The 125,928-nt window shown below is 31.9% G+C and overlaps 4 protein-coding genes across 6 annotated transcripts in view; 1 reads left to right on the top strand and 3 right to left on the bottom strand.

Moving 5' to 3' along the window:
* The window catches only part of LOC123258757, a 30,351-nt gene extending 18,892 nt beyond the window's left edge, over positions 1-11,459 (top strand). Inside the window, exon 7 of one of the 2 annotated variants that reach the window (XR_006508136.1) lies at positions 11,324-11,459. The gene's annotated coding sequence lies outside the window, so the exon portion shown is untranslated. The remainder of the gene's footprint in view (positions 1-11,323) is intronic. The other variant, XR_006508138.1, reaches the window with a different exon arrangement.
* Positions 367-2,681, bottom strand: LOC123258959 (glycine-rich protein 1-like). The gene is made up of 5 exons (XM_044719217.1): positions 2,307-2,681; positions 2,086-2,219; positions 1,187-1,750; positions 813-1,011; positions 367-404 (listed from the first exon to the last, which is right to left on the bottom strand). The coding sequence occupies exons 1-5, from the start codon at positions 2,497-2,499 to the stop codon at positions 367-369; spliced, it is 1,128 nt and encodes a 375-aa protein (XP_044575152.1). The 5' UTR covers positions 2,500-2,681.
* Positions 11,460-46,962: 35,503 nt separating the features above from the next.
* Positions 46,963-61,322, bottom strand: LOC123258434. Of its 2 annotated transcripts, XM_044718435.1 has the most exons (6): positions 61,015-61,322; positions 60,816-60,896; positions 60,281-60,503; positions 51,020-51,275; positions 50,834-50,936; positions 46,963-47,989 (listed from the first exon to the last, which is right to left on the bottom strand). In XM_044718435.1, the coding sequence occupies exons 3-6, from the start codon at positions 60,291-60,293 to the stop codon at positions 47,624-47,626; spliced, it is 738 nt and encodes a 245-aa protein (XP_044574370.1). In that variant the 5' UTR covers positions 60,294-60,503; positions 60,816-60,896; positions 61,015-61,322; the 3' UTR covers positions 46,963-47,623. The 2 variants fall into 2 exon arrangements, with proteins under 2 accessions (XP_044574370.1, XP_044574371.1); XM_044718436.1 differs by lacking the exon at positions 60,816-60,896.
* Positions 61,323-61,899: 577 nt separating this feature from the next.
* On the bottom strand, positions 61,900-116,180 carry LOC123258433 (uncharacterized protein DDB_G0287625-like). Its single transcript, XM_044718434.1, has 10 exons — positions 115,877-116,180; positions 67,344-67,442; positions 67,070-67,204; positions 66,737-66,805; positions 66,243-66,338; positions 65,259-65,363; positions 64,395-64,499; positions 63,965-64,060; positions 62,878-63,044; positions 61,900-62,445 (listed from the first exon to the last, which is right to left on the bottom strand). The coding sequence occupies exons 5-10, from the start codon at positions 66,313-66,315 to the stop codon at positions 61,996-61,998; spliced, it is 996 nt and encodes a 331-aa protein (XP_044574369.1). The 5' UTR covers positions 66,316-66,338; positions 66,737-66,805; positions 67,070-67,204; positions 67,344-67,442; positions 115,877-116,180; the 3' UTR covers positions 61,900-61,995.
* Positions 116,181-125,928: the final 9,748 nt, after the last annotated feature.

Below are 125,928 nucleotides of genomic sequence, written 5' to 3' on the forward strand. Positions count from 1 at the left end.
CTATTTCTTTGTCGTCATCTAAAACATTTTAACAATTTATTGTCTCGTTGAGACAAAAATCCTGGCCTATAACTATCACAATATTTTAAATGATGGCGTCACAATAGTTAATTAAATAATAAACATCATTAACATTTAACATTGTTAAGCATCATAATTAAAGCTTATAATGCTAAAGAATTAAATTTTGTGCTAATTGAGATCAATTTTTCTGACATCGTCCGCTAGAATTCGTTTAAGAATTTTGCCCTGGGTCAGACTTCGGGATTCGGATGAACTCTTCTCGCTTCATCTTTGTTGATCGTAACCAATCTGATACCCATCTTTTAATATTATATTGTGGGAACTCATTTCGCGAAAAAAAACTTATATGTGTTGAATTTCGTCTAATTTCTTTAGGATATCTGAAGAAACGAGAAGCATGCCATGAGTGCGTTTAGAATACCGTTTCCAAACGCCCATTTCATCACCGTTTTTTACAATAATTCTGCCAGTAATGGCAACAACAATAATAATAATAGTTATTATAAATACAATAATAATTATTATTTGATATATCAAATTATAATTTGATATAAATTTAATAATTATAGATTTATTGTTGACCTTAAAAATTAAACTAACAAACAATAAATTTTTTTCTATAAATAGTAACGACTGATTTATAAGAAAAAAAATTATTACTAATAACAACCACGATGAAAATAATAACCATTACTTATAATTTTATTATAATTATAATTTATCATTACTATTATTATTAGTACTTACTTATATTTTTACCTATATTTTTATTTATATTAAATATTTACCAAGTAATTTCATATACTCTGCTTTCGTCACAACTCGCATATGCGGTCGGTGTTCATCAAATTTCACCAGTAACTGATTACGCTCTTCTTTTGGCCATAATTGTCTCATAACTTTTTTTGCTCTAATTGAATTTTTCTGAGCAGTTATTGCCAAGTAAAATAAGTCATAATCCATATTGAAATCGTTTAAAATTTTCACCTAAAACGAAATTAATAAAATTAATAAAACGAAATTAATAAAATTTATCATGATTACATAGATTAATAATAGTGATAATTTATTGAACATTGAACTCGTAGTAAATTGTTGCAACAAAGAACATTAAATAGACGAAATAAATAATAAATTTTAGATTGAAAAAAAGTATTTATACTTTATGGTCTGCTGTGAATTCAGGTTCTTCAGCTCCAAACTTGTTTTCTTTATTTGCATTGTTCATTCTGTCGGCATATCTGTTAAAAGCTTCATCTAGAGTTTGTTTAGTAATAGCTCCTTTCCTCAACTGCTCAATTTTTCTGCTATTTTCTGCAGTAACTTTGTTCAGATTCTGAAGCGACCGTAAAACTTTACTTGATTGCAAAGCATTACCACCTCGCGATAAAGGAGAATGATGACGCCTGCCTGGAGAAGTTGCTGGTAAACCGTTATTACCGCCAGTATCCGATAAATTATTTTGAACATCATCTTCATCAGATCCACCACCACCATCAGATCCACCACCACCATCAGATCCACCACCACCATCAGATCCACCACCACCATCAGATCCACCACCACCATCAGATCCACCACCACCATCAGATCCACCACCACCATCAGCTCCATCAGTGACATCACCATCCCCATCAATTAGATCATCATTTTCCATTTGTTGAAAGAACTGATCTCCTTGATTTTCAGCATCTAATAATGCTTTGTTTCGCTCCTTTGCAATTATCTGAAATTTATTTAATGATTATTTTGTTAGAAAACATTCAGCAATTTTTATAAATTTTTTTAATCATAAATCACAAGATTAAAAATGTAATTGAGAATTTTATTAATTGTAAATTTTCAAAGCGAAAATTAAATTGTACCATAATTTAAAGAAAAAAAAATTTTTTTTTATAATTTGTTGTAATAAGAAAAAAAAAACAAATTATCAATCATTTACATATTTTCAAATAATGATCATCAACTTTATTTGAAACAGTTGGATAGATTTATTACTTTAAAGTATTCTGTAACTGAACGAACTATTAGTCCCTGAATACTTTTATTACTAAATCATACCTTGTTGCTAGTTTTATTTTTTGCAATTTTTTTTGGGCCAGCATTTGGTGGTGTTTTTAAACTTTGCCTTTTCAGAATTGGAATCCGTTTCCCAGTTAAATGATCATTTCTGGCACGTAATTGTTCGTAATCATCTGAAAAATAATAATAATAATAATAATAATAATAATATACCAATGTTGTCATTAATCTTAACTTTTCACATAAAAAGAGTCCATTACCATCTTCATCTCGGGCAATAACCTCAATAAATTCATCATCTTTTTTTAAAAATATGTCACCTTCTAAATCACTAATGCAATCTAAGTTCTTCCAACTACGTTTATCTTTCTTATATATCATACTGCGATGGGCTATTTTGTACATATTTTTGTCAATGTACTTTACTAGTACATATTTCTTTAAGACACTCATCGTATAAATAAAATTACGAAGCAATGTATTTGAATTTCTAACATACAAAAAATCTTAAGAAAATATTAATTGAATTTTATTTTTTGTATTTTTCACTAGACAAATTTTATTTTTTTTATGAAATTTACACATACGTAATATGTCGATGATGTTCACGCAAATTTACAAGATGGACTCAGCTGGACCACTGCCACAGCTAGCGCATGCGCAGTACTGTCTAGTGGTTGTAGTAGCTTAGCTGAGTCTAACTTAGAGAAATATAGTATTGTTGCAGTTCCGAGAAGTCTTGACATAGTTGGCATTATTAATTATTTGTTTCGAGAAAACATAATTTCTTTATAAATGGGTAACAACGGTTTTTGAGGCTTTAATAATAAATTGAAATATTTATTTTTTTTCTTGTTAATTTTAATAAGTTAAATTACTGCGAATTACCGCGTAAAGCATCGACAACGACACCTGTATTGTAACAGGATGTAATACACATTTACAGTGATATATTTTTTTCATCTGCTATTATACACTATATGCTATGTATGCAAGTATTCAGTATTTTTGTAAGATTAATTATCGCTATCTGGCATAAAAGTTACTTAAATTTTCAAACTACTTGTAGAATATAGTGAGTTTGAAATTTATATAAAAATCCGTTAAGTTGAAAAAAACTTTGAAATTTTCGCAACAAAGAATAAAGTAAGAATTTTTTAAACTAAAAAATACATATCTAAAATTGTTTAGTAATTCAAAAAAATTGTAGGTTACTGTTGCCGTTAGTAACATAAATATTAAGCTAAGTACAGTGATCAACAACATCAAAACATTTTATTTAATTTTTTTATAATTCTCATTTCCAGTAAGTACACAAAAAAAATTTTTTTAACATTATGGTCAAAAAGTTAATAGTTTTAAATTTTGTGTCAAAAATTTCACTCGTTTTTTTTTTTTGTTGCTCAAAAGAGTATTATTACTTTATCATAAGTAAAAAAAATAACAACAACAATAAAAAAAAAGTTATAATAGTATTCACAATCACTTTTATAATACTAAAGTTATCTAACGTTTCTATTTTTTTTTCTACTTATTAAATTGAAATAAAAAATAATTTTTTTTTTTTTTAATTGCACTTAAAGCTTTTACAACGTTGAAATTTTTTTTATCAATTTTTTTAACAAAAAAAATTATAAAAATTTATAGATGCCTTATTAACTTAATTTTTATATAAATTTGATGTAAAACTTAATATTGTTGGATAAATTTGTTGTTTTTTTTTAGTATCGATAAATAATACATAAGAAATTTGATTAAATGTCATAAAAAATTAATTTTTCGAGTTCGTTTAGTTGTATTCAATGTTATTTTATATCATTTTTCTATTTTCCAGTTATCTTATAATGTCTACCAAAAGAGAACCAAGCATGTCTCGTGCTGCTATCATGAAAAGAAATAAAAAAAAATTAAAAACTTTGGTTTCATCTTCCGGGAAGATTCGTCCTATTCCGCCAAACTTTTTGGAAGAAATGGTAAGTGTCTATGCATTTAATATATTTTTTACAATGATGTGCAATTTTATTAAAGACTATTGACGTTCATCTTTTATTGATATTAAAATATTGATTTTCAGCCTTCAACGTCTGGAACTCAAGATTATGATCATAACCAAACTTTATGTGGTCAAGAAGATGGTGTTTTTGATTTTCCAACGGATTTTGATTGTGACAATGACAACTATTACAGAACAATTGATGTTGATTCTGTCGTCGACGCATCGAACGAATTGAGTGAAAAAGTTTGTAATGATGGAGCTATTGAAGAAATGGTTATAGTCGAAGATGAATGTGGTGGTGTTATTGATAATGATCATAATTGTCATAATGATGATAACAATGATATTGAAGTTGATGACGATGACGACGACGACGATAATTATAGTGAAGAAGAACAAGAAGATGATGATGATTATAGTGATGAAGAAGAAGAAGAAGAAGAAGAAGAAGAAGAAGAAGAAGAAGATGAAGAAGAAGAAGAAGAAGAAGAAGAAGAAGAAGAAGTTCATGATAATAATGATGATGATGATGATGATAATGATGATGATGAAGATGAAGATGATGATGATGATGATAATGATAATCCTTTTTTTTCTGTCAGTAAAGTTCAATGTTTCAAGATACCGTTGTTATCAAACAAAAATATATCTATGAATGATCATTTTTTATCTATTGTTGCAACAGCACTTAAACATCACATGTCATATGAAGCAATGTTAGATATATTCAGGTGGATAAAAGCGTCCCATACAGCAAGTCATTTGCCAACTACTAAAGCTGCATTATGGGAGATATTATGCAGAAATAAGTCTATGATCACGCAACATTATTATTGTAAGCTATGTGACGGTTATTTAGGTCCTAAAAATAAAAAAAATAAACTAACATTGATGTGTCCCTGTAAGGCATGCGGCCCGAAGGAGTCCGAAAAAAATCTTGGATATTTTATCAATCTCAGTTTAATCAGTCAAATAAGGCAGTTGTTGAAAATACCTAACATTGCACAGGCTTTGAAGTACCGTTTTCGACGGGAAAAAAGAAATAATGAGGCTTTCGAAGATATTTATGACGGCCTGGAATACCAGCGATTGTGTTTACCGGGTAAATTTCTAGAAAAATGGTCGAATTTTTCAATGACATTCAATACGGATGGTTGCCAAATTTCGAAGTCAACAAAAACGAGTGCTTGGCCTGTGTATGTTCAAATAAATGAACTGCCGCCTCATATGCGGAAAAAATATGTTCTGCTAGCAGCTATTTATGTCGGTGATAAGCACCCGAAAATGAATAATTTACTTCGACCATTTACGTTGCAGATGAAACAACTTTTCACAAAAGGAATAACTTGGAATCCAACGCCGACGACTGAAGTTACCTCAAGATTTGTCGTTGTAGCTAGTACTTCAGATGCTCCAGCCCGCGCAGCAGTTCTTCGCATGAAGCAATATAACGGCTATTTCAGTTGCGTACACTGTTACGCAAAAGGGAAACGTAATGGCAGACGATTAGTTTATCCCTATAAACAATCTTACCTAAAGTTACGAACGGACAAGGAACTGAAGGCAGACATGGAGTATGTCACTAAGACTCGTGAAATAAGGAATGGAGTGAAAGGATATTCATCTTTAACTGCTTTACCGCTATTTAGCATAACGAAAGGAGTCATAGTGGAAACGATGCATTCTGTTTTCTTAGGCGCAATACAACTTCATACCACGATTTTAATAAAATCAACAGGTGCACCTTATTACATTGGAAAACAAGAAACCCTAAATGTTATTAATGAAACTTTACTGTCTATAAGGCCTCCATCTCGTCGTTCAAGAAAACCCAGAAAAATCCAATCGTATGCTCAATGGAAAGCATCAGAATGGCGCAACTGGCTAGATTACGCTCCTATTTGTCTTTCATCAGTTTTAGACATTAAATATGTAAACCATCTAAGTCTACTGTCTGAGGCTATTCATTATCTAAATAGTGATTCTTTAACTTTAGCTGAACTTAATCGAGCAGACAGTTTGTTGAAAGAATATGCTAAGCTATTTGAAGAATACTTTGGCGAAGTCAAAATGACATCAAACATACATTCATTATCACATGTAGTTGAGTGTATCCGAAATTGGGGTCCTATGTGGGTGCATAACGCTTTTAATTTTGAATCATGGAATATGAAAATTGCATATTTTGTTACTAGCCCTGTTGGCCAAGAAGATCAAATTTCAACACGCTTTTTGATGCAAAGATTTATTAACTACACTGCATTTGATTCATCGATTTCGAACGAAACAAGAAATTTTATAATGAAAAAGTTAAAAGTTATTGATGAAACCAGTACAGTGGAGTTACGCAACAAGTTCGTGGTGCAGAAAGAAAATAAAGCTCGTTCTTTGTCAGCAGAGGAAAACCAAGCTTTAATCGACGCTGGATACACTCCAGAACGGGTTTTATCATACGAAAGTATGCAGTTGAATGGAGTTAAATTCTCATTATTGGATGAAAATAAAATAACAAAATTTTCTGATTCGTTCATCTATAACGATACTGACGGTATATTCAGCGTAATCAAAGCTATTGTCCAATTTCATAGTGATAACAAACTTATTACTGGTATCATAGTTAACAACTTCAAACGTATTAATTATGGATTCAATACAGGCCATATTCATATAATTAAGCCACAGAAAACCTTGAACTTCATTGAAGAAACGCGAATGATAAGACCGGCGATAAAGATTGAAACTGAGAAAGTTACTTATGGTATAAAACTAGCCAACTCATGGGAGACAGATTAAAAAAATAATGTAAACAACTATTTTTACTGGAGAGTATAATTTTCTTTATAAAATTTAATTTACTTGTCATTTCGATTGTAAAAAAACTTGTAATTTTTTACCAATAATAAATATGTTTGCCTACTGTTTTGATATTTACGAAATTTTTTATTTTAAAATTACGATAAAATCATTAATCCTATAAAAAAAAATTCTTGAAAATAATTTACTAATAATTTAATTTTTGATAATAAAATATCTCATAATAATTTTCCTTAATTACAAATGGTTTGCCGTAATTTCGGTTAACCTTAAAATTTCAATTACTATCAAAAAAATCAATTTAAATCATGGATCTCCGTTAATGGTATGTCATTTGATTAATTTCTTTATCCTTTATTGAGAAAAAAAGATTTAAAACGATTGAATCTAGCAAAATGTATATCTATGTATTTATCAAATTGAATTGTTTTCAATCGCATTGAGCCATTTCGAATCCTTACAAATTTATTTTTTATCAGGGATGATTTTACCTAGGAATAAACGAAATTACAATTTCAGATTTTTTTTAATTATTCATACCGAATATTTACTGGAAATTTCTCATTTGTCTATCTTTTTATACACTTTGAGAATTTTTAATTAAATAAAAAAAATTAAATGTAGTCAATACTTAATGAAATTAAAGTTAGCAGTCACTTTAAAATTCTTTTAAAAATTCTTAAAATTATTAAATATACTAAATTAATTTTCATCAATACTTACTCATTTTCAACTAGTACAAAATTCCTGACTTATCTACATTATACGCTCATTTCACGGTCGTTTCACTAACAAACCACTGTACATTTACAACCGAGTTACGGTTTTTCGACAAGACATATATTTTCAATTGACTGTCAAACGACTGTCAAACGACAGACAATTGATCGATTACCTACGATTGTTAAATGGATAAAAAATCAGGAAAACTGAGTAAAAATTTTGTTTTTCGACGGATGAAATATGACAATTATACAGAATAAAAATCATAAAGTAACAGTGAAAATTGTTCAAAACCATACTCATCGTTCACTGTCAAACGACGGTCGTTCGACAGTCAAGTGACGGTCATTCGACAATGATTTGTCGACACTGTGAATTGACGGTGCTTTTACCGTCGTTTCACGATCATTTGATCGTGATTACGAATCCGCCAGGGGACTGTTATTAAGATTTCTCGAGAACTACTCAACCCATCTTGATGAAATCTGAGACAGGTTTTCAAAATATAATTTACAAGGTCTGGGACGAAGGATTTTTAACTTCCCGCTAAGAAAATTGAAAATTTTAAAAATTCGGCAAGTTATTGATTTTACCCCGTTTTTCGAAAATCGAGTTCTCATCAGATCTCGACATTTTGAGATGCTAAGAAGTTTCCCTGAATGTTTTCGCGATGATATCAGTATGTGTGTGTGTGTGTGTGTGTGTGTGTGTGTGTGTGTGTGTGTGTGTGTGTGTGTGTGTGTGTGTGTGTGTGTGTGTGTGTGTGTGTGTGTGACCCGCTTATAACTTTTGAACGGCTTGACCGATATCTTTGCGGATGGTGCCATTCGAAAGAGCTTGACCAAACTTAGATTTTGAAAAACTTTGGACCGATTCGAACCGGTAGATTTTGAAAAATCTCAAAAAAACTACAAAAAAAATTTTTTTGAAATGTGGTTTTTTTCAAATAACTTTTAAACGGCTCTACCGATCGATTTAAAAAACTAATCAGTTTTTAACATTAAAAAAACACGTCGATCACCGCCAGCTTGGTCAAAATCGGTTGATTCGTTCGTGAGTTATCGTTGTCGAAAGAAAAACGAAGAAAGTTTTTTCTTGGAATCACTTCGAAATTCCTCATTTGATCAATTCATTCTAAAAAATTTTCAATAAGGCCTGTAAAACTACTTCGAATGAAGCCAACTGCGTGGAAATCGGTTCATTTATTTAAAAGTTATTGCGATTTGAAACTTTCAAAAATAGTGTTTTATTAAACTCCTATCAGATTTTCGAGCTCGGAAAGCTTAAAATGACACAAAATTAATATTTTTGAGCTCAAAAAGCTCAAAAACGTAATTAGTGTAATTTTGAACGCTCAAATATGGGAGTAGCGGGAAATTGCAGGGATGACCTTTGGGGTCAACCGTTTTCCTAATTTTTTTTTTAATTACAACTATATAAAAAATATAGTCGCCAAATTGTAACCATATTATTTTTTTTTTTTCTAAAATCCTCTCTGCCGAAAATCCAATTTTTATTTTTTTTTCTTTCGTCCAAGTTCTAGTTTGAAGTGTTAACGAAAGCCAATATTTTATTTTTACTTCAAATTATCCTGCTAGGAGTTCTGCTGTCAACGCGGACGCATGTTATATCCGAGGGTTCGCCAGAAATGACGTAACAACGACAGAGTCCGACCAAACACAAAAAAAAATTTGTTTTTTTTTTTAATATTAGTAATCCTTTATTAAACATGTATCTTTAAGACAGTAAAAAGTCTGAATGAAATATCATATTTTTAATATTAAAAAAATTGTTGAAAATAGGCCATTTTTTCCTGGAAGAAACCCATGTAACCCCTTAAAAAAATAAAAAAAAAGCCAAAAGACTATATATATCTACATAAATTGAGTACACTTATCCCACAACAAGCGCGTGCGCATTATGATTATATTTTAGCTGTTTGATATTTTTTTCACATTCACTTTTTGCACGACTCATGATGCAAAGCATTAGAGAGTGCTTTACGATCGAAAAATTTGTTATTTTCTTATTATTTCATAATAAAATGAGCATTATGAGTTGTGCACTCTCGAATTTTCCAAATTTTTTTTATTCTTACTCCGTTTATGAAATATAGTTGGAGGTGCTTAAGAAGAAATGATCACCAGAAATTGACTCTTAATTTCAATTCAAACTACTTGCTGAATTGATTTGATACTTTCGTATTTATCCACTCGTAAGCTTTTAATTTTTCTTTAATTATCGATAGCCTTACAATATTTTCCGTTATTTGATTGACCATAAACAAAAATTATCAAGGAACCCTTACTCGTTCGAAAAAGTTTCGGCTGATTTATGACTTATGTATCGTTTCGACAGTGAAAAATTCACAATTTACTCTTAAGAGTACTTAAGAATTTTTAGTTCTTCATGAAATTATAATGGAAATGAAATCTCTTAAAACATGACTAATTTAAAGGTAATCTCTTTAAAAATAATCATGTACGATCAGGCGTTAATCTAATGCATAAACATTCCCCAAAATGACCATGCATGATCAATCTGCCTCATGTTTGTCTAAGCACGATCATGCTTTTTCTTTTCAGACGAATGTTCAGGTTTGACTTACGTTACACACAAGTAACTTAATAAATTGTTTCCGCCAAAACGAGGCATAGTTCATAAACCAGCTATGAATATTTTTAAAGAGTAATGATTCCCTGACAATTTTTGTTTATGATGAATCAACAAACTTAAAATGTCATGAAGCTATGAAAATAAAAAAATAAAAGCTCACGGGTTGAATAAATAAGAAAATTACAAATCCCTGAAGCGAATACTTAAAATTTTTATAAGGAAGCTATTTTTGGGGATATTTTTTTTTATACCTACAAAAATACTTTATTAATCGATTAAAAAAAATTCATCTCAAACGAAGCAATCTATTATTATATAAATTTAAGAATTAGGTATTTCCTACCAGAATTAAACTCCTTGACTCTTTTTAAATAGCAAACTCAATCAATTATTGAAAATAACCCGTAACTGGCAGATAAACATTGTTGATATGAATATTGATTGGGCTAATTTTTTGACGTAGTAAGGTCTTATAAATCGATAAATACCGGCTGCACACACGAAAAAGTGTCACGTTCCGCCTGAGCCTGAGCGTGCAAGCGAGAGCGCGGAACAAGCGATAGAGAGGCACGATCGTCCTAAGCGTTAGCTTGGGACACACTCATCTCTCGTCTTGCGTGACGACTGATTTTGCAGTTCGAATATTATTCTATAACTAATTGTTCGTGATTATATTGAAATACATTATTTGAATTAATGTTTCAAAAACTGTAATTAATATTTGAAAATTAAAAATTAAAATGTTTAACCATTTCTAAAAATATTTATGTCAAAGCATATCAATAATATCAAATTATTATTATCAATAATATTGATACTTATTAATAAATAATATAAATTATAAATTAATAATAATTACAAACGATAAATTAATAAAATAATTAATAATAAAATAATAATATAAAATGATAAACTAATGAAATAATTAATATTAATTATAAATTATAATAATTATATCAATTATCAAATAATTGTATCAATTTTGATAAACAATGTATCAATAAGTCCTTATTTTTGTTAATTTAATTTTTAAATATTCAAAATTTATTGATTTTTCAATACAAAATAATGGCGTAAAACTATCGTCTCTAAACCGATTTCACAGACAACCAATATTTTTTTTGTTAGGGGTGATCAAATCGGTGGCTATGGAGTCACGGGCTCATTTCAATAAAATTATTGCTGGTAAGTATGAAGGTAGAGAACAGAAGCAAGAAACGGTTACTAGAAATGCAGCAGTCGAAGATTTTTGGCAAAAAATTGAAGGTATATCTGAAGATATAAATGGCGATGAACGATTTCAAGAATTATTGAAAATTATCGATCAGATGCCAGAAATTGAAAGTTTAAAACAAAAAGAAGACGAGAAGATTGTACAGTTGATAAAAAATATAAAAGAACAAGATGAAGGAATTGTTCTGTATGATAATCTTGGATATATACAGATAAGAAAAAATAGTAATGATAATGACATGTTGGAAGATTTAAAATTTTATCGGCGTAGATGTTTTGCTACAGATGAAAAAATAGTCTTCAGAGTCGAACATATAGAATAAAACTGTAAATAATAGTGAACAAGTCCGTGTTAAATTTTTAATAAATTTTATATTTAATAAGAACAATATAGAAATTCTAAATATACCGATTTTGTGATAATTATTTTATTTCCAGATTTTCCAAGTCTCCTAGGCCCTAGAACTATAAAAATATTTAAACAACCCGTAAACTTTAAATGTTCTGTATCGATTAGATGTTAGAACCACGGAAATCGGAATAAAAAAAATTTATTCATTTTTCCGCTTCCCGAAGATTTATAACCACAAAAATTGCTATAAATAGTATGTATAACATAACTAGGCCGGTGGATTACAAAAAGCCTCAGATCACATATAATTTTCAGCTGAGACAAAGCCGAGGAAAATAAACAAATTGCCACTTTCCGGTCGGAGGGTAGAAAAAATGTTTATTCAATATTTTCTGTCCTTGTTTAATATTCCGTGTCCTTAGATCCCTAGGTCTTACAGAACAGGGCATTGGTACGAGAAAAAAATTTTTTTTTTTCAATTTTCCGTGTGTGTTTTAGTCTTAAAGTCACGGACATAACTATAAGAATTTTTCTGTCAATTTTCCATGTTTCTAAGGTCTTACGGCCCCGGTTATCGATTGAAAATACTTTTTATTTAAATTCTTTGTCTCGTGGCTCCTGAAATCATAAATATCAGTATAATATGAATTTTCCGTGGATTCAAGAAATTATAGCAACGGACGTTAGCAAAGGAGTTGCAATTAAAATGCATTTTAATGATCTATCGTATCTGTAAGGTCGGAAATCAGCATAGGATTCAATTTTTCTTTAAGATTTTTCGTGCCTCAGGACTTTGACGACCGCATAAATCATAAATATCTCATTGATTAGTTGAAATTTCCGTGTATCGTATGTATTCAAGTAAAAAAACTGAAATTTCTATAATTTGATCAATTTTTCCATGTCTGGAAGATCTTGGAATCACGGAAAATTACAAAAATTCTATCTCATCTTAAATTTTCGTGGCTTAAAGGGTTCACAGCCACGGATATCAATGTAAAATGCATTTTGTTTGACTATCGTATCTGTAACGTCGAACACCAGCATAGGCTTCAATTTTTTTTCAAGTTTTGTCGTGTCACAAAGCTTTGACAACCGCATGAATCATAGATATCTTATTGTTTAGTATAAATTTCTGTGTTTTTGATGTATTCAAGTTAAAAAAGTCAAATTAATGTAATTTGATCTATTTTTCCGTATCTTGAAGAACTTAGAATCACGGAAAATTATAAAAATTTTTTTCATTTTAATTTTCCGTGGCTCTTAGGTTTTAGAGAAACGGAAATAAAAATGGAGTTTCTTCTTATCGATTTTTCCGTGTCTGGAAGATCTTAGAATCACGAAAAATTACAAAAATTCTATCTTATTTTAAATTTTCGTGGCTTAAAGGGTTCACAGCCACGGATATCAATGTAAAATGCTTTTAACTGGTCTTTTGTATCCGTAAGGTCGAACATCAATATATGATTCAATTCTTTTTAATTATTTTCTTGTCTCAAAGCTTTAACATCAGTCGGATCAAACGTAGATTTCGTGTTGTTCAGTTGAAATTTCCGTGTTTTTTATGTATTCAAGTAAAAAAAATCAAATTAATATGATTTGATCTATTTTTCCGTGTCTGGAAGATCTTAGGATCACGGAAAATAATAAAAATTTTTTTCATTTCAATTTTCCGTGGCTTTAAGATTTTAGAGAAACGGAAATAGAAATGGAGTTCCTTCTTATCGATTTTTCCGTGTCTGGGAGATCTTAGAATCACGGAAAATAATAAAAATTTTTTTCATTCTAATTTTCCGTGGCTCTTAGGTTTTAGAGAAGCGGAAATAAAAATGAAGTTCCTTTTTATCGATTTTTCCGTATCTGGAAGATCTTAGAATCACGGAAAATTACAAAAATTCTATCTCATTTTAAATTTTCGTGGCTTAAAGGACTCACAGCCATAGACATCGGTATAAAATGCATTTTATTTGACTTTCGTATCTGTAACGTCGGACATCAGCATAGGCTTCAATTTTTTTTCAAGTTTTGTCGTGTCACAAAGCTTTGACAACCGCATGAATCATAGATATCTTATTGTTTAGTGTAAATTTCTGTGTTTTTGATATATTCAAGTAAAAAAAGTCAAATTAATATAATTTGATCTGTTTTTCCGTGTCTGGAAGATCTTAAAATCACGGAAAATAACGAAAAATTTTTTCATTTTAATTTTCCGTGGCGCTTAGGCTTTAGAGAAACGGAAATAGAAATGGAGTTTCTTCTTATCAATTTTTCCGTGTCTGCAAGATCTTAGCATCACGGAAAAGTACAAAAATTCTTCTTCAATTTAATTTTCGTGGCTTAAAGGGTTCACAGACACGGATATCAATGTAAAATGCATTTAACTGGTCTTTTGTATCCGTAAGGTCGAACATCAATATATGATTCAATTTTTTTTAATTATTTTCGTGACTCAAAGCTTCAACATCAGTCGGATCAAACGTAGATTTCGTGTTGTTCAGTTAAAATTTCCGTATTTTTTATGTATTCAAGTAAAAAAAATTAAATTAATATAATTTGATCTATTTTTCCGTATCTTGAAGAACTTAGAATCACGGAAAATTATAAAAATTTTTTTAATTTTAATTTTCCGTGACTCTTAGGTTTTAGAGAAACGGAAATAGAAATGGAGTTTCTTCTTATCAATTTTTCCGTGTCTGCAAGATCTTAGAATCACGGAAAAGTACAAAAATTCTTCTTCATTTTAAATTTTTGTGGTTTGAAGGGCTCACAGCTGCGGATATCAATGTAAAATGCATTTAACTGGTCTTTTGTATCTGTAAGGTCGCGGGCATCAACATATGATTCAATTTTTAACTTGCCGCTGAGAAAATCAATGATTTTTGAAAAATCGGGAAGTTATTGTTTTTACTCTGTTTTGCAAAAATCATGGTTTCAACAGATCTCGACGTTTTGAAGCCTTAAGAAGCTTTCCTGACTATTTTTGCAATTATGTCTGTACGTCTGTATGTAAGTGTGTGTGTGTGTGTGTGTGTGTGTGTGTGTGTGTGTGTGTGTGTGTGTGTGTGTGTGTGTGTAAACCTCTTATTACTTCTTAATGGTTTGACCTATTTGATCGCGGTTGGTGTCATTCGAAAGGGCTTCCTCAAACTTAGATTTCTTGTAAGTTGGAACTAATTCGGACCGGTAGATTTCGAGAAATTGAAAAAAAAGTGATGAAAAAGGTTTTTTTTTTTTTTTTTTTTTTTTTTTTTTCATTTTTTTATAGTATCTCCGAATTGGCTTAACCAATCGACTTAAAAAACTAATCAGCTAATAACCTTGAAAACTTGCATCGATCGCCACCTAGAGCGTCAAAATCGGTTGATGCGTTCGTGAGATATCGTTGTCGAAAAGTATAGAAAAAAATGTTTTTTTTGTGATAACTCCGAAATGTTTAATCGGATCAATTTTTTTGTTCTGAATTTTTTATAGAGCTCAAAAAACTACATCAATTGCCGCCAACCGCGTGGGAATCGATTGATTCATCCGAAAGTTGTAGCAATTAGAAAATTAAAAAAATCGTGTCTTATCGAACTTTGATAAGATTTTTGAGCTTGAAGAGCTCAAAAGCATAGGAAAGCTATCTTTTTGAGCTCGAAGAGCTCAAAAACGTCATAAATGCAATTTTAAATACTTAGGTATGGAATTAGCGGGAAGTTGCAGAAATGGCCTTCAGGGTCAACCGTTTTCCTAATTGTTTTTTCACCATTTTTTGTATCTCAGAGATCTTGTAGCCGTGAATGTCAACAAAAAATAATTCTTTTTATATTGATTTTACGTGTCAATTACGCGTCACAATACTAGATATTCCGTATCACATTTCTTTTAACAATAAAATTAAAAAATTCAAATTTGAGAGTTTCCCGCCAAAATTTAAAATTTAGAAAGATGAAAAAATTATCGCAGGCAAAGCTATAAACAGTGAAAGGGTGATTTTACGAACCTTGCAGGAGTATAAATATTATAAATTTATTAATAATAAAAAAAAAAAAAAAAAAATAGTCGTTTTTTCGCGGAGCATTCCACAGCAATATATATAAAGTTGCTGAAACTTGGGTATGGACACACATGGGTATTGATTGATAAATTGAATAATCACCTAAAAACTCCAATCGTTATAAAAATTTAATAAAAATTTTATTATTTTTTTTAATAACGAATATTGAAATTTAAAATTTCAGACTTTCCCGCCAAAAGTTGAAATTAAATAAATAATTTAATAATTGCAGGCAATGTTATAAACAAGTAATAAGTCGTTCTGAGGTCATTGCTACAATATATAATTATTATCAAATTACTAATAATAATTAAAAATTAATCATTATTCTCGAAGCACTTGTATCAATATAAAAAGTCGCGGCAAAGTATAACTATGAGTATTGTTCGATAAATTGGACTATCAATTGCAAACTTTAGTAGCTATAAATATCTAAAATAAAATTATAACATATTTTTTAACAATAAAATTAAAAAATTCAAATTTGAGAGTTTCCCGCCAAAAGTTAAAATCCAGAAAGATGAAAAAATTATTGCAGGCAAAGCTATAAACAATAGAAGGGTGATTTTACGATCCTTGCAGGAGTATAAATATTATAAAGTTATTAATAATAAAAAAAAAAAAAAAAAAAAAAATAGTCGTTTTTTCGCGGAGCATTCCACAGAAATATATATAAAGTTGCTGTAACTTGGGTATAGACACACATGGGTATTGATTGATAAATTGAATAATTAACTAAAAACTCCAACCGTTATAAAAATATAACAAATATTATAAAATTTTTTGTAATAATAAAAATTAAAAATTTTAATTTTAAACTCTCCCGCCAAATATATTCATTAAATATATTAGAAAATTACTACAGGCATGGTTTTAACAACGGGAAGTTTTTTTTTTTAGGTTAATTGTGAAATATAATTATTATGAAGTTACTAATAAAAAAATAAATATATTTTTACTTTTCTAATATCTCGTCGCAATTAAAAAAAAACAATTGCTAAAACATAACCTTGTACAGTCTTTACTGTCGGTTGATTGATTGATTAAATAATTAATTTAGGACTCCAATAATTATGAAAATACCCAAACAATTGGAGCGATTTTTAATAATTATTATTTTTCAAATGGAATTGTTTAAGTTTTCACTGATGTAGTTTATAATTTTTCTGGGTAGATATGTAATTTGACATGTCCATGTCTTTATACTACATTTTAGTGTATAACTAAAAAAAAGTACATGAACGTAACTAAAGCATGCGAGGTGAAATTTTTTATAACAAAACTGTTGCGGAAAATAAAGGATATTCTTAAAATTTGCAAAGACGAAAAATTTTAAATAAGAGTTAGTAGCCTTAACGTCAAAAACCATTGCAAACCTTAAAATGATAGAACCTTAAAATGATCACCCATTTTGCATGCAAAAAATATGGATAATTTATTCATTATTATTTAGAATTTAAATCAGAGCTTTTACACTATTTTCTTTTTAATTTTACATGGTAAAATATTTTGCACAATTTTACTATTATTAAATTTAGGAAGGTTGAGTTATCAAAAGCATTAACGAATTAGTTAGAAGAATCAAATTATTTTATTTATGATTCAATCAAAATACACGAAATCAATCAAAGTCAAACATAATCGAAAAATAATATTAACACTATTTAAAAAAGTTTCATGATAAGCAAAAGAAAAAGAGCAAATTTTTATATTTTTACACGACATAACAAAATAGATTCATAATATTTAATACATTAATTTATCAGAAAAATAAATTTTGACAATGTCAAGAAAATTGATAAAAAAAACATTTTTAAAATGGAGAGAAAAAAAAATTGCTGACACCACTTTGAATGCTCCAAAAATTCACTGTCGCGACGATCATGCCATGAAAAAAAAAAAAAAAATAATAATAAAAATATAAATCTTATTAGTGAGTGTACATAACCGATATAATTACAAACAGATCTTTTAATTAGTACTCACTTTCTAATATTCTTAAAATAATGAATTTCTAATTGGTTTACAATAAATTTTCCAGAAATATTCATAATTATGAAACTAGTTAACACACTGAGCACTATATTGAATATTTTTTGCATGAGCAAATCAAAAAAATAAGAAAGAAGATGTGCAAATATCTTTTTAAAATTCAATGTTATAAAAACCACTATTCACATTTTTATTAACATTATATTGCTTGCACCAATTATTATTAAGTGATTAATTTAATAAGTAATCATTTATTTTTAAAGGATTGCATTTAATTTAATTTTTAACCTTCGATAATTATGAAATAATCATATAATACAGTATTACACTTGGAAAAATTGTCATTAATAACGCATTTTTATCAGCTCATGTAATGGAGTACACGCCACGTACCGTACGAATGCTTGCTTATTTTTTTTTTTTTTATATACGACTATCATCTGGACCCGGAGACTAGCCAGAAAATTAATATTTTTTTCAATAATGCACATATAACCGCCATCTATTGTATTCAGGTTGCACTATTTGAACAAATCTGCTTTATCTGAATATATTGGTTGAATTCACAATGAATTCAAACTATTAAAATGTTCTTAGTCGTAAATAGGGAGCAGCACTTTAATTTATTAACATGTGTGTGAGCCCCTTTACATTTTTCCTTTAGTTTCTTGTGGTACCAACTTAAACTTCACGTTGGCTATATATTTTTTGGCAAAGTGTCCCCGTCCCAGCTTTCACTTGAGTACTCAAATCAATTTTTCATATATTTATGTATATTTTATATATGTTTATATAAAAAATATATCAATAATGCATGGGGATACTCAAATGAAAAGTCTCGCCAAGTATAACACCAGAATGAGCTTATATCATTAACAATATTATTAGTGGACAAAATACAACGTCATTTTTTAATTATTGACAATTTTTAAAATATTAACTCATCCTGATGTTACTCTCATTGAGACCTGTCGTTTGAGTACGCACACGACTTTTTCATACATTTTATATATGTGATATTTTTCATATTTGTTAAATATATATAATGTATAAAAAATTTGTGTGGTTATTCAAATGGAAGATCTCGATTAGTGTAACACCAGGACGAGCTTACATCGTTAAAAATATCATGAGTGGACAAAAGACAAGGTCATTTCTTAATTATTGACATTTCTTAAGATATATATTAAAGCTCATCCTGATGTTACGCTCATCGTGACCTTTCATTTGAGTACGGTTCTGACAAAATGTTTATCATCGAAAATTTCATCAATCAATATTTATACAAATTTTAATCAATAATTTCTTACTGTTCCCATCATGATGGTAATCATTGCCAAAGTGGTTACAATAGCAACAAAAAGCGACAACAATGAACACGTTACATCAATTTATAAATAAAGGATTGCCTGCCACATAAAAATTATGATACTACCACATGAATAGTATATTACATACCTAGGCCAGTAAAATAAGAAAAGTCTCAGACCACATGTAATTGTTGGCCGAGGCGAAGCCGAGGTTGACAAACATGTGGTCTGAGGCTTTACTTTTTACTGGCCAAGGTCTGTATACTATTTTTCTGCTCGACGTAGCCGGAATGTGGCAACTTTGTTTAGCGCAGCGGCCAGAAAGTTGCCACTTTCCGGCCGGAGGGCAGAAAAATCATTTTGCTGTCACATGAAAATCATTTTGCTGTCACATGAAAATCATTTTGACATGTAATTTATACTTTAGTTATACACGGAAAAAATGAAACCTGACTGGTTCGTTTCGGCACCAAACTCAGTCGTATGCGCACCCGAATGAGTCTAGTGTAGCAGAGGACTCAGTCAAAAAAATCAGAAAACTGTCAAAAGTGTCTAATGTATATTATTAAAAGAATAAGCAAAATTTTGTGGCCAGTGTATTTATATGATAAAATTGGTTTTTTTGCCCTCCGGCCGGAAAGTGGCAACTTCCTGGCCACTGCGCTAAACGAAGTTGCCACATTCCGGCTACGTCGAGCAGAAAAATAGTATAAACACCTTGGCCAGTAAAAAGTAAAGCCTCAGACCACATGTTTGTCAACCTCGGCTTCGCCTCGGCCAACAATTACATGTGGTCTGAGACTTTTCTTATTTTACTGGCCCAGGTATGTAATCTACTATTTATGGTTAAATTTGGTATCGTTAGAAAGGTCTTGACCTGGAAATGTTCCTTTTTAAGGTTTCATATCAATCTCACCAATAGTCAATTTATGATGATAAGTATTTAGGCAGCATTGTAAAATGCTCTATCTCAAAATACATAATTAAAAAATTACCCTGTATCTCGTGAACTATTGACATTTTTAAAGATATAAGTTCATCTCAATGTTATACTCGTCGAGACCTTTCATTTAAGTATCGATACTTCTTCACCCGCTTTTTTTTTAATCACCCGCTTTTAATTCACCACGGGAATACAGTGGATCCACATCAACTATTCATATATATATATATATATATATATATATATATATATATATATATTATATGTATGAGAGTGGTCCAAAAAAAAAAGTTTTTTGCCTATCATCTTAAAAGCTTCTCTAGGGCATAAAAAAAATTCCCTTTAAAGCGCAGCTTGATATTTCAATTCTTCATGAAGCTCAATGAATTTTTATTTTCCCATTTAAATAACACGTAAAAAAATTTTATTTACGTTTTCATCCGGTAAAACTATAAAAAAAATTTTTTTTTGTATTTTTCGTCAATTATTCTTGTAGGAAATTTAATTCTCTACAAAAAAGTACTGAGGTAGTTTCTTCGTAATCTTAACGAGTAAAAACTTATTGAGCTTTAAATACTCGCACAAAAGAAAATTTAAACGAAGATAGTTTCAAAGCAACTTTTCGAAAAATTTTTTGGTAACTGTATGTAATGATTTCAAAATTATTCAAATTAGACTGTTTCTAATATAATTAACACGGTCTTTTGGTGAAGTATTAACTGTGTATTATGAATAATTTATCTCATTACAATTTGGATATTTTTTCCTATGAGCAATGATTTTTCGAAATTGAACTTGAATTTCATTACGGAATCTGAATCAAGAGAAAGCTAGTACTTCCGGATGTATACTGAAGTAAATTTTTTTATTTAAGAACATGTAGGACAGGTAGGACAGGTGAATATTGAAATTTTGAACATGATGCTGGGACACTTTTTGGCCGAATGAAAAATCATGAAACTTTTCACACTAAGTAAATAGAAGTCTTCGTGAATTGATTCTTTTATTTTTGAATTTAATCATTAAAAAAAAAATGATAAAAAGTTTGGAAAATCCAAAAGTGCACGCCTCATAACGCTCATTCATTTTTTAAGAAAAAAATTAATTGTGTAATTGATTAAAAAAAAAAAAAAAATTATAATTAAGTAATTTCTTACAGAGTATTTTTTATTTTTTTTTTTAAATATCGGCGCCCTTTTTTCTTGTCATACGCGCACGCAGTCTAAAAAAATCTAGCTTGATCAGATGGCGCCATAGTTTTTACGTGACAAATAAGAAAAGTTCGTTTGGCTTTGTACGGTTGTATCGTAGTGAATTTTAATAAAAATTCAATTAAAAAAAAAAAAATACGTAAACAAGGCCACTGATATGAAATACGGACCAAGTTAATCGAATTCTTAAACTAATAAAAAAGGTCCGGTCTTGAAATATCAATTTGTTCGGGAGTAATCGTTGGTACATCCAAAATGGGGTGACATCCGGACGTCCACGTAAAATTTTTTTCAAAACGTTTTTTTTTTTTTCAAAATAGCAACATGAAATGATTTTAGAAAGTAAAAGATGGTTTAATTTAAGTGTTTTCTCGGTGTACATCTACTTATATATCATTGTATAAGTGTAATATGGTTGTGATAGAGGCATTTAAAGATCACAAAATTGCTTGACTTTGACGAGTCGAGTATAAAGCACAACCTCACGCGCTTCGCGCTATGAGGCGTGCAATAAACTGGTAGAGTTCGTGCGTAAAACTGCCTTATCTCAGGAGTCATCACATATTTAAGTAAATAAGCTTGACTATAAAGAAATTCCGAATAAACTTACAACCAATATAATCTTTGAGATTGATTTAATTTTTTGGTTTTTTCTTATTTTAGTTTATATAACTAATTTGACTTATATGACTTATAAGACATAATTATTAAAATGCAGCTAGGTTAGGGTAAAAAACTAATTGTCAACAAAAAATTTAATTTACTATATATCTTCATGTAGGCCGCAAGAGAGTGCTAAAAGTAATTTATCTAGTTAAATTTTTTTAAGCAGTGGTTAGAGTATTTACCGAATCATCGATATTAGACTGTATACCATGTTTTTAAGAAAAAAATATAAATTACATAATCAAATACTTTGAAACAGAAAATGTGATACAACATGGATTCTAAAATCATTATCTGATTGAATTTTCTTTTATTGCGAGTATTTAAAGGTTAATAACTTTTTACTCGTTAAGATTACGAAAAAACTACTTCAGTACTTTTTTGTAGAGAATTTAATTTCCTACAAGGATAATTGACGAAAAATACAAAAAAAAATTTTTTTCGTAGTTTTACCGGATGAAAACGTAAATAAAATATTTTTACGTGTTATTGAAATGGAAAAATAAAAATTCATTGAGCTTCATGAGGAATTGAGATATCAAGCTGCGCTTTGGAGAGAATTTTTTTTATACCTTAGAAAAGTTTTTGAGACAGCAGCACTTGAAAAAAAAAATAAAAATGTTTTTTTTGGACTACTCTAATATGTATGTATATATGAAAAATATATCAAGATGCATGTGGGTACTCAAATGAAAGCTCTTGATGAGTGTAACATCGGGAAGAGCTTATATCTTTAACAATATCATCAGTTGATAAGATAGCAATGTGCAATCACATGGAAAAATCATGTGGCTACCACAGGAAAATCATGTAGCAGCCACATAGAATCATTTAGTAGCCACATGAAAAAATCATGTGGCTGTCACATGAAAAAATCATGTGGCTGCCACAGGGAAACCATGGGGCAGTCACATGAAAATCATTTAGTAGCCACATGAAAAAATCATGAGGTTGTCCCAATTTTTTTTTGCGTGTGTATATGAAATTATTTGACTTACATGATTGCCGATGTACATCATGACTATTAAAAACTGGCGTGTTTTTATACGAGCGGGAAGGATATTAAATGTCGCATCGACGCAAAATTCAACTTTGCCTTTCTCCGACAACAGCAATAGTTTTTTTATAAACTCGGAATCATAAAAAACAATCGAAAGATCACGTCCAGATCCAACTTGTTCGGTATCAATTTTCCCATACTTATATTGAAAATAATTATTCCACTGATCACTATTCAAAATTTCCGCATAGTGAGACAAGTTTTTGGGGTGTGGTGGCTGAACTTTCGATCTGCTTCGACGCATCGTGCATCTTTTATTGCAGAACGCGACTGGTGGAATGTCGTCATGACTGTCAAATTAAAATAAAAAAAATTAAATTAAAATTTTCGGTATTTTTTTAAGATATCTTCGAGAATTCTTAACCAATCAATATCAACTTACACGTTTTATTTTAGTGCTTTAAAAACTGCGTCGAATGAATTTTCAAAAAGGAAAATCCAACGAAGCATTCAAAACCTATAGTTGTTTGAAAATTCACAAAATTTTGTTTTTCGGTATTTTTTTAAGATATCTTCCAGAATTCTTAACCAATCAATACAAACTTACACGTTTTCTTTTAGTGCTTTAAAAACTGCGTCGAATGCTTTTTTAAAAAAGAAAATCGTACTACGCATTGAAAAATTATACACAGAAAAAAAAATGTTCTTGAATCAAATATATAATTTTAAAGAACTTGATACTCCTGATTTGAGTAGAAAAATTCTTGATTTAAGGAAATTTTTACTGATTTAAGGAAATTTTACTTGATTCAAGATTTTTCATCTTGATTCAAGACAATTACACTCTTCAAAATTATAATATTGATTCAAGAATTTTTATCTAAATAATATCTTCGCGACAAGATTCAGAGAAGCTTTCTTCCATCTCAAAAAAGAAAGATACTAACAAATGAGTTTAATGATAAAAACTATAATACATGTAAAAATTTGAACAATATAGAATAGATTTGACCTTTAAAAAAATTAATTTACGATAATACTGTAAAAATAATCAAACCTTCTACGAACTGTTGCAAAAACTTTATTGAGATCATCACCAGAAGCGGACGAGGCTTTTCTTAATTTATTGTGGAAAGCTCGTTCTGCTTTCAGAGTCTCAGTTACACGATGGTTATGTTCATTTTTAATTGGACCAAATTTTCCATCTAAGCCGAAAGTACTCTTTGCATTGCACTTAATTTGGCCATCACCAGGCCTGCGACGATGTTTGCATTCAAGCAAGCTGTAGTAAAAGAAAATTATTCTAGCTGCATATTAGGAAAGAGCATAGATTAAAAATCAATAAAACTTGAACCAAAACTACAACTGTTTTTACACGGAAAAAAGTAAACTGTAGTAAATAATAGTCTATTTATAATAAGTAATCATCAACTGTTAAAAATTACCATTTCAAACAGTTAAATCGTGATTTTACTATTCACTATGAAACATTAAAACGTTAAAAATTATTCATGATAATTGATAATATTATAAAAAAAAATTTTTAACTATTGAAAAATAGTAGTAAAGCAGCATATTTTTGGTATTTTTGGTATTGTTCAAAATTATTTTCTTGTTTCAAGAATTTTTCTCTCGAATCAAGTTAATTTTTTTTTCAGTGTAGTATTCGCTATATGAATGTAAAAAATGGTAAAGTATAATAATTAAGAATTTAGACTTTGATATTTATCATTTTGTACCTAAAAAATGACCGCATGATATGTAAAAAATATAAACTACAGATACTAAATTTTCTGTAGAAGCAACGACAATATTTAGAAAGTACAAATAGTAAATTTTAAATTAAACCCAACGTTAAAAATTAAACTAAAATTATTAACTAGCTTGGAATGTAAAATGAATATTTTAAAAGTAGAATTTTTACTGTTTAAAATTTTCAATTCTCCCAGAGTGAGACTTCCTTCTCCTCATCTGGATTCCCCTTTCTTCTTATAGTATCGACTATATTAAAATGGCAATTTTTACTGTTTGAAACTGTTATTTTTTTAGATGAAAGAATCGTTATTTACTACACTGCAAACTCAAGTGTTTTATTTCATGTTTTAAAGTAAAACACTGAGGTGTTTTTTAAATCTAAATGTTTTATATTAAAACGTTTTAAGTGATTAATAAAATTATCTTAAACACTTTGGTATTTAGTTTTAAAACATTTCATCTGTTTTACCAATAAATACACTTCAAACTGTTTTAGAATAAAACATTTTTAATTTGTGAAACGTTTAGTATACAGTCAAACGTTTTGAAACTAATCAGATATTAGCAAATAAAACGTTTTTAGAAAAAAAAACGGTTATCTGTAAAACATTTTTATTGTAAAACACTTATTAAACAGAGTACTTCACATAAATGTAAAATATATCATTGAAAATTCAAATGGTGCTTATACATAGGTATACTTTACACATAAGTTCAATATAAATACATAAGTTTGTAGATGTGTAATTGTTTTGGAAGATTATTAAAAAAAAGATTATGTTCTATAATACATGGATATTTTTACCCTATTTTAACCGATAAATTCACACCGTTCATGATTAATTAAAGGAATGTATTGTTGATTATTGAGTTTGAAAGATGTGACAGGATGTGGAAAAATTAAATCTTCAATATTAACTATTTTTTGTTGTCGATTTTGAGTTTTTTGGTATGAATAACCATTAACTCGACAGTCATAAAAAATTGTTTCAAGGAGAGTTACTACAAGCAAAATTTTGCCATTTAATATGCAAATGTCATCAATTTCTGCAAATACAGGCATTGATTCTTCATCACACTCAAATAAAATTATGCTTTTAAAGCAATAACTTGTGCCGTGAATAATTATTTTTGTAGATCTCATGATATTACATGTGTCTCTTTCTGTATTATTTATTAATTCATCAAATAAATGAGCATATGGTAAGTTTACTACAGGTACAGTTGGACCAGGAGTAATATAATCACCGTCATATAAAAATGTTTTTGATGATTGTCCGGGTCCGGAGAAAAGTCGAGTACAAATACGAGCTTGATAACGATAGCTCATAGTAGCCGGCATATTTTTAAAATTACGTATAATTGCCACAAGTCCTTTAAAATAAGCATGTGCTGCTTCAAATCGAAAGCACCACTGCTGTCGAGCAGGTCCAAATAATCTTATATAATACGCAATATGCTCTAAAAAGTGAAGTTTAGGAATACATCTATCAGGATATAATAAGTTGAAACATATTTTAAAAGTTTCAATCATCCGAGATAAAGAATCAACAGAACTATCTGTTATTTCATAAGCAAGACACAAGTTTATGATTTGCAGCAATAAAGTAAAACAGTCGAGTCGATCGATGACATCTTGATCTTCCGTATCATAAATCCATTCACCAATTAAAAATGGTAATGTGTGAGCTAACACAAATATCTGAGCTGCACTTTGGCGCAAGCTTTTGTCTTCATTAAGATCGTTATTTTGTATTATTGCCGGCTTATCTTTATTAAAATGGCCAAAGTCAAATGAACTTTTTTTTTCATTAAACTGTTTTACAGTAAATAATCCTTTTACTACAATACAATGTTACAAAAATAACCGACACGTTAATTCAACCACTCCTTCATTTAAAACGTGCATACAGTCTTGTGGTAGGCACATCGTGATGTCAAAGTTTGGAATATCTGCCAGAGGACTTCTTGAATTGATTCCATAAAATAGTTGCCAGAAATTTTTAGCTGCTTTAGTAGTATTATTAGTAATCGCATTTAAATGTTCTTCGTGTGAATTAATATTTCTTAAAATAAAATCACTCTCCTTAAAATTTAATTTTAATTCATCTTTTGTTATCATGCAAGTTCGACATGGACGATGGGCTGATACTGATTCTTTGAAGCCACCAATCAATGCAGATGCAGGTGTGTCTCCAGAAAAGTATAAAAGAGATCCTTTATAATTAGTTGTAACGCCGTTTATAGAAATGTCAATTCCTTGTGTTTGTAAAATTTTAATATCATTAATAAAAGGCTCTAAAACTTTTTGTAAAGCACCAGCTTCTTTCAAATAACTCGTTTTTACAATGGCTAGTAATTGAATAGCATTGTTTGAAGAGCGTAACTCAGGTTTAATATTTGCTAGAGTCCAATAAAACATAGACAACTTTTGCGTTCTTGAACTAGATGCTAATGGGTTAGCGACTCCTAAATCATCATAATATAAAACTACTGCTAGAGCTTTTAGATTATTACAAAAAAAATCATTTTCTCGATAAAACTTTCCATCCAGTACGGTGCGATATACACCATTTTCATGTACTATTGGATTATTGATATTTTCTCTGACGTCGTCGTTCATCAAAAGGTTCTTCAAATTATCGATGAAAGGAACAATATAAGCATCGTGGTCAACTTCACGTAACTCAACTTGTCGATTTAATGATCTTTTTTTCTTTTTCCATACTAAACTTTTTGAGATACATTTCTTTTCAGCTGGCACCATTTTTAATTCTTCAATTAAAAACTTATTCACTGAAGTTTTTGTTTTAACTGAAGAAAAAAGAATTGTTGATGGATATTGATCTCTCAATAAATCTTTGATACCTTCAAAATTTAGTGTTTGTGTTTCTTGATCTTTCATTCTTTCTAATTCATCCTGCAATTATAAAAAAAAATAATTTTTTGGTAAAAATATGTTATTGTGAATTACTACCAACTGATTAATTAAATTATTACTTACAATTATAATGGATGAATATAATTCTAATAAAGAAGTAACACCATCAATGACATTAGCTACAGCAATTTGTGAAATTTTGCAATTTTCCCGAATGTCAATAATAAATTTCCCTGCGTGCCACTGAAGTAATTCTATTGGTGACTTTATTGGCTCCCTAATAACTTCTGAAAATTAATAATTATGATATTGATGTTAACAAACGCAAAAGTTATTTTTTTATTGTTTATAAAGACAAATATTTGATAAAAATTTCTGAGCAAAAATTACATTTGAAAAATAATAAGAATAATTGTTTTAAATTAAACATATCAATGTGTAAATTGCAAAAAATTATTTTTTTTTAATTATTTGTATTGATATAAATTTAATGGCAGTAATAAAATTGCACAAAAATAAATTTTAAAAATGTTAATAAGCAGTTTTTTTCAGAATCTTTTGTGTAAAAAATTAACTGTTTATTAATTTTTTTGAAATTTATTGAATGCCTGGAACTTTCACATTTATTTTATTTAATAACAGTAAACTTATCAGCCATGTAAGAATTTTGTAGTTTTTAAAAACGAAATTTATATTTATTTAAATTGAAATTTCAAAAAAGAAAACAAAGTATTATGTGGCTATTTTAAAAATATTCTTATGCATTATTTGTTTATTGTAAGCAAATCTAAAAAGGTTTTACATATTTGATATTACTGTTATTGCTATTTTAATTAATTTTTTATGATTAAAGATTATTAATAATTTACTCATTAAAAATAGCAAACAATTGAGTTAGAAAATCTCAATTTTAAAAATCGATACATGCTATTTTTACACATAATTACCTTCATCTCTGTGATCATTAAGAGGAATTTCAAATTCTTCCTCCATTTGATTAATATTTAATGCTACTATTGTTGGATGTTTTCTGAATACGTGCTGACGATATGAATTCCATTTCTGATAAGAAGCACCACATCCGTGTTCTGTACAGGTGACTTTAAATGCTGGATCATACCGATGATATCGTACAACATGATTAATTAATGTTTTATTTGAATTACATTGAAAAAAGCACATCGCGGAAGGAAATACACGTTCATCGTGTTCAGGAATCATTATTTATTTATTATTACGACACTGAAGTTAGCAGACGTCTAAAAATTATTGATTGTTTTTTTAAATTAAATTACAACTAAAAAAATATTTTTAAAAAATTGCACTTGTAGTTTTTCAAGTTTTTTACATGTGACAATTTTTTTTTTAATTGTTTAATTGAAATTTCTTTAACAAAAAATTTCTAAAAATTTTGAAATATCAGCTAACTTCATTTTCATTTATTATTCTATATATTATTTTATATTATTTATATATTATTTTATGCTAAAAAAATAAATATATTTTATCGCTATAGAGTTATATGTCACATCAAAATTTTAGTGGTTATAATCGGGAAATGTATAACGACCGATTGACTGTTTCACTAATATTCACACATAGTTTTAGCTCAGTTAAGTTTAGTCTCATGTTCCAACACATACACGTTGACGCTACGCTGCTTCTCAGTCAAATTATATGTGTACATCTCACACATACACATTGGCGCTACGCGGTGCCTCGGTCTAGCGCTTGTTACACACACATGCACGTACACAAGCTAGTGAGTCCGGCAGTACGAGCAGGTTCGTTCTTATTTTGTTTTCCCGCTTTTGAGATGCATTCCATGATAAGTCTTACCCTTATCGTATTAATAACAAATGTAAATTTATTGTTACTAATAATTAATTTAAAAAATAGAATAAGTTTAAGTATACATTCGTAAAGTCATTTCTTTATTGATAAAAATTATAAAAATGGACAAAAAAGTCTTTTGTTCTTTGCAAGGGCGTTCAAAATGTGTAAAGTTTCAACGTGATCCAAATGTCTCTGAGGTTGCAATTATACGAGACAAAATTCGTGATATTTGTGAACGAGACACGTGTTTAAAAAAATTTATTGAAAATAAAGTTATTGTTGTACAAAAAAAAGATAATGATGAAGATGTGTGGATCGACGTGGAAGATGATGACATTGTAGAAGATAAAGAAAAGTTGAATATTCTTTTACTGCCAACACCTGAGTCTGCACCTGATGTTTTAGAAGGAAATGATGGACATGTTTCCTATAAAATTCTATATACAGAACCGTTGAATGATTTAGAATCAGAAAAGTTAATCGAAAATGAAAATGATGATGCATCATCAACTAAAGAAAATTCTGAGGTTAGTAAATTGAATTAATTGTTAAGTTGAATTTTCATCATCAATTAAAATTAATATGTAATTTGATTATTTTTAAGTATTATGTATTTATTTAACTTTATTTTTTTTAGTCGTAAATCCCACTAGATAGTAAAGTTAGTGTTGACGAAAAAAAAATTGATCAGTCAAACAAAATGATAAGTATCGTTAAAACCGGACCAGGTTCTATCAAGATGCCAGCAATATTACCTTCTTTAACTTATGATTTGAAAAAAAAAGTTGAAGATTTGGGAGTTCTAGCATCACAAAAAGATTTGATTTATCACTGGGCATCATTTTTATGGGAAACAACTGATGGACAGCCGATGAAAATTGACTACCAGAATCTTGCTAGCACCATTGTATCAGCTTATCCATTACTAAAAGGTGGTCCGAAAGGTTACGTAAGTATTCTTTTTATTAGTCAATAATTCAATTACAATAATCTAATAAAAATAATAGTAAATTTACTAGACTTACAGTTAAAATAAAACTTTTTCTTATTAAAGGATATAGTGAGGACTCAATTAAGTACCTGGATAAGGAATCACAGAACCACATTAAAAAAGCAAGGAAAAAAAAGAAATGCAGAAGAAAATATCAGTCATGTCCCCAAAATGTCTAAAGTGGAAGTATCAAATGAAACGTATGTTTTAAATAATTTTACATATCATAATTATTTATTAAATTAAGAAAGAATATGTTTTTTATAGATATTATATTTTTTTCATTTAAGAGATTTTTTTATTGGAAATTTTTATTTTGAAATGTATTTTGATTTTGAAAACAGCTGACAAATTTCTGTTGATAAGAATTTATTAAGCATAAATCTTTTTAGCCAAACATATTTTCATTATAAAAATTTTTTTTTCTCAATATGATTATTTATTAAAATTATTTGTAATAAATGAATTGAATTTTGTAGATCTGAGGCTTCTACATTAAATGTTAGTCGAGCTTTATTGGAATTAGAGAAAAAACAAGGAAAAGAAGGTAATACGCCTCATGTCCAACGTCTTATTAAGTTAACATTAAACGAGCGTCTCAATTGGATAAAAAATGAAGCTAAGTCAATTTTGGAAGTGGTAAAAAAATATCCTCATTTGAATGATTGTGATTCGGTAAGTAATTTTTTTAGTTTTTTAATTTTTCTATACTCTAACAAAAGTAATTACTCCTTAAAATTCATTTTAAACAGATACTCTTCGAATTTTATAATTTAAAAAATACTACTGAGGATTCAATATTTAAAAACATACAATTGATGTTTTTTCGATTGAAAAATTATTTTCAAGTCAAAGATGAAGGTGAAAATTTTGAAATTGCCCTTGTAATGAAACTGAATGATGCTATGACCAGAAAAGTAAAGAAGGAAGTTAAGCCTTTGTTTACTTTTAAACAAGTAAGGTTTATTATATTTTCTATTATTATGAAGTAAGTTTATTAATACTCTAGATGTATAGAAATTAAGACTTTAAAAAGCTAGATCATTCTTTAATGTGCTGTTAATATGTACTCAAACAAATAAATATTAAAGTAAAGAACCCAGTTTTTGACACGGGCATGGTTGTTTGACACTTGCAATTATGTTTTAACTAAAAAAAATAAAATATTCTTAAAAAATAAATTATCTTAAAATTTATGATTTAAAAAATATACTTATTAGTTTATTAGAGTTGATTTTTTTTTAATTAAAATAAAATTGCAAGTATAAATAACTAGGCCAGTGTCAATAACTGGATCTTTTACCTTACTCAAAATTTATTTTATTACAGACACGTTCATTTACTGATTGTCTTGTGACTGAAGAGAACGAGTCTCCTCGAGCTATTATATACTCTGATAATAAAGAAATCAGCGCTGCTTTTATTGTTGCTGATACCAATGTCAGAGTTCAAGTTTCCAATTCTACAGTACCAAAGGTGGTAGCTACTTTATTAGCAGCTTACTATGTTTGGGACACGGTATTTCCTAAACAGTACTCAAACATGTTAGAGTACACCGACAGTGAAGTGTTGGGAACTATAATTAAAAAAAATCAAGTTTTATTGAAGTTCATTCGAAAACGAGAAGAAAAAGAAAAAGAAGAAGAAAATCAATAATTAATGTATTGGACTTAATTTTTACTTTGATAATTACCAAGCATTTTATTTAATTTTAATTTATTGAAAAAAAAAAAATCTTAATTTCTTTTTTATTAATGCAAAACTCAAATTGTTATAGAAATATTTTTTTAGCACGTCACTTCATTAAAAATGAATAATCTGTAGATACACGAATACAATAAAATAATTGCTATAAATAGCAATTTATATTTTCTTATGTAAGAAAAACAGATAAGTTTTAATAGAAAAAAAGTGATTTAGAGTTGGAATGTATGAAACTAAAATGTTTTTTGTTCAAATGTTTTCTCTTTCTGTTATAATTTAATTTAATTAAAGATTATTTTTGATTAAAAATACAAAACAACACCTACATTAGAAAAATTCAATAGTTTATAATTAAAAAACAAAAATGTAATTTGCATGTAATGTAAAATGAAATTTCCCTAAGAATATTCATTATAATTTTATGTAATTTTTATTCATATATGAATTGAAACTTAAAAAATATAAAATAAATAAATAATCCTACAGAAATAATTTAATGATTTTTAATTTTTTACGTATTAATAAAAAATTTATAAAACGCTTTAAATGTTTTTAGATCATAACACATTTTAAGTGATTTAATAAAAACACTTTAAGTGCATTAAAGTTAAACGCTTAAAACGTTTCCATTGAATAAAACACCATAAAATGTTTAAAAAGTGACTACAAGCTTTTAAACACTTTATGTGTTTAAAAGTAAAACACTTGAGTTTGCAGTGAGGAGAATTGTTAATTATTTATTATGACCAGGTCAATCTGCATGAATATTCCCCAGTAAATCATTAAATAGAACAAATTTTTTATTACTTACGCGATTGGTAGATTGTCCCTATAGGTGTACGAGCTGATATTGAAAGGAAAACCATCAATTACTCTTTCCTCACCATTTCCCGCAAACAAAGATTTCAATTTATCATCGTTTCTCGGTCAACTTGTCTCTTTTCTTTTTTTTTTTTACCATTACCAGCCATCACTAACCTTTATTTTTTTTTTCTGATATTTAAAATGATTACAAAATGATTATAAAATCAATGATTTTTTATCCAACTCAGATCAACATAAAATGGTAACGTACGAAGCGGTAGCTTGTTAAAACGCAGTGATTATAAAACAAAAGCGCAACAGTTTTGTTTATAATGAACTTAGGAACGGAGAGAAGTTATTCAGATGATCATGTTTAAAAAGAAATCATTCTGCTGTTTAAATATAGAATAACGATTTAAATTTTTCATTAATAAGTGTTATGAACCCTGAAAAATTATTCGGAGTAAAAAACTACGGAGACAAGAACTTGAGGTACTAGCTTAGTCCGGGTCCTGACGGGCTACCGGTCCGCAAAATAATTATTTTAAATTTTTTGGAGCAAAAAACTACAGAAGAAAGTACCTGGGGTACTAGCTCACACACGGTTCGGGTCCTGGAGTGCTTGTGGATCATCAAATAATCATTTTAAATTATTTGGAGTTAAAAACAACGGAGGAAAGTACCTGGGATACTCGCTCATACTCGGTTCGGTTTCTGATTGATTTTTAGGGTTAAAAAAAATATTTTTAATTATCAGAAGTAAAAAACTTTGGAGAGAAGTACCTAGGGTAATCGCTCGTACTCTGTTCGGGTCCTGGAGTGCTCCTGGTTTGTTAATAATTATTAAAAATTATTTGCAGTCAAAAATTTCAAAGTAAAGTACCTGGGGTGCTCGCTGATACTCGCTTCGGGACCTGTGCTGCTCGTGGGTCATTAAATAATTATTCAAAATTACTTGAAAAAAAAAAACTACTAAGGGAAGTATCTAGAGTACTCGTTCATGGTCCATTCAGGTTCTGATCAATTTTATAGGTAAAAAAAGAAAAATTTTAATAATTTGGAGTAAAAAACATTTCAAGGAAAGACCTGGGTCGCTGGCTCATACTCGGTTCCGTTTCTAGAGTACTCCTCGTATATTAAATAACTTAAAAAAAATAATTTGGAGAAAAAAATGACGAAGGAAAATACCTGAGGTGCTCTCTCATAATCTTCATAATCTGTTTGGGTCCTAACGTGCTCCTGGTTTGTTGAATGATTAGTAAAAATTATTTGCAGGTGAAAACTACAAAGAGAAATACCTGGGGTACTCGTTTATACTCGCTTTGGTTCCTGAACTGCTCCTGGGTCGTTAAATAAATATTTACAACTATTTGGAGCAAAAAACTAAGGCGAAAAGTACCTGGGTACTCACTCGTACACGATTCAAGTCCTGAAGTGCTCGTAAATAATCTAATAATAATTTTAAAAAATTGTGGAACGAAGACTACGGAGGGAAGTGCCTGGGATAATGGCTCTTAATCTGTTCGGATCCTGAATGATCCTGTTTTATTAAATACTTATTTAAAATTATTTGGAGCAAAAAACTACAGAAGTAATTACCTGGGGTACTCGCTGATTATCGGTTCCTTTCCTAAAGTGCTCCTCGTATGTTAAATGATTTTTAAAAATTATTTGGGGCAAAAAACTACGGAGGGGAATACTCGCTCATACTCGGTTCGAGTCTTGGAGTGCTCATGGTCCATCAAGTAATTATTTAAAATTATTCGGAGCAAAAAACTATGGAGGGGAATACCTGGGTAATTCGCTCATACTTGGTTCGGGTCTTGGAATGCTCGTGGTCCATCTAATAATTATTCAAAATTATTTGGAGCAAAAAACTATGGAGGAAAGTACTTAGGGTACTCGCTCACACTCACTTCGGGTCCTGGAGTGCTCCTGGCTAAGTAAATACCCAGTGAACACATGACTTCAATATGACGTCATTTATAAGTCATAGGAATGTCACAATATTTTACGTAAATATGACGTAAAATTGACCTGTCTTGTGATCCAATTATGATGTAAAAATATATGATATATTTTTGACATCATACTGATGTAAGTTTATTACTTCTCCATGATGTAACGGAAATGACTTAGATATTACGTACAACTGACATAATATATAAACTATAATATTACGTAACATTAATGCCATCATTGTATGTCATAACGACATAAGTTTAACATCATGCGTTTACATCAGTGACAAGTCACGGTCTTACGTAATACCGATACCATCTGTGAGTCATTATTTAACATCAATAATTTGTCACAATTGTACATAATACTGACGTAATTTGAAAGTCATTTTCTAAATCAGTGACAAACGATTATTTTCCATAATATTGATAAAATTTGGGGGATGTATTTTTTTAATATTATCGATTGATCAAAATTTATCAAATATAAAACTTCTTCAACAAGATGTCTAATTTACAATTAATCGCTAAATATTAATGAAAATTGGTTTAAAATTTAGTAAGAATCAGGAAAGAGGTAAACAGCTGATTTAAGCTGGTACCTTGCAAATTTAAGTCCGCTCTTAATAACAAAAATTTATAATTTATAATATTAATGAATATATCTAACATATTAGCAAATAACATACAAAAATATTTTTCATTTACGTTTTTAAGAAAAACATACAAATTAAATACATGTGGGATATAAACTTTTATATCTTTGCTTGTATGTTTCCATACACTGCAGAAAAAATCTTGACTCAAAGGTAAATTTCTTTGGACTAAGAATATATTAGAGATGACTGAACATTTCGTGAATGAAGTCAAAATTTCTTGACACTAAAACACTTCTTGCTCCAATATAACTTCGGCCTCCGTCAAAATTTTCTTGATGCAAGAAATACTTTTTTTTCGTTGCATATGTTTCTCACTTATATTTTTTCCATGAATTTAGGTACTTTTATCCATTGTAAAAATATTTTCGACTTCATTCAGTATAAATGATTTGGTGTGAAACTGATAACAAAATACCGAGTTCAATTTATGTGGCATGAACTCTAGAATTTTTAAACCGTCAAGCGAGTAAACATATAATTTCTTATGATTTCGCGTCAAGAAATTAAATGTCAGTCATTTAAATATTGGACTATTACTTGAAAAATAATTTTTCTGACATTAGTGCTGCTACTTATGAAACATTGTATTTGAAATAATTCAAACAGTTCCATGATTGTTATTGACGATACTAATAGTATTTTTACACAGTAAAAATTTTGCGTCATTGCGTCAAAACTTTAGTGTTAAAATTTTTGTGTTAAATATTTAACTTTTTAAGTGTAAATTTAACATTTATTGTGTTAAATCAACATAAAAAAATGTTAAATATTTAAGATAAAAATTTTTAACACAAAAATTTTTGACACAATGACGCAAAATTTTTTTACTGTGTACATCAAGTTTCATAATGTTGGTAGTAAGGTAAAAGCCCCAATAGATGATCACGTACCAGTATATGATCACTCCATGTATTTGTATATCTATATTCACAAATATAGGTATACAAATACATGGAGTGATCATATATTGGTACATGATCATATATTGGGGCTTTTACCTTATGTTAAATTAAAGAAATTCAAATTTCGATAAAAATTGAAATTAAAAATAAAAAGAAATATAGAAAAAAATTGTATACTTAAAAGAGTTGAAATTAAAAAAAAAAATCTAAATTTTGTAAATTGAAATTTTGAAGAAGAAAAATCCAAATGAAAAATACTAAATTTTCGGAAAAAATTAAATAAAAAAAAAATTCGAGTCTTGAGAAATCAATCAATATTAAAAAATATTCAAATGACACGGATACATCGTTTACTCTGAAAAAATTTCACTCTGTGAAAGTTCTCTGTGTCCGCAGAGAGTCTAAAGTTCTCTGTGTCCGCTTTTAGACGAAAATTTTTGAAAGTGTAAGATTCAATCAATTCTTATGAAAATTTATAAATTGCCTATTCATTACCACAAGTTTCACTAGAGAGCCTTTTATAAGAGTTTTTACAAAGTTTTATAGAACTTTATAAAATTTCATGAGTTTAATGAAATTTTATAAAATTGTATAAATTATTAGACTTGAATTTTATACAATTCCAGCTCTTAAAATCCATTTAATCTCAGAAAAAATTATGAAATAAGCATTTTTCGTCATGTAAGGCTTATCACATAAGTTATTTACTTCGTGACATGAACCGTTACTTGGAAAAGTGAGCAGCGTTCCAGACTTCGATACGTGAGGACCCAAGTTCGAGCCCAGCATATTTCAGGATTTTTTCATCAAGTATCAACATATAACTAGTGTTTCAAACTTTGTAATAAGTCCACAACACTATAATTAATTTCATAATTGCCATCTTTTTATTTTTGAGAAATTTTTTTAAAAATATTTTTTCTGAGGTACAATTCTTACATCACTTACATCACTTTTACGTCATAATGACATCATTATCATAATATAGACATCACAGGTATGTCATATTGACGTCATAAATGTCATTGAGACATAATACTGACGTCATGACTACGTCATATTTTTACGTCAGAATCTTACGTCAAGAAGTGTGAAATAATGAGTCATATATGACTCATTCGTGACTTGTATCTTACGTAAATCCTGACATAGCCCAATGTCATTTTGACGTCACATTGACGTAAACGTGTTTACTGGGTAATTATCAAAAATTGTTTGCAGCTAAATATTACAGAGAGCAGTATCTGGGTAGATCCTTATACTCGTTCTGGGTTCAAATCAGTTTTTGAGGTTAAGGAAAGAAAATTTAAATAACTTTGGAGGGAAGTACCTGGGGTACTCGCTGGTACTCTGTTCGGGTTTTTGTTAATTTTAAACATATAAAAAATTTTTTTGTTATTAGAAGTAAAAAACTTTGGAAGAAAGTGCCTGGGATAATCGCTTGTAATCTGTTCGAGTCCTGGAGTGCTCCTGGTCTGTAAAATGATTATTACAAATTATTAGCTGATAAAAAACTACAGAGGTAAGTAACTGAGGTACTCGCTTATACTCGCTTTGGGTACTGTACTGCGCCTGGGGCATTAAACAAATATTTAAGATGATTTAGACCAAAAATTACGGTGGGAAGTGTCAGGGTACTCGCTCATACTTGGTTCAAGTCTTGGAGTGCTCCTGGTTTATCAAATAATTATTTTAAAAAATTTTGGAATAAACATTACCGGGGAAAGTACTTGGGATACACGCACACACTCAGTTCGGGTCCTGAAGTGCTTGGTAAATTATTATTAAAAGTTATTTGCAGCTACATACTACGGAAAAAAGTATCTGGGGAGCTCCTCATACTCGTTTTAGGTTTAAATCAGTTTATTCAGGTTGAGAAAAAAAAATTTAAATTATTTGGAGTCAATAACTTTGGATGGAGAGAAGTACCTGGGGTACTCGCTCTACCAGTTCCGTTCATAGAGTGCTCCTCGTGTCCTACATGATTTTCAAAATTTTTAAAAGCAAAAAATTACGGAGTAAAGTTCCTAGGGTACTTGCTCATACGGAATTCGGGCCCTGGAGTGCTCGTGGTCCATCAACTAATGATTTAAAATGATTTGGTGCAAAAAACTATGGAGGGAAGTACCTGAGGTAATCGCTCATACTCGGTTCGAGCTCTTATTAATTTTTAAGATTAAAAAAAAATTTTATTTTTAGAAGTAAAAAACTTTGGATAATAGTACCTGGAATAATCGCCGATAGTCTGTTCGGGTCATAGAGTACTCTTGGTTCATCAAATAACTATTTAAAATAATTTGGAGCTAAAAACTACGAAGAAAAGTACCAGGGGTACTCGCTCATTCTCGGTTCGGGTCCTGGAGTGCTCATGGACCATTAACTAACTATTCAAAATTATTTGGAGCAAAAAAGTATGGAGGGAATACCTTGGGCAATCGCTCATACTCGTTTTGAATCCTGGCGTACTTCTGAGTCACCTAATAATTATTTAAAATTATTTGGAGCTAAAACCTACGGAGAAAAGTACCTGGGGTACTCGCTTAAACACGGTTCGGGTCCCGGGGTGCTCGTGGTCCATCAAGTAATTATTTAAAATTATTTAGAGCTAAAAACTATGAAGGAAAGTACCTGGGGTACTCGCTCATTATCGGTTCCGTCCCTAGAGTGCTCCTCGTATGTTAAATGATCGTTTAAATTATTTGGAGCAAAAAACTACGGAAGGGAATACCTGGGGTAATCGCCCATACTCGATTTGCATCCTGGCAGGCTCACGGGTCATGTAATAATTATTTAAAATGATTTGGAGCAAAAAACTATGGAAGGAAGTAACTGGGGTACTTGCTCATTGTCGGTTCCGTCCTTAGAGTGCTCCTCGTATGTTAAATGATTATTTAAAATTATTTAGAGCAAAAAACTACGGAGGGGAATACCTGGGGTACTCGCTCATACTCGGTTCGAGTCTTGGAGTGCTCGTGGTCCATCAAGTAATCATTTAAAATTATTTGGAGCAAAAAACTATGGAGGAAAGTACCTGGAGTACTAGCTCATACTCGGTTCGGGTGCTGGAGTGCTCCTGCCTTATTAAAAAATTATTTTTAATTACTTGGAGCCAAAAGCTACGGAGGAAAACACCTGGACTCAGTTTTACATTATTTTTATTTTTTTGACACTTTAGCGCCATCTGTGAATGAAATTGAAATTCGTAATAATTATTTAAATTATTCAGTTATATTTTTCACCACCCGGTGACTCTGCTGCATTTTTCTCGAGTTGGGACGATGAAAATTGGGACGCTGAACAGCTGGGACTTTGCTTAGCTGGGACAATGACATATACCCATACAGAAAAACAAAAATAATCTTTCATTAAATTAACCTAAAAAACTAGAAATTGCAATTCCGTTTATCTTTAAACGGGTGACCGTTCTATTTACGGGCAAAAAAATTGCAATAATCAGATAACTGGACGGTTTATGGTTGAAAGTGATCAATTCTACAATAATAATGGAGAAAAAATATAATTTTCTTCATTGATTAACATAACAAAGAAGAAATTACAGGCTCGTTAATTTTCAAACGGGTGACCGTTCTATTTACTGCTGAAATAATTGCAACGATCAGATCACAGGAGGGATAATTGTTGAAAATGATTAATTGTATATTAATAAAAAAGAAAAAAAATGCTTTTCTTTATTAATTAACCTAACAACCAAGAAATTGCACGCCCGTTTATATTTAAACGGGTGACTGTTCTGTTCGCGGGCAGAAAGATTGCAATGATCAGATAATTAGGAAGATTATTATTAAAAATAATCAATTATATGATAATGAGAAGAAAAATAATTTATTTCATTAATTAACCCAACAAACAAGACATTGCATGCTCGTTTAATTTTAAACTGGTGGTCATTCTATTCGCAGGCAAAAAAATTACAATGATCAGTTAACTGGGAGGATTATTATTGGAAATTATTGATTATATAATAATAAAAAAGAAAAAGAATAATTCTATACCTTAATAAACCGTACAAACTAGAAATTGCACGCCCGATTATTTTTAAACGGTTGACCGTTTTATTCGCGGGAAAAAAAATTACAATAATCAGATAACTGGGGGGGATTATAATTAAAAATGATTCATTATATAATAATACAGAACAACAAAAATAATTTTTTTTTTAAATTAACCTAAAAAACTAGAAATTGCACGCCCGTTTATCTTTAAACGGGTGACCGTTCTATTTACGGGCAAAAAAATTGCAATAATCAGATAACTGGAGGGATTATGGTTGAAAATGATCAATTCTACAATAATAATAATGAAAAAATATAATTTCCTTTATTGATTAACATAACAAAGAAGAAATTACAGGCTCGTTAATTTTCAAACGGGTGACCGTTCTATTCACTGCTGAAATAATTGCAACGATCAGATAACAGGAGGGATAATTGTTGAAAATGATTAATTATATATTAATAAAAAAGAAAAAAAATCATTTTCTTCATTAATTAACCTAACAAACAAGACATTGCACGCCCGTTTAATTTTAAACGGGTGGTCGTTCTATTCGCAGGCAAAAAAATTGCAATGATCAGTTAACTGGGAGGATTATTAATGAAAATAATTGATTATATAATTATAAAGAAGAAAAAGAATAATTCTTTTCCTCAATTAACCGAACAAACTAGAAATTGCATGCGCGTTCAATTCTGAACGGGTAACCGTTTTCTACGCGCAAAAAGTAATTGCAATGATAAGATAACGGGGGGTATTATTATTTAAAATAATTAATTACATAATAATAAAGAAGAAAAAGAATAATTATTTTTTTAATCAACCGAATAAACAAGAAATTGCACGCCCGTTTATATTTAAACGGGTGACTGTTCTGTTCGCGGGCAGAAAAATAGCAATGATCTGATAATTGGGAAGATTATTATTGAAAATGTTTAATTGTATGATAATGAGAAGAAAAATAATTTTCTTCATTAATTAACCCAACAATCGAGAAATTTCACGCCCGTTTAATTTTAAAAGGGTGGTCGTTCTATTCGCAGGCAAAAAAATTGCAATGATCAGTTAACTGGGAGGATTATCATTGAAAATGATTAATTATAAAATAATAAAGTAGGAAAAGAATAATACTTTTCCTTAATTAACCGAACAAACTAGAAATTGTACCCCCGTTTAATTCTGAACAGGTTACCGTTTTCAACGCGCAAAAAGTAATTGCAATGATCATTTGACGGGGGGTATTCTTATTTAAAATAATTAATTACATACTAATAAAGAAGAAAAAGGATAATGTCCTTGAATGATTGACCTTTCAAACAAAAAATTGCACGCCCGTTTATCTTCAAACGTGTGACCGTTTCATTCGCAGCTAAAATAATTGTAATGATTAGATAAATTGGGGGATTATTATTGAAAATGATTAATTATACAATAATAGAGAAGGAAAAAAATGATTTTCTCCATAGATAATTCAACCAAACAAGAAATTGCACGACCGTTTATATTTAAACGGGTGACCGTTTTTATCGCGGGCAGGAAGATTGCAATGATCAGACAATAGGGAAGATTATTATTAAAAATGATTAATTATATGATAATGAAAAGAAAAATTATTTTCTTTATCAATTAACCCAACCAACAAGACATTGCACGCCCATTTAATTTTAAATGGGTGGTCGTTCTATTCGCAGGCAAAAAAATTGCAATGATCAGTTAACTGGGAGGATTATTATTGACAATGATTGATTATATCATAATAAAAAAGAAAAAAAATAATTCTTTTCCTTAATTAACCGAACGAACTAGAAATTGCACGCCCGTTTATTTTTAAACGGTTGACCGTTTTATTCGCGGGAAAAAAAATTATCATAATCAGATAACTGGGGGAGATTATTATTGAAAATGATTTTTCATATAATAATACAGAAAAACAAAAATAATCTTTTATTAAATTAACCTAAAAAACTAGAAATTGCAATTCCGTTTATCTTTAAACGGGTGACCGTTCTATTTACGGGCAAAAAAATTGCAATAATCAGATAACTAGAGGGTTTATGGTTGAAAATGATCAATTCTACACTAATAATAATAAAAAAATATAATTTTCTTCATTGATTAACATAACAAAGAAGAAATTACAGTCTCGTTAATTTTCAAACGGGTGACCGTTCTATGTAGTGCTGAAATAATTGCAACGATCAGATAACAGGAGGGATAATTGTTGAAAATGATTAATTGTATATTAATAAAAAAGAAAAAAAATAATTTTCTTTATTAATTAACCGAACAAACTAGAAATTGCACGCCCGTTTATTTTTAAACGGTTGACTGTTTTATTCGCGGGAAAAAAAATTACAATAATCAGATTACTGGGGGGGATTATAATTAAAAATGATTTATTATATAATAATACAGAACAACAAAAATAATTTTTCTTTAAATTAACCAAAAAAACTAGAAATTGCACGCCCGTTTATCTTTAAACAGGTGACCGTTTTATTAACGGGCAAAAAAATTGCAATGATCAGATAACTAGAGGGTTTATGGTTGAAAATGATCAATTCTACACTAATAATAATGAAAAAATATAATTTTCTTCATTGATTAACATAACAAAGAAGAAATTACAGGCTCGTTAATTTTCAAACGGGTGACCGTTCTATGTAGTGCTGAAATAATTGCAACGATCAGATAACAGGAGGGATAATTGTTGAAAATGATTAATTGTATATTAATAAAAAAGAAAAAAAATAATTTTCTTTATTAATTAACCTAACAACCAAGAAATTGCACGCCCGTTTATATTTAAACGGGTGACCGTTCTGTTCGCGGGCAGAAAGATTGCAATGATCAGATAATTGGGAAGATTATTATTAAAAATGATTAATCATATGATAATGAGAAGAAAAATAATTTTTTTCATTAATTAACCCAACAAACAAGACATTGTATGCCCGTTTAATTTTAAACGGGTGGTCGTTCTATTCGCAGGGAAAAAATTACAATGATCAGTTAACTGGGAGGATTATTATTGAAAATGATTGATTATATAATAATAAAAAAGAAGAAGAATAATTCTGTACCTTAATTAACCGTACAAACTAGAAATTGCACGCCCGTTTATTTTTGAACGGTTGACTGTTTTATTCGCGGGAAAAAAAATTACAATAATCAGATAACTGGGGGGGATTATAATTTAAAATGATTTATTATATAATAATACAGAACAACAAAAATGATTTTTTTTTAAATTAACCTAAAAAACTAGAAATTGCACGCCCGTTTATTTTTAAACGGGTGACCGTTTTATTAACGGGCAAAAAAATTGCAATGATCAGATAACTGGAAGGGATTATGGTTAAAAATGATCAATTTCACAATAATAATGAAGAAAAAATATAATTTTCTTCTTTGATTAACATAACAAAGAAGAAATTACAGGCTCGTTAATTTTCAAACGGGTGACCGTTCTATTCACTGCTGAAATAATTGCAACGATCAGATAACAGGATGGATAATTGTTGAAAATAATCTATTATATATTAATACAAAAGAAAAAAAATGATTTTCTTTATTAATTAACCTAACAACCCAAAAATTGCACGCCCGTTTATATTTAAACGGGTTACCGTTCTGGTTGCGTGCAGAAGATTGCAATGATCAGATAATTGGGAAGATTATTATTAAAAATGATTAATTATATGATAATCTGAAGAAAAATAATTTTCTTCATTAATTAACCCAACAAACAAGACATTGCACGCCCGTTTAATTTCCAACGGGTGGTCGTTCTATTCGCAGGCGAAAAAATTGCAATGATCAGTTAACTGGGAGAAGTAATATTGAAAATGATTGATTATATAATAATAAAGGAGAAAAAAAATAATTCTTTTCCTTAATTAACAGAACAAACTAGAAATTGCACGCCCGTTCAATTCTAAACGGGTAACCGTTTTCTACGCGCAAATAGTAATTGCAATGATCAGATAACGGGGGGTATTCTTATATAAAATGATTAATTACATACTAATAAAGAAGAAAAAGGATAATGTCCTTGATTAATTAACCTTTCAAACAAGAAATTGCACGCTCGTTTATTTTCAAACGGGGGACCGTTTCATTCGCAGCTAATGAAAGATTGCAATGATCAGATAATTGGGAAGATTATTATTAAAAATGATTAATTATATGATAATGAGAAGAAAAATAATTATTTTCATTAATTAACCCAACAAACAAGACATTGCACGCCCGTTTAATTTTAAACGGGTGGTCGTTCTATTCGCAGGCAAAAAAATTACAATGATCAGTTAACTGGGGGGATTATTATTGAAAATGATTGATTATATAATAAAAAAAAAGAAAAAAAATAATTCTGTACCTTAATTAACCGTACAAACTAGAAATTGCACGCCTGTTTATTTTTAAACGGTTGACCGTTTTATTCGCGGGAAAAAAAATTACAATAATCAGATAACTGGGGGGGATTATATTAAAAAATGATTTATTATATAATAATACAGAACAACAAAAATAATTTTTTTTCAAATAAACCTAAAAAACTAGAATTGCACGCCCGTTTATTTTTAAACGGTTGACCGTTTTATTCACGGGCAAAAAAATTACAATAATCAGATAACTGGGGGGGATTATTATTGAAAATGATTCATTATATAATAATACAGATCAACATGAATGATTTTTTTTTAAATTAACCTAAAAAACTCGAAATTGCACGCCCGTTTCTCTCTAAACGGGTGACCGTTTTATTAACGGGCAAAAAAATTGCAATGATCAGATAACTGGAGGGTTTATGGTTAAAAATGATCAATTGTAGAATAATAATGAAGAAAAAATATAATTTTCTCCATTGATTAACATAACAAAGAAGAAATTACAGGCTCGTTAATTTTCAAATGGGTGACCGTTATATTCACTGCTGAATTAATTGCAACGATCAGATAACAGGAGGGATAATTGTTGAAAATGATTAATTATATATTAATAAAAAAGAAGAAAAATAATTTTCTTCATTTATTAACCTAACAAACAAGACATTGCACGCCCGTTTTATTTTAAACGGGTGGTCGTTCTATTCGCAGGCAAAAAAATTACAATGATCAGTTAACTGGAAAGATTATTATTGAAAATAATTGATTATATAATAATAAAGAAGAAGAAGAATAATTCTTTTCCTTAATTAACTGAAGAATCTAGAAATTGCACGTCTGTTTATTTTTAAACGGATGACCATTATATTTTCGGGGAGAATAATCGCAATGAACTGTTTGCTGGGGGTATTAATATCAAATGTGATTTATTACTTAAGAATTATCAAGAAAAAAAATACTTGTTCCAATTATCTCACCTTATACACAAGAAATTGCACGCTGGTTCATTTTCATACGGTTGGCTGTTATATTTGTGGGGAAAATAATTGCAATGATCTGTTGACTGGGGGTATAAGTATTAAAATATGGTTCATTATATAATAATAAACAAAAAAAAGTAATTTCTTCTATTAATTAGCCTAACAAACAAGAAATTACACGCTCGTTTAATCGCGTTTGGCACCATTTGAAAGGGCTAGACTGAACTAAAAAAAAGTTTTTTTATAAGTGGTATTTTTTGAATAACTTTTTTACGGCTCTACCGATCGATCATTAAAACTTATTAGCTTATAACATCAAAAAACTACATTGATCGCCGGCGGCCCGGTCATAATCGGTTGATTCGTTCGTGAATTATCGTTGACGAATGAAAACCGAAAAATTGTATCTTTGGAAATACTCCAAAATTCCTAGTTTGATCAAAGTAAACTAAAAGATTTATTATGAGGCTCAATAAACTTCGTCGAATGCCGCTTACCGCGTTGAAATCGGTTTATACATTTAAAAGTTATCATGGTTTGAAAATTTGAAAAATTGTGTTTTATCAAACTTCTATCAGACTTTTGCGCTCTAAGTGCTCGAAAGCATACAACAGCTATTTCTTTCAGCTCGGAGAGCTCAAAATAACACACAAATTGTATTAAGTGCAATTCCAAACGTTTAGGTATGGAATTGGCGGGAAGTTGCAGGAATGGCCTTCAGGGTCAACCTTTTTTTTTAATTTCTTTTAATACATTGATAAGATTTTTTTGCAGGCTGAACATTGTAGATTCCACAATGAGGTCCAATATATCCGATTTGGCCAGAATAACACTTCGTAGCAGTGGATGATTGTTTTCACTTACCTGCTTACTGTTTGTTCGTTGAACGTTATATTTTCTAGTACAATGGTAGAATAAATTACTCACATTTACATTCCTTTCCCTTAAAACAAATACAACACACATGCTTTTACATACACACATGACAAACACATGGATCAACATCCACACTATTCCACACGCACTACTTCATTCATACTCACATACACATTTACGCTCATACACATATCAAAATATGCGCACATTCATACTTATACAAATACACACACAATGGCGACATCATTAACAATGATATTTGCTTTCATGCAATTTTTATGGTGACATTTTATTTGTTTTTTAATTTTTTTGTACATTTTTAACATTCTTAACTTCCACGCCTTTTTCGACTTCTTACTGTTAATCAGATTGCACCATTATGTATTAAAAAATTTAAATGTTGGAGAACTTCAGGTTCTACCATCTTTTCTAATCCTTCCACTATGGTCGCATTTTCTCTCAAAAATTCCAACAACCCTTCATTTATTTCTCTCGAATCTTCTTTCGAAACTATATATCCCGTCTCACACCTTGCTGTTATTTCTTGTCCTACTAGATTTTCCAACATATTTTTCAACGTTACCATATTCTCCATGTCGCTCAGGTTAATACCTCCACTTTCTTTATGAATTTCCGTTTCACCTGATTCTGTTTGTCCTTCATCTTTTTCGTCTTCTTTCTTTTCCTCAATTTCTTTAAAAATTTCTTTTTCAGCTAATTCTGTTTGTCCTTCATCTTTTTCTTCTTCTTTCTTTTCCTCAATTTCTTTAAAAATTTCCTTTTCACCTGATTCTGTTTGTCCTTCATCTTTTTCTTCTCTTTTCTTTTCCTCTACTGTTTTCTCATTTCCTTCCCCTTTGTTTTTCTTATTTTCTGTAACTCTTTTTTTATTTTGATTCAGTTTTCTCTTTTCTCCCTTCCTTTTATTGTTCTAATCACTTTCTTTATCAATTTCTGTCGTTTGTTCATTACTATCTGACATTTCTTCCTCTTCTTTTTCATCTTCTAACTGTTCCGACTTTTTCCCGTCGTCGTCTTCAGAATCAATATTTATAAAATCTAAATCTTTTCCATCCAATTCCGCTATTTTCTTTCCACATTCCTTTAATAGCTTTAATTTTTCTTTCAGTGTGTCCACTGATGAATTTAAATTTTTTCTCAATGTATCTAAATAGTTCTCTATAATTTCCTCTTCCAGTGTCCTTTCTTTTTTTTGTCCTTTCCCCTTCCCCTTTTTCTGATTGCCATTTATCCGGTCCTTGCACTTCTTCTCCCACGATTTTTTGTTTTTTTTTATCTGAAATTTATCCAATTTTTTAAAATATAAATTAAAAAGCTATAACAAATTTGTGTATTAAAATAAGTTTGTAAGCATGTTTCTGTGGGCACGTATTTCTGTGTACATGCGTTTGTGCGCGCGCGCATGTGTGTGTAAATATATTTATACATGTGGTTCTTTGTGTTTGGGCGTGTCTGTCTTCGTGTGTCCGTGTGTGTTTTCGATATTATCTGAATGTATATAAGACTATGTCTTAAGATATGTGTATCAGGGTACATGTGTATGTTTCTTAGTGTATGTGTGTGTTTTTTTTTTTTTTTTTTTTTTTTTCCCTTAGGGGGGGGGAATCCTTTTTACGGATTCTAGGCGTAGCTGTTTGGCCTGGATATGTGGCGACTCGACGCAGCGTCATACTAAAACTCGACGCTAACGCCCCTACCCACTATTCCCTAAACCCCTTTCCTCTTTCCTCTAATCCCTCATGGAAACCGCCGTTAGGCATTACTTCGTGGGGGGAGGATATAGCGACTGCTCTTCCTTCTGGTAACTAGGTATTATTTTACCTTTCTTCTAGTTGTTGTCATTTGCTCTTTTTCTTTCGATGGAACGCAAGTCTATAAGGACTTCTGTTGCAAACGTGTTTGCGGCGTTTCAGGCAGCCTCTGATGACAGCATTGCTTCTACTATTGTCTCTGGTTGGATTTTCTTGTTCAGGATCATCTCCAGCTCATCGCGCTGTGGGTAAAATCGTGAGCACTCAAAGAAAACGTGCTCCGCGTCTTCATTGATTCCTGGGCAGGACGGGCACTCCGGTGAATCATCATGCTTAAAGCGGTGAAGATACGTCCGAAAACATCCATGTCCTGACAACATCTGCGTCAGATAGTAATTGACCTCGCCATGACTCCGGTTTATCCAACCGTCGATTTTCGGTATGAGACGGTGTGTCCATCTTCCTGTTGTCGCGGCGTCCCACTGCGATTGCAATCGTGCGATGCTGTTCTGCCGTTCTTCAGCTCTGAGTTCCTCGGCACTTAGTGTGGTTGACCTCTTTCGTTGGTAAAGGTTCCGTCTTTCCTCAGCTAGAACTCTAAGCGGCAGAGTTCCGGAAATGACACACACTGCTTCCTCTGATATTGTTCGAAAGGCGCTTGCAACTCGTAGGGCACTCATACGATATATTGGTCCAGCTTTTCTCCATGAATCTTGCACCTCTAGTGCGTCAGCCCAAATTGATATTCCGTAGGTGAGCACCGATGTGACTACTGATGACAATAGTAGCCTCCTGCTCTGCTTTGGGCCTCCGACGTTCGGCATCAATCGTGCGAGACTAGCTCTCACTACTGACGCTTTCGTACAGACGTGTTCCACTTGCTGCTTGAAGTTGAGTCGGGCATCAAGCATCACTCCCAGATATCGTATATGAGGTTGTGATGTGATTTCTCGGTCACCGACATTAATCTTAATTGTTTCAACTTCTTTTCGGCTGGTAATAAGCACTGCTTCGGTCTTCTGCTTGGCCAGTTGTAGGTTCACTGTATTCATCCACTGGTTGATCTTCTCAAAAGTGATGTCAAACAGATGTTGAATCTCATCGAGGTGTTTGGCGACGATCACTGCGGCAACATCATCCGCATACGCTACCAGTTTGACACATCTTGGAAGCTTCAGTCTCAGTAGCCCGTCATACATGATATTCCACAGAAGTGGACCAAGAACAGAGCCCTGTGGCACACCACCGGTTATATCATACTCTTTCGGACCATTCTTTGTATCGTATTTCAGCACTCTATCTGTAAAATAGCTAATCACTAGTCTGCGAAGATATGTTGGCACGTTCTTCTCGTCGAGAGCTTGCATGATGCAGTCCCAATTAGCGGAATTGAAAGCATTTTTGATGTCCAAGGCAGCCACCAGGCAGTACTTCTTCGTTCCACCCTTCCATCTAGTTCCTGCGACTGCCTCTTTGGCCGTATTAACAACCAGATTGATCGCGTCCAGGGTTGATCGTCCTTTCCGGAATCCATACTGGTTGTCTGCCAAGAGTGGGTCGACTACTGCATCTATTCGCTGATGGATGATACGCTCAAATCTCTTACCCGCCGTATCTAGCATGCAGAGTGGTCGGTAAGATGACGGTTCTTCTGGCGGTTTCTTTCCTTTAGATAAAAGTACTAACCGTTGCTGTTTCCACTTACGCGGAAAAGTCCCCAGTGTATGTGTGTGTGTGTGTGTGTGTGTGTATGCACTGATAAAAAAATTGACTTGACTCAAGAGTCAAACTTTTGAACCAAGAATTCCATATTAAAAAAAATGATTTTCTTGAGTCAAGAGAATAAATTCTTGAGCTAAGAAATTATTCTTGGTCTAAGAAAATCTTCTTGTTTAAAGAATTTATCCTCTTGACTCAAGAAAATCATATTCTTCGATATGGAATTCTTGGTTCAAGAGTTTTGCTCTTGAGTCAAGTCAATTTTTTCATCAGTGTGTGTGTGTGTGTGTGTGTGTGTGTGCACTGATAAAAAAATTGACTTGACTCAACAGCCAAACTCTTGAACCAAGAATTCCATATTAAAAAAAATGATTTTCTTGAGTCAAGAGAATAAATTCTTGAGCTAAAAAATTATTCTTGGTCTAAGAAAATCTTCTTGTTTAAATAATTTATCCTCTTGACTCAAGAAAATCATATTCTTCGATATGGAATTCTTGGTTCAAGAGTTTGGCTCTTGAGTCAAGTCAATTTTTTCATCAGTGTGTGTGTGTGTGTGTGTGTGTGTGTGTGTGTGTGTGTGTGTGTGTGTGTCTGAGGGGGGGGGTTGATTCTATGGTATAGTGCGTGTAGAAGTTGTGAATGTGTCATACCTTTGGAGGATCATGGTTGTGATGATGATTCCACTCTTTAACGACTAATGCATCTTGCTGGCCATTCATTCGTATCTTGAGCTTCAGTGGACAGTATTGCCTACTATAAAAAAAATCTTGTTGAAACTACTGCCCTTGTAGTGTAATATACTATTGCTTCTAACAATTCAAGTTCATTATACGTACTTATTATCATGATTTTCCTTAGGAGAGCTTTTCTTAATACCTCTAACGCAGTGGTAAACGGCCTCGGATAAATTCCAGCTCGGGTCTCCAGTCTTGTGGACTCGCCGGTTTTGGACAGCATTCTCGGTTCTGGTCTCGTATGAAACGAGTATATGGTTTGTCGCTAATTCGTACTTGTCTAAGTCTCTGAAAAAATCCAGCTGATCTGCTGGATACTCCTTCCCCGCCTTAAAAATTTTGGCCATTTTTGAATAAACTGAAACATTTAATATTAAGTTTTAAAAGTTAAGATTAATAATCAATAATTTATCTTGATTAAAAGTCTTTTCCCGATAAATTCCTAGAAAGTATCCAGATATCCATATAATTATAAAAAAAACCTGTTCTCTTTCGTTAACTAGGATTGTTTATATAAAAAACAATTTTTTCCATATTTTTTTTCAAAAAAGACGCACAGCACAACGCCGAAAAACTAATATTTTTGTCGTTAAAATTAATTTGAGTTACATTTTAAATTTTCTGATATTCAAGCCATAACTTAAAAATATCCCTCCAGTTAATGATAAAAAATTCGAGTTAAAAAGAATGATTTTATGTAATTAAGAGCCGGTCCCTATGATTCCAGGGGTAATAGTAGTTCCCTCTATTGGTATGTGTCGATATCTGTAGGAAAAATGAAAGATTTGTCGTTACCGCCCGAGCCAGAGCAGTATTCGGTAGAGACACCTACTGGTGATGACGAAAAATATATATATAAATACATATAAATATGAATAACGAAATCATAGGAATTTTGTCCTTTCAATGAAAATAGTCGTCGCGACAAAATTATGCCGTATCCTATTTTTGTTACTCATGAAGTCTACACTTGGCTCTGAAAATATCAGAGTCAGTGTTTTTTTTTTTATAACTGAAAAAGACAACTAGCAACAAATAGGAAAATATAATTCATTTCGTTACATGTATAAGAGTATTTTCCTGACTGAATAACATGGGTACATTAGCAATATTTGTTGAATGATAGTACATCTCTTAAGTGATTTGCATCGAGTACATTTTTTACAGTAAATAATAAATATGTTTGTTATAAAAATCATTTTCATACAGAGCAACTCGACACTGACTTTCAGAATGATATCGTTATATTCATATAATTTTCAGTAAAAAAACTAAGTCGCTCTCAGTAATTCAAGTTGATTTTCACAAATTTTCATCTGGCATTTTAATTATACCAAAGATTACTAATTATTAGAAAATATTTATCAAGTAACAAAGACGCTGTGATCTCTCACAGCTCTTTTGCTTTCGCTCAAGAGCAACTTCTAAATAACAATCAACTTTTGAATTCTCAACTTATAATTTAAATTTGCCTTATTTATAAGTATTCTTTTTTTTTGTCGATTAAATTTATGAATCTGTTAATTGCTTTATTTTTAAAACAAATAATACTCAATATTCACATTTATATTTATTTTTAATTTTTCAATTACTTTGGTAATATTTTTATCATCACCAACTAACTGTCGAACGACACTTTTTTTTTTGTTTAGCAATACATAATTTTTTTTTTTACAACAATTTAATATTTATTTTACATACAGCAATTTAAAACGAATTATCATAATCCCTTCTGAATAATCGTATTGTTCTCAATAAAAAAAAAATAACTCTCCAGGCCAAATTCTAGTCGATTTTCATAAATTTTCATCTGGCATTTTAATTATACCAAAGATTACTCATTATTAGAAAATATTTATCAAGTCGTAAAGACGCTGTGATCTCTCACAGCTCGTTTTCTTTTCCTCAAGAGCGACTTTTAAATAACAATCAACTTTTAAATTATCAACTAATAATTTAAATTTGCCTTATTTATAAGTATTCTTTTTTTTTGTCGATTAAATTTATGAATCCGTTAATTGCTTTATTTTTAAAACAAATAATACTCAATATTCACATCTATATTTATTTTTAATTTTTCAATTACATATTTAATTTTTTTATCATCATTAACTAACTGTCGTACGACACTTTTTTTTTTGTTTAGCAATACATAATATTTTTTATTTACAACAATTGAATATTTATTTAACATACAGCAATTTAAAAGAAATTATCATAATCCCTTCTGAATAATCGTATTGTTCTCAATAAAAAAAAAATAAATCTCCAGGCCAAATTCTAGTCGATTTTCATAAATTTTCATCTGGCATTTTAATAATACCACAGATTACTAATAATTAGAAACTATTTATCAAGTCGCAAAGACGCTGTAATCTCTCACAGCCCTTTTTCTTTTTCTCAAGAGCGACTTTTAAATAGCAATCAACTTTTAAATGTTAAACTAATATTTCAAATTTGCTTTATTTGTAAGTATTCTTTTTTTTGTCGATTAAATTTATAAATCCGTTATTTACTCTATTTTTAAAACAAATGATACTCAATATTCACATCTATATTTTTTTTTTAATTTTTCAAACATTTCTTTTACTTTCTCATCATCGCCAACTAACTGTCATACGATACTTTTTCTTTCTTAACAATACACGATATTTTTTATTTACAACAATTTAATTTTTATTTAACACTCAACAATTTATAACTGACTATCAAAATCCTTTCTAAGTGTTCGTATTATTCTCAATAAATTAACTGAGTCTCTAGTCTAAATTCTAGTTGACTTTTACACATTATCATCTGGTATTATCTCATTTGATTTTTTTTTATCTTTAATTTTTCAAATACTTCGTTAACTTTTTCACTATCACCCACTAACTTATATACAACACTTTTTTTTTCTTAGCAATACACAATATTTTTTATTTACAAAAATTCAATTTTTATTTAACACACAGCAATTTAAAACCGACTACCACAATCCTTCCTGAGCGTTAATATTGCTCTCAATAAAAAAAATAATTCTCCAGTCTACATTCTAGTTGATTTTCACAAATTTTCATCTGGCATTTTAATAATACCAAAGATTACTCATCATTAGAAACTATTTATCAAGTCGCAAAGACGCTGTGATCTCTCACAGCTCTTTTTCTTTTTCTCAAGAGCGACTTTTAAATAGCAATCAACTTTAAAATTTTCACCTAATAATTCAAATTTGCTTTATTTGTAAGTATTCTTTGTTTGGTCGATTAATTTTATAAATCCGTTATTTGCTCTATTTTTAAAACAAATGATACTCAATATCTACATTTATATTTTTTTTTTTCATTTTTCAAACATTTTTTAAACTTTCTCATCATCACCCATTTACTTTCATACAACACTTTTTATTTCTTAGCAATAAACAATATTTTTTATTCACAACAATTCAATTTTTATTTAATACACAGCAATTTAAAACCGACTACCACAACCCCTCCTGAGTGTTCATATTGCTCTCAATAAAAATAATAATGCTCCAGTCTACATTCTACTTGATTTTCACAAATTTTTATCTGGCATTTTAATAATACCACAGATTACTCATCATTTGAAACTATTTATCAAGTCGCAAAGACGCTGTAATCTCTCACAGCTCTTTTTCTTTTTCTCAAGAGCGACTTTTAAATAGCAATCAACTTTTAAATTCTTAACTAATATTTCAAATTTGCTTTATTTGTAAGTATTCTTTTTTTTGTCGATTAAATTTATAAATCCGTTATTTGGTCTATTTTTAAAACAAATGATACTCAATATTCACATTTATATTTTGTTTTAATTTTTCAAACATTTCTTTTACTTTCTCATCATCGCCAACTAACTGTCATACGATACTTTTTCTTTCTTAACAATACACGATATTTTTTATTTACAACAATTTAATTTTTATTTAACACTCAACAATTTATAACTGACTATCAAAATCCTTTCTAAGTGTTCGTATTATTCTCAATAAATTAACTGAGTCTCTAGTTTAAATTCTAGTTGACTTTTACACATTATCATCTGGTATTATCTCATTTAATTTTTTTTTATCTTTAATTTTTCAAGTACTCCGTTAACTTTTTCACTATCACCCACTAACTTATATACAACACTTTTTTTTTCTTAGCAATACACAATATTTTTTATTTACAAAAATTCAATTTTTATTTAACACACAGCAATTTAAAACCGACTACCACAATCCTTCCTGAGCGTTAATATTGCTCTCAATAAAAAAAATAATTCTCCAGTCTACATTCTAGTTGATTTTCACAAATTTTCATCTGGCATTTTAATAATACCAAAGATTACTCATCATTAGAAACTTTTTATCAAGTCGCAAAGACGCTGTGATCTCTCACAGCTCTTTTTCTTTTTCTCAAGAGCGACTTTTAAATAGCAATCAACTTTAAAATTTTTACCTAATAATTCAAATTTGGTTTATTTGTAAGTATTCTTTGTTTGGTCGATTAATTTCATAAATCCGTTATTTGCTCTATTTTTGAAACAAATGATACTCAATATCTACATTTATATTTTTTTTTTTCATTTTTCAAACATTTTTTAAACTTTCTCATCATCACCCACTTACTTTCATACAACACTTTTTATTTCTTAGCAATAAACAATATTTTTTATTCACAACAATTCAATTTTTATTTAACACACAGCAATTTAAAACCGACTACCACAACCCCTCCTGAGTGTTCATATTGCTCTCAATAAAAATAATAATGCTCCAGTCTACATTCTACTTGATTTTCACAAATTTTTATCTGGCATTTTAATAATACCACAGATTACTCATCATTTGAAACTATTTATCAAGTTGCAAAGACGCTGTGATCTCTCACAGCTCTTTTTCTTTTTCTCAAGAGCGACTTTTAAATAGCAATCAACTTTTAAATTCTTAACTAATATTTCAAATTTGCTTTATTTGTAAGTATTCTTTTTTTTGTCGATTAAATTTATAAATCCGTTATTTGGTCTATTTTTAAAACAAATGATACTCAATATTCACATTTATATTTTGTTTTAATTTTTCAAACATTTCTTTTACTTTCTCATCATCGCCAACTAACTGTCATACGATACTTTTTCTTTCTTAACAATACACGATATTTTTTATTTACAACAATTTAATTTTTATTTAACACTCAACAATTTATAACTGACTATCAAAATCCTTTCTAAGTGTTCGTATTATTCTCAATAAATTAACTGAGTCTCTAGTCTAAATTCTAGTTGACTTTTACACATTATCATCTGGTATTATCTCATTTAATTTTTTTTTATCTTTAATTTTTCAAATACTCCGTTAACTTTTTCACTATCACCCACTAACTTATATACAACACTTTTTTTTTCTTAGCAATACACAATATTTTTTATTTACAAAAATTCAATTTTTATTTAACACACAGCAATTTAAAACCGACTACCACAATCCCTCCTGAGCGTTAATATTGCTTTCAATAAAAAAAATAATTCTCCAGTCTACATTCTAGTTGATTTTTACAAATTTTCATCTGGCATTTTAATAATACCAAAGATTACTCATCATTAGAAACTATTTATCAAGTCGCAAAGACGCTGTGATCTCTCACAGCTCTTTTTCTTTTTCTCAAGAGCGACTTTTAAATAGCAATCAACTTTTTAATTCTCAAGTAATAATTTAAATTTGTCTTTTTTAAAAATATTCTTTTTTTTGTCGATTAAATTTTTAAATCCGTTAATTGCTATATTTTTATAACAGATGGTACTTAATTTTCACATTTATATTTTTTTTTTAATTTTTCAATTACTTATGTAATTTTTTTATCATCACCAACTAACTTTCATACGACACTTGTTTTCCTTTTTTAACAATACACAATATTTTTTATTTACAACAATCTCATGTTTATTTCACACACAGCAATTCAAAACTGACTATCACAATCCCTTCTTAGTGTTCGTATTGTTCTCAATAAATAAACTAAGTCTCTAGTCTAAATTCTAGTTGATTTTTACGCATTTACATCTGGAATTCTCACATACAATTTTTTTTTCTTGAATTTTTAAAATACTTTTCCAACTTTTTCACTATCACCCAGTAACTTTTTAACACATTTTTTTTTGAGCAACACACAATATTTTTTATTTACAACAATTAAATTTTTATTCAACACAGCAATTTAAAACCGACTATCACAATCTTTTCTGAGTGTTCATATTGCTATCAATAAAAAAAATAAATCTCCAAGCCAAATTCCGATATTCACAAATTTTCATCTGGCATTTTAATTGTACTAAAGATTACTCATTATTAGAAAATATTCATCAAGTCTGAAAGAGGCTGTGATCTCTCACAGCTCTTTTTGTTTTTTTCAAGAACGACTTTTAAATAACAATCAACTTTTTAATTCTCAACTAATAATTTAAATTCGCCTTATTTATAAATATTATTTTTTTTTGTCGATTAAATCCATAAATCCGTTAATTGCTCTATTTTTAAAACAAATAGTACTCAATATTTACATTTATATGTTTATTTTCATTTTTCAAACACTTTTTTTATTTTCTTATCATCACCAACTAACTGTCATACGATGCTTTTTCTTTTTAACAATACACAATATTTTTTATTTACAACAATTTAATTTTTATTTCACACACAGCAATTCAAAACTGACTATCACAATCCCTTTTTAGTGTTCGTATTGTTCTCAATAAATAAACTAAGTCTCTGGGTTAAATTATAGTTGATTTTTACACATTTTCATCTGGCATTTTTATTGTACAAAATCAATTATTACTTCTCTTCTTAGTCATTACCAATTATTGATCAATCATTTTCTTCAAAAGTTTACTACATCCCAAAAACCTCGCGGTCTATGGCAGCGCTTACTTTTTGAGAAACGACTTGTAACTTATTATAAACTTTGGAATTCTCAATGTAGTATTCGCAATCGCTCAAATCTTATAAATAATTCTTTTGTCAACAATATTTACATTAATAATAATAACATTAATATTATTCATCATTAAGGCCGAGAATTTAGTTTTTTTAAAAGAGAGAGACAGAAGATAGGTGTAGCCAAGCGTTCTGATTGGTCATAATAAATTAATTGTTTTTTGTTTTTCGCAATCAAGTGAAGACAGCAGCTTGAAGAAAAAATAAAAATTAGATTGCTAATCCAACATGAAAATATGAAAAATATGTCAAAAAAAAAAAAGGTTGGTTCTCAGATGTAAAGGTGCTTGTAAACAAATACAAGTCTGTACTGCTCAGATAAATAAAGAAGAGAATTTGAAGCACAGTGTTGTGACTAAAATGTTTAATGAAATTAATTTAAAGAGAACAGTAAACAAGCTGGCGATTTCGCTCAAGATCGCGTAAAAGAATTGGTCCCGGCCTCACTGGTAATTTTGCTGGGGATCGCACTGACGGTCTTTTTGAAGGTCTCGCTGGAGGTCTCGCTAGAACTCTTGCCGATGGTCTTGCTGGAAATCACGCTGACGGTCTTTTTAGAGGTCTCGCTGACGGTCTCGCTAAAGATCTTGCTGGAGATCGAGCTGATGGTATTGCTAGGAGTTTCGCTGGTAATTTTGATGGCGATCACGGTGATGGTATCGCTGGAGATCACGCTGACGGTCTCGCTGGAGATCACGCTGACGGTCTTTCTGGAGATCACACTGACGGTCTTTCTGGAGATCACACTGACGGTCTTTCTGGAGGTCTCGCTGGAGATCACGCCAACGGTCTTTCTAAAGGTCTCGCTAAAACTCTTGCTGATGGTCTCGCTGGAGATCACGCTGACGATCTTTCTGGAGGTCACGCTGGTGATTACGCTGACGATCTTTCTGAAGATCACGCTGCCGGTCACGCTGATAATTTTGTTAGCGATCACGGCGATGGTATCGCTGGAGATCACGCTGACAATCTTTCTGGAGGTCTCGCTGGAGATTACGCTGACGGTTTTTCTGAAGGTCTCGCTGGTGGCCACGCTGACGGTTTTTTTGGGAGTCTCGCTGGAGATCACGCTAACGATATTTCTAGAGGTCTCGCTGGTGATCACGCTGACTGTCTTTCTGCAAGTCTCGTTGGAGATAACGCTGACGATCTTGCTGGAATCACGCTGACGATCTTTCTGGAGGTCTCGCTGGTGATCACGCTGACGGTCTTTCTGGAAGTCTCGCTGGAAATCACCAGCGAGATCTCCATAAAGATCGTCAGCGTGATCTCCAGAAAGACCGTCAGTGTGATCTTTAGAAAGACCGTCAGTGTAATCTCCAGCGAGACCGTCAGCATGATCTCCAGCGAGACCGTCAGCGCGATCGCCAGCAAAATCACCAAGCGAGACCGGCAGCAATACCATTAGCACAACTTCCAGCAAAACGACCTCCAGCGAGACCGTCAGCGAGACCTCTAGAATAACCGTCAGCGTGATCTCCAGCGAGACTGTCGGCAAGAGTTCTAGCGAGACCTTTAAAAAGAACGTCAGTGCGATCTCCAGCAAAATTACCAGTGAGACCGAGAGCAATTCCTTTACGCGATCTTCAGCGAAATCGCCAGCTTGTCACTGTTCACTTTAAATTAATTTTATCGAACATTTTAGTCCCAACACTGTGCTTCAAATTCTCTTCTTTATTTATCTGAGCAGTACAGACTTATATTTGTTTACAAGCACCTTTACATGTGCAAACCAACCTATTTTTTTGACATATTTTTCATATTTTCATGTTGGATTAGCAATCTAATTTTTATTTTTTCTTCAAGCTGCTGTCTTCACTTGATTGCGAAAAACAAAAAACAATTAATTTATTACGACGAATCAGAACACTTGGCTACACCTATCTTCTGTCTCTCTCTTTTAAAAAAACTAAATTCTCGGCCCTATTCATCATAATAACTATAACAATTATAATAATAATTATAATAATAATAATAATCAATTTTTCCACTATCTACTTCTACATTTCTTGTCAGTTAACATTGAAGTTTAATTTTGTTTTATCACAATATACACTATCCAAATTTTTAATTTTCGATTTGCGTACTTCTATTTTACAACTTTTCCTTTTTTTTACATCTATTTTCCATTTTTTTTCATTACAAACAATCTGTTTATATTCAAAGTAAATAATATTTATAGTCCTAATACGTCGCTCATAACGACACTACTTTTAAATTAAAAAATTGTTGCAATTTATTTCTTTTCTCTATATATTATTCCTAACCATCAGTGATATCAATAACTTCTCATATGTATAATTTTTCTATCTGATAGATCTATGTCAGCACCACTATTTTTATAACTTCATTATTATATTTAATATTTAATTTTTATTTTACCTTACCAATATTTTTCATTTCTGTCAGTTTTTAATTTCCGGTGGTGCCTTAGCATAATTTTTCGATACTTGAAATTTTTCTTTTTCTTCATCTATTTGGATTAAATGGCGAATTCTGATGGTTATCGGGTTGCTGGTACTCCTCTTGAAATTTCTCAGCTGTTGTTTATTTCATCCAACAAGTGGCCGGATGTAAAAATTACAACATTCTTTTAAGCATTACCTTCCCCTGTAAATTTTATCAGATACATTAATGCAACTAATGATTTTAATTTGTCTGAAAACATTGATTGTTTATTCAAATAATAGAGAGACATTATTTCTTTAGATATTACAAATGACACTAAAATTTGCAAAAGAATTACTGTCTTTCCGCATCATTTTAATAAATCAATTTCTAAAAAACTATGCTCAAAATTGCAGGTGTAGACATCAAAATTAATTATATATGATATTTTTATGACGACTTTCACTCGATCTTAATCTATAAGTAAATAAAAAATTCTTAACACCTGCTAACTTAAAATATTTTTTTTTTTACCTATGAGGATCAGTTTTTTCACTTAGGATTTTAATTTCAACAGAGCTTCCAACCAGAGTAATGACACGCTTTTAATACTTTCTTCATTGTGAATATGATTAAAAAAAAAAAAAAAAAAAAAAATTAAAACGATTAATTACCTGTTATAATTTACCATTATTATAATGTGAAACCACAAATTATTGGTGGGATTACTTACGTGCAATAATATTAATATTATCTGAAAATTAAATTTTTTGTCCACCTTTCCTGGTGTTGATGATTTTTCTTGGCCTCGAACGAAAAATACTCAGCCCATGCTTGACGGTATCTTATGCTTTTTGACCCTTTTATTAATTTTTTTACCCTCCGTTAATCATGTAATTCTTCATTTTACAATAACTTCATCACTTAATCAATTAGTTTAACAGCGGTAGAATGTTTACAATTACAATTTAATTTATTAACTTTCCAACGTGTGGACGCCATATTGTCGACTTTGTAAACACCCATTCACTATAGCGAGTATCATGTGGCCGCCATCAGCACTCAGCCATGAGCGCTGTATTCTTGTTGATACGTCATGCAGAGATCGCCATGTACACTACGCGCGTAATTCAAAACAAAAACTTCGAATTACTGAGTTTCATACTGATTTCATTCATTGAAATAATATTCAAATTAGCAGTCACTTAATAACTTTTTTAACTTTATTCAACAGAAAAATTTTTGATAAAAAATTATTACAGAAAAATTGCATTTGTTATTTTTTTTCAATTTCTACATGTCAATTTTTTTTCTCTTTTTTTTGCCGTAATTTATCTGTCAAAAATATTCTAAAAATTATCTAATATCTGCTAAATTAATTATCATCTAATTGGATGATTAATAATTGGTTGCGTTAACGAGGAATGCTACAATAAAATATATTATAGGAATATTTCAAATTAAAAATATATCAATCGAAAAGATTTTTAAATTAAGTTATGAATACTTCTCTTCAATATCATTCTAAACTTTGTCTGAATTTTATTAATGTTATTGGAGTGAACATAAAATTTTAAAAACTATCCTTTAAATCATACATTTGCGTAATTTTTTAATTATATTTTATTTATGAAAAAAAAACGTAGCTGAATTGATGAAAAATAATAAAAACTTGGAAAAAAAAATAAATTAACGGTTGGTTTTCATATCTTTACTAAAAATGTCGATAGTTCTGTCTTAAGTTGCTATCTTGTGGGTAACTGTTATTGTAGTTACTGGACCGCCAATCAGGTAAATATTCATGTCGACCGTAAGGTCGGTTATATTGATAATTTCGATAATTGTTGTTAAATTGCTGGTTGTTATTGTTCCTGGGTATGGGATTGGTCTGAAAAGGTTGCTGATCATTAGGATTTTGATATCGAGTTGTTCGCCAAATACCTTGATTATTATTAAATTGTCTGGGGCCTGGTTGACGGTAAGAATAGTTTTGGTGTTGATACGGGCGGGTTCGATAACCCATTGCATGAGTCGAAGGGGGATAATATTCGCGACTTCTATATTTTGTAAATTGAGGTAGACGCTCTTCCCCTTTTGAAATATAACGAACTTCTTTATCATTTTCTGAGCCTTCGCCGTTGTGTTTACTTTCTTCATTCGGCATCTGAAAAATTAATTGTTATAGATTTTTTTAAGTTAAATATATATGGGGTATTCCATGCCAAATTGATTACTTTTGAACCCACCCCCTTTAGATTTAGCTAAAACTTTTCTATTTTTTTCTACCCTTTGAAAGACATTTTTAAGAATTTCTCGAAGTGTTTTTGTCCTACCCAAAAAAGGTACCTAAAAGTCAACGTCTAAAAACGTTGTGGCTATTTTAAAATAAAAAAGCCATTTTTTTTTTTTTAATTTATAACTTTTTTTGGGTTGGATAAAAAAATTTGAAAAAATTATCAAAAATGTCTTTCAAAGGGTAAAAAGAATTGAAAAGTTTCAGCTCAATCTAAAGGGGTCGGGTTCTAAAGTGGTCGATTTGGCACGGAATACCTTATATATTATTGTTTATGAGAGTAGAAACATTTTTATTTTTTACCAATTGACGAATTCTCTCCTCAAGTTTTTTCATACGCAAATATATGTTGTTTTTGTTTTTTTTCTTTTTAAACAACGATTTCTCCTCTTCTCTTTTTTTATTCTCATCAATACTGTCATCTGATGTCTCATCTTCTGAAATCTGCTCTTCTCTATTTGAAATATTTCCTGCGAACAAAAATTAGTTTTGATTCAATTGTGTACTAAACATAAAATTAAATATAATAATTTAATATTGTAATATTATGAAGCAAAAAATTTTCAATACTTTATCATATTAAAATTAGCTGACATTCAACCATTTCTATGATTTTTTTTATTTGGTTAATTATTGCAAAAAAATATTAAATTGAAATTAGACGACATTTGAAAAATTTCTTTTGAATTTCTTTTTACTTCCAATTGAGATGGGGAAGAAAATCAAAAATCATTCAAAGCCTGATTATTTCAGTATTATTTATAAAAGAAAATGAAACTAGTTGACCTCTGAAAATTTCCTGAAATTTGTTATTAAAAAACTTATCATAGAAAAAAACAAAAAAAAGTTTCACGTGTCAAAGATTTGAAAATTAATAAATTATAAAAAATTTGTTATAACTTCTAATCTAATTTTTGAGTAAAGTGAAAAATAGTTAAACATCTGTTACTTTTAGTATCACTTGAAAATAAAAATTCAATTTGCTGATTGATGAAAATTTTTAGCCTTTTTTTATTGAAAAAATACATGATACTGAAATCAACCCAAACTTTAAAATTTTTTGAAACTTTATAATAATTCGAATATTACAAATTGATTTTCTGAAAATTTACACTTATAAGTTTTGTTCATTTGTAAATTAAGAATTTTTTAATTAATTTTTTTTCATAATATTATTTATTTATAAAAATCAAAGGCACTGTTAAATATTCGTAAATTTTAGTATCATAAAAAATCCCTGATTAAAAAAAAATATTGAGGAATATTGGTTTCCTAGCCCATTTAATATTTTTCGATACTTTATCTTTTTGTCTTAATACTTTCTTTTTATTCTGCTTAGGAGAAATGATTAAACGTAGAATTTATTAAGATTATCTGAAGATTCACTCACCAGTTTCCGTTTCTGGATGTTCCGGATTTGTCGTTTCAGTTGAAACGTTACTACCATTGCTGATTTCATTCATCAACTCTGGATTTTGAGTCTTGCCTGGAAAATATATACATATAAATGACTTTGATCGCAATTTTTAAAATCAATTTTCCATTTATACTGAATATTATAATATTATTCATCTAAAAATTTTCAATTCATCATAAAAAAAAAAACAAAAAAAAATTTCACGTGTCAAAACTAAAGATTTGAAAACTAATAAATTAAAAAAAATTTTTTCTTACTTCTAATCTTATTTCTGAGTACAGTGAATATTATTTATTTATGAGAATCGAAAGCACTGTTAAATATTTGTTAATTTTAGTATCATGAAAATTAGAAAAAATAATTATACGGAAAATTTATTAAAACTATCTGAAGATGTACTCACTAGTTTCTGTCGCTGGTTGTTTGCGGATTGTCGATATCTTGGGAACAGGTGGCACGTTACCACGATTATTGATTTTCTTCAACGATCTCTGATTATGAGTCTTGGCTGGAAAATATATACATATTAATCATTTTGATCGCAATTTTAAAAATTAAGTTTACATTTATACTGAATATTATAATATTATTAATCTGAAATTTTTCAATTTTTATAATATTTCTTATTTGAAAAATTATAGGAAGAAAAAAAAATGAAATTGAAACGACATTTAAAATTTTTTTTTTTTTATTTCTTTTAACTTCTGATTGAACTGATGAAGAAAATAAAAAATTGTCCATCACCTCATAATTTCAGTAACATTTCTTAAATAAAATAATACTATTTGATCTCCGTATATTTTTTGAAGTTTGTTATTAGAAAACTTATCATAAAAAAAAAACAAAAAAAAATTTCACGTGTTAAATATTTGAAAAGTAATAAATTAAAAAGAATTTTTTCTAACTTCTTATCTAATTTCTGAGTAAAGTGAAAAATAGTTGAACGTCTTTTACTTTTAGTATTTGATTGATGAAAATTTTTAGCCTTTTTTGTTGCAAAAAATTCATGATACTGAAATCGATCCAAACTTTAAAATTTTTAGAAACTTCATAATGATTCAAATATTACAAATTGATTTTTGGAAAATTTTCACTTATAATTTTTGTTGATTTGTGAATGTAAATTTTTTTAATTAATTTCTTTCATGATATTATTTATTTATGAAAATCGAAAGCACTGTTAAGTATTTCTTAATTTTTGTATCATAAAAATTAGAAAAAATAATTATACGAAAAATTTATTAAAACTATCTGAAGATTCACTCACCAGTTTCCGTCGCTGGTTGTTTGCGGATTGTCGATATCTTCGGAACAGGTGGCACGTTACCACGATTATTGATTTTCTTCAACGATCTCTGATTATGAGTCTTGGCTGGAAAATATATACATATTAATCATTTTGATCGCAATTTAAAAAATTAAGTTTACATTTATACTGAATATTATAATATTATTTATCTGAAAATTTTCAATTTTTATAATATTTCTTATTTGAAAAATTATAGGAAGAAAAAAAAAAGAAATTGAAACGACATTTAAAAAATTTTTTTTTTAATTTCTTTTAAGCTTTGATTGAACTGATGAAGAAAATAAAAAATTGTTCATCACCTCATAATTTCAGTAACATTTCTTAAATAAAATAATACTATTTGATCTCCGTATATTTTTTGAAGTTTGTTATTAAAAAACTTATCATAAAAAAAAACAAAAAAAAAATTTCACGTGTTAAAGATTTGAAAACTAATAAATTAAAACAAATTTTTTCTAACTTCTAATCTAATTTCTGATTAAAGTGAAAAATAGTTGAACGTCTGTTACTTTTAGTATTACTTGAAAAAAAAAATTCAATTTGCTGATTGACGAGAATTTTTACCCTTTTTTGTTGAAAAAATTCATGATACTGAAATCAATCCAAACTTTAAAATTTTTAGAAACTTCATAATAATTCAAATATTACAAATTGATTTTCGGAAAATTTCCAATTATAAGTTTTGTTAATTTGTAAAATTAGTATTTTTTAATTAATTTTTTTTCATATTATTCATTTATAAAAATCGAAAGCACTGTTAAATATTCGTTAATTTTAGTATCATAAAAATTTCCTTATTAAAAAAAAATATTGAGATAAAGAAAAAAGTATTAAGGAATATTGGTTTTCTAGTCCATTTAATATTTTTCAATACTTATTCATTCTGGTTAGGAAAAATGATTATACGAAGAATTTATTAAGATTATCTGAAGATTCACTCACCAGTTTCCGTCTCTGGATGTTCCGGAGTTGTCGTTTCAGTTGAAACGTTACTACCATTACTGACTTCTTTCATCGACTCTTCATTTTGAGTCTTGGCTGGAAAATATATACATATAAATGATTTTGATCGCAATTTTTAAAATCAATTTGCCATTTATACTAAATATTATAATATTATTAATCTAAAAATTTTCATTGTTCATTATATCTTATTCAAATTAGCAGACATTTGACAATTTTTATGATATCTCTTATTTGAAAAATTATAGCAGAAAAAAAAATGGAATTAAAATTAGACATTTAAAAAAATTTTTTTTTTTATTTTTTTAAACCTCTGATTGGACTGATGAAGAAAATTAAAAATTGTTGATCACCTCATAATTTTAGTAACATTTTTTAAATGAAATAATACTATTTGATCTCCGCCTTTTTTTGTTGAAAAAATTTATGACACTGAGATCAATCCAAATTTTAAAATTTCAAGATTCACTCACTAGTTTCCGTCTCTGCTTGTTTTGGAGTTGTCGATTCATTTATTACAGGGGGAACGTTATTACCATTATCTGTAAAAAAAATTTTTTTAGTTAGTGCTGTGGAATATGTGTTTTTTTAAACTTTTTTTTTATTTTTTTTTTTTATTTCTTATTAATTATTACGTTTTAAAGTTTTTTTTTTACAGTTTCGAGAATTTGTGGTTTGAATCAATAGTTAAATTTTACTCAATTATGTAATGTAAATCAATCATAATTTGAAAATGGACTCACGACCGTTCATTTACAAATTTTTAATATTTAGTAAATGACGTCATAATATGAACAGTAAATTACCTGAATCAACAATTGATTTTGATGACTTTGGGACTGCTGGCTCTTTTATTTTGTTGTCATTTATTTTACGTTTTTTGGCCGTCTTTTTGTCTTTCTTTTCAGTATTCTGCTGCGGTCTTTTATTCTGAGTCTTGACTGCAAAATATAAACGTATGAATTATTGTAATCGCAATTTATAAAATAAATTTCAATATTATAATTAATATTTCACGGATTTTATTTTAGTTTTGTGCTTAGAAAATTACGGCTTTTTTTACTATAAAAATTTGATTACCTTCAGGCGCTCCATTGTCAGCAGTCTTCCGTTGTTTAGAAATATTATTGACAAGAGGCGTTCTATGCCGAGATACAGGTCCAATTTCTTCTTTTAAATCTAAAGAATATTTGAATATTATGATTTTATCAAAGAAATTAATTTTGTAGACTTATATCATTATCAAATTTGCGATAAACATTAAATTAGCTGACATCTGGAAATTTCAATCTTTTTCATTGAAAAAATTATCAAAAAAAAAAATTAAAAGAAAAATTATTGCAGAAAATTTGAAAAATTATACGTGCAATTTTTTTAAAGCACTTTTTTAATTATAATTTGATTGTTGAAAAAAATCAAAAAATATTGAACGTCGGCTAATTTTAGTATCATAAATTAGCGTACATGTAACAATTTTAATAATTTCTTTTATCGAAAAAATTTCTATAAATAAATATGAAAGTAAAACTAGTTCACGTATGAAATTAAAAAAAAATTTTAACTTCAAATTAAATTAATAAAAAAATAATTACAAATTGTTAAACGTCTTTTAATTTTATGACAATGAGGTTATCCGACATCTACAAATTTTTAGAATTTTTTTATTGAAAATTTAAAAAATTATACGTGCAATTTCGTAAAAATATTTTTTTTGTAGTAATTTAATAAAAAAAAGATCCAAAATTTTTGAACGTCAGTTAATTTTAATATCATTTTAATTTAGCATTATTCCTTGATGAAAATTACATTTTTCAGCATCTGACTATTTTTATCATTTTGACACTGCAAAAATTGTGACAAAAAATTATAATAAAAAAATTTCGTCTGTTGAAGATTAGAAAAATTGTAAATCTTTTTTTTGAAAAAATTACAACAGAAAAAAATTTCACAAGTATAACAATTAAAAAGCTATAAGTGCGTCTTGTTAAAAAAAATATATTTTTTTAGTTCACTTCTAATTTATAAAATAGAAAAATACAAAAATCATCAAGCGTTTGCTGTTTTTAATATAATTACTTAGTTTTAACTTACTGTTTCTTCTTAGGCGATCATAACTAGTGTTTGTATAGCGCCGGTCATACATTCTTATATTCTTAAGATTTGCTCTATACATACTCTTCTCTTTTTATTATTATTACTGTATATTTTATAAAAAAATTAATTAAGAGCTATTTTTTTTTTAATAAAATATACGTAAAATTTCATAAATGCTTAGTTGTCGGTTAGGCAATAGTCAACAGTCAACTAAGTGGAAACAATAGGCACAAGTACGTATACGACGCGCAGTTCAATTTTAGAGGGAAGGGATACGGCGTTCTGCCGTTGTTTGGTTGGGTGCACGTGCCTGTACTACAATGAAAACAAAATAAGCGTGTATTCATATCAGTCGACATAGCCGCCATAGTGAATTGCGGTGAAAAAATGTTTAATCTCAGGAGAATTTTTTTATAGAACCCCAACATGTTTATGTATTTTTTTATTTAGTTCAAAATAATAAAAATATTTAAAAGAAAATAAAAATCGTTGATAATAATCAAATGACACTGAAGTTGAACGACATTTGGAATTTTTTTAGAATTTTTTAGCAATGAAAATATTTTGAAAAAAAATTTAATAAAAAAAAAAGACCATTCGGCAGCCGAAATGGAAGTAGATTTCATCATGAATAGAAAAAAATATAACGAAGATTGTATACAGAACTAGGGCTTTTAACTTATATGCAATCGACAAAAATATATATCGACGGACAAATACTAAAACTAGTGCAATAGCAAATTTCATAATTGGCATAGGGGAATGGGGCATAATTTTGAGACTACACATATGATATGGTATTCACATTAAAGCTTATTTAAAGAGCTTTCGGATGCAATTTACAGAATTGCAATAAGTTATCCCATTCAAAAGTTATTCAAGTTCGAAAGTGAAGAAATATGAATTTTTATGATTTTCAAAATTTTGAAATCCTGGTATATCGAAATTACTTGACCGATTAAGCTCATCTTCGAACTTGACTTTGGTATTTATCTGTAGAATAAGTATGTTGAGTTTGGTAGAGATCCGTTGTAAATTGGCGACGCTATCGTTCTGACAAGCCGCGTTATATCCCATTTATATATAAATATATATATATATATATATATATATATATATATATAGCTATATATATATATATATATATATATATATATAAATACATACATATATAAACTTTTGAACCATATGCATTTTCTGAATTCGCTTGACGAGCTGAGTCGAAATATAGCAAAATTTTTCGAAAGTTCCGTCATGAGGACCAATGCAATAGTTAGATTTCTATGAAATCTACTAAAAATTTCATAATTGGCATAGGGAAATGGGGCATAATTTTGAGACTACACATATGACATGGTACTCACATTAAAGCTTATTTAAAGAGCTTTCGGATGCAATTTACAGAATTGCAATAAGTTATCCCATTCAAAAGTTATTCGAGTTCGAAAGTGAAAAAATATGAATTTTTATGATTTTCAAAATTTTGAAATCCTGGTATTTCTAAATTACTTGACCGATTAAGCTCATCTTCGAACTTGACTTTGGTATTCATCTGTAGAATAAGTATGTTGAGTTTGGTAGAGATCCGTTGTAAATTGGCGACGCTATCGTCCTGACAAGCCGCGTTATATCCCATATATATATAAATATATATATATATATATATATATATATATATATATATATATATATATATATATATATATATATATATAAATACATACATATATAAACTTTTGAACCATATGCATTTTCTGAATTCGCTTGACGAGCTGAGTCGAAATATAGCAAAATTTTTCAAAAGTTCCGTCATGAGGACCAATGCAATAGTTAGATTTCTATGAAATCTACTAAAAATTCCACATGAGAAAATTAAAAAAAATTCTGGGTGAAAATTTTTAGCAGCATTTTTTTATTGTTATTGAGCTTGTTACAAAAATTAAAAAAATTTACAGTTGTCAGCTAACTTCAGTATCATTTAATCAACAGAGAACAGAACCGCAATATACATAGGATATTATGATAGTTGAACAATAGAGCTTTGGGTTCAAAATAAAATTATATTAATAATTATTATTATAAGAAGTTAGAATTTGTCCGATGAGACACGGGGCATGGGTTTATGCATTATCTTACACTCGTGCAAATATTTTACACGCATGTGAGCACGGATACAGTGTATGATAGACCCGTACCCAGTGCCTCATCGGACGAATTCTCACACTTATTATTATAATGATAACATTAATAATAATAATAAAAAAGCACTATTCGGCCACACCTGAAATGTATACCGTCAACACTCCTGTATTTCACTCGCCCGTACAGGATCATTCTGTGTACTTGATTCGTCCTTATCCATAAGAGCTGTGTAAAATCGTCAAATACGGAGAAAGAATGTAATCAAATACAGATAGCGTCGACTGTAGGTAGATTTTTTGTTTAATTATTAGAAAAAAAAAAAAAACGTTGTTAAAAGACAATAATGTCCTAAAATTGATAGTTTTTTATATTTTTATAAATAAAAATTTATGTGTAAATTACGAGACCGACTACAACAAAGAGATGTTCATAGACATCTATCTGAAAAATTAGATTTGTAACTTATGAAAGTCATTTGTTGACTAAAACTAAAAATTGATTTATTCTTAATTTTTTTTTAATTTTCTCAACTAAGAAATTAATGGGGGAAATACGTGTACAGGCTTAAAAAAATTCAATTGTTTTTTTTTTTATAAATCGCTTATAAAACTATTCAAAAATATAGATTCAAAATTTCAAGTAAACATTCCTATTCGTTCAAAAGTTATAAGCGATTTAGTAATAACTTTAATACTATTTTATATTCACTTTTTCTGTCACTTTTTTTTCAAACGCGTTTTTCTCGAAACGAGTTTTTTCAAAACTGTGTGCAGTCTAGCTCAAAGAGTTTTAAACCAATCATCTTGTGATATGGCTTATAATTTTCTTTATACAATTACCTTGAATATGAACGGTCAATCGAAAGCGATATTTTTATTTCAACTACTTTTTTAATGATAAACAATGTGTGAAAAAGTCTTAAAAAATCACGACTTAATTTCACAGCCCTCTAAAAAATGCAAATTTTTACTTTTTTTTTTTTAAATTGAGGTTCATCTCGAAGATACACATATAAATGAAGTAATTTTTGTGTGCCATCGATTTCAAATAAAAATTGTGGCTTCCATACTGCACATAGACTGCTAAGTCGGAGGACACAATGACACGAGTTACGGCAAATGGACGCATATGAAAATATTTGGCGCGAAAAAATCTATATGTACAAAATCTAAAAATTTTGAAAAATTTTTCAGAAATTTTTTATGACCAAAAATAATTTTTGGAAAGCTGAATCATCGGAATTTCTCAAAAACTTGTTATTTTCATTTATTTTCAATTATTTATATGTACATTTGTTCGAATTGCGTTTTTTGTGCTGGGAGCTTTGGTTCAAAATAATTCCTTAAAAAATAATTTTATTCTTTAATAAAAAATTGTACATACAGTTTTTCAATTAATACACATGTACATTTTTTCATTTTTCTGAAATTTGAATATTTTCTGAGATATCCGCATCCAAAAATTTTAAAAAATTTTTGGATACGGATATGAATTTGAAAAAAAATTTTTTCTGGAAAAAACAAAAAAGTACTTATGTATTTATTATCAAAGAACTGTATGTACATTTTTTTTCTTTGTAGTTTTTCCATTTTTTTCAAAAATATTTAAAATTAAAAAATGTTTTTTTTAATTTTTGTCGAATAAAAATTAAAAAAAAAATTTTTTTCGTTCAAATGAAATATGTACCTACTTATTTCTTAAAAAATTGTCATGTACGTTTCATAAAAACACTAATAATGCCTAATATCCATTAATAATTATAAATAATATTAGTTTTTAAATTCTTAATTTAAAGAATCTACAGAGTGTGCCATACAACTACTTATTATTGCATATACACTTCTAACAAAAATTAAGGGACCAAAATTTTTGCTCCGAAAAGGTCGCACTTTTAATTAAAATGAAAATAAATTTGCGGTCAATGAAAATCGTTGAGAAAATGAGTCACTACATTTTTGTATTTTCTGTACGTTTATTGGTTGCTGAAATATCGATAATCAAAGACAAAATGATCATTTTCCATTTTAACAGCGATATCTCAGCGAGAAATGCTTGTATTGACGTCTTTATAAAAAAGCAAATTGAAGCTAAACAAACAAGTTGTCTGATCCATGAAGAGGTTCATTAAAAAAAATTTTTTCCGAGCCCGTAAACTAAAAGAAAAAAAAACTAAAAACATTTTGAAAATTTTTTTCTCGGTGTTTTTTTTTAACATTACTCGAAAATAAATGAAAAACAAAAATTTTGGAACTTAGATCCTAAAACTAAACACTTAGAGCTACAATTTCCTTTTTTTATTTACCGTACGACCATTTTTCGATAAATTACAGCCTGTTAAAATTCCCCCTCAAAATTTCGATATTTTTCTTGGTCCTTAATTTTTGTGAGAAGTGTATATGCAATAACAAGTAGTTCTATGGCACACTCTGTGGATTCTTTTAATTAAGAATTTAAAAACTAATATTATTTATAATTATCAATGGATATTAGGAATTATTAGTGCTGATATCTTTGAAAATATTCAAATTTCAGAAAAATGAAAATTTTTAGAAAAACTGTATGTACAATTTTTTATTAAAGAATAAAATTATTTTTTAAGGAGTAATTTTGAACCAAAGCTCCCAGCACAAAAACGCAATTCAAACAAATGTACCTATAAATTTTTGAAAATAAATGAAAATAACAAGTTTTTGAGAAATTCGGATGATTCAGAACTTTTTGAGAGCTTTCCAAAAATTATTTTTGGTCATAAAAAATTTCTGAAAAATTTTTCAAAATTTAAAAATTTTGTACATATAGATTTTTTCGCGCCAAATAATTTCATATGCGTCCATTTGCCGTAACTCCATTCCTACTCGAGATATCCGTAACTAAAAATTATTTTTGTCGGCTATGTGCTAACTTAAGGGTCATAAAAAATACTCATAACTATATGTATAAAATAACCTGATACTTTCAATAAATAATATTAATTTTTTATACCTTAAAAACATTAATGAAAATCAGCATGAAAACGGCCTTGTACACGTATTTCATCCCTTAATTGAAAAATGTATTAGAAGTCGACAAATAATATCTTAAATTAAAAATAATCATATGAATTTTAAAATAAATTTAATAGATTGAAGCTAACTCTTACGGCTTGAAAATTATTTAAAGAAAAAGGGCTGAAATACGTTTAAAGAAAAATTTTTTTTTAATTTTAAAATAACGGAGTTAACTAAAAAAAATTATCAAAACTAGACGAGTAATAGTTTAAGGGAGGTATTTAAATGAAATTTAAAATGGATTCAATAGATTGCGTCTATCTTTTACATGTTGAAAATTATTTTCATAAAACATACAAAATTCTAAATTTCTTAGAAGCAAAAAAAAATTTTTAACACCCACAACTTGTAAACTACTCGGCCGATTTTGATTATCTTCGAACATCATCTTGGTATTGATCCACAGAATAAGCCCACTAAATTTCATAAAGATCGGTTGAATATAGCCCACAGAAATTAGCCAAATCGGCTGTGCCAATTGGAAATAGATCAAAAAGGGAACTCTAGTGCTGAACTGATATCGGCTTCCCAAGCACAGTAACAAGCAGTTCCCCCTCTACCATTAGTCCGGGTAGTGAACGTGCTCGCTTTATCGAAAATCTACTCGTGTTCAACTCGCTATTATTTGACCCCAATCAAAAATTAATTTTTTTCAAAATAGCCAAGTTTTTTGCAATTAAATTCTAAATTTTTTAGAGTAGGTGCGAGTGCTGTAGTAAATTTAGTTTCGGAGATATTGGCTCCCAAAAAAGCGGTTTTTTGATTTTTAAAAATCTAATTTTTGAAATCAAAGTTTTGAAAAATATTAAAAATATTCCTTTTATTCCCAGAAATATGTGGAAAAAATAGAAAATGAAATCGATTGATTTTTCAGCTTACTAGCTCAATTTGTTTATAAATCTTCGATTGTTAATAATTAATAAACTAACAGTCCGACGGGAATTTACCCATAAGCAAAATTGTAGATTTTTTCAGCTCTACAAATTTTATGTGAAAACTTAACCTGCCAGATTAATAGTTTCAGAGATATTTAATTTTTAATTTACGTTTTTTTTTGTTTGCCTATTATTCATAAACAAATTGAGACCGCCATTAGATACTTGTTAGAATTTCATATAAACCTACTTGATATCGAAATTTTAAAGAATTATAATTTTTCGATCTATTTCTAGTTGGCACAGCCAAACTGGGTAAAACTGACTAATTTCTGTGGGTTAGTACTGTGAGCGCAATTTTGCTGACATGGCGCGTTACATCACGTATATGAGTGATTCTCTGTAAGGATGTTTTTCGCTGTTTCAGGCATTTTTTTATTATATAGAAAAATTGTTATTTTGTTACTAAAAAAAATTTATTACGAAAGTGAAAAAAACATTTCTATTTGGAGCATTGAAAACTAAAATGAAATAAATTTTGGTTTTTTTGCTATAAATTCGTAAACCACAAAAATATCAGTCCCCTAGGCTGTGTCCCATTCACAAAATTAAAATTTTAAGATTAAATTTTAAATTATTCGTCAATAATATATAATTTGGTCCATAATCCCAGTCAGCATCCAAGTCAGAAAGATTTCAGTATGAAGTCTTTTAAAAAACTTCTTATAGAAGTCCTAATGTGACGTCTTAAGGAGCTTTTTTTTACGAGGTCAGAACTAAGAGCTCTTAATGAACTCATAAGTTTGGAGTCAATTTTCTGACATCTAACTGAGTCCCTTTTTTGGACTTCTTTTTGAGTTGCGTATAATGAGCTTATAGACATTATAAACAAAAACACAAATTTCTTTTTAATATAAAGCTGTCAAAATCTTATTCATTTTTCATTTATTACTTTCCTGATTGAGAAATTAAATTGAAAATGATTAAAAATAATTTGAATTAAATGATTTAAAACAATTTGAATAGATTAATATATAGATATACACTTGGCATAGGTTAACTCATTTCTCTTAATTCAGGTTCATTAAATTTTTAAAAAATTTTAAATTATATTATGAAGTAATAGGCAATAATATTACAATCTGGTTCGTAATCAAACTAATTTCGATAGAATAATAAAATTGGATTCTAATCTGAAAAAATTATGTGAACTTTCTGTTTAACCGATAGAAAAAACATTCAATAGAAATTTATATGAGGAGTTGCGCCTTCGGGCTTGATCGCTCCAACTCGTGTAAATTCGTGTCACACCATGGCTGTCGCTCATGCGCGCCCTGGTTAGCGGGAGAGAAGCCGGCTCGCGTGGCGGGCGGAAAGCAGTTGTGCTTGGACGCTTGTACTAGTACGACTACTCTGAGTCTATCGTTTTCTGATTTATCACGTATAATACGCATTTACTTTAACACTTAAAATTTTCATTAAATATTATTAATTTCATTAATTTCAATTACCAATTAAATTCTCGAATCATTAAATTTCATTAGTAATTATTCAGTGAGTTAAATAAATCAAAATTAATAAGTGACGCTACGCGGTTATTACGCGCCATATTGAGAAAGGATTGCATCAGCCACGCGGCTTTAGTCAATCCATAGTTAATACGCAATACTTATAATAAATTACATTAAATTCATCGTTCGACATTTAACCATCATTCTATCAAATCAAATTTCATCAATTATTCAATTCTGACGTCAAATTATCTAATTAGTTCCTACACTAATAATTATAATCTATCAGTATTTACACTGACGTTGTACGTCGATTAATTAGTATTGCACTATCAATCGACTCTAGTTAACTTAAAAGTTAGCGTCAATTCACGAATTCTGAATTAATACATTTTGCGTTTCTAAAAAGGTTGAGCTCACCTCGTGTTGATTGCGACGGCAATTTACACATAGTCTTATTCGCACTACACGCTTTGCGTTCTTACTTGTACATTTTTTCATTCGAGGAGGTTTTTTCTCAGTGCAACTGAGTTTTCCTCCTCTGGGGATAAATAAATCTTCATTTTATTCCCCTACAAATCGACGCACAATTTATTTAATATCCTAATCTCAAATTAACTATAAATTTTAAAACAAATACGGAAATTATCCTAAGTGGATAGTTTTCGACAAAACACTTTCTACATTTAAGGAGTAGTTTGCATGTATCAATTTTAAACATTTTATTCGAATTTAACGATATCTTATAACTATATACTGTAACGGGGTGGTTAGCCCTGTCCAATTGGTCACCCCTTTCCTCTTTGAAAAGGGCGCCACTGGGATTTTATACTCGGTGTCCCAGAAACCGGGGAGCATGAGAAGGAAAGATCGGGTCGTGAGAAGTTGAGAAAGGCTGAAAAATTAATACTGAGAAACAATTATTAACAATTAACAATTCAATTATTTATTTAATATAAACAATTTAATTTTAACAAAATTCCTTAATAATATTACCCTTAAAATTAACTTATCAATTACTTAATTGTGAGGACCTCTCACCTACGCAGGCACTTGCCAAAACTTACAACTAAATATCCTTAAATTCTTTCAACTATAGATCATTACGCATCTAGATTCCTAAATTCTAAATTTAATCATAGACCATTACGCATCTAGATTCCTAATTTCTAAATTTAATCATAGACCATCACGCATCTAGATTCTTAATTTCTTAAACCCTCGTCCAACTGACGGAATAACAAACAACATATTTTACCCAATAAAAACTTCTTAATTATTCAATTATCTGAACTAATTTCACATAAACAACCTCGTCTACCTGACGGAATACCATATAATCTTACTAAATTCCATATAAAATCATCCACCGGACGTTAACTTCATTTCTCAAATTTTCTTAAATAAAATTTTAACCAATTTTCCTTAAATAAATTTAATCTCCAGATTAACTAAATTTACCAAATTCACCAAATTTTCTTATCGAATTTATCTAATAAATTATCCTTAAATTCAATCAATTATTTAATAATTGATTTAGCACTTTTCTAACTTAAACAATTCAATTACATTTATCCACCGGCCTAAATTTAATTTTCCAAAACTTTACAATACTATCATAATCTACTAAATTTTACGCCAACACTTGTTTACTGCAAATAAATTTTACTACATTACATAATCGCTAAATTTCAGTACTAGTTCACTTACTAAATTTTCTACTAATATTTTCAATTAATAAATTCTACTGAACTCATTACAGGATTTACTAATTTTAATCTTCCTAAACAAAATTCTAAACATCAACTATTCGAATCCTAAGCGTCTCAATACAACTCTTAACTACATACATTCTAGAATGACCTTCACTGACTTAATTACGCATTTTCATTTCTTATTCAAATTTACTTTTCTTTATATCTCGAAAATTCTTAACTAAAATTAATTTATCATAGCCAACAGGCCTATAATAAATTACTTATAAATTCTCTACAGTAAATTCACAAATAAACTATTAATCTCATTCTTTTAAAATAAATATCCAATAACAAAAACTAGCTAAATGACCTTGGCGCATGAATTTCTAAAGTACAAAACTTGCTAATATAAAAATGACCGCTCGAGAAATTAATTTTAATTATTTCAGCCTCTTAATTAAATTAATAATCAATTTTGGCCTAAATTAATCGAAAATACCTGGAGACTCAATTATTGTTTTATCCCACGACGACTGATACTCCGGTCCAACTTGGCTGGCTCCGCCGCTTGGCGTCTTGTCGTCTCAAACCACTATGTTAGCTTCCGGTCAGGGCTTGTCTAATTCCAAATACCGTAATAAACTCCTCAGTAGTTGCTTTCTATCGTCGGCGTTCAAAACTGCACTCTCTTGACTTATCTAATCTCAACAAGGTCACTGATTCACAAAAGGCAAAAGGCCACTGGCTTCCAGAAGGGAAAAAGCCTCGATGTTTTTCGTGCTCGCTCTTTTATAACCCTCAGCTCAGGCTCTCGAACTTTCTTATTGTTACGCCCCGCTTCATTTTCCGGGAACAGTAGTGGGGAATCTTGATTAGCACGCCCGGTGACAAGTCGAAACTCTTGTCAAAAATCGAAAAGTAAGGGAAAACCCTTACCTACCGTGCGTCAATTATCGGGGTCGATAATGACCCCGGGAAGTTCGATTTTCCCTGTTACAATACTTATTAATTATTGTTGAATTTTTAATATTCATTAATTTATCTATTAGATTTTATATTGTGAAAAGTAAACAAAATTTATATAGACTATTTAAAAAAATATTACAGGTAGACTTTTGAATATTTTTTAGTATATAAATATTCGTAAAAGTTACTTTTTCTCTATCGATACAGAGTATCAAATAGAATAAATAATATAGACAATGATCGCAACATTTCATCACTATATAAACTTAGCTTATAAGAATAATGAGATATGTAACGACATATCGTTTGAACAGCGTAGAGGGTTAGGTATCGATCTAGCACGCGCGCGACTCGGGTTCGAATCTTAGTTACGGCAATTGCGATTTTCACTTTCTCTCTTTAAACCGACAATATTAGGTCTAACTAAAATAATAAACATTCGAAATCAGCATCGGTGCTTCATGGAACTCTGAATTATTTTTCATAATTTACTTTTATTATTATTATTATTATTAATATTATTTTTGTTGTGTACTTATTATTGTTATCATTATAATAGCGTATAGAGATCAAAAATCATTCATTTGTGCGAGTTCAGAAAAAAGAGCTCTTTAAGAGCTCGTTTTGATGAGTTCTTAAAGTCTACAATAAGCGGCGCATTCGACCTCTTCAGAAGGTCTTAAAGACGTCTTTTAGACGTAGACTCTGACGTCAAAATCAGAAATCTGAGCTCATTCGGAATAACTTAATACGTCATTTTGCTATCTGGGATGTTTATGATCTTAATTAGTTAACTAACAATCTTCTTTAATAAAAAGTACCGAAAATTAATTTGTTTCATTAAATTCATTAAACCAAAGGTTGTTTCAGGCATTTTAAGATCAGTCCCCTGCCAGAAGTTGAAAGCAAAAAAAAAATCCACCGTGTTATTTTACTTTTTGTAAGGTTTATAAGGATCTAACTAGCCTTAAATTAATAACCATAGGGCTGTTAGCGCTTTAACGCCATTTTATTTTGAAAAAATTAACAAAAACTATAAAATAAATTAGGAAAACGGTTGACCCTGAAGGCCATCCCTGCAACTTCCCGCCAATCCTATACCTAAACGCTTGAAATTGGACTTGTGACGTTTTTGAACTCTCCGAGCTCAAAAAAAATAGCTTTTGTATGCTTTTCAGCTCTTCGAGCTGAAAAGTTTGATAGAAGTTTCATAAACCACTACTTTTTGAATTTTCAAATGGCAATAACTTTTGAATGAATGAACCGATTTTCACGCGGTTGGTGGCATTCAACGCAGTTTTTTAAGCTTCATGAAAAATCTTTAAATTTAAATTGATAGACGAAAAATTTCGCAGTGATTCCGAAAAAACACTTTTTTCGGACTGGAGGCGATCGACGTGGTTTTTTGATGTTAAGAGCTGATTAGTTTTTGGAATTGATCGGTAAAGCCGTTTAAAAGTTATTCCAAAAAAACCCCATTTGAAAAAATTTTTTTTGTACTTTTCTTACGATTTCTCAAAATCTACCCGTCCGAATCGTTCCAAAGTATACTCAAAATCTAAGTTCAGTCAAGCCCTTACGAATGGCACCAACCGCGATCAAATCGGTCAAGCCGTTCAAAAGTTATGAGAGGTTTACAAACATCCACACACACACACACACACACACACACACACACACACACACACACACACACACACACACACACACACACAACCCTGGACGCGATCAACCTGGTTGTCGGTATAGCCAAAGACGCAATCGCCGGTACCAGATGGAAGGGGGGAACGAAGAAATATTGCCTGGTGGCAACTTTAGACATAAAAAATGCCTTTAACTCCGCCAAATGGGATTGCATCATGCAAGCCCTTCAAGAGATGAACGTATCAGGATACCTACGAAGGATAGTCGCTAGCTACTTCACAGATAGAGTCCTGAGATATGACACGAAGAATGGTCCAAAGGAGTATGATGTTATTGGAGGTGTACCGCAGGGTTCTGTTCTCGGTCCACTTCTCTGGAATGTCATGTACAACGGATTGCTGAGACTGAAACTACCAAGAAACGTCAAACTGGTAGCGTACGCGGACGACGTAGCCGTAGTAATAGTCGCCAAGCATCTTGATGAGATAAAACATATGTTCGCTATCACCTTTGAGCGAATTAACCAGTGGATGGACACAGTAAATTTACAACTGGCTAAACAGAAGACCGAGGCTGTACTTATCACTAGCAGAAAAGTGGTGGAAACGATCAATCTAAACGTCGGAGACCAAGAAATCACATCCCAACCATTCATTCGATATCTGGGAGTGATGCTCGATGCCCGACTTAACTTTAAACAACAAGTTGAACACGTGACCACCAAAGCATCAGCAGTAGTAGCCAACCTAGTACGATTGATGCCCAACATCGGTGGCCCGAAGCAGACAAGGAGGTCATTGCTATCATCAGTAGTTACATCGGTCCTCACATATGGTATATCCATTTGGGCCGACGCACTTGAGATCCAAGAATCATGGAGGAAAGCATGTCCAGTTTACCGACTGAGCGCGCTAAGAGTAGCCAGCGCCTTTCGAACAATATCAGAGGAAGCAGTGTGTGTCATTTCCGGAACTTTGCCGCTCAGAGTCCTAGCTGAGGAAAGGCGTAACCTTTACCAACGAAAGAGGACAACCGCACAAAGTGCCGAGGAACTCAGAGCTAAAGAACGGCAGAACAGCATCGCGCGATGGCAATCGCAGTGGGACGCCGCGACAACAGGGAGATGGACACACCGTCTCATACCAAGGATTGACGTTTGGCTTAACCGGAATCACGGCGAGGCCAACTACTATCTGACCCAGATGTTGTCAGGACACGGCTGTTTCCGGGAGTACCTTTATCGCTTTAAGCACGATGATTGCCCAGAGTGTCCGTCTTGCCCAAGAGTTGCTGAAAATGCGGAGCACATTTTCTTTGAGTGCCCTCGTTTTAACCCACAGCGTGATGAGTTAGAGAAGATCCTGAACAAGAAAATCACACCAGAGTCAATAGTAAAAGAAATGCTGTCATCCGAAGCTGCCTGGAACGCCACAAGCACGTTTACCACCGAAGTGCTTACAGAGCTGCGTTCCATTGAAAGAAAAAGGGCAAATGACAGAAACTAGAAGGAAGGAAAAATAACACCTTAGCCACCAGAAGGAATAGCAGTAGCTAGATCCTCCTCTCACGAAGTAATGCCTGACGGCGGTTTCCATGAGGGATTAGAGGAAAGAAGAAAAGGGGTTTAGGGTTTAGTGGGTAGGGGCGTTAGCGTCGAGTTTTAGTATGACGCTGCGTCGAGTCGCCACATATCCAGGCCGAACAGCTAAGCCTGGAATCCGTAAGAAGGATTCCCCCCCCTAAGATAAACACACACACACACACACACACACACACACACACACACACACACACACACACACACACATACATACATACATACATACATACAGACGTATACAGACGTACGGTTACAGTACAGAGGATGGATACCTCAGTGCCGGCGAGAGAAGGCGTGCAAACGGGCCTAAACTTGTCGTTATCAAGCGACCGTTTGAACAGTGGAGTAGACCCCATGGCTCTGCTGTCTAGCAATGCTAGCAAGGTTACAGGGAGTACGAAATCAGCCCAGATGGCAGAGAACGGACAGCTGAGCAACATTCCTTCAAAAAGTGGAGGACCTTTTGCTCCTGCCTCTAATCAAACCCACCGAGGAAGAATGAACTCTCTACCGACCGTCACCGGCCAACAGTCACCAATGGAGAGGCTCGGCAACAAGATTGATGAGTTAGCCGACTTCATAAAAGACAAAAAGAATCTCCACCATGAGATCAGAAAATTGGTTTCGTCTATTAGTACGGCATATAGGCTGGCCAACAAATCACCAACGAAGTCGGCGTCAACGACTCAAACATCTCCGAGTCTGAACAAAAAATCACAGCCACCTCTGACCACTCCTAAGAAATTACCACAGCAAGGAGATGGCAACAAGAAGAGGCCGCTGTCCACGCCCAGCCCTTCCTCAGATATTGACAAGCCAGCACAGAAAAAGACAGCCCGGGATGATACCTGGACCAAAGTGACTCGGCAAAACAAGAAAAAGAAAGAACAGGAGCCAGTGACTCAAACTGCTACAGCCCAAGACCAGCCAAACAGCGGTGGCTCCAAGAAACCAAGGAGGAAGAAGACAAGAACTAAAGCTGTCCTAGTCCAACCAGCTGAAGGGCGAACATACGCCGATCTCCTGAAGGAAATCAAGGCCAAGGTAAGCCCTGTCGAGACGGGCGTAGACATAAGGTCTATTAAAAGACGAAACACGGAGGCGTTCTCCTTGAAATGGCTCGAAAGTCCGAAGACAGCAAGGCATTCACCGATGCAGTAAGGGCAGCCACTGCAAACATCGGCACAGTCAAGACGCTAACACTAACAACAACGATCGAGATCCTCGACTTAGATGAAATCTCTACCGAGAGCGAAGTCCGTGAAGCACTCAAACGTGAATTCACTGACAACCTGGAGGTCAAACGGGTAAATTCGACAAAACCCACACCACGAGGTAATCGGGCAGCCTTCTGCGAACTAGACGAGCCCAATGCGATTAAGGCCCTTGACAAGGCCCGTATACGGATCGGTTTGGTGAACTGTCGTATACGCCCAGTAGTAAAAGTAACACGTTGTTTTAAATGTCTTGGTTATGGACACCAAACACGTCAGTGTGCGGGACCAGACAGAAGCAGGTGCTGCTACAAATGTGGCGGAGAGAACCACAAGGCCGTAAACTGCACGGAGAAGTTAAAATGCTTCCTTTGTGCTTCGGACAAAGATGCCCAGGATAGTCTATGCCATATTTCTGGCACTGGAGCATGTAAGACATTCCGCAAAGCACTTGCAGAAGCCATGAAAGGTCAGAAATGACACGCATACTACAAGGCAACCTGAATAGGTGCGCCTTGGCGCAAAACCTGCTGCGCCAGCGTGTTTTCGAAGATAAAATTGACGTCTGCTTTATCTGCGAGCAATATCTAAACATCGAAGGTAAAACATGGTTCGCAGACAAAACGGGCACGGCAGCAATTTGGATTGTGAACACAAAGAACGTTACCGTCAACAACAGCGGAGGTGGAGCAGGTTTTGTCTGGATTCAAACCCCCACAACCTACTTCATGAGCGTCTATCTCTCACCTAACGAAGGGATTAGTGTGTTCCGACAGAAACTCGCAAATATAGAAGATGCGGTCACTAAGTTCGACGGCGAAGTTATCGTAGCTGGTGACTTCAATGCTAAATCGGCTGAATGGGGCACTGATTTCTCCGACACCAGAGGCAACGAGGTCGCTGACGTCGTGGCTAGACTCGACCTCATAGTGCTAAATACTGGGAGCACCACGACTTTCAGAAGACCGGGGTACCAAGAGTCCATCCTCGACATTTCGTTGGCGACTCCGAAAATTGCCAACATGATTGAAAACTGGACAGTATCCGAAAAATACAGTGGCAGTGATCACCAGTTCGTGACATTTAACGTTGGATTGGCATCTGCTCCGGTACCACAACACGACCTTTCTAAGCGGAAGTGGAATGTCAGGAAGCTTGATCCAGAGGCACTGCGAGCTTCACTTGCACGGAGCTGGTCTACCCTTCAGAACAACCCGACTCCGGATACTTGCAGCGAGACAGAAAGGACAGTACTAAATACGATGAAGGAGATTTCCGCCGCATGTGACGCCTCTATGCCGCGGTTGAAAAACCGGAGTTTTCGCAGGCCGGCGTACTGGTGGTCAACAGACATAGCGGAACTTCGCAAAATGTGCCATCAACTACGTCGCCGCGCAACGAGAGCCGCCAAACGCTCCCCAAGCCAGGACTTGTATTCAAAAGAGTACAAGCAGGCCAAAAAGATGCTAAATCGAGCCATCAAAGCAAGTAAAGCAAAGTTGTGGAAAGAGATCTGCAACGATCTCGACAATGACATCTGGGGTAAAGCCTACCAAATTGTCGCCAAACGACTTGGAAAGGCTTCACCAGAGGCGCCGAAGTCTCCAGCCTTAATGGATAGCATCGTAGCGGAGCTTTTCCCCAAACACCCGCCGCGGGAGAAGAAACACTACACTAAAAACAACGAAGTAACGCCCTTCACAACTAAGGAACTACAAGACGCGGCCAAGTCACTCAAAACAGGAAAGGCACCTAGACCTGATGGCATCCCGGCATCGGTGATCAAGATTATAGCCCTGGAATACCCAGATTTACTCCTGAACACCTACAACGCATGCTTGGCAACTGGCACCTTTTCCGCGGTCTGGAAACGGCAGAGATTGGTTCTCTTAGACAAAGGTAAGGGAACCCCCATAACACCTTCGTCGTTTAGACCACTCTGTATGCTAGACATTGCTGGAAAACTGCTCGAGAAGCTCATACAAGGGAGACTTCGCGACGACATCGACCGTGCTGGAGGTTTTGCCACCAACCAGCATGGCTTCCGGAAAGGTCATTCGACAGTCGGAGCGATCAAGAAAGTCATAAAGACAGCAACACAAGCATGGTCTGGTAGCCTCAAAGCTCGTAAAGTATGTCTTCTCCTCACGCTAGATGTCAAAAACGCATTTAACAGCGCAAATTGGGGAGACATTTTAGACGCTCTGGAGCACAAGTTTGACGCGGAGCCAGAAAATCTGGCACTAGTCGACAACTACCTTGACGATAGAAAGCTAATAGTGGAAACTACTGAAGGCCCACAAGAATACACCATAACGGCTGGCGTGCCGCAAGGCTCAATAATGGGGCCTGATCTATGGAACGCAGACTACGACGAGCTTCTTGAAATCCCGTTGCCAGAGCAAGTAGAGCTAACAGGCTTTGCAGACGACGTTGCAGCCACTATAGTGGCGGACAGCGTGGAAGAGGCCGAACTGCTAGTTCGGGAAACCATCGACACCGTCGAGACTTGGCTCGATAAGCATCACCTGAAACTCGCCAAACAGAAAACCGAGATGGTCGTTTTGACCCGTCAAAAATGGTTTCCAAAACCATTCGCTATGGACATGGGAGGAACAACGCTGACGTCAACAAGGGCCCTGCGGTATCTAGGGGTAATGATAGACGAGAAACTATCTTTCCGTGAACACCTCGACAGTGCATGCAAGAAAGCCAGCAAGACTGTGTCTAGCCTAGCACGAATTATGACCAACACCATGGGACCAAGAACAAGAAAGAGAAGAGTTCTTCTAGAAGCAGTCCACTCGGTACTGCTTTATGGAGCGGAGATATGGGCAGACATATTAAAGCAGAAGACCTACCGGCGAAAGATCGCAGCAGTACAGCGGCGAGGCGCTCTCAGGGTTGCCTGCGCCTACCGCACAGTTTCCGAAGCGGCTGTATTGGTCATTGCAGGAGCCGCGCCCATCGACCTATTAGCGTTCGAAAGAGCAAAACTCTATGACGCTAAAGACAGTGATGATAACATGAAGGACGCAAGAACGAGGATAAAGGCGGGAACGCAGCAAGAGTGGCAGGACCGATGGACATCGGGAGAGACGGGCAGATGGACGGCGCGCCTGATCCCAAACATCAACGTCTGGCTCTCTCGGAAGCACGGGGATACGGACTTTTTCCTGACCCAGCTATTGACGGGACATGGGCAGTTCAATGCCTATCTTTTCAAGATGGGTTTGCACAGCACACCAACGTGCAAATACTGCCCGGATAAAATCGACGACTCCGAACACACATTCTTCGAGTGTGCTCGATGGAAGGACTACAGAAGAAACACTGAAGAGATCATAGGCACCAGGCTCTCCCCCTCAAGCCTGGTGACCTATATGATCAAACAAGAGGAAAACTGGTCAGCTGTTGCAGTTTATGCACAGCACCTCCTGAAAGACAAAATCGCAGAAAGGGACGAGTAGCCAGGAGTAGGCGTCGTGAGACGCAGCAAGACTGGATTGAAGTAATGCTAACGCGGTTCCAATCCAGTCCTCCCCGTACCATCTAGGGGAGAGGGGAAGAGGAATGTCCTTTTTCGTGCGTAACAATCTCCACAATACCGACGATCGATATCTGCTGGAAGATGGGCGGCATAGTTAACGACACCGGTGTCTTTTGAAGATCTTTTTCGTACCTCTTTATAAAAAAAAAAAAAAAAAATACAGACGTACGGACATCATCGCGGGTATAGTCAGGGAAGCTTCGTAAGACCTTGAAACGTCGAGATTCGATGCAAACTCGATTTTCGTAAAACGGGGTGAAAACAATAAATTTTTTGAACGAAAGAAAACCAAAAAATTGGTTTTTTTTAGAATTACTCTGTAATTTCAGGTTCGATCTTAAAAATTCTGAATGAAGTTTAAAAAACTGCGTTGAATGCTGCCAACCGGCCGAAAATCGGTTCATTCATTCGAAAGCTATTGCAGTTTAAAAATTTAAAAGATAATGGTTCATTAAACTTCTATCAGAAGTATGAGCTAGGAGAGCTGGAAATCACACGAAAATTAAATTTTTGTGCTCGTTGAGCACTACAACGTAGTAGGTGCCATTTTGAGCACTTAAGTGTTAAATTAGCAGGAAGTTACCGGTATGGTCTTCAGGGTCAACTGTTTTCCTAATTGTTGTTATTACTTTTATGAATAACATTTCCTCATTTAATCTGAATTTTTAAACTTAAAAAATTTAATTTAAAAAGGCAAATTTTGAGAACTAATTTTGTTAAAAACATTTCTTTTTTACAGTAAAACGTATATTTGAAAATTAAAAAAAAAATTATTTTAAAACCAAAACCATGTCTGTTTCTATGACAATAAGTAGAATAAGAAAAAAACTATTCCCTCGCAGTTTAGCAACCACGGTGGATCCACGATGGAACCACGATTGTAGTGGACTTACTGTGGAGCCACGGTGGATCCACTGTGGATTTTGTGCCATTTTGCCATTGCAATTTCACCGTGGTTCCACAGTGGTTTTACTGTGGTTTTGTTGTGGATTCATCGTGGATCCATCGTGATTTGGTGGTGGTTCTACTGTGGTTCCACTCATGGCTAAAAATGTAACTATATACTATTGAAATATGTATAAATGAATAGTAAAAAGGTTAAAGTTCTATCTCTTCATTGGTCTTCATAAAAAAAATGCTAAAAACCAGGGCGTCAAACAAGAAGACCCCCTTAAATTTGTAGAGTTGACAGATGAATTCTACATATACTGCCAGATAACAAATTTTCAACTTTTCTTATTAAGGTAGTACCTCCACGAAAAGCATATTTCAAGAAACTTATGGAATTTTTTTTATCGAAAGATAAATATATTAATAATTCAAAAATAAAAATTTTTCAAAAAATTTAAAAACATTTTTCTATTTTAGATCTACTCTAATACAAAAAAAATATTTTACAAGTAGAAGAAATATTAATTTTTAGATATTTTGGTAAAACTTTTTTTTTAACCCAAAATATGACATTTTTCATAATTTGTTTTCAGTTAAAAAATTGACATGCTTCATAATTTTTCTTATCCCAAAAATTAATATTTTTGAAAAAAAAATTATGAAAAACTTTTTTATTTTAGATTTATTCTAAAAAAAAAATATCTATTAAGTAGAAAAAATATTTAATATATATTCATATATATATATATATATATATATATATATATATATATATATATATATATATATAAAATAATATTAACTTTTTCATTTTCATCTGCAACTAAATGAAATTTGCTAATATAATAACTAAATTCGTACTGTTTTTGCACATGCAAATCGATAGAAAATTATGACTTTCTAACTTTCATGTGAACATCATTCATATTGTGTAGAGGTGAAGTACAAGTTGCCAGCACAACACTAGCTACAATTATAACAGGCGATTTCATAAGATCATGTAGGCGGTTTCGTCCCAAATGTGCATGTAATATGGACTCGTTAGTAAGGACTTTTGGTTTTTCTAAATTGGTTACCTACACAATGACTAATATACAAATGAAAGCGCCTAATTTGAAACGTTGATCCGAAATGACTGAAAAATGGCCGCTTAATGTAATGCTGAATGAACATGTTGCGACTATACCTTTTTTTATATACTGATAGAACTATTTAATAGAGATATGTGTTTAACTCTAGACTATGGTCACCTCTTTTTTAGTTTCTCGCTCGCACAATAGCGAGTCTCTATAGGTTGAGTAGTTGTTAGGCGGCGTTACGCTCATTGGGTGACCAGTCTAGGGTTAATTACATATAGTTTATGTAACGAGAGACGCTAAGTATGTATATTAGTTATTGGTAATAGTTTCAATTATAGCTTTATGCACATTTTACCTTAGACCGCTTAAAACGATCAAACGGAAATACAAGCATACACAATATTAAAGTTAACAAAGGATAATGTACTACTGAAAATACAATATCCTACGGTATATAACTATCATGTATTGCTTCGCTAGCATTTTTACTATGCAAAAACGACGTATGTTCCATTTTTTTCCTATTTTCAGAAGTTTAAATAATTCAATGCGTTGAGTATGAACGTTTTATTAAAATTCAAGGCATTACCAAAAACTTACTCTATTTTTCAAATTGTATTCTTTTCTTATATGATTTAAATGTAATCATCATTTTCATGCCCTGACTTTTGAAATGTATCACGGGCAGTCCTATATATTGCATTCAAGTAACAATAATTAATTTTTAAACCTTGCCAACTATTATTAAAATCATTTGAATTCTGGCCAGCTTTAGGATGAGCTGCAATGAAATGATAATTTATTTGGTTCACTAGTGTTAACGGCGTAAGAATCATTTTGAATGGAGGCATACATTTGCGAATGTATTCAATCTTCTCTGATTGTAAATTGACCATAATTGTTTTAATACAAACACCTAACGCATCACTAATTGCGTAGAGTGAACCTTCATTGTCCCAAGAATTTGTGCGAGCGATCATTCGTAAAAATTCATAAACTTTAGGATTTATCAGTATATTCCCTTTTTCGTCTTCAACAGAAATGGCTCCACTGAAAATTACAGGCCCATACTTATCAATATTTTCAAGAATGTGGTTTATTATGAAAACTCTAAGGTTCAGATGATTTTCTTCGCTATTAAATAGTAATTCAGAAAGCGCCCTGTAATAGCAGTTACCATCACCTATGACATTAACTAAAGTAAATAATTCATTTACTAGCTTGTTCCGATTAGCATGAACAAGATCAAATCCTTCCTTACTTATAGGTAATGAAAATGTAGTACTTTTGTTCAAAGTAGGCTTTGAATCTAAACTTCCACCACTTGATTCTATTTCTGAACAAATTTTACTGATCATAATTTTATTGGTTTCCCAAATAAGTATGATATCTCTCAGTTTACTGCAATTATATACTTTCCTCAAAATTTCAGAAACAGAAAGAAATTGTAATTTTTTTACCTCTAATGAAGGGGTACCGATTGTTTTATCTTCAAAAGTTGAGTCATCCATAGTAGAATCAAAAGAAAAATTTGAACAATCTGAAAAATCACATATTTATGATTTCGAGTCGTTTTCAGAAATAATGGAATCTTCATCATCAATTTTATCCGTTGTTGTTAACTGTACATCCAGACTAGCAAGCTGAGGAGTCATTTTCTGCATAGTTTGCAGATTTCTTTTTCTTTTTTTTTCGGCTTGCTTCTCTTTGGCTGCGACAGTATGCGGAGCTTCACGAATTGGCATACTTCGATTAGTTTTGCTATCAACAACTTCATAAATAAAAGCAGAATTATAAAATCTTTCGATTTTTGCTTTCATTTTTCGATTCCAGCAATTTTCATCACGCTCAATATTCTTAGCACTTTTAATCCATTCATCTTTACTTACTGAATAAACCGCAAAGTAACAATATTTCATACCTGTAATATGCAATTGCCCTTGAATATTGTAATACATAGGATGATCTTTATTGATTTGTTCACTTTGTTTAGATGAAAATAAGGTTTTCCAGTTCTTGCAGTTTAGTGCTTCAGTAACACTGATGTTTTCATCATTGGAAACATTGCAAACGATAACGATAGAATTATTATTGGTGATACCATCTGGTCTAGCTAATAAATAAGGATATTCGTCATCTACAGAAAGGCGTAGCCCGCAAGATAAAATTGTATCATGAACTACATGCCTTTCCAAATGTCGTATGGCGTTATCTCTATAACATTCCATAGATCGTAATGTCTCATTGTTAAGCGCAAGGGGTTCATTTAACATATCCGCAACAACTTTTGCAGTAGAGGTAGTTTCCGCCATCCGACATATTTTACCGAAGAAAGTAGCCGAAATCATGTCTTTTTCAAATTTATGAGAAAATCCATAATGTAATGTTTTCGCTGTTTCAGTTTCATACTGCAAACGATTTTTCTGACGATCACGAAGTACTTGGTTATGATTTTCAAAATCTTTCTTCAATGACTCGTCAGATTTGTCGGGTTGATAGGCTGCTGGGCCATAATCCCCATCAGTCCCTTGACAAATTTGCTGATAAGTTTTTTTATTTTTATTATTCTTACGACTCTTGGCATCAACAAATCGGTGGGCCCGATGAAAATTTTGTAAAGCTACAATTGTATATGGAACATCTTTATTAATTGCTTCAAATATTGTCGACAAAGGAGCTCCAGAAGTAGCTTGATCAATAGCTGCCAATATCATTCTCTTCTCAAAATCATCTCTTTGGTACAAGTTGTAGCCTTTATCACAATTATATTGTCGCGTTAGTGAAAAGAACTGTTCGACTATATTAGTGGTTATCTTATGTAATAAATGGACCGAATTTTTGCTTAAATCAGTTACAATTTTGATAATTCGATCAAACAGTTTTAGCTCCTTAAGTTTTGGCACCATATCTGGTTTAGATGTGTCACATGGCCAAAATGATGGACAATCATTGTGATGCCCAAAGACATGGTAAGGTGCAACTAAAATATTGGCTTGCAATTGCTCACTACATTCCTCAAAAACTTGGCATTTCTCATCAATCTTTATATTGTCATTATCAAAATTCTTTCTCAAGCGATCAACTTCAGTTTCGATAACCCGACGTATTTTAATTGCACTGGTTTTTATTTTTTTTCGATAAGTACCCATTATACCTCGTTCAGGATTCGGTGTGGAAGCTTTTGAAGCTTGCTTGATTTTAGTACCTAAGCCGCGAAACATGTGATTAGTACATTTGATCATTTTCACAATGATTCCCTGAGCTTTATACACATCAGCATCGAGAATACTTTTCAAAACGCTGCTATCATCATCAGCAATGAACATGTTATAAATCATTCCGGTAACTTCAATGCTTCGCTTAAATGCTTTAACAGCACCAGCTGCTTCCATACTTGTTGAACTTTTCTTAGGATCGTAATTATTAAAGCATTCATGAGGTGGTGGCTTGTTTTTGAACGATTCAGCTTTTCTGCATATCGAACAATATTTATTGTAAATCACCACATCTATTAATTTTTGGGTACGATATCCTATAATAGCAACAACGCATCTTAAAGCATCATATTTACCACCAGCGAAAGTTCTTGAACTAAAAAATCCATCCATTATGACAGTACAGTATGGAATGCCGTCAACAACATCGCCGTTTTCACGAGCTAATTGCTGTTCTTCTAAAGAATTTTGATATAAAACTTTTTTGTGCTTCGTCAAGAGGATCGGTAAATTCTTGTCGCCATCGAGTAAAAGTATTTTTTGAAGGATACGGTACATCAAACGCGGCTAAAATAGTTCTAAAAGAGGAAAATGTGCCTTTAGATCCCAGTACACCAATAACAGCTTTTTGATTGATATGAGCTTCCGTTTCGGGTTTAGGCTCGTTCGTATACAATTTATCGAAATATTGACAATTATGGCATTTCAAATACAAAATAGTATTAAGTCCTAAGTTAGTAGCCCGATAAATATCGATATCAATTATACGTCCTCGACAATTTTTAATATTATGACATCCAAATCGTAACAGTTGTGAAAATAAATATGGAATATTAGTAATACGATTGTGAGCTGGAAACAATTCAAAAATTTCACGACACATATCATCAATAGACTCAAACCTATTGGATTCAAAAAGTAATTTACTTTTTAGAATGTCATGAAAGTCGTTAGATTCTTGTATATTACTGTTTTGGAACAAATCAGAATCCGAATCTGAAGTAACTGACATTTTTTTATACGTTTTCTGGCTATTACAATCATTAACGTCTTTATTGCATAAATTTTTACTTTCATTAGAAGAATCAAATTTTCTTTTATTACAATTTACAAAGCTTTTATTATTATAATTCCGTTCCGGTTGCTTTATTAAAGAATCATGATTTGATTCTTTACCGGACAGAACATCGGTGTCGGCACTATTACTATCACATTGTTCAACATTTTGTTCAACGACGTAGAGAGTTTCGTCAATAGTTAAGATTTCAGCAATGTTTTGTTCATTGCAATCGATGCTATTGAATGACTTCATTTTTTCGATTGAATTCTGTTCAAAACTATTTGATTTGTTTGAACTCTCACTGATAGCAATAGAGTTATCTGCTAAATAATGAGTTTCCATTATGGTTAAATGATTGTTAAAGTTACTGATCGTCTTATCAACTGATGCATCAAAACTACAAAAATTTTGAAGACATTTAGATTGATCGAGGATTAGTTGTTCAGTAGAAAAATCATCTGTTTCTATAATTTCGTATGTAATCTCTTCTACGTGTTCAATATCATCGATATTAACAACTTCATCCCTACAATCATAGCTGAAAGACGTTGTATCTTCCTGCTCGACTTTAGCACGTTTAACCGAATAGGGAAAATTAATAGAATTATTAGAATTACAAACATAAAAATCACTTACCTCTTCACGTGGGTTTATACCTGACTCCGTTAGTATGGCCTCTGACGTTGGAAGCGTTGTGCCGGCAAAAATAGAAAGAGGACTCGTGTCGACTGCTTTCTTCTTGTTTTGAAACTCTTGACATTCTCGGATTTTGGTAGCTTTTTGTTGACTGGTAGTAAAAACAAGACGAAATTTTAAAGTAAAGAATTTCGGAGAATGTTAATTCGGGCGATAATTTAAATATATCATAACCTTTATCTTAATCGGTCAAGCCATTTAAAAAATATGAAAGGGAGCATGCAATTTAATAATCGACTTTTTTCCAAAAATAGCTGTTAAAAATTACAAAAAATTAATTTTCTTCGCAGAGGATGATTCAAAAACGAAAATAAGAAAAAAAACCAATCCAATCAATACACTTCTTTGCAAAGTTATAAGTACTTGAGAAGAAAATTAGGAAGACGGTTGACCCTAGAGGCCATCCCAGCAACTTCACCCTCCATACCTGACTGCTCAACAATTCACTTACTTTTTAAGCTCTACGACCTTAAAAATAGAATTTTTGTGTAATTTTGAGCTCTCCGAGCTTAAATGAATCGCTGTTCTGTGCTTTTGAGCACTTTGAGCTCAAAAGGCTACCCGGGTCGAAAAAAAATCTTAATTATGACTTAAAATTTAAGTCAAAATCCTTCAAATTTCAACTAAGTTAATTTTTTCAGTCAGTGTAAAATTTCCATAACATTTGACTTAGATTTGACTTTTTGTGGCTTAGTTAGGATCGATTTAAGACAAAAAAAGGCACATTTAAGTCAGAATTGCGTCGATTTAAATACATTTTACTTAGATTTAAGTTAAAAAAAGTTGCATTTAAGTCAAAAATGATTTAATTGAAATATACTTTATTCGGATTTAAGACAAAAAAAGTTAGATTAAAGTCAAAATAAAACAAAATTAAACAGTTACAAGCTTGTCAAAAAACTAACTTGTCAAAAAATTAGTAATTGTAAGTGCCTTGGCCATCATTTTGCAATAATAACTCTTCTGCAAGCAAAATCTTTCAAAGAGGCTGTCAGACTTGACTTCTCCAACTATCACACTTATATGAATTCATTGTAACTGAAAATGTATTTGCGATTCCTGTCGAAAATTTACTATCAGTATGTTTTTATATTAATACAGGTAATAAAACGTTTATTGGAGAATTGGTTAATCAATATGAAAATGAATAATATTGTTAACGGGAGCTTATACAAATTCTTCAGGAACAGAATAAAAAAAAATCATTGCAATAAAAATTTTTTTAATAGTTATTTTACTTTAATCAGAAATAATTAAAAAAAAATTTGCTATAATTAAAATTCAGTTTTAATTTTAGATTAGTTTAATTAATAAATAAGTATAAAAACCACATTCGATTTGACTTAATTTTCAAGTTTAAATTAAGTCAAATATGGAACTAGATTTCGAATTGATAACCAGTGGTTTTTTTAAGACAAAATAAGTCAAATTTAAGGCAATGAAATAATGTAAGCCAAAAAAAGTTTGATTAAAGGAAACTAAACAATTTAAGTCAAAAAAAGTCTAATTTAAGGCAAAAAAGTCAATATTAAGTCAAAAAAAGTTTAAAAAGTTAAAATGTGGAATACAGTTGTCGGCATACACGGAAAGAAAATTGTACGAAAAATTACGATGGAAACATCGTAATTTGTAGTATAGGACATTGTAGTGCCGGACCAGAACTCAAACATCGTAATTTATACGATGCAACATCGTAAATTTCTATCACTAAAATTAAAAAGAAGTTTAGGTCACCTAAAAAATAATTCTGTATCACCCAGGAATCGAACCCGGTGTCCTCTCCGCCACAAGTCCAAGGTTTATTCCCGAACGCTATCGAAGGGAATATATCAAATTTTTGTTCAGTCACATAATAAGACCCTCGATACAGTAGTTGGTCATCTTTCGGTGGTGGCGTGGCAAACTACTGGACTATGTCTCTCTTTTATTAAAACATATAGTATGCGTCCTTATTCACTTGCTCTTACGAAAAAAAAATTTACTAAATAACATCGTAATTTTCAATAATTCAAATTGTGTTCTGTAGACGGCAGCATCGTAAAAATCAACATACTGAAAGTCTGGTCCTGGATTACTATGTAATGGAAGTTTTATAGAACACTATTTTTAAAATTTTCAAACCGCAATAACTTTTGAATGAATTAACCGATTTTCTCGCGGTTTACGGCATTCAACACAGTTTTTTGGGTTCTTTCAAAAATCTTTAAGCGTAAACTGGTCAGACTAAAAATTTCATAGAAATTCAGGAAAAAAACATTTTTTCAATGTTTTTCGACAACGATATCTCACGAACAAATCAACCGATTATGACCGGGCTGGTGGTAATCGGCGTGATTATTTGAGATTAAGAGCTGATTAGATTTTGGAATTGATCGGTTCAGTCGTTTAAAGGATATTTCAAAAAAACGAATTTTTGGAAATTTTATTTTTGAGATTTTTCAAACTGTACTACAGTTATGAAAGCAATATTTTAAAAAATCCTCGAAACTTTGAATATAAGTCATTAAATGCATAATTTTTGTACATGTAACATATGTTGTAACCTATGCAGGAGAAGCGTGAGAAAATGACAGTATTTTTAATTTTTTCCATCAAAGGAATTTCACCACTTCATCGAAAAACTAGTAGATTGAAGAATATGATATTTCGAACAATAAAAAAAAAATGAAAATTATTTACCGTGTAATTTTCGAGATAAATTAAAATAAATTTCACTTTTAGAGGATTATTTTTAGGAGAGGGGGTACGAAAAATAGCCGCTAGTCACTGAAACCGTAGTATGTGTATATATATTATAACGTTAAAATCTGCGAGATTTTAAGGGGTTGGTGGGTGGTCTCTTTGAACTAAACTACAAACGATATCTTTAATAGGAAACCTAGAGATTTAACCCCAAACGTTATACTTCCGACTCTCATACTCCCGCGAACTGCCTCATCTATAACCGTAAGGACGCCAGATAATTTTATTTGCGAGAAATTACCAAAACTCAAAGAACTGTAACAATAAGGCTGGGAGCTGCAGCAGAGAAGGCGGGTATACTCGGTGTCGCTCAGTGTGTGGATTGTGGAGAGAGGGGGTGATCCGGTTGCACGTTGGGGAAACGTGTGTAAATCAAGACGCTGATGTTTCGGATTGATAGCTGATTTATTAACAAAGTCCCAAAAAACTTAACAAAACTTTAACTATAAGGGTTACAACAAAACAGATACAGGAACTGAATTTACCGGAAACTCGAATAAATATAACCATACAGAACTCAATATAACTTTTAGCTAGAAATACAAAAATTAAATAATTCTAATTACATTTGATTCTTACTGGAGCGATAACCCAATTAAAGTATAAATATCTAAAATGACCTGGGGCTTCAAAACATACCCTTCACAAAATCCTTAACTCTCTTAACCGTACAAAATAAAAACTCATAAAATATACCTTAAACTAAGCATCCTTCTTACTTTACTCAAAGAAAAGGAATAAATTTAAAACGTACCGCAACAAACGTTTTACAAGAGGACTATTCCCCAGAATACGAAATTAACTCGACAGAAATAACATAAATTAAATAATACCTTCTTTCCTTTTCCCGAGCCAGGATCGTCCATGGTGGCTACTTCTCCTGGAGCCGGTATAAGTAGGGAATCGTAAAAGGATTTTACAAGAGGTTCTAACCCTCAAAATTAACACTGACCAAAGGCTTCCACAGGCACAATGGTCCGATCACACCTGTGGCCTGCCAAAATTAACGTGGACCAGCGGTACTCTCGGCGAGGTTGGTCAAGTCTCGTCAGAAATACCAAAACCACCACAAGGGCAAAATTACTAAAACCGATTCCTACTCACCTGACTCCTCCCATGTTGGAGCGCCAACATTACAGCTGGACTTCCGTAGTCCACCAGGAGTCTCAAAAGGGCTAGTTACCTAGCATCCACGAGGCCGGGTGACTTATTGTCCCGCTCCACGGCAACGTAGACTCGTCCACAAGCTCGAGACGCCAACTAATAACTTTACTCTTTACTTTTACCTTACTCACACAAAACTCAATCACTTTCCTCGTTATTACTCTTAAATCTGTAGCTATAACCCAAACGACTCGAAGCTAATTAAATAATTAATTAAATAAACAAAAGAAGAGAGAATCTGTAGCATAATCGTCTCTGAAGACGAATAAAAATTTATCGGGAACGCGTCCATCCTGGACGAAGACTGAATAATTTTTCTGTAGCGTCTAACCTGGACAACGGTTGAAGACCGACTATCTGGAACACGTCCGTCTCGGACGGCGGTCGAACTCGAACTCTCTTGATCGATGATCACTCCTCTATCTTACTGTAACTAATTCGCGAACTAATTCCCCAAATCCTGTATTACCGCGAGGCTTGATATCGCGGCCTCCTACTTTACCTAACCCTGTAACTAACTATCCACAATTACCATAAATCAATAAAAAAAAAATTTTAAATCGTTCTATTTACAGTATCTTGGGTTATCGCTGTACAATATTTTTGAACTTTTGAGCTAGTGCTCGATGTGACGCTCAGTTGTCACAGACCCCATGTGAAAAATAACGTCACAACCCCTTTCCCCCCGGGGGAGGTCTGAGTCTACCGGGTCTGCATTCTGCTTCCTCTGATCTTGAACTCTGCTTACTGGAACCTCTTCTTGAGCTGCTTCTGATGTTGAACCACTTCTCAAGCAACTGGAACTTTACTCCACCTCGGACTGGCTTAGCGTTAATGGCTGGGGACTTGCACGTTCTTTTGACTTGAACTTGCAAAAACTTTTTGCAGTTTTTGAACTGCCTGTAGCTGTCGTCTTACGACTCGTGGAGCTTGACTCCTAGACCCAATGGCCTACGGTAACGTAATCGCCGGAGCGAATACAACGGTACTGTAGCTTGAGGGACTTACATGGCAAGTCTTAGTCTCTTGGAGGAGATTTCTCTGCCTCAGACCTCCTGGGTGCTTTTCTTAACTGTTCCCAGGGAACATTGCCCCCATATTCCTTCTTATACGGGCCCATGGCTCGCCATTTAGGGCCGCATGCTGGACACGTCCGTGCGGTCTCGTTGGCCCGACCGCACATCTGGCAAAAGATGTGCCTTGGCTCTGGACAAGAGCTAAATGGATGGCCTTCTCGTCTGCAATTCCAGCATTTTCTCGGCTTCCCCATCCATTGGAAGTCTGTACTCTGTTGCTGTTGGGCTAATCTACTTTCTGGAACTCGTCGATCTTGGAAACGTCTTGGAATCTGGTTTTCCAGGATCACTGGGGACTCGCATGATGGATCACGAGCCCTCTTCAGTCTTTCTTGAGCTGAGTACGGTCTGGGACTTGACCGGTATTCGGATGAGGGGTAGGTGTTAAACCTCTCCTTAGTTGGTGGAACTGGTGGGGTCATCGGGTTCTGGAGCTCTTGCTCACTCCGGATCAGGCCGAATCGACTTCCTGGATACTCTGGTCTCTTGGGGAGAGTTGGTTTCTCACTCGATGGTAACGGGTCCTTTGAGTGTTTAGGGATCGTACCTCGGCTCTCACCCTTGGACTGATTTCCCTGGAACTTCGTAGATTCTGGAGCGTTCTTGTTTTGTACGTTGTTTAACGTTCCTTGAGCGTTATTTTTGTTCTGCAGGACGTTCTCTTTGTCGTGAACTTTTCCTAGAGCTGTGGTCACCTGTCGTAGAGCCTCCTCTACAACCTCCATGGCTACCTGGACTCCTTCATCTCTTGGATCGGTTTGCGTTCCGATCTCCGCTGTAACGGGCGTGGTTTTTACCCTAGTCTTCGGTAGGTCCGTTTGGACACTGGTCGTTACCGTGGTCGACGTGGTTTGTTGTTCTGCGTCGACAGTAGGTACGGTCGTAGGTTTTCGATTGATCGCCGTACCTTATAACCACTCAGAATCTGTAGCGGGCACGAATCATCTAGGCGGTGGCTCATGCGGACAGCCATCTTAGCCAAAGCTGTCACCAACTCTGGCTCGGTCTCTCTGAGCCAACGTAGTGTCTCAAGATGCGGGAGTAGCGGTTTCCAGAACCCCTCGGGGCTCTCCCAGAGTGTAGCTCGTTGATTGGAACCTGCTTGTCTGGAACTTTCGCCGCGCGTAGTGCTTGCTCTGGGCGGCATTTCTTCGTCCTGTTGTTCGGACTCGGCTGTAACGGACATGGCGTCGTCCATTGGGAGTTCCGGAGCCTCGGTCGCGGCCGACTCATCGTCGTCATCCTGGGACAGATCGATGAAGAGGATCTCCTCAAGATCCTGAATCTCTTTTGAAAGATTAGAATCTGCCATGCTGGACAATGAACCTGAAACGAATCTTATTAAAATTTTTTTTTTTTTTTTTTTTTTTTGTAACTAAAACTACTGTAGCAGAAACTGCAGAGAAAGGAATTAGTCGGGAATAAAGTAGGGTTTGAGGTGTTGGACAGAAAATTTTCCGACTATCTTTCCTGTAAGGTCACTGAGCTCGTATACTACTCGAGAAATCTTCTTTGTGATTCTGAATGGTCCATGGAACCGATCACTAAGTTTTGATGAGACAAATTTATCACCTTGGGAGAAAATAAATTGTTTCTTCCATACCATATCTCCAACTTGATATTCTCGGTCTTGATGTCGAAGATTGTAATAATGAGCTTGCTTCTGGAATGCTGAATCTAGAGCGTGTACTATACTTCCCCTCAAAGAATCCAGCTGTCTCATTCGTTCAGTCCACTCTTGGGGTGGTCGCTGAACGACGTCTGGATCACCTTCGAGGTCTCTTCTTAGTGTAACTGTAGCTTCTGGCTCTCTACCCATGTTTAGGAAGGCCGGGGTCGCCTGAATGGAGCTATGGAACGCTGAGTTGTGCGCGAAGCGGAACTGTGGAATATTTTTGTCCCACTCTCGATGATTGTTCCCAATAAAAGCGGTGATCATTGTTTTTAGAACTCTGTTGACACGTTCTACCGGATCTGCCTGGGGATGATATGGTGGGGTTGTCATGTGGTGGAATCCCACTCGCTCTGTCAAGACTCGGATGTCTTTATTGAGGTACTCAGTTCCATTATCACTGAGTAAAACTTTCGGAGCTCCCCATCGTAAAATAACTAGATCCTCTAGTGCTTCGCTGATAGTTGCACCTGTAGCTCGTCTTAGCGGCTTTAACTCAATCCACTTGGTGTACAAGTCCTGTATAACCAACAGGTATGAATATCCATTCATACTCTTCGGTAGCGGTCCCATAATGTCTGTAGCAACCATAGTCCATGGTTCTTGAACTCTTTTCTTCCCCATGAAGCCTGCAGGTGGTGTCTGTTCCACCTTGGTACGTTGGCAGACTTCACAGTGCCGAACGAATTTAACCGTATCCTGGAACATGTTCGGCCAATAATAGCGTTTGGCTATTCGCCTGCAGGTTTTATCAACTCCGAGATGACCTGCTTCTGGCGTGGAGTGGTTCTCGTTGAGGACTCGTTGATGATGCTCCTTTCTCAAGACTAATTTCCACGCATCAAGATCTTCAACCTCGGCGTCGTTGAAGTATGTAGGTCGATGGAAATAAAGTCTTCCCTCTTCTATTTGCCAATCTGGAAACTTGTCTGGTCTACGCTGTATATCTCTCCTTCGCCTGTCGTACCAGCGATCTGGAACCTCAACTATAACTGCCAGGGATTCATCATAACCCTCTGGAATCCTGGATAATGCATCTGGAACATGATGAAGGGCACCCTTGCGATGGATTATGGTGTAAGAATAATCCATTAGTTCTAAAGCCCATCTCGCGAGTCTACCTGTCGGGTTCTTGAGGTTATGTAACCATCGTAGACTGCTATGGTCTGTAACCACTGTAAACTCGTATCCTTCTAAGTAACACCGGAACTTACGGATCGACCAGATAACAGCAAGGCATTCTTGCTCTGTGACGGTGTACTTTTTTTCTGCGTCGGTTAATGCGCGACTCGCATACGCGATGACACGCTCTTGATCATCAATGACTTGGGTCAACGCAGCGCCTAGACCCACTGAGCTAGCGTCAGTCTGTAGCGTGAACGGTTTACTAAAGTCTGGGCAAGCCAGTACTGGAGCTGAAGTTAAACATTCCTTGAGTGTTTCGCTGGCGACATCTTGATCTGGGCCCCATTCCCATGGTTGATTTTTCTTTAAGAGGGCTGTAAGTGGTGAAGCGATTGTCGCAAACTCTGGAATAAATCTTCTGTACCAAGACGCCATTCCCAGGAATCGTCTTAATTGTTTAATGTTCCTTGGAACTGGGAATTCACGTACTGCAGCTGTTTTCTCTGGGTCGACTTGAAGTCCGTCTGAGTTGACCAAAAATCCGAGATAACGAACTTCTGAGCAGCAGAACTCGCTTTTCTCTCTATTAATTGTTAGACCCGCTTCCCGGAGCTTCTTCAACACTTTCTTTAGCCACTCCAGGTGTTGTTCGATTGTTTCTGTAACTATTATGATGTCATCCAAATACACAAAAACGTGAGGATACATCTCTGGACCAATGATGTGATCAATCATTCTCTGAAAGGTCGCTGGAGCGTTGGTCAACCCGAAGGGCATTCTCCGGAAATGGAACAACCCTCTTCCCGGTACCACAAAGGCCGTCAAAGGACGTGCTCGAAGAGTCAAGGGAATTTGAAAATACGCTTGACTAAGATCTAAGGTCGTAATGTACCTCGCTCTCCTGAGTTGATCCAAAATGCTTGTCATATTCGGTAGCGGATATGCATCCTTCACTGTAACTGCATTTAATTTCCTGTAATCAATACAAAAACGCCACTTATTGTTGGGTTTGCGTACCATCACAACAGGGCTGGACCACTGACTGTGGGACGGTTCAATGACTCCGTCCTCTAACATCTTGTCGACTTCCTTCCACATCGACTCTAAAATGATCGGCGTAACGTTATACGGCTTGAGCTTAATGGGTTGTTGATCTCCCACGTCGATATCGTGTTCTACTAAATGAGTGACCCCTATTCTCCCTGTAGACTGTATGTTCTCGTCCAGAAATTTCTGTAGCGTTTCCTTTTCCCCTGTAGATAATGTCTGTATACCGCAGCAGAGGACGGTGCACGATTGAGCGGGGTTGGCCGTAAATTGAAACTGTTCAGTTGGCCGAGAGCGGATGTGCCATCTGTTGACTGAAAAATCGATTACCATCTCTGCTTTCTGGAGGAAATCCAATCCAAGGATGCATGGGTGAGACAAGGATGGCATCCAATGGAGTTTAGTCTCAACGATTGAGTTCTGTAGCTGCACGTTAACTTTTGTCGCGCGATCTATTAGTTGTATACCGCCATTGGCGAGTATGACGCGCCGTGGAGTTATTATATCAACTCCCAGTTCTAACCTGGTAACTAGAGCTATTCCTTCTGGTCCTATGAAGGATTTTGAGGCCCCTGAGTCAATTAGGGCTACTAATGGCTGTTCGGCGATGTTAACGGTAACGAAAAAGGCTGTAGGGGATTTTCCCGAAGAGATTTTCTGTAGCTGAGTAAAATCAATTATTTCTGTAGCTTGGGCCGAGTTTTTCGACTCCTGGGGTTCCGACGGTTTTCCCATCGCTGGTGAGTCGTGTGTCGGTGGCTGACTCACCAACTCGCGTTTTCCTGATGGCAGAAAGGACAGTTAGCCATGGTGTAACCCAAGGCATTACACTTGTAACAAAACACTCGTTTTGGTCCTGGGCAATCGCGGCGACGATGACCGGTTCCGGCACAATTCCAACATAAAGGCTCTGTCGTTGTAGGGTTGGACTCTGTAACTTTATCGGGAGCTTGTTGGGTCTCCTTGACCGACAGACTGGTAGCCAGTGGTTCTGGTAGTATTTTACTACTCTTTGGTCTGGCTGCTTCACTACTCGCCTGAGTGGCTTTAACGTTTGTTTGGAAATTCCTTGTCGGTTTCCGATTTTCTTTCCGCAACTGTAACGCTTCTAATTGTTCTACTGGAGCTTCGTCGATGTCCGTGGATGCAGTGGGGTCTCCCTCCTCTTCTAGACCTATGTCATCCTGGGCTGACTGTAACTGAGATAGTTTGCTGTACTGATTACCTGAGGTTCTTTGTTCTGGTCGCCTCTTACTGTAACTCGTATTTGTCGACCCCGTGAATGCAAACGAGGGGCACATTGAGTGTCGCGGTAATGGAGGTGGTCTGTAGATATTGGATCGTTGTATAATACGTTCTTGGCGGAACGCGCGCTCTTCTAAGTCCTCCATTGAAGTGCACGACTCCAAGGGCAATATTAACTGGAACGAGGCTAACATATTCCGATGGGCGTATTTGATTCTTTCAATTTCTGGCCATGGGGGGTCAGTTCTTTCAAACAAGCCATTCATACAAGCCAAATAGTGGCTGATCGACTCATCTTTGGCCTGAGTGCGGTTGGAAATTTCCTCCCTCAAGGAAATTTGATAGTCTGGATCGGCAAATCTGCAACGTAGTGCCTTAACTGTATCTGTCCACGATCTAAGATTTCGTGAGTGGCCGCGGTACCAAGTTAGGGCCGCTCCCTGGAACGTAAATGGAAGGACTTTTACGCAAGCCTGTTCCATCAGCGGGGGCGAGTTCTAGAGCTTCATCCATCCTCATGATGTAGGTCTCTACATCTTCTTCGGGTGTTCCTCCAAAGCTCACGTGCCATTTATGTAGCACGTTCATTAAATTTGAGACACTGGGTCTCGCCGGGGCTCTGCTATCATGATCTGAACTGCTTACGTCCTCTGGAACCTCGTAATCTCTGGGGCTCGGGCGAACTTTGTGTCGCCGAGATTCGTCTCTAGATCTTGGTCGTCGTACTGTAACGTGGTCGGTCGGTAAATGCCTGTAATCTGATCTACTGTAGCGGTTAGATTTCGGTATTGTCCCCGAGTTCGCGGGTGGGGGAAGACCACGTCCTCGACCTCGTCCTGGGGTAGCGGTATTCGGGTTGAATCCGCCCGATGCTGTAGCTACATTCTCTTGTATACGTACCCCTATCGGTGGTGGGTTACGATAGCGTAATATAAAATCTTCTGTATCGTCAAATAATTTGGGATTAAACTCAGCGTCCGTTGACTGACCTTCGTCGTTAGACATTTTTTTTTTTTTTTTTTTTTTTTTAAGAAAGGCAACTGTAACTCGATAGGCTAACTAGGGCTTTAGAAGGATTTTAAGTAGAGAATAATAGAATAGATTACTAGAGCGGTAGGTCTAAACTTACCAATCAGGTGTCGTAAATTAATTCTGTAGCTTCACTTCACTGATTCTAATTTCACTTAATACTGTAGCTTAATTTGTTGTTCTGTAATTTTATGTACGTAATTTCTTAACAATGTTAATAATTAACAAGGTAAGATAGACTGTAGCTTTTCGATAACTTAAGTAGTAATTAACTGCGTAGTTTATTTCTTTGAATAATTGAAACAAGTTCAATTAAACAAGTAACTGTACTGTAAGATTTTCCAATTTTATTGCAAAATAACTGTAGCGTCTATAATCAACTGAATTTGTTTAATTAAACAATTTGGAAATACTGTAACTGGGATATATAACGTAGTTTAACTTTTCGATAAAGCACAGAGGACTTGAAAATGGCTGATACTTGCAGATACGTCTGAAGTTCACAAATTTTTCACGAGAGAATGATCGGTGATCGACGGTTATCCGAGGATGTCGCTGTCTCCCGAAATTCTTCTTCGTCGTTGTTTCTAATTGGTAATCGAATTTTCTTCGAGCGTCTTAGCCAATCAGAACGCTTAGAAGGCCCACTATCCCCTTTCGGGTTACCCTCTCCCGTGCGTAACTCGGTAGTGTTGTCTCTCCCCACTCTCGGGTGCGTTGGAAGATTTTGGACGCTCGAGTGGCGCTCTCGTGGCGCGTGCTACCAAGCACATGGACTCTTGTCTGTAGGTGAGAAAGAGAGGTGCGGTGGTGTTTGCCGCCTCTAAGTGGTTGTTTTGCCTAGCAACACTATAGCGTTTTAATACAAAAATCCCTTTGTTCTGCGTAATACTGTAGCCGACTATTTGTCACTTCTTGAGCGGATTATATTTACGCTGTAACAATGGATTTCTAAGAACCGTAATAAAGTAATAAAATTTTATTTACTTAAGTTAGGAATATGATGCATTCCTATAACTTTCTTTTTCTGTAGCCCGCACGTGTGCGAATGTTTAGACATTCCAATGCTCAATATAAATATAATTTTTAGAGATGAAGCACATATATAAAAAAAAGGTATGAGTAAATGTAACATTTTGACTGTAACAAAGAAATTCTTTCTTCAGCTTTTTCTGTAATCCTACGAATTTTTACTTGAGCTAAACAAAAGAAATACCATCAGTATTTCCGGGAATAAATACTTAAATTAATAATTTTATATTTTAGATTTTTGATTCTCAGAATTTTTACTTGAACAAAAGAAAAATAATCTAAGGTGCTTTCTGAGAATAAATAACTGCAATAACTATTTTTCCTAAATTCTTTAAATTTTTAACTCAAGCGAAGAGCATACTACCCAAAAATAATACCTTAATAAATAATTCCACAAAACCTAATCCAGCTATGCAATCATGCGTAGTTGTTTGATTTACACATCGTTTTTCTCGATACAGGTGTTCGATCGGTGCGGACTCCCGCGCTTTTCAGGCCTCGATGTTGGGCGCCATTTTATAAAATGTTAAAATCTCTGGGAGATTTAAGGGGTTGGTGGGTGGTCTCTTTGAACTAAACTACAAACGATATCTTTAATAGGAAACCTAGAGATTTAACCCCAAACGTTATACTTCCGACTCTCATACTCCCGCGAACTGCCTCATCTATAACCGTAAGGACGCCAGATAATTTTATTTGCGAGAAATTACCAAAACTCAAAGAACTGTAACAATAAGGCTGGGAGCTGCAGCAGAGAAGTTGGGTATACTCGGTGTCGCTCAGTGTGTGGATTGTGGAGAGAGGGGGTGATCCGGTTGCACGTTGGGGAAACGTGTGTAAATCAAGACGCTGATGTTTCGGATTGATAGCTGATTTATTAACAAAGTCCCAAAAAACTTAACAAAACTTTAACTATAAGGGTTACAACAAAACAGATACAGGAACTGAATTTACCGGAAACTCGAATAAATATAACCATACAGAACTCAATATAACTTTTAGCTAGAAATACAAAAATTAAATAATTCTAATTACATTTGATTCTTACTGGAGCGATAACCCAATTAAAGTATAAATATCTAAAATGACCTGGGGCTTCAAAACATACCCTTCACAAAATCCTTAACTCTCTTAACCGTACAAAATAAAAACTCATAAAATATACCTTAAACTAAGCATCCTTCTTACTTTACTCAAAGAAAAGGAATAAATTTAAAACGTACCGCAACAAACGTTTTACAAGAGGACTATTCCCCAGAATACGAAATTAACTCGACAGAAATAACATAAATTAAATAATACCTTCTTTCCTTTTCCCGAGCCAGGATCGTCCATGGTGGCTACTTCTCCTGGAGCCGGTATAAGTAGGGAATCGTAAAAGGATTTTACAAGAGGTTCTAACCCTCAAAATTAACACTGACCAAAGGCTTCCACAGGCACAATGGTCCGATCACACCTGTGGCCTGCCAAAATTAACGTGGACCAGCGGTACTCTCGGCGAGGTTGGTCAAGTCTCGTCAGAAATACCAAAACCACCACAAGGGCAAAATTACTAAAACCGATTCCTACTCACACCTGACTCCTCCCATGTTGGAGCGCCAACATTACAGCTGGACTTCCGTAGTCCACCAGGAGTCTCAAAAGGGCTAGTTACCTAGCATCCACGAGGCCGGGTGACTTATTGTCCCGCTCCACGGCAACGTAGACTCGTCCACAAGCTCGAGACGCCAACTAATAACTTTACTCTTTACTTTACCTTACTCACACAAAACTCAATCACTTTCCTCGTTATTACTCTTAAATCTGTAGCTATAACCCAAACGACTCGAAGCTAATTAAATAATTAATTAAATAAACAAAAAAAAAAGAGAGAATCTGTAGCATAATCGTCTCTGAAGACGAATAAAAATTTATCGGGAACGCGTCCATCCTGGACGAAGACTGAATAATTTTTCTGTAGCGTCTAACCTGGACAACGGTTGAAGACCGACTATCTGGAACACGTCCGTCTCGGACGGCGGTCGAACTCGAACTCTCTTGATCGATGATCACTCCTCTATCTTACTGTAACTAATTCGCGAACTAATTCCCCAAATCCTGTATTACCGCGAGGCTTGATATCGCGGCCTCCTACTTTACCTAACCCTGTAACTAACTATCCACAATTACCATAAATCAATAAAAAAAATTTTAAATCGTTCTATTTACAGTATCTTGGGTTATCGCTGTACAATATTTTTGAACTTTTGAGCTAGTGCTCGATGTGACGCTCAGTTGTCACAGACCCCATGTGAAAAATAACGTCACAATATGTATAACACAAGTATTATTTATAAGCATGATTAACCGTTATTACTGTTAATTACTATATTTATTTTGATTTTATTATTATGTATCAAAAACTCTGTACTTTATACACTAATTATAAATGTATACATAATCAAATATATATATTTGATGATGGTTCTGAGAGGCTTAGGCTCCAGAAACCAATAAACTTATTATCTATCTATCTATCTATCTACACTGAAAAAGAAGTTTTTTGCTCGGCACGATCTACTGTATCGTAAAAGTGAATCGTTACCGGTACGATCCGTAGAGGCTACCAGTAGCAGTCTGAATCGTTACCGTCACGATCTATTCGGTGCCGTTCACGAAACGTATTGCTACCGTTAGTATACAGTTTTCCTAACCTCGCTCTCCTCTAGATAGTAAAGTGTAGATCGTGTCAGTAGCAATCTCGTATCGTACGGATGAGAGAACTTTTTTTTCAGTGTATGTATAGAGAATATATAGTAGTCGACGAGTACAGTAACGTTAAAAAAACTTAACCTACAACCTTAGCTCTGTCTATACGTATAATATGGATAGTGAGCCAAAATTTTTCATCTGGACTGTCGCGGAAGTACTACCTTAAAAAAGTAATTTCGATCACCGTCAGCCGAGAGATTAAATATTTAAAACAAGAAAATTTTCTTAGACTAAGAATAATCTGTTAACTCAAGAATTAATTTTCTTGACTAAAAAAATTCATTTTCTTCAAAATGGTATTCATGGTGCAACATTTTGGCTCGATCTTGAGTCAAGTTAATTTTTGTATCAGTGTGTTCTATATGAAACTTCTATCAAACTTTAGCGCTTGAAGAGCTCGAAAGCATAGGAAAGCTTTCTTTTTAATCTCATAGAGCTCAAAACAACACATAAATTTCACTTTTAAGCTCGAAGAGCTCAAAAACATCATAAGTTTTTTGGGAAAACAAGCGCCTAATCAAAAATATGTAGAAAACCACTAATGTTAAGTAGTCTTTCACAGTTTAATACACAGAAAAAAAAATGTTCTTGAATCAAGTATATATTTTTTAAGAGCTTAATATTCTTGGTTTAAATAGAGAAATTCATGATTTAAGAACGTTTTTCTTGATTTGAGGAAATTTTACTTGACATCGATGGTATGCCAAACTTCGGCAAACCTTTAATTACCGTTACTTCCTCCTAGTCAGGTATTCCAAAGGTTTCCTGAAGTTCGGCTTGCCGAGTTTGAGAAATCTACGGCATTTGCGAAGGAGTATCGGAATTCCTAACTCGACCGTTGCAACGGTAACCGATAAGTGTCGTGCTTATAACTATCTTGAGGCAAGAGGTCGCTCATCATCGGCGTTGCGTCGCGGTATGGTATAGGGCTCTCGTGCGTCGAGTACAGTGTTCGAGTCTCGCGTTCGACATGTTTTTAGTAATTAATAGTTATTAATTATAATTACTCTTCAGGCGAGTGTATGTATCTAACTCCATCGTCTCCTTCTCCCTTGAACTATAAAATCTACTAATCCAAAAAAACTTCTGCATAGTAAGAAAAACCCTAAAAAACGAAAAAAAAATGACTGAAAATATAAAATAAAATAATAAAAAATAATACTAAATAAAAGAAGAAAAAAAATTTTTTTTGTTTTTTTTTTATTCACTTAATATTTGAAAAATCTCGCTCTTGGCTTCACTTTCTTGTCGAAATCTTGGCAGAAGAACTTAGGACCCTTCCAGCAAGTGTGGCTTCCAAACAGCCACCGAATTTGGAAGCCAAGTAAGGCTGAGCTTCGCAACTGCGTTACTTCCCAAACATCGGCCTCATTTGAATGCCTCACTTGCAGCAAGTTTGACATTCGGCATGCCTCATTTGGAGCAAACTACCGTCTCACTAAAATTTCTAGTCGGGTCGCTGCAGTGCAAGTGAGACACTAAAAAGAACGTGGGTACTGAAGGGTTAAAGGTAAATAAACAGGTTATTTGGTGCATATAGAGGTGAAGTCAAAAAAAATTTTTCCAATACCGTAGACTAAGAAAAAAAACTAAAAAAATTTCGAAATTTTTTTTCATCGGTTTTCTTAAAATTACCAAAAAATTTTTTTGAAAAAATTTTTGGAACTCAGATCCAAAAAGTAGATACTTACAGCTACGATTTTCATTTTTTTTATTCGCTCTACGACGATTTTACTACAATAACACCATACATGTGCATGTTTGTAAGAAAGCCACGGAAATGTCATAATGATTGAACGTTGAAAGTTACAATGAACATTAGCTAGAAAAATCACAAGGGTAAAATGTAGAGACTAATTCGACGGAAACTGGAATCTGTGCAAGTCAAAAAAATATCGATGCTTACAATCCTCGGGGCATACTTATATGGGTGATTCTCTGTAAGGACGTCTTAAATCTGTACAAAATTGTCCGACCAAATTATTTTTGATTTTATTAGAAAAAAAATTATGAAGGGTTACAAAACTATCAGCTTAATGATAATAAATAAACAGCCAAATTAATTTTTGTTTTTGCGATATTTGTGTGTCTTTTGCCATACACATATCTTTTGCCATATAACATGACAGTGGTCTGTTTGCCAGAGGAATGTTTTTTTTATCAAATTAAAAGAAATCAAGTAAACTATTTCAATGCATTTAACTTTTCAAGTTTTCAATGAATCTTTACAATAATTAGAATAATATTAAGACTTTTGGATTCAATTTTATAAAGAAATTATAAATAAAAATAGTTGCCCGGGGACTGAGTTTTGAAGTGGCCCAGACACTTATTTCCAGCACAAACGGTGCTTTGACACTAAATAAAATGGCGAAAAAGCGTTAAAAGCCCTATGGTTTCAACTTAAGGCTTGTTAGATCCTTATAAACCTTACAAAAGGTAAAATTACACGCTTGATTTTTGACGTGATAACGTCTTATATATAAATTGATGAATACCGACAGCGCTCACGAAAAAATGTAACGTTCCGCCTGAGCCTGTGTGCGCAAGCGAGAGCGCGCAACAAGCGATAGAGAGGCACGATCAAACAAACGATAGAGAAGCTGAAGCGTTGGCTTGTGTGACATATATCTCTCTTTTTATGTGACGTCAGAGCTAGCAGTTAGAACACCGGTCTATAACGAATTGTTCGTGATTATATTTGAACAAATTATTTAAATTAAATTTTCAAAAACTGTTAATAATATTTGAAAATTAAACAATGTTTTCAACTAGTTTCAAAAAAATTTATGGCATATAATATCAATTATATCAGATTATTATTGTCGATAATATTAATGATTGTTAATGAATAATATTAATTATAAATAAATAAATTAAAAAAAATTATCAACGATGAATGAATAATAAAAAAATTAATATTAATTATAAATAATAATAATTATATCAATTATCAAATTATTGTATCAATCTTTAATTATCAATAAATGAACGAGTCAATTTTTTTGTTAAAATATTTTTTTAAATAATCAAAATTTTTTAATTTTTAAATGCGAAATAATAATTCAGTGATAATAATTCACAAAAGTATGCAATTTTTCATCAATGTTTTTTTATGACGTTATCAAGTAAAACTATCGTCCCTAAACCGACTTTACAGACAACCAATTTTTTTTGGCTTTCACGGAAAAATAAGATGATTTAAAAGTTGCACAACTGATGATGTAAAAATCCGATTGTACGAGTGGCGTTAGTTTTGGTGTGAGGTGATACAAATATTGTATTACTGTGATGTACATTTCACATCACAGTGAAGTAAATTATGCGTGCACTACACGCATGCGCCGGAATATTGTATAGGTTATATTTGTTGTTAATGTTTTGTGTCGTATGTATTTTTTTATTTACTAGAATTTAATTTTCGCACGCAAGCGCTTGCGTCATTTATTGTCATGGTATATTTATGTGTCGTTTATGTATATTATATTCACTTTTAACCAATCAGAATGAGAATAAATATTTTCAACCAATCACATCACGAATAAATTAGCTTCACATACATTTCATCTCAACTTTATGATGGGATTATAGGATTAAGAATTTGTTATAAAAAAACGTGAAAATAACATGGCCGATGATTATATATGTTCGATGCTAAAAAAATATTGTCTTGAAAAATTTATTTCAAAGTTTAAGGGCGCGCATATTACCGTCAAATTAGTGCCATTTAAAATACATTAGATACAAAAATTGTATCACCGAGTGATGTTAATTCAGGTTCACCTCTGTTGACTTCACAGGTGATACAATTTTTGTATCACCTGATGAGATTTAAAAGCCACTTTTTTTCCGTGTTGGACTTCTGGCTGGAGACTGTTCTTAAAATGCCTGGGACAAACTTTGGTTTAATAAATTTAATGAAACAAATTAATTTTCGGTACTTTTTATTGAAAGAGATTGTTAGTTAACTAATTAAGTTTATAAACATTGTAGACCAAATTATATTTTATGGACGATTAGCTTAAAATTAAATCTGAAAGTTTTAATTTTGGGAATGGGACTGCCCAGGGGACTGTTATCTCGGTGGTTTACGAATTTACAGCAAAAGACCAAAATTTGTTTCATTTTAGTTTTTAATGCTGCAAATAGAAATGTTTTTTTACTTTCGTAACAAATTTTTTTTTAGTAACAAAATAACAATTTTTCTAATAAAAAAATGCTTGGGACAGCGAAAAACATATTTACAGAGAATTACTAATATTTATACAATAATACAAAAAAGAAAGAGAATACTCAAAATGAGAATTAAAAAAAAATGAAGATGAAACATAAAATTTAATTTCTTTCCTTTTACCCTCAAAAAAAATAATCGGTAGAGGCTACCGATTTTTCGGTAGAGACAATCGATTAAAATCGGTAGAGGTTATCGATTTTTTTTCGGTAGCAGCTGAATATGATAGATAACAAAAAATTTTTACAGAGTTGTACGATAATTTCCAACAATTTCCCAACTAAAACATGTCACAACAATTTTAATTTCATACAATATGAAAGTGATGCATATGGTCATCTTTGAAGGCGGAGTTTAAAGCAGTCAACGCCTTTAATGCCCGACAAGCATATTTTGATTCACTAATCACACAAAATATGCTAAAAATAATTTTTCATAACCTTCCTGGGAAAGTCATATGAATTATTCCTAAACTCGAAATACGATAATTCTGTGGATAAAATCAAATTTTTATTTGTATGAAGAAAAAAAAATTTTCTCATTGTAAAAATTAATAAATATACTGTCGAAGTAACTGTAGTTATGTATGTGTGTCTGTAAACGGAATATTGAAACGTAATTTTAAGTGAAATCGAAAAATCAAATGACCTTTTATTTAATTTCGTACATTTGTCAAAGAAAAAAAAAATCAAAATATGCAGTTTAACGCCAATTTAATCTGTCTAGATTAATAACAATATTATAATTACATAACTCAGTCTCATTATCTCGATGAAGATTTTCACAAGTAGTGATATATTTAATAAAATTTTCCAGGAAGAAACTCAGGCCACGCCTATAACAGCCTAGAAAGATAGCAGGCACGCTTATTTCTTACTCCCGGAACGGGGAGCTCGTCACAAACAAAAATATCATCAACTATAATATTTTAAATATAATATTCAACTTATGTTCACTGATCAAAAGGTTAGCTTGATTGAAGACAACAATTCTTGAACCGAGACTACTATAAGGAAAACAATTAGCTCAAATTTTTTTTTCTTCATTCAAGAAATGTACTTCTTTTCCATATTATTAGTAGATTTCATAAAAATCTAACTATTGCATTGGTCCTCATGACGAAACTTTTGAAAAATTTTGCTATATTTCGACTCAGCTCGTCAAGCGAATTCAGAAAATGCATATGGTTCAAAAGTTTATATATGTATGTATTTATATATATATATATATATATATATATATATATATATATATATATATATATATATATATATATATATATATATATATATATATATATATTTATATATATATGGGATATAACGCGGCTTGTCAGGACGATAGCGTCGCCAATTTACAACGGATCTCTACCAAACTCAACATACTTATTCTACAGATAAATACCAAAGTCAAGTTCGAAGATGAGCTTAATCGATCAAGTAATTTAGAAATACCACGATTTCAAAATTTTGAAAATCATAAAAATTCATATTTCTTCACTTTCTTACTTGAATAACTTTTGAATGGGATAACTTATTGAAATTCTGTAAAATGCATCTAAAAGCTTCTAAAATAAGCTTCAATTTCAGTACCAAATAATATGTGTAGTCTCAAAATTATGTCCTATTCCGCTATGCCAATTATGAAATTTTAGTAGATTTCATAGAAATCTAACTATTGCATTGGTCCTCATGACGGAACTTTTGAAAAATTTTGCTATATTTCGACTCAGCTCGTCGAGCGAATTCAGAAAATGCATATGGTTCAAAAGTTTATATATATTTATATATATATGGGATATAACGCGGCTTGTCAGGACGATAGCGTCGCCAATTTACAACGGATCTCTACCAAACTCAACATACTTATTCTACAGATAAATACCAAAGTCAAGTTCGAAGATGAGCTTAATCGGTCAAGTAATTTAGAAATACCAGGATTTCAAAATTTTGAAAATCATAAAAATTCATATTTCTTTACTTTCGAACTCGAATAACTTTTGAATGGGATAACTTATTGCAATTCTGTAAATTGCATCCGAAAGCTCTTTAAATAAGCTCTAATGTGAGGTCCATGTCATATGAGTAGTCTCAAAATTATGCCCCATTCCCCTATGCCAATTATAAAATTTGCTATTGCACTGGTTTTAGTATTTGTCCATCGATATATATTTTTGTCGATTGCATATAAGTTAAAAGCCCTAGTTCTGTATACAATCTTCGTTATATTTTTTTCTATTCATGATGAAATCTACTTCCATTTCGGCTGCCGAATGGTCTTTTTTATTTTTATAAACTCTTTTCTCTTTTCTCTTCAGTCCAGATAACCTTTCTATCAGTGTAGAAATGGCACAAATATACGGTAAATAGGTCTTGTGTAAGGTCTGTTCACGTTGTAAATAATCCTCATCAAGTTTGAAATTAAAATCGCGATAAAAACAGAAATTTCACTTTATTGTAAAAAAAGCGTGGGCTGCTTGATGTCAATAATTATTAATATTACATTGACAAAATAAGTAAAGTTTATAAAGTTATAATAAAAATACTTAAATAACGATCACACGCTTTATTACAATAGAGCGAAGTAGTTGGTTAATAACTGTATCAGAAATGTAAATATGTAGAAGGTCACATCCATCACTATTTAAATTGGTTTGTATATTGAAACATGTATTTGAGTTATCCAATCTATTATAAATTTATATAAATGTAAGGTCTGGAAATTGAGGCAAAAGAAAAACAAAACATCAACAAAACAAATTGTTGATTGAAGCGCGAAATAACGGATAATTCAATATTTATAGTTTAAAAAAGTTTTTAAATTGAGGTTTACGGTTTAGTACCGTTTTCACGAAAGAAAACAACATCTATCGGCTATTCTCGTCATGTCAACTTTCAAATTAACAATAATCTGATTGTTTTGATTTAAAATTAAAAAAACTTACATAAATCAACTATTTTATTGTTGAATAATTATAAAATGCGCGTATTACTCATAAAAAATATTGAAACAAAAAAAAAAGTATTGGTTTTCTACTCAATCCAATACTTTTCAATACTTTTTTCTTCGTGTCAATACTATTTTTTAATCAGGGAGGTACTTTATCTTATTTATTTCTACATATAAAATTTTTTTTATGAAAAATGAATTGACATTAAAAACCAAAAATTTTTCAAATGTCTGTTAAATTCAGGGTCATAATACAATAAGTTACATACCGCCTCAGTTGCATTCTCTTCTTAACTGAAGTTGTTGTTTTAGGAATTTTTTTTTGTGGTGCCATTGTAAAAAATTGTAAATCACTTACACCAATTTACAAAAAATCACACCACTTTACAAAACATGCACACTATGTATAAAGAATACAAAATATAATAAAAAATATATTGATTTTTCAATAACAAATGTTATTGATATAATAAAAAAGTACGATAAACAATGTCCGAAACGTTATTCGTATCACAGAGCACAATTAATCATTGAGTAGCGTATACACTGTCGTAGACTATATAATAGACTGAACGATAGTGGAGAAACCGACTCAAAGTGCGCCATCACATGACACGAAAAACAAAGAAAGAAAATCTCTGGTGCCAAAACGCGCGACCAGTGCAAGCAAATCGTGGATAAAAATTACCCCTTCTCTAAACCCACACACCACACAGCAATAAACTACTGTATCCGTGAGCGAGCAGCGTTTATATGCTCGGAAAAAGTCAAGAGCGGCCGAAGTCCATTTGCTCCTCTCGTGCCAATGTTCTAGTCTAGTTGGCCAGGAGAAAAAGCGCGAATTCACTCAAGCGCTTATACACAAATAGCTGTAATTCCTCGAAAAATTTTTCGATTCACTGTTTAAATATAGCTATTGTTGTTTTCTATAAATAAAAAAATTAGCTAAATTCAAAATAATTTTTTTGAATTTCAATACATAATTTTGAATTTTTTGAATTTCAGCTTGAAGAAATAGTTAAAATTAAAAAAAAAAGTAATTGTTTGCAAAATTTTATCAGTAACAAAGAATCGTTGTAAAAAAATAGGAAAAAAAAAATTTCATCGAAAAATGAAGTTTAAAAGTTTGAAAAAAAATGAGCTCTACGAGAACTTGAACCGAACTTCGAGACAGAATGCGTCCGCCATTCTCCTCAAATCGTTGTTAGGGAAATGAAGAAAATAATACTTAATAATGTGAAGCGAATAATAATGATAGTAAGCGACCGCTCAGATACCCAGAGAAATTTGTTTATCATCTTTTTTTGAATTTCTTTTTTTTTTATAAACTTAATTAACTGTTGAAAAATTTATTCAACTATTTGAGTATCAATCAATTCCAAGCTTTATGAATCATCCAGAAAACCTAATAATGAAAGATCGATTTTTCAAAAATTATTTAAAAACTTATTTCTCTTTAAAAACAAATTTCATGAACTTAAAAAAAAATCAAATCCACACTAACTAATTTTTTTCTTTTTATAAACAAATAAGTCGATGAACTTCCAAAATATCGATTAAAAAAATTTGACATTAGCGGCCTCGAACACGCGACTTGGCGCGTCTCGATAAGCTAAAAGTTTAACCTTTAGTTACTCGCGCTTTCTCTAGTGTCTCACTCGTACTCACGCCAACTCTATTAGGTTAAGTAGTGTTGTGCGGGGAATCCCCATATAGCGCGAGTAACGAAGGGTTAACCACACGTTCATCAGACGCTGTCGACATATATTATTGAAAATTATTTAAAGAATTGTCTTTAAGACTTGAAATAAAAAAAAAATTCATAATATTTATCAATGATAAAAAATTATTAACTAATATTCAATAATCCATTGAAATTTCACGAAATAGCTACAGTTTATAAAAACAATATTTGATCATTGCCTTCTTTTATTTATTGAAGTAATTATAAAAATTTTTTTATAATAATTATCAATTAATTAGAAAAGAAAAAAATTATTAATTAGATAAAAATAATAAAAAAAAGTAACATTGGTAGTTGCGAACCGACAGCATCGAAGATGTGAGACGAGAACAATACTATGCGGCGATCGTACCAGCTCACTCAGATGTGGTCATAGCTTGTGTAAAAATTGTGTTTGATACTTCAAACTCCAATTAAGACTAATAGTATATTACACTACAAGGGCAGAAAGTTTGAGATTCCTGCACTGCGCGCCATGATGCCCGAGGCGAAGCCGAGGGCATCACAGCGCGCAGTTCAGGGCTCTCAAACTTTCTGCGCATGTAGTGTATACTATTTTTCTTGCTTTGCGGTCGAAAGTACGTTAAAAATTGCGTTAAAAAAAATTGATGCCTGCCCCCGACATTTGCGGCACGAGCGATGCGAGTGCTGCTGGTCGGGGGGGGGGGGGGGCAGGCATCAAATACACCTGTCAATAAAGATATTGTTTAACCGATAGAAAAGACATTTAATAAAAATTTATAAGAGGAGTTGCGCCTTCGGGCTTGATCGCTCCAACTCGTGAAAATTCGTGTCACACCATGGCTGTCGCTCATGCGTGCTTTGGTTAGCGGGAGAGAAGCCGGCTCACGTGGCCGGCGGCAAGCAGTTGTGCTTGGACGCTTGTACTAGTACGACTACTCTGTGCCAATCGTTTTCTGATTTATTACATATACTACGCATTTACTTTAAAACTAAAAATATTCATTAAATATTATTAATTTCATTAACTTCAATTACCAATTAAATTCTCGAATCATTAAATTTCATTAGTAACTGTTCAGTGAATTAAATAAATCAAAATTAATAAGTGACGCCACGCGGTTATTACGCGCCATTTTGACAAAGGATTGCATCAGCCACGCGGCTTTAGTCAATTCATAGTTAACACGCAATATTTGTAATAAATTATATTAAATTCATTGCTAAATATTTAATCATCATTCTATCGAATCAAATTTCATCAACTATTCGATTCTGATATCAAATTATCTAATTAGTTCCTACACTAATAATTATAATCAATCAGTATCTACACTGACGTTGTACGTCAATTAATTAGTATTGCACTATCAATTGACTCTAGTTAACTTAAAAGTTAGCGTCAATTCACGAATTCTGAATTAATACATTTTGCGTTTCTAAGAAGGTTGAGCTCACCTCGTTTGTGTTGTTTGCGACGGCAATTTACACATATTCTTTATTCGCACTACACGCTTTGCGTTCTTACTTGTATATTTTTTCATTCGAGGAGGTTTTTTCTCAGTCCAACTGAGTTTTCCTCCTCTGGGGATAAATAAATCTTCATTTTATTCCCCTACAAATCGACGCATAATTTATTTAATATCCTAATCCCAAATTAATTATAATTTTTAAAACAATTACGGAAACTATCCTAAGTGGATAGTTTTCGACAAAACAGATATTACTATATAATCTATCATATTACTACCTTCTTTTGAGAAAAGATTTAAATTTAATTAAATAAATTTAAAGTTTTACATATATTATAAATTAACTCTGATTTTAAGAAAAAAAAAAAAAAAAAAAAAAAAAAAAAAACAGAAAAATGAAATCATAATCGTAAAATGCATAGAAAAAAAAAAATTAAGAAAAAAATCTGTTTGTGTATTTTTTCAAATAATTACTTGTTCAATAATGAATTTATTTATTTGAGAATTCCTATCAGAATAAAAAATATTTCTCGTTTTTTTTTGTAATTTAAATATTCAACAAGTCTCATTTATTAAAATAAATATTCATTTTCTGTAATTAACTTAGTTTCAACCTAAAATCATTGACACATAACAAGACAGATATGTACATTTATAACAATCACAAGTAAGGTTAGGCTTGTATACATAAGTAATAGAGTGAGCGCGACAAACGCGACTACCGACTTTCGGACTTTCTGCCGCCTTGTGTCTCGTTGTCAGTGCATGAATACATTTTTTCGGCTCCCCGTCGTAGAGCGCATGCGCGACTCGACCACGGCATAAATGTGAGGCTTTCTGCCGTGAAATCGCAGCGGGAACCTCGTACTTTCGACCAGCGTAGTAAGAAAAAATAATTAATTATAAATTATAGTTTTTATTTATAGTTTATCATTCAAATTACAGATAAAGAAATAAAATAATGAACGAGCAGAAATACTACAGTTGGATAATTTTATTGCAATATTAATTAAAATTTATATTAATTTTATCAACCGTGATTTTATTATATAAATAATCACCGAATAGGTGATAACGGGTTAGAAGAATAAATTAAAATATTTAATATCAACAGTTATTTATTAAAATTTTCAATTTTAAATCGATTTAAAAATTACATCATATTTACAATTAAATATTCATTAGATATATAAAAAATGAAAAAAAAGTCATCGCAGCTTCGAACCACCAATATCGAATGCGAGGGACAAAAACATTGCTAAGCGGCTATTGCACCAGCTTAACAATCGATGATCACAGCTTGTATAAAAATTGTGTTTGACACTTAAAACTTCGGGTGGGCAGCATCTCTACAAAAAATTTCTCTACATTTTATAATCCCTTAGGAGAAATCTTTATTTTAAAGAAATCTCGGTATAAAACTCTACAATGAAAACAAATCAATTCGAAAAATCCTTTCTTTTTTTCTCTCTGGAAACAATCCATTACATCTCTTAGAAACAAAAGCTCGATATTTTGGTGAATTCATGTGTATTTTTTTTTAATTAAAATAATCAAAATATAAAGTTGTAATGATTAATAATTATAACATCTAGAAAATTTTTTTTTTAATCTAGTTTTCATCGGACGCCCGGGTAAAAAAGATAATATATAATTATACATAACTTATATATAAAAAATGGCCCTATATAATTATATAGAATCATATATCTTCTAATATATAAAATTCTCGTGTCACGGGGTTCGAACTTGAACTCCTCCGAAACGGCTCGACCGATTTTTGTGATCCTTAGCGTGATTGTCGGCCAGGGTGGAGAATCGGCCAACATCTATTTTTCATCCCCCTAAATGTTAAGGGTAGTCCACCCCTAAATTTTTTTTTTTAGTTTTCAGGCAAAATTTTTTGTTTTTATTTTTTTATGACACAGCATACAAAAATACATACAACCCTAAATTTTCACCCCTCTACGATGAACCCTTATATTTAATTTGTTAATTATAAACTTTATTTTTTTGGGAAAATTTTTTTTTTTATTTTTTCATGACTTACAATTAAAAATCTCATATAACTCTCTATTTTTCACCCCTCTACGATCCACCCCTATTTTTCATTTGTTAATTATAAACTTTAATTTTTTTAACAAGAATTTTTTCATTTTGTCAATTATAAAATTGCATTTAACCGATATTGCACGGAAATACGTAAAAGTGAAAATTTCATCAAGTTTCGAAAATTTTTGAATTGCTTTCATTTCTTAACTAACTGACAAATTTGGCTCATCCCAGAACTTAACGTCAGAAATCGTTCTGAGAATGATTATGTTACGTTCTATTAAGATCTTCCACTCTCATGCCATATACGTACACTCTTACAATAAATAAGATATATTTTCATACTCTATAAATAATCCACGTGCCAAAACAAAGTTTGCCGGGTCAGCTAGTAATTAGATATAATTATATAAAATCATATATAATTATTTCTAGAAAAATTAAAAAAAATTCGGCGAGCGCGGGGATCGAACCGGGGAGCTGGCGCTTCGGAGACTGACGCGCTACCCGTTTACCTACTTGAGACTTACTTGTGGAGCAGACTTTGAAGTAACTACAACTAATGCAAATCGTAAACATAATCAATTTTTATAAGTTAACTAAATTAATGCAGTTCTTAATATTTCATCTACAAAAAATACTATAGATCAATAGATTATTAATGATTGGAGTAGCAGACTCTGAGATAAAAAAATTAAATACAATTGTATATGATTCATATATAATTATATATGATTTCCGTATAGTTGCACTGATAGAAGGATTTGTTTATATTCAATAAGCTTTATTAACTATTAATAAATGATTTTTTAACATCATAGGATTTAATTAATATTTATTAACAGTTAATAAATTATTTATTAAATACGATTCATTAAACGTTAATAAAAAATTGTTAACAGTTAACAAATATTTTTTAACTATTAATAAATACTTTTTAAGTAATAATAAATGTACATTCCTCCCAAATAAATATTTATTGAATGTTAAAAAACAATTATTAAAATGTAAAAAATTAAAAAATTGTCTTCAAACAAATTAAATTTCTAATAGTTAATAAATCCTTTCATCAGTTTACATATCATTATATATAATTGTATATAATAATGTTTGTAACTTTTGTACAATTCTTTGTACAATTATATGGAATTATATATGATTATATAAAATTATTGGAAAAATGTTACATCTAATTATATACTATTATTTATAATCATATGCAATTATATATAATTATATGTAATTATATATAATTAAATTTAATAATATATGATAATATATAATTATTAAAAAATGCTGCATCTAATTATATATAATCATATATAATTATATGCAATTATATGTTATTATATGTAATTATATATAATTATTAAAAAATACTGCATCCAATTATATATTATTATATATAATTACATATAATCATATATTATTATATGTAAGTAATATATAATTATATATAAGTAATATATAATAACATATAAATATATATAATTATATCCGAACAAAAACAGTTTCACTGTAAAAAAATTGCGCCAAGTCCACGTTCATAAGACTATTAAGAAAAAAAAATTTTTTTCTCTTCACAAAAAGATATAAAATAAAAAAATTAAAAAATCCAAGTAACCGATATGATTGTATATGATTTTCGGAAATTAAAAAAAAATTTTGTTGTAAATTTAAAAATTAAAAAAAAAATTCATTAAAAAATTATATCATAATTTCAATTAAATATTTATTAGATATATAATAAAAAAAAAAAAAATTAAAAAAATTATCATAGGTTCGAACCGGCAATTTGAGGATGTGAGACAATACTATTATCGCGCAGCTATTACACCACTTGGTAGATGACTGATCATAGCTTATATAAAAATTGTGTTTGAGACTTCAAACTTCAATGAATAATAACAATAATTATTTGTTTTTATTATTAGCATTCAATTAATAATTATCCGCTAAAAACGATAAATTTCCATCCACACGTACGGAGAGTGACAAATGTGTATGTTACCTCTTTAGTACGCAACTTACGTAGCCTGACTGGACACACATCATTCAATGTAACATGACGCGCGCGGCATTGTAAGAGGGAAAATCCTATCAAACGATTCAGCCACTCTGGTTGCTGTAATTTTTAATATTGCTAGAGACATCTATCGTTTCTTTTCTGTAAGGAATTCTAACACATCCACAGTAGTTGCAAACAAATAAAACAGATGGAGTTACTCATGAAAACTACGAATTTGTTTACCTGACGCCATATTGCTTGTTTTTATCATCGTGTTATCATTGATTTAGGTATTTGGATGCTATTTTTATTAGTCACTATAAAAAAACGTAATCGTATACTAAATCAATGTAATTTACCAATACAAATTTTATTTCAGAGCGTTTTTTTCGATATTTGCCTGCATCTTTGAAATATAATACATAATTTGAAGTCGCGATCTGCACGGCATATTTGTGTCTAATTTGCAAAGATTACTATATTTTTTTTTATTCTATTTCGAAAAAATGGCTCAGCTATCTAATAGATAATAATGACAGAAATAGGCATGTGAAATTTTAATTGTTTTTATGCAGAATTGTTGATTTGCGAGCTCATGCTGTAATTGCCTACCACGATCGATAATGTGGTATGGGGACCGTCTCTTAAGATTAACAGACCTAGCTTAGTTTTTCGATTTTTATAACTATTCAATTATTGTAAAAAAATATAGTAAAAAATTCTACTTTTAGAAAATTAAAAAAAAATATAAGTAGGAATTTTAAAAATATTTTTTTATCATAACAGATTCACTATGAAAATTTTAAAAATTGACCGATGCCTACCGATTTCAATGTGATATTTATAACACTGTAATTAACAGATATAAGACAATTTTTATAGCAATCGAATTAATATAAAAGAAATATAAAAAATTTCACTTTCAGATAATTTAAAAAATTATTAGTGTGAATTTTTGAAAATAGTTTTTTTATCATTACAGATTTGCTACAAAAAGTTCAGAAATTAACAAATGTCTGCTGATTTCAGTATCATATTCTTTTTATCATGACAAAAATTTAATTTTGACATCATTCGAATTATGAAGTTATTTAAAAATCGTGACAAGTAGTTATTGATAAAATATAATCAAGTTATTTACTTCCTTATTTAATGTCTTGACACGCAAATACAACAAATTCTCTTATATTGACAAAAAGAACACTTGTAAAGCAACCTTTTTTCTTTACAGCACAGGGATTAACTTAAAGAACAACACTGCTATGAGACGCTAAGACGTTCGTCGAGTTGACAAGCTGACGATCGCTGTGTACACGCGATATACGCGTTCTCCGTCACCCGAAATTCCTCCCCCCCTCTCTACTGTCCACTTTTCGATTCGATAATAAGTGTGATTTTCAATAACACATTTTTAGGCTAATCGAAAAAAAAACAAACGGCGAAAAATTCTGAGGATTCTCATAAAAAGTCAAAATTTTATATAATTAAAATTTAAAAAAAAAATTTTAATTTAAAATCACCGAAAAATTGTCAATGGTTTCCGAAATTCGTGAAAAAAAATTATAAAGACAAATTCGAATAATTTTTAAAAACAAAAATTAAAAAAAAAGTCCCAATAAATTTAATTTTGAAAAGGTTGTAGCTATTTTTAAAAAAATTCATAAATTTTCAAAGCAATTGATTTGGTGCGGAATGCCCCCTATGTACTATGTATACATACATATATATATATATATATATATATATATATATATATATATATATATATATATATATATATATATATATGATTTGCGGTACTTATCAGGACCATTTTTTGTTTCATGCTCTTGCGACTCCAAAAACAACAAAAAAATAACGTATGGTTTTTTTTTCGTTTTTTTTTCATAATTTAGCGGATTTTATCAAAAAATAGCAGATATCAGGACTTTCTCTATACGACAGTTTTGAGGACCCTCTAGTCTGTTGGGACATTTGATTTATTTGGTTGATTTCGGGACATAGCATTTTCAGGAACCTGGTGGTTTTCAGGACATGGCAGTTTTCAGGACTCGATTATATATTGAGATTTTCATAAGCGAAAAAAATAATACTAGTTTTCTGCGATGCTACAAAATCAGTAGCCTATACTTGTAAATAGCATTTTTAGTGTCGCGATAAGCACTTACTTATAATATTAGATCGGACCGAGATAATTTACATTTTTTTTTTATTTTGAAATTCGACTCTATAACTCAATATACTAAAATCCTCCTCACTTACTTCATCATTATATTATGTCCCGAGGAAAATTTTAATCTTTGTCAAATCTAGGTTACTATAGTATTACCTGTTATTTAAAAATAATCTTTTTTGTCAAGGTACTTTTTAAATATAATACTTAATGACCTAAGAAAGGCTCCAAACTTTTCTATCTCCTGACAATAGTCTATCTTTTTATTGCATCTTTCTCTGATTACTCTGCAGATGTTTAAATCGTTGCACACGCAACTGAATGGTTTCCCTATTATAAAATTATCAAAAAAATTAGGAAAACGGTTGACCCTGAAGGTCATCCCTGCAATTTCCCGCCAATTCTATACCTAAACGCTTGAAATTGCACTAATGACGTTTCTAGAGCTCTTCGAGCTCAAAAGTTTGATAAAACTTTAATAAAACAATATTTTTTGAATTTTCAAATCGCAATAACTTTTGAATGAATGAACTGATTTTCACGCGGTTGGTGGCATTCAACGCAGTTTTTTAAGCTTCATGAAACATTTTTGAGTTTATATTGATAGATGGGAAAACTTCGAAGTAATTCCGAATGAACACTTTTTTCGGTTTGCTTTCGTCAACGATAATTCACGAACGAATCAACCGATTTCGACCGGACTGGCGGCGATCGACGTGGTTTTTTGATGTTAAGAGCTGATTAGTTTTTGGAATTGATCGGGAAAGCCGTTTAAAAGTTATTCCAAAAAAACCACTTTTGAAAAAATTTTTTTTTGTAGTTTTTTTGCGATTTTTCAAAATCGACAGGTCCGAATCGTTCCAAAGTATATTTAAAATCTAAGTTTAGTTAAGCCTTTTCGAATGGCACCA

The sequence above is a fragment of the Cotesia glomerata genome, linkage group LG2 (genome assembly GCF_020080835.1).
Source record: "Cotesia glomerata isolate CgM1 linkage group LG2, MPM_Cglom_v2.3, whole genome shotgun sequence".
NCBI classification, from domain to species: domain Eukaryota; kingdom Metazoa; phylum Arthropoda; class Insecta; order Hymenoptera; family Braconidae; genus Cotesia; species Cotesia glomerata.

Coding starts and splice junctions, on each gene's coding strand:
- LOC123258959 (XM_044719217.1), bottom strand. CDS start 2,499: ATGAGTGTCTTAAAGAAATATGTACTAGTAAAGTACATTGACAAAAAT. Junction 1,751..2,085: donor AAAATAAAACTAGCAACAAG/GTATGATTTAGT, acceptor AATAAATTTCAG/ATAATTGCAAAGGAGCGAAA. Junction 405..812: donor AGAGTATATGAAATTACTTG/GTAAATATTTAA, acceptor TCGTTTCTTCAG/ATATCCTAAAGAAATTAGAC.
- LOC123258434 (XM_044718436.1), bottom strand. Junction 50,937..51,019: donor AAGGAAAATCATGATAATAA/GTACGTATAATG, acceptor TTTTTTTTATAG/TAGGCAATACTGTCCACTGA. Junction 47,990..50,833: donor ACAACCATGATCCTCCAAAG/GTATGACACATT, acceptor GATAAATTTCAG/ATAAAAAAAAACAAAAAATC.
- LOC123258433 (XM_044718434.1), bottom strand. CDS start 66,315: ATGAAAGAAGTCAGTAATGGTAGTAACGTTTCAACTGAAACGACAACT. Junction 64,500..65,258: donor ACAACCAGCGACGGAAACTG/GTGAGTGAATCT, acceptor TATATTTTCCAG/CCAAGACTCATAATCAGAGA. Junction 64,061..64,394: donor ACAACCAGCGACAGAAACTA/GTGAGTACATCT, acceptor TATATTTTCCAG/GCAAGACTCAAAATCCAGAG.